We start from the raw sequence: 144179 nt of genomic DNA on the forward strand, positions 1-144179 counted from the left end.
TATGGAAATTACAAACCACACACCTGTATTCATATGGAGATTGTAAACCCCACACATTTATTCATATGGAAATTACAAACCACACACTTGTATTCATATGGAGATTGTAAACCCCACACTTGTATACATATGAAGATTGTAAACCACACACATTTATTCATATGAAAATTACAAACCACACACTTGTATTCATATGGAGATTGCAAACCACACACTTGTATTCATATGGAGATTGTAAACCCCACACTTGTTTTCATATGGAGATTGTAAATCCCACACTTAAATTCATATGGAGATTGTAAACCACACAAATGTTTTCATATGGAGATTACAAACCACACACTTGTATTCATATGGAGATTGTAAACCCCACACATTTATTCATATGGAAATTACAAACCACACACCTGTATTCATATGGAGATTGTAAACCCCACACATTTATTCATATGGAAATTACAAACCACACACTTGTATTCATATGGAGATTGTAAACCCCACACTTGTATACATATGAAGACTGTAAACCACACACATTTATTCATATGAAAATTACAAACCACACACTTGTATTCATATGGAGATTGTAAACCCCACACTTGTTTTCATATGGTAAACGCAACATTTGTATTGTGCATACCGGTAAAATTCTTGAAAATACATACTTGTGTTCATATGGAGATTGTAAACCCCACACTTGTATACATATGGAGATTGCAAACCACACATGTGCATCTATATGCAGATTGTTGATTATACATTTTTATTCTTATAGAGATTGTAAACAACACACTTGTACCAACAAAAAGAATATAAACCACACACTTGTATACATATCGAAATTGTAAATCCAACGCTTGTATTTATACGTAGATTGTAAACGCATCACTTGTATTGTGCATACTGGTAAAATTCTTGAAAATACACACTTGTTTTCATATGGAGATTGCAAACCACACATTTGTATTCATATGGAGATTGTAAACCCCACACTTGTATTCATATGGAGATTGTAAACCCCACACTTGTTTTCATATGGAGATTGTAAACCCCACACTTGTATTCATATGGAGATTGTAAACCCCACACTTGTTTTCATATGGAGATGGTAAACGCAACACTTGTATTGTGCATACTGGTAAAATTCTTGAAAATACACTCTTATTTTCATATGGCGATTGCAAACCACACACTTGTATACATATGGAGATTGCAAACCACACACTTGTATACATATGGAGATTGCAAACCACACACATGCATCTATATGCAGATTGTTGATTATACATTTTTATTCTTATAGAGATTGTAAACAACACACTTGTACCAACAGAAAGAATATAAACCACACACTTGTATACATATCGAAATTGTAAATCCAACGCTTGTATTTATACGTAGATTGTAAACGCATCACTTGTATTGTGCATACTGGTAAAATTCTTGAAAATACACTCTTATTTTCATATGAAGATTGCAAACCACACACTTGTTTTCACATGGAGATTACAAACCACACACTTGTATTCATATGGAGATTGTAAACCCCACACTTGTTTTCATATGGAGATTGTAAATCCCACACTTAAATTCATATGGAGATTATAAATCACACACTTGTATTCATATGGAGATTATAAATCACACACTTGCATTCATATGGAGATTGTAAAGCACACACTTATATTCATATGTAGATTGTAAACCCCACACTTGTTTTCATATGGAGATTGTAAATCCCACACTTAAATTCATATGGAGATTATAAATCACACACTTCTATTCATATGGAGATTATAAATCACACACTTGCATTCATATGGAGATTGTAAAACACACACTTGTATTCATATGAAGATTGTAAAGCACACACTTGTATTCATATGGAGATTATAAATCACACTTGCATTCATATGGAGATTGTAAAACACACACTTGTATTCATATGAAGATTGTAAAGCACACATTTGTATTCATATGGAGATTATAAATCACACACTTGCATTCATATGGAGATTGTAAAACACACACTTGTATTCATATGAAGATTGTAAAGCACACATTTGTATTCATATGGAGATTATAAATCACACACTTGCATTCATATGGAGATTGTAAAACACACACTTGTATTCATATGAAGATTGTAAAGCACACATTTGTATTCATATGGAGATTATAAATCACACACTTGCATTCATATGGAGATTGTAAAACACACACTTGTATTCATATGAAGATTGTAAAGCACACACTTGTATTCATATGGAGATTATAAATCACACTTGCATTCATATGGAGATTGTAAAACACACACTTGTATTCATATGAAGATTGTAAAGCACACATTTGTATTCATATGGAGATTATAAATCACACACTTGCATTCATATGGAGATTGTAAAACACACACTTGTATTCATATGAAGATTGTAAAGCACACATTTGTATTCATATGGAGATTATAAATCACACACTTGCATTCATATGGAGATTGTAAAACACACACTTGTATTCATATGAAGATTGTAAAGCACACACTTGTATTCATATGGAGATTATAAATCACACACTTGCATTCATATGGAGATTGTAAAACACACACTTGTATTCATATGAAGATTGTAAAGCACACATTTGTATTCATATGGAGATTATAAATCACACACTTGCATTCATATGGAGATTGTAAAACACACACTTGTATTCATATGAAGATTGTAAAGCACACACTTGTATTCATATGGAGATTGTAAAACACACACTTGTATTCATATGAAGATTGTAAAGCACACATTTGTATTCATATGGAGATTATAAATCACACACTTGCATTCATATGGAGATTGTAAAACACACACTTGTATTCATATGAAGATTGTAAAGCACACACTTGTATTCATATGAAGATTGTAAAGCACACATTTGTATTCATATGAAGATTGTAAAGCACACATTTGTATTCATATGGAGATTGTAAAGCACACATTTGTATTCATATGGAGATTGTAAACCACACACTTGTATTCATATGAAGATTGTAAAACACACACTTGTATTCATATGAAGATTGTAAAGCAAACACTTGTATTCATATGAAGATTGTAAAGCAAACACTTGTATTCATATGGAGATTGTAAAGCAAACACTTGTATTCATATGGAGATTGTAAAGCAAACACTTGTATTCATATGGAGATTGTAAAGCAAACACTTGTATTCATATGGAGATTGTAAAGCAAACACTTGTATTCATATGGAGATTGTAAAGCAAACACTTGTTTTCATATGGAGATTGTAAATCCACACTTAAATTCATATGGAGATTATAAATCACACATTTGTATTCATATGGAGATTGTAAAACACACACATGTTTTTCATATGGAGATTGTAAAGCACACACTTGTATTCATATGGAGATTGTAAACCACACATTTGTATTCATATGGAGATTGTAAAGCAAACACTTGTATTCATATGGAGATTGTAAAGCAAACACTTGTATTCATATGGAGATTGTAAAGCAAACACTTGTTTTCATATGGAGATTGTAAATCCACACTTAAATTCATATGGAGATTATAAATCACACATTTGTATTCATATGGAGATTGTAAAACACACACTTGTATTCATATGGAGATTGTAAACCACACATTTGTATTCATATGGAGATTGTAAATCACACACTTGTATTCATATGGAGATTATAAACCACACATTTGTATTCATATGGAGATTGTAAATCACACACTTGTATTCATATTGAGACTGTAAATCACACTTGTATTCATATGGAGATTGTAAACCACACACTTGTATTCATATGAAGATTGTAAAGCACACATTTGTATTCATATGAAGATTGTAAAGCACACATTTGTATTCATATTGAGATTATAAACCACACAGTGGGTCATCAAATTCAAATTTTCTGGTTTATTATTACTGTTTATTATATCTCTCTGTTGTTAGTGATTGTATTCAGAGATGACACTAATGTTATGATGCTTAAAAATACTTAACAATACTATGATTTTTTGAATTGTAAAAAGGTGGATTCAAGAACACCTACATGATACTATAAAACGAGCACCACCCATTAAGAACAAACCACTATATTTTCCTAAAAAAATACAGAATTTAAAATAATTTGGTTTGTAATTTGATTTGTTGTATCATTTGTGCATGGAGTACAGATACAGTAATTTGATCAATATATATATATACATAACTCATTTCAATCAAGAGATTTATGCTATTATCTAATTGGTTTTCTTTTATAGTAGTAGTTATCACAAGTAAACGTTATTGCTATTAACTGATAGAAATGAATTACTATAATAAAGTTATTATTATTATTATTATTATTAATCATTTCTTTTAGATCTATGTGCGTCTAAAACTCTACTTGCATTTATTCAATGCATCAATCAGTGTAGACACTTCACCTGAAAACAAATAAAAAACAAAATTAAAATGAAATGAAGTCACAGAAATAACTATAAAGCATGCTGACACACGCCATTTTAGTGAATTTTATTTACAGCAGAAATTTCTGCTTGAGGTGCTAACAATTTTATACATACTTTTTTATTAGTTAAATTGCAGATTAGTTGTTTTTGGCTTAATTAACATGTTAGCTCAACAGACATGTTTTACAGTAATCGTAAAAGTAAAAGTTTTAAGATATTTACTAGTCAATGAAAAATGATGTCTATTTGGCCCAAAATTAATTGAAAAATATTGAAAAAAACATAAAAATATGCAAAACACTGCCCCCATCATATAGTGGGAAAATCAAAGCAATCTCACCTTTGATGTTCTGAGCCAAGGTCTTGATTTGGTTTTTATTTTCCAATATTTCCACACTTTGTGTGTACGGGTTGTAACGAACAGCGAATGGTCTTGGAATTTGAGCAGCATATGCTCTGAAAAATTAAAAAAACAAAATTATTTGTTGAAAACACCTCTCGATATGTAATAAGAAGCAAATATAACCATTCATAATTACAGTCATCCCCACAACAACTACAGTCATTTCTCTATACAAACATTGACACAAATATTCATTGACAAGTGTAGTCATGGACAACTGTAATCATTGACTTGTGTTGATATTAACAACTGTAATCATTGACTTGTGTAGATATTAACAACTGTAATCATTGACTTGTGTAGTCATTTACAACTGTAATCATTGACTGGTGTAGTCATTAACAACTGTAACCATTGACTTGTGTAGTCATTTACAATTATAATCATTGACTGGTGTAGTCATTTACAATTGTAATCATTGACTGGTGTAGTCATTTACAATTGTAATCATTGACTTGTGTAGTCATTTACAATTGTAATCATTGACTGGTGTAGTTATTAACAACTGTAATCATTGACTTGTGTAGTCATTTACAACTGCAATCATTGACTTGTGAAGTCATTTACAACCACAGTCATTGACTGGTGTAGTCATTTACAACTGTAATCATTGACTGGTGTGGTCATTTACAACTGTAATCATTGACTGGTGTAGTTATTAACAACTGTAACCATTGACTTGTGTAGTCATTTACAATTGTAATCATTGACTGGTGTAGTCATTTACAATTGTAATCATTGACTTGTGTAGTCATTTACAATTGTAATCATTGACTGGTGTAGTTATTAACAACTGTAATCATTGACTTGTGTAGTCATTTACAACTGCAATCATTGACTTGTGAAGTCATTTACAACCACAGTCATTGACTGGTGTAGTCATTTACAACTGTAATCATTGACTGGTGTGGTCATTTACAACTGTAATCATTGACTGGTGTAGTTATTAACAACTGTAATCATTGACTGGTGTAGTCATTTACAACTGTAATCATTGACTGGTGTGGTCATTTACAACTGTAATCATTGACTTGTGTAGATATTAACAACTGTAATCATTGACTTGTGTAGTCATTGACAACTGTAACCATTGACTGGTGTAGTTATTAACAACTGTAATCATTGACTTGTGTAGTTATTAACAACTGTAATCATTGACTTGTGTAGTCATTTACAACTGTAATCATTGACTGGTGTCGTCATGATGAATACTTACGCTACTTTCTCTTGAGCATCTTCGAAGCTTTCAGCCAAGAAGTAAACAGGTTGCATCTGTGTGACGGGATAGGACTGTACGGCAACTTTGGCCGGCTCAAATGCACGGATCTCTGGCTTATCAGACAAACAATACTGTAAACAAATATATATTCAAACGTTACGAATATAAATGACTTTTCATAAAAGCGTGAAATGAAACTGCTAATTTAAAAAAAAACTATAAAAGCTTTATTATGCAAATGACATCAGTGTGTCACATGATCAAATACATTTTGGTATAAATCAAGTAATAATAATGCAATGCATTGTGGGATATTACTTCCTCTTGTATAGAATAAAAAACTATTATCACACTGGAAACTGGCTAAATTATATTTAATTTTTTTTTTAAATGTTTCAGTGATATTAGGATTCAGATCAATATATATTTTGTTCATATTATGTCACAAAGCAAAATTTTGAGATATGAACTCTATAAAAAAAATTCATAGATATCAGTGTACAAATTAAAATTTGAGCCAGTAATTCTCATAATAACGCCAATTGCAACACGAATTTTGTTTTCATTTTTGACATTCTGATGTTATAACGTCATAATAATGAAACATGGAGAAGATAACATACAATCTTTAATTCAATTAAAATCTATTTAAAGATAAACAGTGCATACTCACTTGTAATTCTCCGAAAGACGACAACAATCCGGCTCCGTAGGCTTTTATTTTACCGTCCTGTTTACATAAGCCAAACTCCACAGTGAACCAGTATAACTAGAAAGACACAGTAAAACCTAGCTTAGTGTCTGCCTCGGAGGAGGGGGGGGGGGGCGGCCCAAAACTGGATGAGCATGTGTGTTATATAAAACACATAGAAAGGGTGTTTCATTTCAGCTTGACTCCTAAAATCAAGAGACCTGCATTGCATGTTTAGGGTCACCAAAACAACCATTTTTAGGAAAAGGGGTATAAAAATATAATAAAATATTATGGTCTATCAGACTGATACTGCAATGACTTCACTAGCATGGAATGCATTTAAGACCATTCTTCAAAGGGCAGCAGTCGTTGCGCCACGCATGTGCTAGAGACTGGGTCTCATATAAACAAAGATGGCGACTTTGACTGTTGCACAGATCAACGAGTACAAACTGAGATGATACCAAGTTTTAATTAAGTATTTTCAGGTAGTTGGAAGGTATTGAAGGAGTCACCGGCGGTAATTAGTGAAAGTCGTGCCCAGGTCATATCTCATATTTGGGTTTTCCATTAGAAGAGCACATTGAATTGTGGGAAAATCAACACAGATGTCAAACATGCGCAGCATCACGACCTTAACTTTTTCACCACCTCTTTGCATCACAAATAGTCCAATTTATAGTCTGCACTTTCCTTCAGAAGATTTGAATAAAAATTGATAAACATTTTGAGTAAAAACTGAAAATTGACTCTAATTTTGTCTATTTGCTCCAAAATTATTAATTAATTATTAATATTTCCAGTAATATTGAAGAATACAAGAAAAAAGTGCAAAAAAATTTGAACAAGAAAGTCTGGTGGTAAAAAGGTTAACAATGTGAAAGTACAGCAGAATACACCGCATCTCGAGTGAAAATAACTTCCATACGCAACGAAAGCCACGGAGAGGGTGTGGAGTTCTGTTATTATTACATATGTTCCATATTTGATTATTTCACATTAAAGAAAGAACGTGCAACAAACCGGGATGGAATTTAGGTCTGTGTGAAAATAAAATAGTCAGACGTCTAATCTGAATCACTGTCCGACTAAATAACTCGTGGACGTTTAGTTGGGACCATGACAGAACCAGAACTTAAACTGGGCTACTACGATACACGGTTTATGTTGAAGTTAAAAGTTCCTCCACAGATCTGTGCATTGGCAAACATGCCGTGCAACTGCGGTACTCCACTGACGGGATGACTTTCGTCGACAACGGTCGTCGCTGCGCTGCACGCTACAACTTCGTTTGTGATGTTGCTTTGTGGTCGTGGATTGAATGAGTCTTGGTTGCTGGTTAAAATGTTGCTCATTTGGCATTAATAATCTTTATTTGGAACTGAGTAACGCCGCAACGTCGCCAGCAGAAACCTCATGGTATATCGATGCAGCTCCATAGTAATTGCTGATTTTACTGCGGGTGGATCTTCCGAGAGCCCTTCAAGACAGCTTCAAGGTTTATAAAACTCAGTTTCCAGGTGGTCAACATGCATTAAGTTCTCCCAATCGTAGTATTCCATATGATGTACACCCAACATGCCAAAAAAGTTGCTGAACGATTTGAACCAGATAATCAAAGAAAGCTTAGAAAGAACTCCCGTGTGCTGAGAGTATTGAAGAAACATTAAAATTAATTCAAAATTACTTGTACATGAGATATTGATGGAAAAGCTGAAAACTAATTATGTAAATCAGGTAACTAATATGAACAGAATGGAACAAAAAAATTATGAATTATTATGCTAATTAGAGAATTAATATTAATCAAAATTAATCAGGCCTGTCTATTGTCCTAGAGCATTTATGTACCAAATTTTATTCAAATGTGATGATCAGTAATTGAGATATCAGTGTTAATTAATTATGTTAATTAGGTGATTAATAAGCATAAATATTTACCAAAAACTAATTAGGTTTCTGCATAGTTCTCTTTAAAAGTTTCATTAAAATCCAATTTGTGGTTCTTTATATATCAGTGGAACATTATGCAAATTAGGTAATTAATATCCAATTAAAACTAATCAGGTGTCTGCATAATCCTAAAAGATCTATGTAGCAAGTCTCATTGAAATATGATTACTACTTGATATATCAAAAGCTGAAAATTAATTAATTATGCAAATTAGCTAATTAATATGTACTCATATTACCCTAAAAACTATCAGGTCTGTGCAGTGTCCTATGACATCTATGTACCAAGTGTCATTGAAATGTGATGATTACTACTTGAAATATCAAAAGCTGAAAATTAATTAATTATGCAAATTAGATAATTAATATATACTGATATTACCCTAAAAACTTACAGGTCTGTGCAGTGTCCTATGACATCTATGTACCAAATTTCATTGAAATGTGATTACTACTTGAAATATCAAAAGCTGAAAATTAATTAATTATGCAAATTAGGTAATTAATATGTACTCATATTACCCTAAAAACTATCAAGTCTGTGCAGTGTCCTATGACATCTATGTACCAAGTGTCATTGAAATGTGATGATTACTACTTGAAATATCAAAAGCTGAAAATTAATTAATTATGCAAATTAGCTAATTAATATATACTGATATTACTCTAAAAACTATCAGGTCTGTGCAGTGTCCTATGACATCTATGTACCAAATTTCATTGAAATGTGATGATTAATTACTACTTGAAATATCAAAAGCTGAAAATTAATTAATTATGCTAATTAGGTAATTAATATGTACTTTTATTACCCTAAAAACTATCAGGTCTGTGCAGTGTCCTATGACATCTATGTACCAAGTTTTATTGAAATGTGATGATTAGTACTTGAGATATCAGTGGAAAAAAGCCGAAAATTGATTAATCATTATGCAAATTAGGTAATTAATATTGCACAGATTTTTACCCAAAACTAATCAAATCTGCGCATTAGTTTGGAGCATCTGTGTGCCAAGTTTCATCAAAATCCAATGAGTGGTTCTTTAGATATCAGTGGAACAGCCATGGAACAGCTAAAAATCAGCTAATTATCATGCAAATTAGGTAATTAATATGTATGGATTTTTACCAAAACCTAATCAAATCTGCGCATTGGCCCAGAGCATCTATGCACCAAGTTTCATCAAAAACTGATGTATGGTTCTTGAGATATCAGTGAAACAGACGGACACACACACATACACACACACATACAGACACACTAACTGCAAAGACTCCCTTTTTGTGCTTTGCACACGGGAGTCAAAAATAGCAGACGAAAATGTGTTAAAATGTGAAAATTGGTAGCCAATGGAAATACCATGTTCATTTGCATATCGACCGAAAACATTATTGCATGGGTGATATGCAAATTAGTTTTAGTCAAAATAAGTGACTGCCTAAAAGTACCATTACTGTTGTTCAAATTTTATTTCACTCGGCAAGTGTATTCATGTACCCCAAGGGAAAAATATCGTAATTCTAAATATTGTTTATTTCTGCTATGTTTCGAAAAATGGTACTCCTGAAGAGACTACTTTGTTTGCTCTCAGACCTCATTTGCATATGGGGTGTGGAAATACCGAATTTGATTTCAGGGACGGATCAAAATAAACTGCAGTACATATGTAATAATATTAGATTATTAATTAGTGATGTCATTGTCATTGATTGACTTACTGTTGCTAGTTTCTCAATCCATTCATCCGGAGCACCAAGAGAGGCAAGTCCTATCTCTTGCGAAAACTGTGCAAAGGCTGGATCAGCAAACAATGGTACATGGCCCAATAACTCATGACAAACATCACTGAAAAACACAATGTTATTATCAGTTGAATTTGTGTTCTTACTTTGTATGATGTGTAGAAAACGTCTCATTGATAAGCATTATAAGGGTGTGGATTTTGTATACTGTAAAATATTTTATTTTAGCTGGAATAAATTTTTACTCAAAAGACTTTTCAGGTGCTTTGTATGGAAATCATTTTCACTGACTTTGTATAAGTTGAATGTAAAAACGGCGATACATAAATAACAGACTGAAAATAAACTCTGGTCGACCTCATTAACATGATTTATTCACGCACACACACACACACGTGACAAAATTACAAAAATAACGATGATGCAACAAGTTCCCATCGTCGGCATGCCTCATTATGGTTATCGTAATGGACTTGAGGTCGGCAAAATGTTTTTTCTTCAACGACAGAAAAATAATCCACATGCTGTGATGAAGGATGAAAAGAAAGTAGCAAGTTTACAACGTGATGTCTCAAAAATGCTAGCTCCCGTTATGGATTCACAGTCAGCGAAATGCTACGTTTTGAAACCAAAGCTAAGTGTTTCAAACCACTCAACAAGGTATGGATCGTTGCAATATTGCAATATTGGATTCATCGTGAATGAAGAGAAAGCAGAACTTGTGCGCCACATGCTGCGTGGTTCATCTTACGTCGTTAAGTTCCAATGAGTTTTTACGTAAAAACTCAAACAAAGCGGCCCTTTTCAGGGCCACCACACACTCCAAAAAGAGAACTACCGTAACAAACACACTATTTAAATAAATCGAATGTGTTCATTTTTGACAAATAAAACTTTATTGTTGACCCCGTTCTTGGCTAAAAATCACCCTGGGCATTTAACCGAGGATGTCCCCAACATGTAACTTTTGTGAAAACAGGGGGTGGGCGTTTGCCCAGGGAGGGGCGCGTGCCCGGGGTAATACGGTAAATGAAAACTGACAAAGCATGTCCAAAATACAACATTTTCAAAAAACAAGATGGCTGCCAGTCGGCCATTTTGAATCGAATCGCTAAACCACTGCATGTGCATATGTCCCACATAAAGTACTAGGCACATGCAAAGAATGAACGGAATCGGTCCAAGGGATTCTGAGATACGACTCCGGACAGATGCACAGACGGACGGAGACTGAATTATAAGTCCCCGTTTTCGCACTTCGTCCGAACATGGACTGATAAAGATAATAATGAAGAACTTAACTTTGAAGATAAGAGGACAACTAAAAGGCTGGAGTTACCATGAAGATGGCCAACTCAGGCATTCCGTTCATTGTATTGTTTTATAATTTTAGTGACAAAAATCAGTCAAATTTGAATTCTCTACATTGCCTGGTGTCAGTTACATGTCACAACACATTTGCTGGAAGTAAGATGAGAGCTAACTGCATGGTAATCAGGATGACACATTCATCAAGTTTTCATTTCTCAACAGATCCAGGAGTTTTAAATGAAAATATTAAAAGAATTCAATTAGAATATTGTTTCAATTACAGGCATGTTGCACTGTGATAAACCTAGAAGATGGACTTAACATGATATATACCGCCCTCTAGTGTTCATGACTGTGACAATTTTATTGAAACAATCCATGGTCCACAACAATGAAATGTCATAAATGCTGCACATATATACCGCCCTCTAGTGTTCATGACTGTGACAATTTTATTGAAACAATCCATGGTCCAAAACAATGAAATGTCATAAATGCTGCACATATATACCGCCCTCTAGTGTTCATGACTGTGACAATTTTATTGAAACAATCCATGGTCCAAAACAATGAAATGTCATAAATGCTGCACATATATACCGCCCTCTAGTGTTCATGACTGTGACAATTTTATTGAAACAATCCATGGTCCAAAACAATGAAATGTCATAAATGCTGCACATATATACCGCCCTCTAGTGTTCATGACTGTGACAATTTTATTGAAACAATCCATGGTCCAAAACAATGAAATGTCATAAATGTTGCACATATATACCGCCCTCTAGTGTTCATGACTATCTGCTGTCAGTCTCTGTATTAGTCACAACAAAGTAATTTATTTCAAAACAGTTTAGGTTAACTGGTGTACAACAATTGGGTACTACTAATACTACTAGTCATAAATTACTGTAGAATACTTTATTTTTGCTATTTTTGCTGAAGGGATGATGCTTCAGTGAAAATAAAATCCAGCCAATATACTTTTTTTCCTATGTCTCACATTCAACTTATCAAAAATCAGTGAAAATAAATTCTTTACAAAACATGCAAAAAGCTTTTTCAGCGAAAATTTATTTCAGCGAAAATAAAGTATTTCACAGTATTTGTTCATCAGTCCATACCAATGATTCCTTAGGGACGACGTCAAAAGATCGATGTCGGATAAAAAACTTAAATTGCTTTAGTTTTTTTTTCAACCCCCCCCCCCCCTACTGAAACTTAATTGATAAATATCGGTCATGGCGTCAGACTACATTCACCATTAAATACAAATTGATAATCGGACAGTAGTATTGCATAGCAGTTGGTTGTCAGTGGGTGTAAAAAGATTTTACAAATGCACCTCATTTGACGCACAGATTTACACTCGAACCAAACCATTTTTACTGTTTTTTTCCCTTTTCGGTTATTTCTGTCCATGATTGGATAGAAAAAAAAACTACAATTACTCCAAGATTGTTTTGACTTCATTAAAAAATAAAATCGTTTTTGTAGGATGGAAACTTTTTGAGGTCAAAACCCCCCACTCCCAAACTAAAGGAAATAAGTTTTTTGTCCGACATCGATCTTTTGACGTCTTCCCTTAGATTCCACAGAAATGGTTATGTAAATTTTATAACTGTTGAGTTGAAATACAAAAAAAACACGGTTGTCCAATCGGAAATCCATTCTTAAAAATTGGCTGTCCATACAAAAATATAGTTGTCCAAAACCTCTTTTTGATTTTAATATAAACAAGTCATTGTTATTGGAATTAGGAGAAACTTATTCATGCCAAAAGTAATATGAACCAAAAGCATAGTTAGTAATTGAGAGTGAATAATTGGATGGTCTTGTATCAACAGGCTATTACAGCATAAAATTATAAAAATTTGGATCAAATCTCATTTTTGTTCACAGACGTTTCCTAAATTTTTTTATTTTTTCATGAGTAACATAATTTTCCAATTTGCATGTGTACATGTACATGTAAAATGCAAACATGCATAGCATGTGATTTAATGGGTGAATAAAAGTACACTTACGGTTCTGGTGTGTACATAGGGTCTGATCCATGGCGGATATACTGCGTGGAGTGGAAAACACGGAACGCTAATCCGGCTAAGAAATCACGAGATGAGAGTAATCCAGCAACAGGTCGTAAGGAAAAACCAGTACAATCTTAAAAAAAAGAAATATATTTTGTATTTTTAAAGGAAACCTCAATCCAAACAACATAATGACTCCTAAAGAAAAAGCTCCACAAATGTAGGAGAATGCAATTTACACTTTTTTATATCAGTTTTCATTCTCTAGATATTCAACTTTTCATCGGTATTATGTAGTCAGCCATCTTGATTCTCAAGCAAAGGATTATGGGTAAAGTATGACATCATAGAATCTGTTGTCAGAAATTGAGAAAATTATTTTATCCCTTTAAGTAAATAATTTCCCATAGTAGGCAGTAGTACAGTTAAGAAATCTTGGTTATTTTCATGTAGAAAATTCTCTGAGTGTGTTTTCACAGAACATTCAACATGTAAATGAAATACAAGCTTCTAGGAAACACTGCCCATCCTATTGCATGTATATTGAAATTGTTTGATATTTTGAGCTATTATAATTGAAAATAAAGGACTGTGCACGGCCCATTATATGTTATAACAGGGGTGGGACAGGATTTAAACAATAACAAATTCCAAGATAAGGTAAGATAATGTGCGAGGTGAAATCGAACACATCCTCACAACGAGACCCTTTTTCGAATCTGTGGGGGATTCATTATTATTGTTATAAATCACCAAAATCAGAATTAAACAAATTCAGTTAAAGCGAGAGAGTCATCACATGCACATGCCCGGGAATTGAGTCCCAAGCGACGATAACACACGCTAAAAAGGCAAAGGCTCATGGGTAGACGCTTGTTTGTAAACAATGACACGCTATGGCCATCTGACGCATGTGCAGGTAATGACTTCCCCACTTTAAATTTGCTGGGTTTTTCTTATTTGCATAAAAAGGTTTATTGTGTGATAATGTAAAGTTATGATATATAAAGAGCTCTAATTTTTATTAAACCTTCTCATTTCTCTTAAGGTCTCATGACACTAATCAACCAATGGCTGCTCGTAGCTCGTATTTAAATGCCTTGCAAGAACCAATGACATTCTTTAAATATTTTTTTTCTCAGGTGCTCCCTGTTTGAGGACGCAATCACCTGGGTCAAAGGTGAGACCAACATGTGGTCTTTTGTTTACTACTTAGCGGCTGTGTACCTGTGAGTTTATTCTGTGTGTACTGTAAAGGGGTTAATTATTCACTGGGTTTTAATTTAGCTTATTTCGCTGACTGGAAAATGCGCTAAATTAAAACCCAGTGAATATGTAAAATTTAGCCCAGAACACATTATCTAAATGATAAAACCATGAATTTAAAACCCACTGAATATGTCTGAAATGGTAAATCAGTGAAATTTAAACCCAGTGAAAATTAATCACTTTACAGTATTTGGATGTTCTAATCTTGGTCTTTTTCCATTGATTTCTCTAGGTGCAATCCAAATACAGTAGGTGTGTCTTGTTTACCTGAGATTTGTAAGAGTTTAAGCAGGCCAACATGTTAGTTTTTTTCATGTGGTTGATTACTGGCACGTTGATTTCCCATTTTTGAGCAATATTTTCAACTTTGTTCATCATTTTCATATAGCAATCTCGTCATATGTTAAGATTGTCGTCTATGAAAATTCAATTAGTGGTATGAGCCCTATAACATGCAATAATGAGCAGTGTGGAGTTCTTTATTCCTGTGATGTCCTTCAAAAAAATTTAACAAATGTTTATTTCAGCATTCAAACATCCTTGCCAGCCAAAGTTTGTTTATTTGGTTATTACCTCACAACTATAACTTAAAGCGGGGGAGTCGTCACCTGCGCATGCGTCATAAGGCCATAGCGTGTCATTGTTTACAAACAACCATCTACCCATGAGCCTTTGCCTTTTCAGCATGTGTTGTTATCATCGCTTGGAACTCAATTTCAGCGCATGCGCAGGTGACGACCCTCTCGCTTCGAAAGATCCAGTCCAGCAAATATTTATCAAATTACGCCCTCTATGGTAATTCACCATCCAGTTATTTTGTTTTATGTCCATTACTATAAGCTTTGCCAACTCTGATTGGGTACAATATGTATACAGCTGCATCCAATGAGGTTTATATATTTTATCGAGGTCAGATACATGATTCACAGTAAAACCATGCTAGGATATGTCGGAGTATTTGCAAAGCAGTGCAATATTTGGAGTACATCGTTTAAAATGTTAACGTATAAAGACTATACTGTACAACACGTCTTTTTAGCTAAAATGTTATTTTAGCTATTAGCTAATCCACATTTTCGCTAAATTAAGATGTCGCTAACTAGACTTGAGTATATTCTCACAGTAAGATTATTGGTACTTTAGCTAAATTAAGATTATGTTAATTTATGCATGGAGTCAAATTTGCTAAAATAGCATGTAGCTATTTCAACATGTTTTACAGTACCTTTCAGGAATTTACTGATGTTATCAAGCTGCGGAATATTGTCTTCTTGATATCCACAATTTTCCATCAATAATGGAAAGACATGATTATGTTCTCGGCAAGCATGCGTGCTGTACAACGTGGTTAAATTACGGAATATGGTACCCCATGTCTTTTTCTCAGCTTCTGTATATTTTGCTTGTGGAATTGGTTCACCACTGTAAATTAAAATATGTGTTAACCTTTTTACAACCAGTTCCCTCTTTTCATCACAAATTCACAAAATAGTGCCGTTTATAGTCTGCACTTTCCTTCAGAAGAACGGAATAAAAATAGTCAAATTTTGTGAGTAAAAAATGAAAATTTACTCAAATTTTGTCTGTTGGCTTGGAAATTAGATTTTATTTTCAGAAATATTAAAGAATATTAGAAAAAAAGTGCAGAAATATTTGGGCGAGAAAGTCTGGAGGTGAAAGGTTAACCAATACAGTTTCATGAACATCAGTGGGTTTGAAATGGGCATACAACATTTTTCACATAAAAACATGTTATATTGCCAATGCCAATTTACAAATCAGATCCATTGTTTTATTAACTCGAGTTTCAGTTGAACTCACTTTAACGATTAACTCACTTTTGACTAATAGTTGTTTGAATTAATTGTTTACTATTTGTATTTAAAAGTTTAAGGCATAAAATGAGCTCCCATGCAAATATTTTCCATAACTGTCAGACACTGTCCTTAATAAAAAATATATACATTTGTCAAAATTAATAACCCTGAAACTTCAAAATTTCATAATATAAAATGTGATATATCTGCCACCCATATTTAAATACTGTAAAGGGGGAAATTATTCACTGGGTTTTAATTTAGCTTATTTCGCTGACTGGAAAAATGCGCTAAATTAAAACACAGTGAATATGTAAAATTTAGCATAGAACACATTATCTAAATGACGAAACCGTGAATTTAAAACCCACTGAATATGCCTGAAATGGTAAATCAGTGAAATTTAAACCCAGTGAAAATTAGTCATTTTACAGTAGTAGGTGCAAGCAAGCAAACTTAAGTTAGTGTCACATGAAAATATGGCAGTCAATACTGGATGCGAAGTCATTTTATTACTTACTGCTTATAATTGAAAGCTATGTCCGCAAATTCCTTTCGTCGGGCTCTGTATACCTCATCTGTGAACCCCTAAAGTAAGCGACAATAGCCAATTACATTTAATATAATTAACATAAATTTGCATATATTTACCATACAATTATATATCATAACATAATTCTATTGGCAAACTACATTAACCAATCACTACAATTGTTACTTACTGGATGGTTTGCATCAAGTTCTGATCCATATCCTAGAATTCTATTGGCAAACTACATTAACCAATCACAACGATTGTTACTTACCAGATGGTTTGCATCAAACTCTGATCCATATCCTAGAATTCTATTGGCAAACTACATTAACCAATCACAACGATTGTCACTTACCAGATGGTTTGCATCAAGTTAGGATCCATATCTTAGAATTCTATTGGCAAACTACATTAACCAATCACAACAATTGTTACTAACCAGATGGTTTGCATCAAGTTCTGCTTCATATCCTAGAATTCTAGTGGCAAACTACATTAACCAATCACAACAATTGTTACTAACCAGATGGTTTGCATCAAGTTCTGCTTCATATCCTAGAATTCTATTGGCAAACTACATTAACCAATTACAACGATTGTCACTTACTAGATGGTTTGCATCAAGTTAGGATCCATATCTTAGAATTCTATTGGCAAACTACATTAACCAATCACAACGATTGTTACTCACCAGATGGTTTGCATCAAGTTCTGCTTCATATCCTAGAATTCTATTGGCAAACTACATTGACCAATCACAACAATTGTTACTTACTGGATGGTTTGCATCAAGTTTGGATCCATATCTTAGAATTCTATTGGCAAACTACATTAACCAATCACAACGATTGTTACTCACCAGATGGTTTGCATCAAGTTCTGCTTCATATCCTAGAATTCTATTGGCAAACTACATTGACCAATCACTACAATTGTTACTTACTGCATGGTTTGCATCAAGTTAGGATCCATATCCTAGAATTCTATTGGCAAACTACATTGACCAATCACAACAATTGTTACTTACTGGATGGTTTGCATCAAGTTAGGATCCATATCCTAGAATTCTATTGGCAAACTACATTGACCAATCACAACAATTGTTACTCACCAGATGGTTTGCATCAAGTTCTGCTTCATATCCTAGAATTCTATTGGCAAACTACATTGACCAATCACAACAATTGTTACTTACCAGATGGTTTGCATCAAGTTCTGATTCATATCCTAGAATTCTATTGGCAAACTACATTAACCAATCACTACAATTGTTACTTACTGCATGGTCTGCATCAAGTTCTGCTTCATATCCTAGAATTCTATTGGCAAACTACATTAACCAATCACTACAATTGTTACTTACTGGATGGTTTGCATCAAGTTTGGATCCATATCTTAGAATTCTATTGGCAAACTACATTAACCAATCACAACGATTGTTACTCACCAGATGGTTTGCATCAAGTTCTGCTTCATATCCTAGAATTCTATTGGCAAACTACATTGACCAATCACTACAATTGTTACTTACTGCATGGTTTGCATCAAGTTAGGATCCATATCCTAGAATTCTATTGGCAAACTACATTGACCAATCACAACAATTGTTACTTACTGGATGGTTTGCATCAAGTTAGGATCCATATCCTAGAATTCTATTGGCAAACTACATTGACCAATCACAACAATTGTTACTCACCAGATGGTTTGCATCAAGTTCTGCTTCATATCCTAGAATTCTATTGGCAAACTACATTGACCAATCACAACAATTGTTACTTACCAGATGGTTTGCATCAAGTTCTGATTCATATCCTAGAATTCTATTGGCAAACTACATTAACCAATCACTACAATTGTTACTTACTGCATGGTCTGCATCAAGTTCTGCTTCATATCCTAGAATTCTATTGGCAAACTACATTAACCAATCACTACAATTGTTACTTACTGGATGGTCTGCATCAAGTTCTGATCCATATCCTAGAATTCTGTTGGCAAAATTATCCAAATCAGAGATTTTTCTCGGAAACCAAGGAACTGCAAAGAAAGGTGGGGATGATGCTGTCATTGAAAGTTACATTGTTATAAATTTTCAATTTTAAGACTAATTTCAGTGGTTTTAGTTTAATAAAGTGAGATTCAGTATTCAGTGTACACAAACACGGGCGTGAGTGTTGAGTTATGCTGTTTAAACAGCGATTCCAGGTGCATAAAAGTAAAAACCGGATTTCAGTATGCAAATCAATGGTGATATATCTGGTCGAGATTTAGCAAAATTGCTTTTTTTGATGAATGCATGAAGTGCTGTATTTTACTGTTGAATGAAATCATAAATAGTTTTAGAATACAATTTTGACGCTACCCCCCCTGTAATTTACTAGTTGCACAAGGTTCGAATGTAATTATTGTCTAAAATGTTTTAAATTGACATGCTTGTTTTCAAAATAGATTTGTCATTGGTTTATCTGAATCAATTGGCTGGTCACAGTTCATGCTTTCAAGGCAGACATTAAGGATGTACAAATAACATTAGCACAAAGGTTCAACACATCCAGTAGTGTTTACATAGTTACACAGTAGACAAGGAGCGAGTCGTTCAAATTATATTTTCCATTATGCACTGGTGCAATACAGGAGGTCATGGAGTGATGCTATAAAAATGGATCATTGCAGTTTCATATAGTTTCCGGTCTTATTTATAATAAACAGAAAAATGCTGCAAAAACACTGATTTCATGCCGCTGCTAGCAATTTGTTTTACAAGCTATATTCATATTACAGTCATATATTACACAGTTTATTGCCATTACCGGTACTTCCAAAGCTTCAAAATCATGGAATAGAAGGTTAGAATTATCTTTGCTGTCTCCACTTGGACTTCATTGATTCGGTCTGATACTGTTACCGGTAAGTATTAATTTTCACTTGGATTTAATTTCACTATTTTCCAGTTAAATAATATGAAGTTATTACAAGAATACCAAAAAGTATGCACGAAGACAGTACAGCGGAAGTATCAAACGATTACGGTATCCTCGTAATAACCTTATCTTTATCTTTTCTTCCAAAGGATACATCATTTCGAAATCCAAAAAGTTTAGAACAGTTAAATAATACAAGGTTATTACAAAAATACCGAAAAGTATGCACGATGACAGTACAACGGAAGTATCAAATGATTACGATATTCTCGTAATAACCTTATCATCATTTTTTCTTCGCAAGGAATGTCGAAATCCAAAACGTTTAGAACAGATGTAGTAAATTTGTCCTGGGGGCTGCCATGTTTGTTTGTATTATTAGGGAACGCTTACGTGCATAATCATCCATATTTGGAATTCACATTTCCTAATATGGTAGGATGCAATTACCTCGTAAAATACGGCAAAATTACGAAACGCTGGCGTTACGGATACATACGTATGTTAATAACTTGTAATGCAACTTCATATATTAATGGATTGAATTTGAGCAGATTTAATTTATTAACAATAATAGTGATAATTAAAAATGAGTGAATAATTAAATAGTTCACAGTACTTTGGACTGGAACAAATCAGCTAAAAGTAAGACATTTTGTACTATATGCTGTATTGCCACCACCTTAGCTTGCAATTGATGCCTGCTGAATTCAAAGACATGGCAAATCACACAGACACACTCACTAAAACAATAATGTACTGTTTGAATGCACCACAACAAGCCTTATGCAAGATATACACTAGTAAAACATAATGATTTTTTTTAGATGTTGGGAGGAGAGTTTTCCCAAATTGCATTTTGTTGAAAAGCAATGAGCAAGTGTCATTAAGGTAGCGAGAAGGGTTTTGTGACGTTTTCCAATAAATCATTCTCTGTCTGTTGTCTTGTTCAGAAGAGTAATTTAGCTTATATATTTCAAAAGACTAAGTATAGAGGTACAAGTTCGCACAAACTGGACAGTCATTGTTTACATAGTTATCACGTGACATCAAAAATGGCGAATCTTGTAAAAATGACTAAGTCCTCGATTGCGAGAGCACACTGCGGAATTTCCTGGTGAAATTTAAGTCATAGATTGTCCGTAATCAAGTCCATTGAAATGCGTCTCCGATAATCAAAAGACCTATTATTCCAATTTCTATGCAGGTTTGTTTTTTTGTCCCCAAATTATTTCATACTTTGCACCTTTAACAGACTATTATTCTGTGACAAAGCATTTTCTTTAAAAACCCAGACATATTTCGCACCATCATTATCTTTTGAACGATAACTGCGAGTTTGAATGTCCTAGTCCAAACGCACTTGATTTGGCGGCGGTCCCAATGAGTCGTACTCAATCGAAACTTCTATTCGAGAAAAACGCGAAAAACAGTCTTGGTTAATAAAACACTGTAGATTTGCTGCATTATTATAAATATACTAGTACACTAAAAATGGCCAAACAAATTAACCACTGATATCATAGAACTCATAAAGAGTGTCAGATAATCAATAATTTCAAGCTCGAGCGTGAAAAATGAAGAAAACTGCTGGCATTTGAGTCCCCATTCCAGGAACGTTCGGGTTTCCATTGTTATGCAAACGAACAACGAGGGATAATCCTCTGACAAACATTACTGTCCCACTGTACGCGCTGACAGTTTACAAACAAGCTAATCCTTCAAGTGTCTCTGATAAGTGATCTAATAAAATGGTTTTCATGGTGAAACAAAATGGCCGATGTTTGAAAAAAAAAATTGCTGTGTCAGAGTGTGACACTGAGTGGCAGATTTTTCTTTGCCTCATCTGTCAACGCTTTCTTTCTTTTCTTCGCCAATGCGTTAGAAAACATGGTATTAGTAAAATAGAATATTGACTTGAAAAATAAAACGATTTAAAAGAAAGTAGTGCAAATTTACCGTACTCATTTCACACTACCTCCCGCCCGCTCCCGCTTTCCAATCACCTTTTTTCTTGCTTTTTTGACCGCTTGTTGAATTTGACAATTTCCGCTTTATTTTCGACCGCGCAAACCCCAAAATATCACCGCTCGCTCGCACGCATTTAAAATTCGGACTAACAGAAAAATTTCCGAGGTTCACATTGTCTTATAATTGTCTTTATGGTTTTTATAGATGTTGAACAGCTGACAAAAGTTCAAATACTTTTTGTTTTAACTATCTATAATTATATGCACGCAACCTGACCCTTTGGCCTCGATTTGGCTTGGACTAAATATTTTATTTTAAACAATATTCTGACGTGAAATACAAAATGTATTTCAACACAAGTACGACATGGTTGTCTGGGTTTTCTTTCCTGATTATTGAGTCTTCGCGATGTGTTCCGAGGCGAAGACAAGCTGAAGGACCATGAAGCTAAATGGCAGTTTCATGCATGGGCTGACGGAAAGAAAATATTTCTAAGCCTAAAATAAAACCTCGTCTTTCGTTGATAATTTCGATTGTTTGGAATGTCTGTACACCGTGTCCCAATAATTTGTTTGGAATGTCGATCCCCGTTGGTTTCTCCCACAGCTGGCATCGGTGTCGCTGGGTGTATATGATAGGGCACAGTCCCTCCACTGCAGCGTGAATAGAGGGAAGTTGTGCAACCAAATTTGCCGAGTTCGCAGTTTTTCGCCGATAAAAAATAACTAAGGCAAAAACTCGCGGCATTTTTGTAATAAAGACATTATTAATCCGCCCAAAATAGGAACATTTCTACTAATTCTTGTGTTTTTTCGACGTTTTTCGAAAAACCTGCGATTAGGCTGCAAAAGTAGAACATTCCGGAGGGAGTGAAGAGCATCGCCAGGCGATGGACGCGAGGTTCTTTGGCAACGACCGCAAACGTTTTCGTATCCAGCCATTGGTTGGCCACACAGAGGTCAGAATACGCGTTCTATTTTTATGCGTTAAGTTTGGCTCTTCCGTTTCACCGCCTCCGGAATGTTCTACTTTCGCAGCCGTGTGAATCTTGAATTTCAAAATTGTTCATCAACAGGCCACCAAATATTTATGGCTATAACTAAATTTTTAAGTCCAATAAATTATTCATACATGTCAAGCTCTGTTCGAATTTTTCAGGGCATGTGGCCGTTTTTAGTCAAAAATATTTTTGTGGGAACAATTTTACGTATACGTATACGGTTTAGACCGAAGTCATTCAATGATCGTGACTTAATTTTAAAAATTGAATGTCAAATTTTACCAGACATGGACCGACGTGGATTCGGTATCGTTATTTTTGGAATTAATCATTAACATTTCCTCGTTTCTCTGCTCTGTCAAAATGAGTTACCTATGTTTTTTTCACGTAACTGTCTCATTCACGATACAAGTGTCATACAACTATTAGATTTGAAGTGCTGTTCAGAATTTAATAATAGTTAATACTAGTTACTAGTTGTATGTTCACACTTTACTATCAAAACCACCATTTCGACCACTCCTGCGCCAGTGATCAGTGTTTGGACGAGCGGTCAGTGTTTTCAATGAGCGAGCGAGCCCCCCCCCCAAAAAACACGATTAAAATGCGGTCGGTTTCCGGTCGGACAAGACCGCATGGTCGGAAATTAAGCGTTAAGCGGTCGATGTAAAAGCGGAAGGTTGGTCGAAATGGGTACTGTATGACCATGTTTCTCCGACGAAGTCTCGACTGACAATAATGCTGACAATGAACATTAGATAAACACGCATTGTTTGCGACTGGAAGCTTATCACCCGTTATATCAGAATCGTCAACAACAGAGTATACAGATAAGATGTTATCATTTAAACCCTTCCAAAAATAAACAATATGCAAATATGCACGAAACGGCAGTTGTAGTCTTTTCTGCTAGTGTTTTAAAACACTGATTTGAGCGACGTTATTTCGCAATTTCGATCTTTTGTAAACCTGGGATGATGTATCAAGGTCTAAAGTGAACGTTTTATCAATTTTTGAAAAATCAAGAAAGAAGTGAAAATTTCCCTTCTCGCTACCTTAATAGAACATTTGGGGAGAGAGTTCCTTAAGCTAACACCCCACACACAACCAACTCTACCCCCCCCCACTGTAATGGTTTATGCCCTTCCAAATAACACATACCAACAAAATAAGGCTAGACTACTCTAAACCAAATTAAATTGTGAAAGACAATTTTTTTTTTAATTTCACAAGCTAGGAAATTTTTTTTTTAGAGGCCAGCATTTTATTTTTGATCCTTGAGAAAGCAAGCCACAATGAATTTTACCAGGTCGCAGGGAGCCTTAGTGACTTTCAATGGGATCCCTGGGATTCTCTGACTTTTACTGGGGTCCTAAGAATTCACATGCCTTTTTCTGGGATCTTAAGGAGTCACAATGACTTTCATGGGGGTCCTAGGGATTCACAGTGACTTTCATCGGGGTCCTAGGGATTCACGATGACTTTCATTGGAATTCTAGGGATTCTCAGTGACTTTCAACGGAGTCCTAGGGATTCACAGTGACTTTTAATGGGGTCCTAGGATTCAAAATGCCTTTCACTGGGATCTTAAGGAGTCAAAGTGACATTCACTGGGATCTTAGGGATTCACAGTGTCATTCATTGGGGACCTAGGGATTTACAGTGACTTTCATTGAGATCCTAGGGATTCACAGTGACTTTCATTGGGATCCTAGGGATTCACAGTGACTTTCATTGGGATCCTAGGGATTCTCAGTAACTTTCATTTGGATCCTAGAGATTCAGTGACTTTCATTGGGATCCTAGGGATTCACAGGGACTTTCATTGGGATCCTAGGGATTCACAGTGACTTTCATTGGGATCCTAGGGATTCTCAGTGACTTTCATTGGGATCCTAGGGATTCACAGTGACTTTCATTGGGATCTTAGGGATTCACAGTGTCATTCATTGGGGACCTAGGGATTTACAATGACTTTCATTGAGATCCTAGGGATTCACAGTGACTTTCATTGGGATCCTAGGGATTCACAGTGACTTTCATTGGGATCTTAGGGATTCACAGTGTCATTCATTGGGGACCTAGGGATTTACAGTGACTTTCATTGGGATCCTAGGGATTCACAGTGACTTTCATTGGGATCCTAGGGATTCACAGTGACTTTCATTGGGATCCTAGGGATTCTCAGTGACTTTCATTGGGATCCTAGGGATTCAGTGACTTTCATTGGAATCCTAAGGATTCACAGTGACTTTCATTGGGATCCTAGGGATTCACAGTGACTTTCATTGGGATCCTAGGGATTCACAGTGACTTTCATTGGGATCTTAGGGATTCACAGTGTCATTCATCGGGATTCTAGGGATTCACAGTGACTTTCATTGAGATCCTAGGGATTCACAGTGACTTTCATTGGGATCCTAGGGATTCACAGTGACTTTCATTGGGATCCTAGGGATTCAGTGACTTTCATTGGGATCTTAGGGATTCACAGTGTCATTCATTGGGGACCTAGGGATTTACAGTGACTTTCATTGAGATCCTAGGGATTCACAGTGACTTTCATTGGGATCCTAGGGATTCTCAGTGACTTTTAATGGGTCCTAGGAATTCACAATGCCTTTCACTGGGATCTTAAGGAGTCAAAGTGACATTCACTGGGATCTTAAGGAGTCAGTGACATTCACTTTGATCTTAGGGATTCTCAGTGACTTTCACTAGAGTCCTAGAAATTCACAGTGACTTTCACTGGAGTCCTAGGAATTCACAGTGACTTTCACTGGGATCTTAGGGAGTCACAGTGACATTCACTTTGATCTTAGGGATTCTCAGTGACTTTCACTAGAGTCCTAGGAATTCACAGTGACTTTCACTGGAGTCCTAGGAATTCACAGTGACTTTCACTGGGATCTTAGGGAGTCACAGTGACATTCACTTTGATCTTAGGGATTCTTAGTGACTTTCACTAGAGTCCTAGGAATTCACAGTGACTTTCACTGGAGTCCTAGGAATTCACAGTGACTTTCACTGGGATCTTAGGGAGTCACAGTGACATTCACTTTGATCATAGGGATTCTCAGTGACTTTCACTAGAGTCCTAGGAATTCACAGTGACTTTCACTGGAGTCCGAGGAATTTATAGTGACTTTCACTGGGATCTTAGGGAGTCACAGTGACATTCACTGGGACCTAGGTAGTCATATTGGCTTTTGTCCTGAAGAATGCTTGAGAATTATCAAATCGTAGAACTTTTGATAGCGAATGCAAATGATGTAAAAGCATGAAATGTTTGTACTGGTCAAATAATATTTCACATGATAAGTAAACAGTTGCATAATTCATGTGGTAGGGTTAAATTAATGCTTCATGCTAACACATAACTTACTGTCTTGATTGGTATGTGACCATGAGACAAATAAAGTAACCATCGGACCATGGATTGGTTTTACAGTACAAATAAAAATGATAAAGTAAGGAATTAGACAATTGAACATGAAATTGAAGAATAATAATTATTATTAACTATATAACATGGAGCAAACTATAGGTATAATAAACAGAACAGAACACGTAATAAAACACTGAACAGAACACAGAACAGAACACTTAAAAGAACAGAACACTAAACAAAACAGAACATTGAACAGAACAGAACAGAGAACAGAACAGAAAACAACACAACAGAACAGAGAACAGAACACTGAATAAAACACTGAACAGAACAGAACACAAAACAGAACACTAAACAAAACAGAACATTGAACAGAACACAACACAGAACAGAACACAGAACAGAACACAACAGAACAGAACACAACACAACACAACACAACACAACACAACACAACACAACACAACACAACACAACACAACACAACACAACACAACACAACACAACACAACACAACACTGGACACAACACTGGACACAACACTGGACACAACACTGGACACAACACTGGACACAACACTGGACACAACACTGGACACAACACTGGACACAACACTGGACACAACACTGGACACAACACTGGACACACCACTGGACACACCACTGGACACAACACTGGACACAACACTGGACACAACAGAACACTGGAAGTGGAAGTGGAGATTCAGTATATCTCCAAATAGATTATTTCATATATGCATGTATACGATCAGTATCACTGCATGTTGGTTCAAGTTTGTGCATGATGCATGCTGTCAAACGCTCATGTTAACCTAAATTTGTACAGTCAGTACACTTCTAGGAGTTTATAGACGTAGTACTACAAGTGAAACTTTTACCAACAAACACTTGTGGTATATCAAATGCATGCACAACTACAAACAAAGACAACAAAATGAAATATTCAGAAACCCACAAATGATCTATTAATTGTGTAAAAATAATGCGATACTCAATGGTATTATACATGTATAAAAGAGTCATTATGATTATTATATTATTATCATTACAGTTGAAATAGACAAGTATGGTACATACTAGAGTCCTCGGCTTTGTCATCACTCAGTACTTTGAGTCTTGTCGCTTTCTCTTTTAATCGTTTAACTACTTCTTGTAGTTTTCCATCTTCATTTTCGCGGCAGGTGACAAGGAATTCATATTCTGTTTTACTCTTCTTACAAGGGCGGGACTCAATATGGGTCAAGTTCACACCACTAGCCTACGTACAAACAAAGAAATATAACAAAAGAAAATGTTTACATACTAATAGGGGACTTTTTTGTGCATCATAGCTATTCAGCAAACTACTGTAAATCATGTCTTTTTCGCGAATTTAGCGAGAGAACTGATTCGCTAATTTAAGATGTCGCTAATTACTTTATTATCAATTCAAAATGGCCACCAAACAAAGAAATCCACAATGACAAGAGAGATTCGCTAAATCAAGATTTCGCTATTACGTCATTTTACCACAATTCGCTAAAATTGCATGCCGCTTTTTCAACATGTTTTACAGTATTCACTTTGAAGCAGCAACAGTACTAAATGTTAATTGATATTTTCATTGATATTTTCATTGATATTTCATTGATACTTTCATTGATATTTTCGCTGACTTTTTAGCGCTTAAGTCAACTTTTGTCATCATTCACAATTTTAAACCAATAATATTTATTCATTCATTTATTTTTTCTGGAATTTTGATCAAGACTTGAAGCTAATAGAAAATTATGTTCAATTGGTCAAAAATTATCAAAAAACAAGTCATTGTCAATGACACGTCCCCGTTCCGTTCATATTTGAGTGACATATACATTCAAAGCAGATCATGGCCGAAATGCACCTGCATATGTACAACACATTGTACTAAATCTGAACAAAATCCAGCCATGCATGACTGAGATCTGGTTCGGCCTTAAAATGGCCATCATTCAGCTATTGTTAAGCGGATCATGAAACAAATGCACATATCTATTTGTGACATGATGTACCATGTGTGTGTGAAGTATGAACTTGATCAATCCAGAAATGTCTCGGATACGGATCCAGAACTGAATTTTTTTAAACAAAATGGCCGCCAGTCGGCCATTTCGAACTTGATCCGGAAAAAAAATGACGTGCATCAAGGTCCTATTATGTTTAATGTATGTACCAAATTTGAATGAAATCTGTCCATGCATAACTGAGATCTGGGTCCGGAATGGTGAAAATGTGCGATTTCAATGCATTTTCGGCGTTAAAGCGGCCGCCATTTGGCTATCGTTAATGGGATCATGAAACAAATGCACATACATATTTGTGACATGATGTACCTTGTGTGTGTGAAGTTTGAACTTGATCAATCCAGACATGTCTCGGATACGGATCCAGAACTGAATTCTTTAAAACAAAATGGCCACCAGTCGGCCATTTCGAACTTGATCCGAAAAAAAAAATGACGTGCATCAAGGTCCTATTATGTTTAATGTATGTACCAAATTTGAACGAAATCCGTCCATGCATAACTGAGATCCGGGTCCGGAATGGTGAAAATGTGCGATTTCAATGCATTTTCGGCCTTAAAGCGGCCGCCATTTGGCTATCGTTAATGAGATCATGAAACAAATGCACATACATATTTGTGACATGATGTACCTTGTGTGTGTGAAGTTTGAACTCGATCAATCCAAGCATGTCTCAGATACAGATCCAGAACTGAATTCTTTAAAACAAAATGGCCGCCAGTCGGCCATTTCAAACCCGATCCAAAAAAAAAAAATGACGTGCATCAAGGTTCTATTATGTTTAATGTATGTACCAAATTTGAACAAAATCCGTCCATGCATAACTGAGATCCGGGTCCGGAATGGTGAAAATGTGCGATTTTGATGCATTTTCGGCTTTAAAATGGCCGCTATTCGGCTATCGTTAATCGGATCATGAAAAAAATGCATGTGCATATGTCCCATATAATGTGTGATGTATTAGTAAAGTTTGAACTTAATCGGTCCATGCATGTTCGAGATACAGGTGATCACGGACGCACGCACGGACGCACACAGGGCAAAACATAAGTCCCCGTTTTCGGACTACGTCCGAACGGGGACTAAATATATATATAAAAGTAGGCACCAAGATTTTACAGGGAAATAATTTAGTGCTCAAAGGGTCAACTTTTTCACCACCAGTTTCCTCCTTTTATAAAAAAATTCACAAAATAGTCCTGTTTATTGTCTGCATTTTATTAGGACAAAAATAGCCCAAAGTTTTGAGTAAAAATTGAAAATTGATTCAAATTTTGTCAGTTGGCTCAAAAATTACCGGGGAAGGGTTCATTTCCAGAAATATTGAAGAATAGAAGAAAAAACTGCAGACAAATTTGGTTGAGAAAGTCTGGTGGTGAATCGGTTAAAGATACAGTTAAAAATACATATTTTAGATATACATGTAGTTGTATGATACTGCATGTTGATGACCAAAATTGTTGACAACTTATTTTAAATTAAAAATGTTCTTTTTGCAGCATACATGTAGAATAGCATTCCTCTGATGAGAAACTTTCAGTTCATGATAAACCTTTATTCAAATATAATCATCATATTGAAGTGGTGTGTATTGCAAATTTAGGGAATGGGATCTGTTATGCCCAAAAAATACACCTGTATCTGGTTTAAGCTTTGTTGTAACAAATGATGTGCTTATGTGAGTTTGTTTACTCAATGCATAATCTTAATTCTCTATTTAGTTGCTGTACAATGAACTCCCAGCATGCAATGTGGTAATAAACTCCCAGCATGCTCCGGGGTAAACATCCGATTGATCTTTATGTAGTGAACTGCGCATGTGCAGTACCTTGTGTCACATGCTCCATGTGTTTTCAGGAGCTGTACAGTCTGTGAACGGGATTCTAATAAAGATGCATCCGTTTACCCTTTTTTATTATGTGTTTCCTAAAATCAGTAAAATACCTCAAACAGTTTCAATGTTCTTGCCAAGATACCAACTTCTTCTTTTAATGAGAACAAAACAGATACTTCCCCATCTCCATTTCTATCAGGCACATATATAGAATCAGCAGGCAACTGAAACAATAAACAAAAGAAGTAAATTATATCTAACTGAACACTGAGGGCAGTATTTATGACAATTGAGCACAGAAAAGTTACATGCACACTTATTAGAACATTGGCATGAAATATGTACCCAAGCTGAGGTTTTGTCAACTGGCCAATTTGCTGTTTTGTGGTTAGGGAATGTTTTGTAATGATGCCATCAAAGATAAAGTTGACAGTTCTGAGGATAACATGCGAAACAAGGTTATGTGAGGTCAAATTTTTCTTTTCATCAGACAAAACAAGACTTGTGTGTAAGGATGTTTACAGTAAAGTTTTCCAAATTTGGCCAACATTTTAAATAATAAATTCAGTTTCATTCAAATCTCATTGAATCTTGTGTGTTTTGAATCAAACAGAATAACCAAACACAAACTACTGTAAAATCTGTATTAGAAGCAGCGTCTTCTATTAAAATGGTACAATGCAACAGCGGGGATGCCGCTTCTATTAGAGCATCTACAAATATGAGAAATGATGAATTTTTGGTTCTCAATTGTACAAAAAGATTGGGTGCAACTTCTATTAGGTATGCGGCTTCTAATACAGATTTAACGGTAATAGCTTCCAGAACCTTGATATATCAATGAAAACATCAATTACACTTTGAAATTGGCACAATTTGATTTAAAAATCAAACAAGCAAGATCAAGATTAGATTTTTGCAGGTTATGCATGTACATTCCTTGTATTTTGTCTTACATATCCACTTCATTTTGCAGATAGAAAAATCCATTGCAGTATTGTGTGGGCTGTCAATGATCGAATATATAAAACACCCACTTCGTCAGTACTGTGGATCCAAGATTAACTGAAATCATGCAACTTCAATAAAATAAAACTTTACATACTTCATGATCAACCCTTTGAACGCCACTCTCAACTTTTCTCACTTTCAAAAAAATAAACTCGTTTAATTTTTTTCATATTTTCTCAACAATTTATATTGATGAAGATAGGGGAAATTTTTTGGGGGAAAATTCACTTATTACATAATGAATTTGAAACTAAGTGAATAATATATGCATATAAGATGGAGAAATAACTCACTGGAAGAGTAATTTGAGGTTATCATGAGGATACTGCAAAGTATGCACTAAGACGGGGAGTACAGCAGGAGTATTGACCGATGCACAAGATACATCATGGGAATGCAGAAACCCAAAATATTTGAACTGATTTAGTGAACTATTTTGTGTGCGGTCCGGTCAAACCCTGGAGGCTGCCAGGTTTGTTTTTTTTATTAGACGCTTCTCTCAACAATATGGTAAGATGCAAATATCCAGGGCAATACTGCAAAAATAGGGCACTCTGTAACATATAGTGTTACAGTGCCAGATACCAGTGCCAGTACCGCTTGTGTGATCCAAACTGGCAACCACTGCACCAAATGGCCTGCCTATGCCACCTCATTTATTCATATCGGTACATATCGTTTGTCAGCTGCTCACTTCTCCCTATTTCATCATTTCTCATTGTACCACGTTAGGAGTATTGTGATCACCATTCAGTATACTGTATACATTCATTTATTGTCAAAGCGGCTAAAAATAACTTTAATATTCAGTGCATTACATATACAGGTAGATTTTATAGTGATTACTAGAAATACCAACAGCATGTAGGGTGTATATACACCCTGTATAGATTTATAGGACGTACATGATCGCTTAACTCTGTTTTTTAAAAACCACATCGCACGTGAAACACACGACATTTTAGTTTGTCCATTTCTTGTTTACCGATCTTGAACATTTTGTCTGAAATGCGATACAGACAAAGAATAAACATTAGTGATACCTACTGTTGTCAATCAACAAGAGGCTTGAATCTGGAAGGCTCGGCTATTTTAAACGTTATTAAAATACATGGGCCGATATTACCATGTACTTAGTATTTCCACGCCAGCGATGCTCGCAACTGCTCGATTTAAAAACAGCTATTTGAAACAAAGACTCATGGAATCACAAAGGAAACTGTTCAGTACGTATTTCACACTTTTCCTATGACCGCTGTTGCAGTCGGTACATAGTGGCCACCCCAAATGATAAGCAGTCTGCGGCGATGACCGTTGTGAACCGCCCTTTCGATTTCCTACTCTCCCCTTAAATATCCCCAGCAAAAAATAAAATGTTAAGCGTCCATAACAAAATAAGACATGTCAGCGTCACTTCTCGTCTGACACGGGACAGCACAGCACAGCACGTCTGTTTGGGTTTGCGCTCAGACTAGTAATACAAGTCTGAGGTTTGCGAAAGGCTTCTTTCACTGAACACAAATCAAAGGTGTTATTGTCAAACTGAATTGATATATCCAAGAAACGAATGATTACCGAATTTGTACAAAAATCAAAGTACAATTTGTACGACTTTACGTAATTTACCGAAACAAATGCACACATTTTTGCCTACGACGTAAGAAAAAAATGATACTTTGTATGTCGTACTGCATCATTCCAAATAACCGTCTTGCAACGTGACTACTACATTTTTTTATATATTTGAATCTAGATCAAAATAACATAAATACGTAGTTTTATTTTTTATTAAAACTGTAAAAACGTTCGCGCAAATTCAAATACTGAAGTCTACAGACTAAGTCTTTTCGACCAGCTTTGTTGCACACGTGATCACGGAACACTATTGTTCTCCTAATTTGCATGCAAACTAAGCTATCAAAGTTAATGAGCTGCTTGCGTTAACGCAAAGCTAACCTGCGTTAACGAGGCATTGGCATGGTTCTAACGCGATCTTAACGTGGCGTTAACGTAAGTCAACGCATTAGGTAAGTAAGTTTTGAGCTGTACTGTATATTCATGATCTCAAATAATCATACAATCTGTATTAGAAGCCGCATCCCTTATAGAAGTCGCACTCATTCTTTTTGAATAATTGTAAACTAAAAAAACACAATTTCTCATATGTGTAATAAAAAACGCATTCCCTCTGTTGTATTGTACCATTTTAGTATAAACCACAACTTCTAATACAGATTTTACAGTACTTTCTGGGGCTGACTTGTAGTCGATGAGAAGTTTAACCTTTTCACCACCAGTTCCCTCTTTCCTTCAAAAGATTGGGACAAAAATAACCAAATTTTTTGAGCAAAAACTGAAAATTGTCTCAAATTTTGTTTGTTGGCTCCAAAATTAGGGTTCATTTCCAGAAATATTGAAGAATATCAGAAAAATTGTCAAAATATTTGGACAAAAAACTCTGGTGGTGAAAAGGTTACGTTACTGATTCATTCAAATATTAATGGGATGTTACCCAAGAATAACATTATTAGGCCAAAAAACAAACTTATGTTGGAAAATTGAAAAATTGGGTTGGTCAGTCGGAAAACTAAGGGCATCGTAAATAGCCGAGGTATATGGAGAGAAAAAAAAGCGACCCGATATTTCATATTTTTTGGTCGGTTGCTGAGGGCAACAAAACAATTTTTTTTTTTGGCCTGATAATTCACACTGGTACTTTCCTTCACATACATGTGTAGCCCTGGCAAACATGCACTGTATTTGCTCTATTAGTAATGCATACGGTTATGTAAATTACAATAAGTGTTTTTGTGGTCAGAAGATACTGTAAAACATGACATGTTGCTAATGACTTCATTATAAATTCAAAATGGCGGCCAAGCAACCTCTTTTTCTCCACACACACTTTGTAAACACAGAAAGTGTAATAATCCGGAGCGCTTCCTTATTACACTTGACAGTTTTTCTTTGTTTTTCTGGAGGTGATAACTGCGCATTTGTTTTGGCAGGCGACAGACAAGTATTGTGAAAACGGGAAATCAATGAAGATGAGAGAGATTCGCTAAATCAACATTTCGCTATTACGTCATTTTACCACAATTCGCTAAAATAGTATGTCACTTTTTCAACATGTTTTACAGTATTTTAATGATTTAGTACAGTGTTCAGAAAAAAAAAAATTGTATGTGACCTCATTTCTTTCATTTTTACCCTTAATTTGTTTACAAAATGTTATTTTAATTTTACAAATCTCATAACTATACTAAACATTTTTCAAAATCACTATATCAACGATTTTTTGTTGCATCATGAAACACCAGTGAATTAACACAACTCGTTGCGTTACAGAAAATCTGTGCGAGTATATACACTTCATAGAAGTGTCAGATTACGCAAAACCAAGACATAATATTCAATATCCATGTACCAGTAAGTGACAGATAGTTCCACAATGTAAAACTAAGATTCTATGCATATACATGTATTTCAGACAAACCAAATTTATATCAAGGTATTGATAACATAATAAAACTGAAATCAGATAGGGATCCTAAAAAAAGCAGATTATATAGGTCAAAACATGAAATCGACGATTATCAACTAAACTGAATTATCTGGTTACCGGTACTTTTCAGCAGGTGATGCATTAACCTTTTCACCACCAGTTTCTTCTTTTCATCACAAAATAGTCCCATTTATAGTCTGCACTTTCCTTCCAGAAGATTGCGACAACAACTGAAAATTGACTCAAATTTTGTCTGTTGGCTCCAAAATTAGCATAGGGTTCGCTTCCAGAAATATTGAGGAATACATGAAAAAAGGGCAAAGAAGTATGTTGGTGAAACAGCACACTGCTTATGTACTGTTAAATTATTTATTTTTGCTGAAATCAATTTTTGCTTAAAAAATATTTTGGGTGTTTTGCATGGAGTTTACTGGTATTTTCACTGATTTTTGATGAGTTGAATGTAAAATATAGGACAAAGGTACATGTATATATATTTCCAAGCGAAAATAAAGTATAAGTAAGTGAAAATAAAGTATTAAAGGGGGGATTTGTCACCAGTGCATGTGACAGATGTCCATAGTGTGTGGTTGTTTACAAAATAAGCGTCGAACCATGAGCCTTTGCATTTTTAGCTTGTGTTGTTATCGAACCTTAGAACCCGATTCCCATGTGTGCACAGGTGACCTCTCTGCTTTAAAAGACATGTACAGTTTTTTGTTGCTCAATTGTATAATTTTACGACTTGGTTCGGGTTGTAATAATAATACCATACTCTGTAAGCGTAAAATAAATGTCAAAATTCATTTATGAGGTGTTTCTTTCATCTTTAGTTTTGATTTTTGATTAGTCTGTTATAAATACGTTGAACATAACACACATGAAATAGACAATTTGCGGTTTTCTGTTACAACATAATTACCTTGCTGGTATAAAACCGCTACGATAATGAGTGTGTTCTCAAACATGACTGGTTTTGTAGGGATACCAAGTCAAAATGAAATCCCACAAAATCAAGTTGAGTAATTGACGATGCGCAGCATAAACTACACCAAACCTGTATGTACACATGTAGCATTACTAACCAGATGATTCAACACCATGTGCTATTTCATGTGCACTTGAAACCGACAAATCTTCTATAACACCGTAATCCTAAACTATCGGTAAAAACACTTTGATTATATTACAATAGTTCCACCAGTTCACTATAGAAAAACAAGTTCAAATCTGTGTCTTTTCATATTTGTTTTGGATAAACTGTGACTTTTGCCATGTCTTTAAAAGCCTTTTTTTCCGTGCATGAGAAGTGTATGGAGTGTAACATTTGAGACACAGTTAATGTTAGGTGCAGTAGCCTAGATTAAATGACATCTTATCTTGTGAGTTGTTATACAAACTAAGGCAGGGAATATTGGTGCTAACAGTACTATAGATAGTAGGAACGCTAATGAGCTGATTTGATGACTTCAATGTTGTTTATGAGATTTTTGTTTATCACTACGGTACTTCTGATAACCTGGTGTACCCCTATCTGAAGCAGAGATTAGGCCTCGCAAAAAAAACAACACATTTATGTGTTTTTTTTAAATAGTGAAGAAATTTTTTTTGCTAAAATATTTCACCGTTTTCGGATTTTATCACTTCGTCAACAGATGACAATATAAAATAAGCGAAAACAAAAATGGCCTGCACTTTTTTTATGTGGGGCGTACATTGACCAGAAACATGATTTTTTTAAAGCCTAAAAGCAAGATAATCACAATCAGTATGGTACGTACACAAACACCCACCAATGGCCTGGCTAGGATTGGCCAAGAAAAGTTGATTGCACCAATGATTCGGTTGCGATGGACAACAAAATGGCATTTTCCAAGGGCAGGACAAATAATTTGGTTGGGATGGGTTAAGAAATGGCATGCACCAAGGGCAGGACCAATAATTTGGTTGGGATTGGCTACAAAATGACATGCACAAAGGGCAGGACCAATAATTTGGTTGGGATTGGCTACAAAATGACATGCACAAAGGGCAGGACCAATAATTTGGTTGGGATGGGCTACGAAATGGTATGCACCAAGGGCAGGACCAATAATGTGGTTAGGATGGGTTAAGAAATGGCAAGCACCAAGACCAAGGGCAGGACCAGTACTTTGGTTGGGAAGGGCTATGAATTGGCATTCACCAATGCAGGACTAATAATTTGGTTGGGAAGGGCTATGAATTGGCATTCACCAATGCAGGACTAATAATTTGGTTGGGATGGGCTATGAATTGGCATTCACCAATGCAGGACTAATAATTTGGTTGGGATGGGACAGAAATGGTATGCACTAAGGGCATACCCAATGATTTCTTTGGATGGGTATGACATGGTATGCACTAGAAGAAAACAAAATCTGTGAAGTGCACTGTTTTTAACTGACGCGTCTGGTCATGAGAAATATGAATATTTTTTTATTGGGGAAGATGACTAAGCAAAACAAGTAATTGAAAATGACACAGTCCCCGTTAAATTTTGGAAAGTTCTCTTTGTGCTCGTCATATTAAAGCGGAGAAGTTGTCGCGAGTGTGTCCTTGAAACTTGAGTTCCAAGTGGCGTATACAACAGATTGTTTATTTACATCAAAACACGTGTTCCGTGTAGTAGTAATATGGCCAAAAATAAAAAAAACAGCCGTTATTCGGTCATCTTTGATCTGATTATGAAACACACTGATATGTATGATGTATGTGCCAAATACAAATGAAATGGTGCATAAATTGTGGAAATATAGTAGCAAGGCCAAAAAGTCAGATGGCTGTCAATCGGCCATCCTTGACAAGATTTTGAAACAAATTGTCATGGACGTGCATCCTAACATGCATGAAGTACATGTACAATGTATGTGCCAAATTTGAATGAAAACTGACAGAGCACGTCCAAGATACCGCATAAAAAAACAAAACAAGATGCCTGCCAGTCGACCATCTTTGATCCAATTGCAAAATAAATCGTCATGGACATATATCCTAACATGTATTATCTATGTACCAAGTTTAAATAACAACTGACAAAGCATGTCCAAAATACAACATTTTCAAAAACCAAGATGGCTGCCAGTCGGCCATTTTGAATTGAATCGCTAAACCACTGCATGTGCATATGTCCCACATAAAGTACTAGGCACATGCAAAGAATGAACGGAATCAGTTCAAGGGATTCTGAGATATAACTCCGGACGGACGCACAAACGCATGGACGGAGACAGAATTATAAGTCCCAGTTTTTTGACTTCGTCCGATCGGGGACTAATAAAATCTACCGTAATTCAGGCTACATGTATGTATACATACATGTATTAGCTTAAACAACTAGAATTTGGTGGGAACTGTTCACAACAGCTAGAATTGAAATGAACGTTACGTAAATTATAATCCCATTTCTTTGAAATTAATTTTTCAATGGAAGAGAATTTTCATTTGTATGTTTTACGCAGCTGTGACTGACAATAATTATCATGCTAATATTTTCTATATTGTTGTAATTTTAATTTATAACATCAACTCTTTGGAGTAGGCAAGGAAATAACCACATTTTCTGTTTTCAGGTTTCTGCAATTTCAACCTTTTTAAGCCTGAAATAGAATGTAAAAACGACAAAGGTAGTAGTGGCATCAAAAAGATATGTGAAATTGACAACCCAAACAAATTTTGCCTCTCTGCATTGGACAATTTAAATGTGTCTCGTTTATTTTTTTCAATATGGAAGATACATGTAGAATGGAGAATTATTTGTTTTTCGGTTTCAAAAGATGTTTTCCTAATCCAATTAATTTTTCACCACCAGTTTCGTCTTTTCATCACAAATTCACAAAATAGCCCTGTTTATAGTCTGCACTTTCCTTCAGAAGATTGGAACAAAAATAGTCAAATTTTTTTCAGTAAAAACTGAAAATTGACTCAAATTTTGTTGGATCCTAAATTAGGGTTCATTTCCAGAAATATTTATAAATAAGAATATTAGAAAAAAGGACAGAAAAATGTTGGTGGGAAAGACTGGTAGGGCCTGAATGAAAATTTTTTCATTTTATTGAAATAAAAAAATATTTTCATGAGGTATACCAGCAATATTAAAAAATAATGCTGTTTTTAGACAAAAATACTCCCTATTAATAGGTAGGATGGTTGATCTTTACAGATCATTCATGAGGCATATTGTACTATTGGTTTTTCTTAAAAAATATTTAATAAATCAGTCACATGTTCTGATATAGTCTCTAAACAGATTTTGTCCGTCAGCAAATCATAGTACCACATACTATATAAATAAAATTTATAATATAAAATAAATTTATAATAGATACATTTCTCATTTATATTGCATTACCTGTATGCACATGTAATTAATTTTTCAGTTGAATAGAATTCTGGATAAATGTCATAATTCATATTTTATACAATAAAAATAAATACCCGACTGAATTCATTGTTTTGTTCATGCTTGGACTTGTCAAAATTGTTGGAAATGTCAGGCTTATGCTTTTCACCACTAGTTCCGTCTTTGCATCACGAATTCACAAAATAGTCTTGTTTATAGTCTGCACTTTCCTTCAGAAGATCAGGACAAAAATAAACAAATTTTTTGAATAGAAACTAATATTGACACAAATTTTGTCTGCTGGCCCCCAAATTATGGTTCATTTTCAGAAAGAATGAAGAACATAAGAAAAAAGTGCAGAAAAATTGGCGGGAAAGTCTGGATTGGATGTCGTATTTGCTCACTGTCACAATGTTCGGGCACATTTATATGTTTTCCTATAATTTTAGGGGCTTAGACATATTACAAAATGAGCCAAACGACTAAAAAACGTACCAAACAACTTAAAAAACGAGCCGAAAAAAGGAGCCAAAATGACCACAACAAATCGTCAAACAAAGACTGTCTATCGCGGTATTATTGCGACAGCCATGATGAATGACAATAATGATAAAGTGAGGATGTCAATGTCACCCTTTCATCCTCCAGTCCATTTGTTTCAGGTATATTGAAAAACTTATATAGCCATATGTTGCAAGGGTGAAACTAGACTGGCGCAGTCGGGGCGATTAATTTGTTTTTGATACCATAGATTGAATAAAATAAAAAAAATCGCGAAATGGATGTGTTAGCGCGAAATCTCCTGTAACTGCGAATCATCCTAACTGGTTTATTCTGCATGGCCCTCTATCAACACTGCAGGAACCCGTCGATTTTTTAACGGGTAATTATGTTAATGAGTGTTCTAATTATCAATCATCTAAGCCAATCACAATGTCTCTTCAACTGACCTCCGACCGAGAAGACGTCGGCTGATTGTAGCAGCCAATTTTTTTTTTAACTCTACGACTAGTACGAGTTACTTTTTTTACACATTGTGATGAATTAGAAACGACGAATACGACAAACTTGAATTTCAACATGCCGCCACGTTGGGTCTGCAGTGTGACCATGTTGACCTCATTATGCACGTATTTCCGAATATTTAATAGCAATGAATTTCCTGCCAAATAAACCAGTCGGGGGTGATTTCGCAGTTAGAGTAGATTTTGCGCTAACACCTCAATTTCGCGAAATTTTTTATTTTATTAAAACTACAAAAACAAATTAATCGCCCCGACTGCGCCAGTCTAGGGTGGAACAGCCATGTTAAACAATGTTACACATGCACTGATGGGACATGTTAAAAAACAAGCAGCCTGTCGGCCGAGATAGCTCTCACTATTAACAATGCACATTTCAATTAAAGAATTATTATTAGAAAATCTGAGGAAGGTCTACTGAGGTACCTTTATGTATAATATGAAAGCAATTGAACTTGCAGTTTTCAACAAGAAGTCACAAAAAATACCACCAAATTTAGCAAATGTAACAAATGTAAGAGAGGTCAAATATCAAAGCAATCAGACTCGTACTTTTCAAGAAGAAGTCAGAAAATTATTAATTAAAAGGTTGATGCAAATGATGGACAATCACTCATATGATAATCTATTTTACGCATTAGTTTCGCTATTTTCTGGTTGGTCTATTCATAAAAAACTGACTTTTAAATATGTGCGTGCCCAAAATATGATGGTAGGACACTGATAAAACCATGAAATAAATTCATATTGGGTCGTAATCTTTGCAAATAATAAGCAAATTAGGTAATTAATATGCATGGATTTTTAACCCAAAACTAATCAGTCTGTGAACAGTCATGGAGCATAAATGTACCAAGTTGAAATGTTAAGATTAGTACTTAAAACATCAGCAGAAAAGCTAAAAATTTACTAATTATAGAAGTTAGGTAATTAATAGTCATAGAGCATCTATTTACCAAGATTCATTGAAATGTAATGATTAGTACTTGAAATATCAGCTGCAAAAGCTAAAAGATTTACTAATTATGCAAGTTATGTAATGCATGGATATTAACACAAAACTTACCAGACCTCTGCATTGTCTTATGACATCAACTTTCATTGTATTGTGATGATTAGTACATAAGATATCAGTAGAAAAGTTGAAAATTAACAAATCTTTCTGCAAATTAGGTAATTAATATGCATAGGGATTTCTACCCAAAACTAATGAGGTCTGCAAATTGTCCCAGAGCATATATGTACTAAGTTTCATCAAAATCCAATGAGTGGTTCTTTAGATATCAGTGAAACAGTCCTGGCACAGCTAAAAATCAGCTAATTATCATGCAAATTAGGTAATTAATAAGCATGGGTATTACCCAAAACCTAATCAAATCTGCGTATTAGCCCAGAGCATCTATGCATCAAGTTTCATCAAAAACCAACATATGGTTCTTGAGATATCAGTGGAACAGAAGGACACACTCGCACACAAACATACAGGCGAACTGCTAAAATTCCCATTGTGTGCTTCGCACCCAGGAGTCAAAAACTTCATCTCTGTAAAACAACCATTTATGAACATGAATACATTACAGGATTGTTCACTAAGTAAATAAACCAAAGTGATCAAAGAACAGGGCAGAACAATTGCATCTTTTTTTCTTTCTACTTGCCATGATTATGTACACCAAACAGAATTAGACTAGAATTTCTATAATCCTGAGTGATTGTTAAGTTGAAGTTTAGTGGAAGTGTCCAATGCAGATAGATTCTGCCTGTAACAGTTAACTTTCTTCTGTGCTGGTACCATAAAATCTATATTAGAAGCTGCATCCCTAAAAGAAGTCGCACCCATTCTATTTGAATAATTGAGAACCAAAAATTCACCATTTCTCATATGTGTAGATGCTCTAATAGAAGCCGCATCTTCTCTGTTGCATTGTACCATTTTAATAGAAGCTGCTGCTTCTAAAACAGATTTTATAGTAATTACCTATAATTGGAAAAAGCTGAGATGAAACTGCATGTCGCATACGACTTATTTACGACTTCCGTGTCACTGAGAATGTTCTAGAACCGTACTGTGTCTGGGTGGAATATTCTAGATTTTGTTTAGAAACTGGTTGAATAGGTAATAGAACACTGTAGGAGGCAATAGAAGGTAATGGAACATTCTAGAAATTGGTAGTAAGTTCCAGACTCATTATGTATGCTGATGTAATGGTCTATTTATAGACAGTGGGGGTATATATAGGGGAGTTGTTCAGCACTGAGTTCAGATCGGAGATCTCGTTGAATTGTATTGGAGTTTAAGTATCTAGTTATTGGAGTAGTGGAGTTTTAACGCGTTATTGTACTTGATGTTTGCAGAGTATAATAATACCAGTACCAATTGAAACCTCATCTGTTGGCTCCGTGTTCGTATTTTATCATCGCCGCCAGGGAAGTCTTTCTGTTACTGTTGCCATTTTGGTATTTGAACCATCACACCTGTACTATACCAATTACGGTAATATTACGTTGCGTGTGACACTGTGACCTTACTCAGGACTAAGCTACAGGCATCTGAAGGAATTATTACTGGGTACTTGTAATATGCTCATTATGCCAAAAAAAAAAGAAGCTTATGTTGCCCTCAACTCGGAAAATTGAAAAATTGGGTCGGTTGGTTAAATTTTTAATTTTTTTTTTAACTTGTGAAAACTAAGGGTATCGTAAATAGCCGAGGTATATGGGAATCAATCAAACGCATGCTAGATATTAAACACAAAAATCAAAGTGTTTCTTTCAGTCTTTTGTATTTAAATACAGATCAACCCGAGGTTCAAAGTCGCCACTTATCGCCCCCGGGGACCCTGGGGATCAAACAACTGTCCAGGATCATTAATTTTTAGAGGTAACACTTTTTTACTGCTTAAAATGGTGAGTTTTTAATATTTGGGTCTATTAAAAAAAAAACAAAAAAAAACCGCAACCTGATATTTCATATTTTTCGGTCGGTCGCTGAGGGCAACAAAACAATTTTTTTTGTTGGCCTTATGGGGCAGTTGAATAGTTGAAATTTAACTGTTATCAAAGTAGTTAATATTTGCCATTGATAATGTGATATTTATCAATACATTACCATTCCAGCTATATAAAGAATAATATGTTCTTGTGATCTTGATTTTCGCTGAATAAACATTTTGGGTGTTTTGTGTGGAATTTATTTTCACCGATTTTTGATGAGTTGAATGTGAAATATAGGGAAAAAGGTATGTTTACTAGATTTTATTATAACTGAATCATTCCTTCAGCGAAAATTGTGTAAATTAACTTAAGCGAAAATAATGAATTCTACAGTAATGCGAAGACTGTTGTAATCAATAAACCAAAACTAGGGATTATCAGTCATATGATTTAACACTGTAGAAGTGATGATGGAATAATGCATGGAGGTAAAAAGAGAAGGAGTCACAGCCAAAATAATCCTCCTAAACTTCTTTTGTTTTAGACAAGTTCAATCCCATAATTCCCTTTGTCTTATCCTCCTTTCACCCCAGGATCGTCGCCGACGCGTGATTTACTCTCTGTTGCTGCGCACAGTCCACATTCCAAGGTCTTGTTTTACGGTGTCGCCGTAAATGTCAAAGGACATAAAGCATGCGCATATCTTCTATACGTAAAGTAAACGTGTTTGTGAGAACGGGAAAGTTGGAATTTTGAAAATCGGAGAACTTCTTGTTAAGTTTATGTAATTTTTCGTTTTTCAGCACATTTTCCGTTGTATTTTTGAATCAGCAATATTGTAATGTTTCGAAACCAAAATAAAGTTCGTTTAATGATCTTTGCAATGGTGCGAGGCATAGACCGCACCGCGTTGTACCAGAGACTAAATTTTGAGGTTCGAAATGACACTTTTTGAAGTTTATATCCCGTGTTTGTCCTACTTCCTATGGCAGTGCGTCAATATTCTTTATACACCATGTACAAGAAATTTGTTGCATTTTTTGTTTTCGAGCAATCGTTTCGATCACAGCATATGCAAAACAATTCTTCGTCTGTAATATGCTATTCAATTTCGTTTACGTCTTCTGAATTGAAGAATATAGCAGTTTCAGCATCGTAGTCAAACTCGTGCGCCTATCGATCGTCGGCATATTTGTTTATAAGAATTTGACTAGAATTGTCACAAAAATCGCTGAGTGCTGCCGAAGGCGTCCGTAGTATGCTAATACATGGTAATCCTCACTGCGCTAAGAGGAAACTGTGCTCCTTGGTCCGTTCGGCAAATAAACTCCCTGATCTATGTACAAACAGTGGCGACCATCCTGGTACCTTTGATCTAAGCTTGGCTGTGACTCCTTCTCTTTTTACCTCCATTCTCTAAGACAAGCCTACGTCACAAACTGGTCAAAATCCCCCAAACATTACCAGCAACCAATCACAGACTAGCTTAAACAATCGCTTTCCCTGACGATAATACTTAGCAACGTTATTTCCCCCACGCTAACTTGAAAAATCTTTTGTTTTTGTCTCGTTTCCGTTTCTGGTCTGTCTTAGAGAATGAATAATGTAAACCACAGTCCCTCTATCCGGGACTGTGTGTAAACCTTTTTAATTTTGAAATAAAAAAAATATTGCATTATTCAGAAAAAAAAATCATTAGATTTTTGAAAAGTCACATCCTAAAACTGTTAAATCAAGAATATTTATGAGACTGGCATTTTTAAATATAATGCACAATTGTGAGATTTGTGATAAAACTTCTTTTTTACCACCTCATTTTGAAGCAAAGTTCACCAATTTAATGAGCAGGTGTGGCAAGGGGCCTGGTCATGGGTGTGACAATGGCATTGTCCAATCAGATTACAGCTATGCCCTTTTGTGTAAAATGTAATATGATCGTGAAAAACAATGTGTCCGCCTGGCACTGCGTATTTGTTTACCGGTTTTGGCTGAATCGCATGAACACAAAACTCTTCTTTGAAAAATCAGTTTCAAACATTACAGTAACAACAATTACTGAGACAAGTACCTAAAACCAGGTCCCTGACTTAAAAGGTTTTCAAAGGTCGGTGACATCCACCGGGTTTTATCGGGACTGTCGACGATCGCATACTACCGGTAGTACATGGATCACGAGACCCAACACACCCTCTCAAACCACGCCGCTAAGTCCAGCGCTAAATATATACATGGCATTACCGACGTTAATTAAATAATAACAAAATATCACCAGATAAATCAGTCTAGTATCACAAGTAGTCTGTGTGGTCTTACACGTATACATGTTTGCATTGCAGTAAATATATAAAAAATCGTCCAATTGATATACAAGCTGTCAAAAAAATATGCAAATATGACATTCAAGATGAGAAAGTCGCGCACTGTGAATGTGCTGGTCACGGTTCCCTGCAAACTGCACACTTCATGACCCCAAATGCGAATAACAACAATTTTTAATCACAAATTTGACATCGTCAGACAACATGTAGCGAGTATTTACACATGTTAGTACAACCAGTCTGGTAGCCCGAGAGACAAATGACGCTAACACGATTCAATTAGCGGCCACAGTAACCTCAACTACAGTCCCGGACCCTAGAGCGACCGGGACTCAATATACCAATTTGGATTTGACACACAAGTGACAGGAGATCAAATCCAAACTATCCAGTGGAAATATGAAGCACATTATTGAAAATGACATATGGAATGATGTACCTCGTCGCCAAAGTCATCTAACTTGCGCTTCTTTGCTGCGAAAGCCGAGTCCATCTTGTTCGCAATTCTCTGCTCAAATTTGTGAAAACCGCACGGGTCACGCGATGTTTATGTTTACGACCTCCTAAAAGGTGTAAGGCACGTTGATGGCGCTCACAATAATAGCAAGGTTTGCATATTCATCGCCGGGGGATGAAGGATGGCGTCAGGGAGAGTTTGTATTGTGTTGTAGAGTTGGAATTGATTGGCTGAAAAACTTGTATTTTGTGCCACCGCACTGTACCGGTGACTGTTACACTATGCTGATGTTCTTTTGTTTGTATGACCTTTATTACCTTTACGCCCATGCTCTGTGTTGTTGTTGTTGCTTTTTTCTCCAAGATGTTGGCTAAATAAATGTTGCGTCTGCAACGCATCCAGACCACGACTTCTTCGTGACTACTTTTATGAACAAACCCGCATCGAAACAGTGACAAGGTCGACAAGGTGCTCACTGACCGACATGGATCATCGAATATATGATTTATATGACTGTGTTTGTACAAACTCCACAACATAGACTGGCGCAGTCGGGGCGATTAATTTGTTTTGTAATAAAAAAAATCGCCAAATGGAGGTGTTAGCGCGAAATCATCCCGACTGGTTTATTCTGTAGGAAATTCATTGCTATTAAATATTCATGAGCACATATTATAATGAAGTGGGCGCGAAATACGTGCATAATGAGGTCAACATGGTACATGTCACACTGCAGACCCAACTTGGCGGCACGTTGAAATTCGAGTTTGTCGTAGTCGTCGTTTCTTATTTTCTCACAATGTAGAAATGTAACTCGTACTGTAGTAGAATTGAAAAAAAAATCGGCTGCTACAATCAGCCGACGTCTTCTCGGTCAGAGGTCAGTTGAAGAGACGTTGTGATTGGCTTAGATGATTGTCAGTTAGAACACTCATTAACATAATTACCCGTTGAAAAATCGACGGGTTCCTGCAGTGTCGATAGAGAGCCATGCAGTATAAACCAGTCAAGGTGATTTCGCAGTCACAGGGATTTCGCGATTTTTTTTAATTTTATTTAAACTACAAAAACAAATTAATCGCCCCGACTGCGCCAGTCTATCCACAACACTACGCTCCATGGCATTTGCTTACAATCGAAATAATCGTCTCGGCCCCTACTATATGTTATTTTTCGCCGGGTTTCTATCCTACACATGGTTCCAATACAAAATGTGTGCAGACGATATATAATTATAAATCACCTGTGAGAGAGCGCCACCCACCAGTCAAGGTGATTTCGCAGTCACAGGGATTTCGCGATTTTTTTTAATTTTATTTAAACTACAAAAACAAATTAATCGCCCCGACTGCGCCAGTCTATCCACAACACTACGCTCCATGGCATTTGCTTACAATCGAAATAATCGTCTCGGCCCCTACTATATGTTATTTTTCGCCGGGTTTCTATCCTACACATGGTTCCAATACAAAATGTGTGCAGACGATATATAATTATAAATCACCTGTGAGAGAGCGCCACCCACCAAACAGATAGAATCTTGTGTTTATAAAATCTGTATTTGGATGCGTGATAATATGCCCGCCCCCAGCGATGGGAAAACAGAAATAATTCATTGAATTTTTAATGGAAAAATTAGCAATATACTATACTAGACCGGAATTATACAGAAAAGCTGATACACGCTTTCTACGGTCTTCCCGAGTTTGAATTAAAAACGAAGTAAACTCATCCAAATTCCGTTGCGCATCACATTACAAATAGAAAAGGAAATTACATCACACCAATTTTAAAGGGTGGCAGTCGTCGCGCCACACATGCGCAGTGCGACGACCACCGCCCTTTAAAATAGTAGCACTGACTGTGTTGACACCAACCACTAAGCAGCCGGGAAGTCGACAGCATTACGACCTTACTGTAGACTTGCATACACTCTCTTGTTTATTTTTTTTGGCGTTTTTTCACTAAAATTAAATAACAATGGAATGAATAAACGGTGAATGCCGGTTTTCGCCATTTATACACTCCTATATTTTATTTTATTGAAAAAAAACACCAAAAAAATAAAAAAATAAACAAGAGTCTGTATGCAAGTCTAAATTAACTGATCATGATTAGACTGTAACATAATCCTCTTAACAACGCACTGAAACTTTCAAGCTAACTGCAAGGCATGCTGGGAAATTATAATGTCTTTGCTGTCACTCATTTCAATATCTATTTTTTTCTTCAAGAATGCATTTTTCTTCGACCAAACTCCTATGCGGCTCCAAAACACAGTAAAATGAATATATATCAAGCACAACGATACTTTTCAACCTTTCTGACAATATATTACTTTGATGTAATAGAAATGTAATATCTCAATATGAATTTGTGGTTTGTTTATGAGGTTATAATACATTAGTTCTCAGTCCATGTTGAGAATGCGTTTCCATCACGTGATGTACACAATGTATACAAATAAATAAATAAAAACAAACGCTTCCGTCACAGCACACCCCACAGTTTAAAGTATAAATATGTTAATTTATTCAATGATGCAAATGAGATGTTGGCGATGCTGGCAAAGACGAAGTCGTAATATCAATTTAGAATCAAACGTGGTGAAAGTTGATGGTCATTTGTTGTGAACTGTTTTCTGTTACACTGGTGTGAATGACCCTTGGCGCGTGTAACTGGTCGTTAAGGGGGTTCAGACTGAATTACAGATATTCATGTTCGACAAACCATAGAAGTTAGTCCAACTAGTCGAACTTTCATAGTATGGGTTAAGATCATCAGAATATTGAAAATGAACGACATTGGACCACCGGGATTTTTTTCGAAAAACATGAATAGTTCGATTGAGAATGCGTTTTCACTTGTTTCTATGATGGAATTATTCCTTCATATCTCAACCTTTTGCTCAATGACTTATAATGAATATATTATTGCTACCTTGAAACCTAAAACATTTCCAAAAAATGGCAATTAATATATCAAGTTTTGAGTATGACAATAGTTCTTCATTATAGTCCCTACTACTTTATAATCTGTACTAGAAACCGTGGCTTCTATTAAAATGCTACAATGCAACTTGAATAGAGGGGATGCGGTTTCTATTAGAGCATTTACACATTTGAGAAATGATGAATTTTTGGTTCTCAATTATTCCAAAAGAATGGGCGCGACTTCTATTAGGAATGCGGCTTCTGATACAGATTTTACGGTACCTTCCATTATTACTGTATACACACAGAAAGGTGTGCCCCTTTTTGCATATATGCACAGTAACACACTAACTAGTGCAAAATGTGAATTCGGCTCGAACTGCTTCAAACAGTATGACTTCCCGTTATATGTGTCAAGCAAAGTGTTATGGTCGAACAAGCATTGATTCTTTTGCAAATTCTGTCAGCCCATTAATTACAGTAAGCAAATATATTCTGACAAAACGGAGTGCTATATTTAGCCATTTTCTGTCAAGTGTTTACGCAATTATGATTTAATAGCTTGATAAAGTTTGAAAAGGCTGTCATTTTCCGGTCATAAAACCTGGCTTGCCTAGACTTGCACATCGTCTCTTGTTTGTTTGTTTGTTGGTGTACATGTATTTTCAATAAAATAATACGTGAGTGTACAAAAGGTGAAAACCGGGCTTTCCGCCATTTTTACTCACTCACCCACGCATATTATTTTATTGAAAAATAAAACGCCCAAATCACAATAATGCGATTCTGACTGACTGACAAAATCATTGTTTCTCTTACATAGTCTTGCTCACAGTTTCTTGTTTTTGTTCGGAGCGTATAAATTGCGAAAGCCGGGTTAATGCTAAGTTATGTAAGATACACCTTTTTTCGCGGCAACCCTGCTTTCGCCATTTACACACTCCCATAATATTTTATTTTATATTGAAAAAAAAATAATAAAAAAATAAACAAGAGACTGTGTACAAGTCTATCTCTTACACAATTAAAGTGGTCACAGAACGGCAACGTCACAATTGATCCACCCTCCGTTTCACGAAGGCACAATCTGGGAGGACACGAGCGGCTTTAATAGAAATTCATAAAATATTTATGAAACATTCCCCTGGACGACTCCTTGCGTTTTTTTTTTCAATCATTGACTGATGTACGAGTCAATGCGAAGCTACTTACAATATTGTGCCTGATTGGCTACCCAAATTTAACACCTAACAGTCAGACCAATCAGAGAGCAGCTTATTTGATGACAGTTTTTTCGGCGTATCAAATTCGATTCCACTTCGACTCAACATGGCAGGTGTATGCGGTACACACATGCTAAGGCTTTCTGACACATCACATGGCACTATTTAAAAAGCTTGGAATTTTTGATATACAGATACTATATAAAATGGAAAAAAAATGACGAGTCTTGATATTCGATTGAATACTAGTATACTTAATCAATTTCTCTCAGAATAACTGAAGCTCTGAAAATGTATCTACCAAATTGGTAGTTGCATTTAAACTAGTTATTACAAAGAATTTACTACAAAATTGACAAGTAATGCTTAAATAACATTAGCTCAATCAGAGCTTTTATTATTGGCGATCCGCTCCGTTAGGATTGCCCTTATAATCACTTTTGTCGTTTTGTGTGTGTGTGTGTGTCTGTGTGTGTGTGTACATTTCCAGTGTTCACTATTATTTCTTCTGTGTTTTTTTTGGCTTGGCCGATTTCGTTCACACCTTAACCCTAGTTATAAGGAAAAATCTGAAAATTTTTTTTGGCCCACCGTTGCCATAGCAACAAAAAAAAAATGATTTTTGGATAGCTTCACGCCAAATGTATCTCCTCCTACAAATTTGGGATAAAACACTTCAGACATAGCTCATTCTACTCAGCTTGAGTGTGGGCACAAAGTTACCATTTGAATTTTTGATATCTGTTTTCATTACCGAGAAATTTGACCCTAAATTTGGGGTAACTTTTCACCAGCAACGGCTTTTAACTCCTCTGTGATTGTTTCGGCTCTGCCGGTTTTGTTCATACTTCACAGGTAGGTCGTGCGGTCACTAATTGGAAAACAATCCTGGCCCACCATTGCCATTGCAACATCCAAAAACTGATTTTTGAATACTTTCGCCCCAAATGTATTACCTCCTACCAGTTTTATCAGTGTCGCTGGGTGTATATGATAAAGGGAAGTTGTGCAACCAAATTTGCCGAGTTCGCAGTTTTTCGCCAATAAAAAAATAACTAAGGCAACAACTCACGGTTTTTCAGCATTTTTGTAATAAAGACATTATTCTCCATCAATAATCCGCCCAAAACAGGAACATTTCTACTAATTCTTGTGTTTTTTCGACGTTTTTCGAAAAACCTGCGATTAGGCTGTGAAAGTAGAACATTCCGGAGGGGGCGAAATGGAAGAGCCATATTTAACGCGTAAAAATAGAACGGGTATTTTGACCTCTATGCGGTTGTCGCCAAAGAGCCCCGCGTCCATTGCCTGGCAATGCTCTTCCGTTTCACCAGTTGCGTTTTTTTGGCTAAAATTTGGGCAGTACTGTCAGTCACGAAAATTGATGAATAAATTAATACACATAAAATATGAATCACAGGCTAATTCAATGGTCACCGAACACTCCACTGTGGCAAGATAGTAGCGTACTGTATATTTGACCCAGATTTGACAAGCGTGGTACAGTTTTTTGCGCCTGTCCATAATAACGCGCACAAAGGATTGTGGGACAGAGTCCTTTATTTGCTGACATTCTTGACTTTTGACTGCAGTTCTTTTTTATATTTGAGAGTAAATGCTTTTGATATGCTCTTAGGTTTCTTAATATCCGTCTGAAATTCTGGACTGTGGTCATATTTTTCGATTAGGAGTCGTATATTTAAATAACTCACCGTGACTAATGTTTTGCATTATGAAGTATATTTTTATGAAGGTCAACACACTGTACTTTAGGTAAATATTTACCATCTCGTTATTTCATTATTTCGCTTTCCAGCATTTACAGGAAACGCTTCATTCTAGAAAATGCTATCGCAAAACTGTCGGAAATAATAAATGTAACAGCAGAATACGTCCTAGCACAGTCACTCGACTAGGAGAGTGATTGTGGTCCTAGTAATAAACTAAGTGACTTCCAAAAACTGAATGGTGTTTGCGAACTTCGTATTAGTTATAAACCGACGTTAGCTTCACGTTTATGTCACACCATGGAAACAGCCAAAAACATGGTGCTTGTTTTTGAGCGGAGCGGATCGCCAACCAGCCTACCGGCTTGTGATTATGCTCCTCACCTTAATTCGCGCTCTAACGCAATATTGTATGAAGTTGCGCAAATATAGATTGTCGATTCCACTACTAAGTCATATTTCGCAGGGAATTTTTGTTACCTTAAAATTTCCTTTCATCAACACAGATCGTGAAATTCACATTAAACATGTGTACTTTAAAATCATCCACCGATATTTAGTTTCAAGTTAGTTTCAAACGGGCGCCTGACGATAACTGATTGGTGAAATATGGATTAGGATGTCCAAGACTTGACACATGGACAATGATGTCCAATATATGGCACAAATATAAGGATGTTCAAGACTTGACACATGAACAACGATGTCCAAGATTCGACACATACATTAGAATGTCCGTGATATGACAAGATTTGACACATGGACAATGATTTCGAAGATTTGACACATGGATTGGAATGTCTAAGATTTGACACGTGGATTAGGATGTCCAAGATTTGACACATAGATAAGGATGTCCAAGATATGACACATGGATTAGGACTTCCAAGAGATGATATATGGACTAGGATGTCCAAGATTTGACACATGGATTAGAATGTCCAAGATATGACACATGGATTAGAATGTCCAAGATTTGACACATGGACTAGGATGTCCAAGATTTGACACATATATTAGGATGTCCAAGAGATGATACATAGACTAGAATGTCCAAGATTTGACACATATATTAGGATGTCCAAGAGATGATACATGGACAAGGATGTCGAACATATGACACATAGACTGGGATGTCCAAGATTTGACACATGGATTAGAATGTCCAAGATTTGACACATGGATTAGGATGACCAAGTTATGACACATGGATTAGAATGTCCAAGATTTGACACAAGGACTAGGATGTCCAAGATTTGACACATGGATTAGGATGTCCAAGATTTGACACATGGACTAGGATGTCCAGGATTTGACACATGGACTAGGATGTCCAAGATTTGACACATGGACTAGGATGTCCAAGATTTGACACATAGACTGGGATGTCCAAGATTTGACACATGGACTAGGATGTCCAAGATTTGACACATGGATTAGGATGACCAAGATATGACACATGGATAAGTATGTCCAAGATTTTACACATGGACTAGGACGTCCAAGAGATGATACATGGACTAGGATGTCCAAGATATGACACATGGATTAGGATGGCCAAGATTTGACACATGGACTAGGATGTCCAAGATTTGACACAAGGACTAGGATGTCCAAGATTTGACACATGGACTAAGGTGTCCAAAATATGACACATGGACTAGAATGTCTAAGACTTGACACATGGACTAGAATGTCCAAGATATGATAAGTGGAGAAACAAATTCATTTTAATGACATATTTAAAAGGAAATAAGCAAACACAAAATATTTTTACTAAGACGGATATTCTAACATAAACACAACACCAAACATAGAACAACTATTATTTATTACCTTGCCTACTGAGAATCTAGATTAAACAAAAAATAGATAGAAGAATACAAACTAACAATGCACAATTTTTTCTTTGCAAAAGTGAAAAAAAAAATCCTCAAACAATACAGTAATTTATCTTAACATTTTGCATAAAAATACTAGCTGATAGTTTTGGTTGTAAATTAAAAACAAAACAAAAAAAACTTTCCTAAAATTGTTGTTGTCATGGCAACCACACCCATGATTTCCAAAATAGTTGTTTCCATGGCAACCAGTAATCACATCTCCACCAAAATTTAATGGACTTTGATGTGTCAAGGGCAATCTCTTGATAATTTTATATAAATCCATTTGTAACTTTACAATCAATTACCCTCCCCCCCCCAAAAGAAAGACAAATAAACTTACTGCATGTATGCTGCAAAATTGTACAATATCTTTAACAATATTTTAATACCGGTATGACATATTTACAAGCAAATAAACAAACAAAAATAACCAATATCCCAACATGAATACAACATCAAACACAGTGTGACTTTCAAAACCTTGCCTAATGAGAATCTAGATTAAATAACAAATGGATGGATGAATGCAAATTAACAATTAATACATAATATTTTCTTTGCATGGCAAAGGGAGTATAAATGTCCTCAAACATTATGGTAATATACCTAACAATTTACATGATAAATACTAGCTAATATTTAGGTGGGAACAATTGTGAATGAACAAGTGCAATGAAGACATATTTGACCATTTTCCGTTTCCTGCGATGTAGGATACATTATGTGTGAAATCAAATGTAAAAAATTCCGGGATTCGACAAACGCGAGAGTATTCTGGGGGGATATAATAATGCACTGTACACATTTGATGATGGTCAATTTTGATGAAGTAAGGGTATCTAAATGCAATATTACCCTGTCAAAGACCAGCCTTTCAATGTGAGCTATGAAATAAAGAAATTCAAGTCCAAAATCAAATCGTTTGATTTTTGCAGCAGATGTTCGGTGCACGTTTTTCACGCAAATGGGACATTTCGCAGTTGAACAGAAAATCATACATTTCTAATCAATAATACTATTAGTACTGCATTAATCTCAATATTCCTTATAGAATATAATAAAATGACATAAATTGTATAAAAGTTACTAAAAATAATAGTACAGCAACATATTTAAGGAAAACATTTCAACATGGGTTTCTTCATCTGATACTAGCACAAAGACTCAGTACTGTAAAAGGATTAATTATTCATTGGGTTTTAATTTTGCTTATTTCGCTAACTTGAAAATGGGCTAAATTAAAACCCAGTGAATACGTGAAATTTAGCATAGAACACATTATCTAAATGATAAAACCGTGAATTTAAAAACCACTGAATATGCCTGAAATGATTAATCAGCAAAATTAAAACCCAGTGAAATTTAGTCATTTTACAGTATTGGCTAAAAAATGAATGATCTCTTTCTGGTTCATAGAAGTTCAAATAAATACCACTATTATTATTATATTAATTTTTCTTTTTTTTTCTTACTTCGATATCTCTTTGTTTATGAAAATAGCTAGTGTAATTTTCAAAATGTCTATCAAGCTCTTGGTTTGCAGAAATTTTGTTTGAAATTCTTAATGCTTCTCACTCAACCAATTGTGATTCACACTAGCTGAGTTATGGTGCGTTGTGGGTAGAGTTCAAGCTACAGTTTTGAAACTTACTGGTAGTTATCACGTGGCTGCAGACAGCATTCTGATTGGTCAAAACTTTATAAGCTGTCATCTTGGTTTGAGCTAATACCAGAAGTGACAAATTTTTAATATTTTTACTAAACTTTTTTTTTTGACTAAACAATTCACAATAAAATAACCAGCCAAGTGATCTTGGCCACCCCTCCCCCTCAAAAATACAGCTAAAACACTTAAAAGGTACTTCTTTAGAACTACTGAACATTTTGATCTGAAATTTCAACTTCAGTATCTACTGGTATGTATAAAATGTATTGATGTTTAAGAAATTGCTTATGATTAATGCAGTAGTTTGGCGCCATCTTGGATATTTTTCTAAACAATAAATATATTTTTATAGTGATGATACATTTGCCTTTCTGATTTGAAATTTGCCAAGTTGATTTTTTTGGACATTTTTTGTTTTGAACGCTTTTTTTTGATTAACTAGATAAATTGCTTGTGGCATATACCGGGTATATATATATATGGCCATGTCATTTGGTTTATCCGCCATCTTGGATTGAGGGCATTTGTTTATCACGAATGTTTTCTTTGACTGACCAACTAGATATTTTGCATGTAGAATGTATGACTAAAGCATAATAATTCAAAAAAATAAATAAGTTGAATTAGTCACATGATTTAGTCATTATCTTTGGAATCCTTCAAAAATATTTAGCAATAACTCTCGAGAGCACCTAAAGCGATCAACTTGACATGTTGCAAGTAAGGTCAAAGCTTCTTATTTTGAGAAAAATAAACTACACGATTTGGTCACCATATTTAATTTCCTGCATAATGATCCAAAATTCATGGATTTTTTAAAAATTAATTTTTTGACTGAAATGTTGTATCCAGGTTTTTTTATGAGAAAAATAAACTAGTTGTGATTAGTCAAGTGGTTCGGCCATCATTGTGATTTTACAAAAATAGATTTACATAGAACTGGCAAGGTATATGTATAGGAGGGCTGAATTCTGCAAAAATTCTTCTCATAAAGTTCTGGGTAAATTGCATGATAGAAAATGTGATATGAAACACCCACATCAGAAGATATTCAAAGTCAGACCCCTAAACATTTTATCCCAAAGTGTCATGACTTTTGGAGGGGGGGGGGGGCGTCAAAGGTTATTTTTGTTCAACGTAATTGCAATATTTTTTTGTTCGTACAATGTAAATTGAAAAAATAAATTCCGTAATACTGTAATCACAGGCTAGATGTACAATGTAATCAATCAAATATTTTTTTCGTACACTGTAAAAATGTGTCATTTTTCTCGGTACGTACAAGAATTTATCATCCAAATAAAAAAAATTGTAAAGAATAATCAAGGGAAAAATACATTTTTCGAAAAAAACGACTAGATGACGCAATTCACTGCAAAATTCAATTTTCAATGTAAACTGTAAAAACGTCTTTTTTTTCCTTGTAAATTGTAAAAAGCCCTTTTTATTTAACGTAAAACTGTACCAGTTAGCCTCCTCTTGCCCCACTCCTTTTGCATTCAGCACAAAATGGGATAAAACTTTCTAACTTATCATGAAGACCTGAAAAGTATTAGTACATTGTGGCAAAAAATGTATCATTTATAGCAACCATTACCATACTGACCGGGCCAATTAATCTATTAAGCACTATAATTTTTCCCGCCAAGATTTTTATGTATTTTTTGTTTAAATTTTGGACATAATTTACTTTTTGCTATTATAGGCTTGACCAAAATTTTAGAATATTTAAAAAAAATTATTAGGTTCAAAATTTGCAACAGTAGCAAAAGTTGATTTTGGTGCTCAAAGGGTTAAACAACAGAGACTTTTCTTGCTTGGACCATGCTTTGGACCCTGCAAGAATGCTCTCAGGTTTAACTCTTTTTTGCTATTTTTCTTTTCTTTTGGCAGTAGAAAACACAGTTACAAAATTGACAAATCTGAGAGAGGTCTACCTGAGGTACCTATATATTGAAAGTTAAAGCAATTGCAGTTTTTAAGAACAAACTGAAAGTATGACTTTTTTATCAAAAATTTAAAAAAATATCCATAAAATTCAGAGATTGGCAAATATCATCATCAAATGAAAAAAATCTGAGAGAAGTCTACCTGAGGTACCTACATGTATACATTAAATATCAAATTAATCAGACTTGCAGTTTTCAAGAAGAAGTAAAAAAATCATAATTTTAAAAAATGATAAAAATATTCATTCAAATAGTAGAATTGAAGATATTGTTATAAAATCAGAGAAAGATCCATCTAAAGTTACCTAAATATATTAGATATCAAAGCAATTAAACTTGTGGCTTTCAAGAAAAAATTATAATTTATCAAAGATGATAAAAATTATAAAAAATATCATCACTCAAGGTACATATATGCCAAGTATCAAAATAATCAGACTTGCACATTTTTGGAATAATTCCAAAATACAAGAAGCATGCAGCCTGTTGGCTGATATAGCTCCGCTGTTAGTGATGCACACTTTGCAATCAGTCTGTACCACAGTATAAGAAAGGAGTCTATATATCGAAGTGATAAAAAATACTGTTTTTTATAAAAAAAAGTCTCAAATATCACTTTTTAACCAAAATATTCAAATATATTAGAAAATTAAAGGTATTCTCACAAAATGAACAAATCTGAAATGGAATCAAGAAAGGAAATTTTGTAATGAGTTAGTGAGGTTTTTAGGTTATAATGTAAAGCATGACAACAATGGAATTCAACAGATTACACACAATCAGAAATATGAACAGCTCCACTTTCCACTAAGTCAAGCTAAAGGTTGATGCGGACGGCAACGGAAGTAGCTCAAATAGAGAGTGGAGAAAAACAAACAAAAAAAACAACATTTTGAGCTTGTACAGCTTCTTCATCAACAGGCAAAGTTGATTTATTTATATCTGCAGCAGAATTGATGAGAAAATAACGTGCATACATACATATGGACAAACAGGTGAAAGAGCCAAAGACCTGAGTGAGGACTAAAAAGATGCCCTTTAAAGCGGGAGGGTCATGGTATGTGGGAATTGAGTCCCAAAAGACGATAACAACACACGCTAAACACGCAAAGGCTCATGGGCACATGCTTGTTTGTAAACAATGACACGCTATGGCCATCGACGCATGCGCAGGTGACGACTCCCTCGCTTTAACTGTTAGAAACCTCCAGAAAATCTGCATATTTCGATTCTTTCATTGATAATAATAAGGACAGTCAATTTCACCATGTTCTTTCCAGATGACATCAATTATAAATCCAAACAGAAGATAAAAGATTAATCCGATGATACAGAGTATAACAAGATTGATGTTCAAAATCATTTTTTCTGTTGACGTTTGTTCAATTGATGTTATTTTCCCTTCTATAACCTGGATTTCTTTCTCACTGAGTTCTACTTCTGGTTCATCAGTTATACCACATGTATACTTCCAAACAACACTCCAGACAGCAGCAGAGCCTAATGATATAAATTTGCATATTATCAGCATATAATTAGCATATACATCAGGAGAACCGAAAGTGTTACCATAAAGTGTCTAGATTTTCTGATATCATGATTCGAAACCTGAAACTTTGCTTAATTATTTTTTTTTTGATTGCCTGTTTTAAGTTAAGTTGAGAGTATCTGAACTGATTCTTGAATATGAACCCCAATTGTAAGCATTTTGCCCCCTTTCCAACTAAAAGTGGCTGCAAAAAAGGGTTTAACACTATACGGAAAAAGGAAAATCACTGTTTCCATGGTAATATTTCTTATTTGTTTTTTTCATTTATTTGTTGTAACCATAGCAGCGAAATCAAACAAATTGCAGTGCTTATAAAATTTCCTAATTCTGTGCCTCAATAAATTTCACCACATTTGGTGGCACGCCTCCATATACAATAAACAACAACAGCAGCTAGGAATTGAATTTACCTGTTTTTTTCTTCTGTGTCATAGTCTTTCCAGCTCTTTCAGTCGATCCATATAATACAACGCCATCATCGTCATTCAATGACTCTGACAGGTCACACTGAACTTCAGAGTTAATTTGTTTGTTATCATCAGATGCATGGAGTATACACACATTTTTAACGCAATCTTTCCCCATATCAACATCAATACTGGCCTCGCTCTCTGACATACTGTGATTGTCACTGGAATTAATATCATCCTTTGTTTTGATTTCACCATTGCTGTATTCATACTTTGTTACTGTCATTGGGAAATCTCCTTCAGACAAAGTATTTGTATAAGTGCCTAAAACAAAAAGTTGTTATTAGTAATAAAAATATAAATTTGATCTGTTAATACTAAGATTAGCTAATAAATATTCCTGGAACATAGCCCTGGAACATGTATGAAGTATGTAAACAAAAAAATCCTTGAACATGTATGTGAAATACCAAATAGCCCTGGAACATGTATGAAGTATGTAAACAAACAATCCTTGAACATGTATGTGAAATACCAAATAGCCCCGGAACATGTATGAAGTATGTAAACAAACAATCCTTGAACATGTATGTGAAATACCAAATAGCCCTAGAACATGTATGAAGTATGTAAACAAACAATCCTTGAACATGTACGTGAAATACCAAATAGCCCTGGAACATGAATGAAGTATGTAAACAAAAAAATCCTTGAACATGTATGTGAAATACCAAATAGCCCTGGAACATGTATGAAGTATGTAAACAAAAAAATCCTTGAACATGTATGTGAAATACCAAATAGCCCTGGAACATGTATGAAGTATGTAAACAAGCAATCCTTGAACATGTATGTGAAATACCAAATAGCCCTGGAACATGTATGAAGTATTTAAACAAACAATCCTTGAACATGTATGTGAAATACCAAATAGTCCTGGAACATGTATGAAGTATGTAAACAAGCAATCCTTGAACATTTATGTGAAATACCAAATAGCCCTGCTATGATATATATAAACCAAACAGCCCTGGAACATGCATTTGAAATACCAAAATGCCCTAGAACATGCATGACAAATATAAAAACAAATGAGCCCTGTAACATGTATATGGCAAAATATTTGCCTTTGTATGTGATTAACGATGGGGCTATATTTTTACCTTCATTTAACTGATCTGTTTGCGGTATGTCAACCATGGAACCATCGTACAGTGTATTAACATCAATTCTGTTTTCTTTACTATGCCGAGTCCAATATGTCAGACGATGTAACTAGGAAAAAAATAAAGTTGTAGATTATGTTACATTGAAAAATGTCATATGCTAATAAAATGGAGTTGCAAGGTAAATATATTTTAAGCTGGCCTTATTTGGCTATAACAAGGATATATAAGATAAGGGCTTGCAACTCAGATATCTATGTATTGCACATGCCAGGCAATGGCCGATCCCATTATGTGCATAAATACATTGAACATATTTCTAACCAAAACCTTTTCATAAGTCAGGAGCCCTCACAGTTTCCTGTGGGAGAGGCGTATCAGGTGAACTCAGAAAGAGGCTCATTGGGAAGCCATGTTTTTGCTACATAAACTTGCATAGAAAACAGCAGTTTTTTTTTTAATTCAACAAATCAGTGTGTTAAATTATGTTTACATAAAATTTCAACATTTTGCAATGACCATCACACTTTAATTTACCACAAAAAACTACATTGAGAAACTGATGACCTCATAATTGAACACACTGTCAACATATTTATAATGTACTTTAACTCACCATGTTGTCTTGAATTTTAGGTTTTGTACATTTACTTATTATCCAACAAAAGAACAATGCACTCCAGAAGAGAACGGTCGCTACATAGAAATAGTGTATGGTGATGAACCATGAGCGGTTGTCTTCTTCTCCGCATGGAGGATCAGGGAATATTAACATGAACAGAAACCTCATTGAACCCATTGCTAAGGTAATCATCAAAGAATAAAATACTCCCTGAAAAAATATATATTTAGATATTGTCAGATAATATTGTGTAACTACTGGGTACACATAGCACATATGCTTGGTTATTGAATATGTATGGGTTATTTTTGGGTATACTTAGTTACGAGTTAGCTATGCTTACTTATGGGTTATGTCTGGTTAATTATGGGTTATGTATGATTACTTATAGGTTATGAATGATTACTTATGGGTTATGAATGATTACTTATGGGTTATGAATGATTACTTATGGGTTATGAATGATTACTTATGGTTTATGTATGATTATTTATGGGTTATCTATGATTATTTATGGGTTATCTATGATTACAGATTATGTATAACTATTTATGGGTTATATATGATTACAGATTATGTATAATTATTTATGGCTTATCTATGATTACAGATTATGTATGATTATTTATGAGTTATCTATGATTACAGATTATGTATGATTATTTATGATTTATCTATGATTACAGATTATGTATGATTATTTATGGGTTATATATGATTACAGATTATGTATAATTATTTATGGCTTATCTATGATTACAGATTATGTATGATTATTTATGGGTTATATATGATTACAGATTATGTATAATTATTTATGGGTTATATATGATTACAGATTATGTATGATTATTTATGGGTTATCAATGATTACAGATTATGTATGATTATTTATGGGTTATTTATGATTACAGATTATGTATGTTTATTTATGGGTTATATATGATTACAGATTATGCATAATTATTTATGGGTTATCTATGATTACAGATTATGTATGATTATTTATGGGTTATCTATGATTACAGATTATGTATGATTATTTATGGGTTATATATGATTACAGATTATGTATGATTATTTATGGGTTATATATGATTACAGATTATGTATAATTATTTATGGGTTATATATGATTACAGATTATGTATAATTATTTATGGGTTATATATGATTACAGGTTATGTATGATTATTTATGGGTTATCAATGATTACAGATTATGTATGATTATTTATGGGTTATTTATGATTACAGATTATGTATGTTTATTTATGGGTTATATATGATTACAGATTATGCATAATTATTTATGGCTTATCTATGATTACAGATTATGTATGATTACTAAAAGTTGGGTTTGTATGTACATATAATAACTCACAGGTTCATTAGTTCCGTGCCAAAACATAGCCAATAGAAAAACAGCTGCTATTGGAGGAGTTAAGTAACCTGAAACTTCTTGAATGTAATGCCATAATTGACCACCTTGACTATTAGCAACCACAGGTAACCAGAGGATACTAACAGCAACCAGCACTAAGACAAATAATCTGAAGAATAAACAATAAAAAGCAATGACAGAAAAATTTGATTTTAGAAAAATGGCTGTAATCCCAAAATCACACACCCTATCGTACATTGTATTACCTACTTGTGTTTTACCTCAATAAGGTGATATATTAGTGAGGAAACAACATAAACATGAATGAAGACAAAATGGCCGCCAATGGCATTTTTGTTTGAATTCCCCCAAAAAGTAACTTGTACCTTTAACCATGACATGTACGATGCCCATCCAAAGTATGAATGAAATCATCGTGTTCATCTCAGAGTAATTGTTCCAGACTTGTTTCTAATTATCAGAATTTAGGAAATTTGAGGTACAAAATAGCCACCCGTCAGCCATATTTGAGCAAATGGTAGCAAGGATCCATGTGCATATGTAAGACAACACATATATTTTGTGTTATATCGAAGAGGTCATCACCTGTATATGTGCGAGAATTGATGGCTCATGGGTAGATACTTGTTTTTAAACAACTGCATGCTATTGTCGTCTGCACAGGTGACGACTCTCTCGGTTTAAGTTTGAATGCAATCAGTCACAGCACACCAGAGAAATAGCTCTCTAGGCACACATTGATGCATGGAACGCAAATTAATAGGCTATGATATCCGATTTTGACCAAGATGGCGACTAACACATCATTGTCAATGACATAGTTCTCGTTTAGTTTTTAGTGACGATAGTCATTATAAGGAATCAAAGATGCAGATGAATTATAATAAAATTTTGGGGAAAGTATTCAAATAAAAAACGATGGCCCGGCATGACTGAGAAATCGTTGATGACTTTTTCAAATGTTGATTTTTTTTTTTTTTTTATCAGGCAAAAAAGACCACCAGTTGGTCAAATATCAACAAATGAAAATCATCTGCATCCAACAAAATCAGTCGAAGAATCGATGGATGGATTCGGACAAAAGGTACCCAAAATATAAGTTCTCGTTTCAGAATTTTCTGACGAGGACTAGCAAATTAATAATTTCACAGTTGTTGATTGTGCAGCACATGTTGAAATTTTGCGTAAACAGAAATTTAAAATACATTATACATGCATTGTATGTCACATGGGACCCATACAAAAAATGTTGCGATGTGAAGACTGTGCTTTAATGGCTGACCAATCATACCGGTAGATGTTTGCAAATCCAGCCACTAGAGGGAGCTATACAACATGATCAGTTATAAGGTGCCTTCACAGGAGCAACACAGACATTATTTGATGCATTACTGAAAAAGAATCAGTAGTTCAATTATTTTTCGCCTGACAAGCATCGTTTTTTTTAATATATGAGAATATAGTTTGTAAAAAAAAAAATAACGCTTTTCCTCATCACGCATGACAAAACTGAGTATAAAAGTCCTTATTCTTTAGCAGTAATATAACTAAACATTTTGCAGGAAAAATACTGGCTAAAATTTAGGTGTGATCAATTTTGACAAAAAAAGGACGAGAACAATGATAATTTCAAAATACGTAATATTTATATCTAAAAATAAACTATATGTAGTGTTATTAAATTTTAGCCAAATTGTACCCCTATATTTTGATAATGCACTCACTAGTTCCACCAAAATTGAACTTGGTTGATATTTTCTAGGGATTGATAGAATTCTCAAATTTGAAAATGATCAGATAAAAATTGGTTGGGGTTATTGTAAGAAGAAGTTAATTAAGTGAACTTGAACATTATATGTACAAGGCAAAACCAAAATTGGCCAGGATTCAAAACTGGTTAATATCTAAGTTGGATAAAACTGTTAGACTTATTATAATCACAAGAAAAAGTTTTACAACAGAGTCAGCAACAATGACAGACATTCCCTCATACATGTATACCCTACCTTTTATCTACAATAAGGGACGACGTCAAAAGATCGATGTCGGATAAAAAACTTATTTCCTTTAGTTTGGGGGTGGGGGGTTTTGACCTCAAAAAGTGTCCATCCTACAAAAACGATTTTATTTTTTAATGAAGTCAAAACAATCTTGGAGTATTTGTAGTTCGTTTTTTTTCTATCCAATCATGGACAGAAATAACCGAAAAAGAAAAAAACACAGAAAAAATGGTTTGGTTCGAGTGTAAATGAGTGCGTCAAATGAGGTGCATTTGTAAAATCTTTTTACACCCACCCGACAACCAACTGCTATGCAATACTACTGTCTGATTATCAATTTGTATTTAATGGTGTATGTAGTCTGACGCCATGACCAATATTTATCAATTAAGTTTCAGTGGGGGTAGGGGGGTTTGGAAAAAAACTAAAGGAATTAAGTTTTTTATCCGACATGGATCTTTTGACGTTGTTCCTAAGAACAAGGTAAATCAAAGAAAGCTTAGAAAGAACTCCCGTGTGCTGAGAGTATTGAAGACACATTAAAAATTAATTCAAAATTACTTGTACATGAGATATTGATGGAAACGCTGAAAACTAATTATGTAAATCAGGTAACTAATACGAACAGAACAGAACAAAAAAATTATGAATTATTATGCTAATTAGAGAATTAATATGAACAAATTTTAACCCAAAATTAATCAGGCCTGTATATTGTCCTAGAGCATTTATGTACCAAATTTTATTCAAATGTGATGATCAGTAATTGAGATATCAGTGTTAATTAATTATGTTAATTAGGTGTTTAATAAGCATAAATATTTACCTAAAACTAATTGAGTTTTTGCATAGTTCTCTTTAAAAGTTTCATTAAAATCCAATTTGTGGTTCTTTATATATCAGTGGAACATTATGCAAATTAGGTAATTAATATCCAATTAAAACTAATCAGGTCTCTGCATAATCCTAGAAGATCTATGTAGCAAGTCTCATTGAAATATGATGATTACTACTTGAAATATCAAAAGCTGAAAATTAATTAATTATGCAAATTAGGTAATTAATATATACTGATATTACCCTAAAACCTATCAGGTCTGTGCAGTGTCCTATGACATATATGTATCAAGTTTCATTGAAATGTGACAACTACTACTTGAAATATCAAAAGCTGAAAATTAAATAATTATGCAAATTAGGTAATTAATATCTACTGATATTACTCTAAAAACTATCAGGTCTGTTCAGTGTCCTATGATATCTATGTACCAAGTTTTATTGAAATGTGATGATTACTACTTGAAATATCAAAAGCTGAAAATTAATTAATTATGCAAATTAGGTAATTAATATATACTGATATTACCCTAAAACCTATCAGGTCTGTGCAGTGTCCTATGACATCTATGTATCAAATTTCATTGAAATGTGATGATTAGTACTTGAGACATCAGTGGAAGAGCCGAAAATTGATTAATCATTATGCAAATTAGGTAATTAATATTGCAAAGATTTTTACCCAAAACTAATCAAATCTGCGCTTTAGTTTGGAGCATCTATGTGCCAAGTTTCATCAAAATCCAATGAGTGGTTCTTTAGATATCAGTGGAACAGTCATGGAACAGCTAAAAATCAGCTAATTATCATGCAAATTAGGTAATTAATATGCATGGATTTTTACCAAAACCTAATCAAATCTGTGCATTGGCCCAGAGCATCTATGCACCAAGTTTCATCAAAAATCAATATATGGTTCTTGGGATATCAGTGGAACAGACACACACACAGACAGACACACAGACAGACACACACACAGACAGACACATTAACTGCAAAGACTCCCTTTTTGTGCTTCGCACATGGGAGTCAAAAAGTGTGGGTTAAGACATATTTTGACCCATTTTTTTGTCTGAATTAGAAAGATAGCTAACTGAATAGTGGTAGTAATTGATGAGAAGAGAAAAAAAAACATTTTATTCTATTTTAAAGAAGCTCTGCTAAGCTGCAATTTTTACAATTCTTTTTCACTCCATGTAATGTATACTGAAATTAACAAATGAGAAAACACATGATTGTATATGTCAATTAAAAATAAAATAAACAATATTTTGAATATAAATAAAATTGAAAAAACACCTTTTGAATGTTATGTTGTACTTACCGACCAACTATCATGTTCTCTTTTTCAGAGGATTTTTTTCGAATTAACTTCCAAATGTCAACAACAAAAATGGTGGCTCCGCTGTTGAAAATAGAAGTCAATGAACTCATCAAAGCAGCCAACATCACAGCTATCATTAAACCACGTAAACCTATCAACAATTTAAATATGTAGATGTTAATTCCTCTTTAAAAAAAGTGGTACATTATTCTGCCATCAAGGTACACCCCTGTACTTCAACCGTTACTTAATAGTTATGGAATGTACATGGAACAATCCCAAGAAAATGTCGAACCAAAATAAATAAGTTTGACTTGAGGAAATTAAAATTTATTTTATGAACAGAATGCGAATCTGCAAAAATATTGCTTGGGTTTATACACAGGTTGCTCACATGTTATGCCTTGGGACTGCCTAAAAGTGGTCACTATAGGCAGGTAGCCTTTATACACAGGTTGCTCATATGTTATGCCTTATGACTGCCTAAAAGTGGTCACTATAGGCAGGTGGTCCTTATACACAGGTTACTCATATTATATGCCTTAGGACTGCCTAAAATGTGGTCATTATAGGCAGGTGGTCCTTATACACATGTTATTCATATGTTATGCTTTAGGACTGCATAAAAGTGGTCACTATAGGCAGGTGGTCCTTATACACAGGTTACTCATATTATATGCCTTAGGACTGCCTAAAATGTGGTCATTATAGGCAGGTGGTCCTTATACACAAGTTATTCATATGTTATGCTTTAGGACTGCCTCAAAGTGGTCACTATAGGCAGGTGGTCCTTATACACAGGTTATTCATATGTTATGCCTTAGGACTGCCTAAAAGTGGTCACTATAGGCAGGTGGTCCTTATACACAGGTTACTCATATTATATGCCTTAGGACTGCCTAAAATGTGGTCATTATAGGCAGGTGGTCCTTATACACAGGTTATTCATATGTTATGCTTTAGGACTGCCTCAAAGTGGTCAATATAGGCAGGTGGTCCTTATACACAGGTTACTCATATTATATGCCTTAGGACTGCCTAAAATGTGGTCATTATAGGCAGGTGGTCCTTATATAGAGGTGATCACTGTAGGTTAGACTCTTGTAGCATTTTAAAACAATCTAATCCAAATGCACAATTAATACAACAGCAATTTATTAATATCAGTTTTGACAAATCTATAAAATATAAATAACAAGGTATTTTCATGGAAAATACAATCGCCTAGGTACATTTTGTAGCTTTGAATGAGTCAATAATATAGCACTTTACCCTGGGGTAGTAGTTCCATTACTAAGCGTGGGTATGCAATGCTTGTACAACCAACTGAACTTCCACAAACTTCTTGGCAGATTTCCTCTGATGTACAGGCAATTTCATCTGTGACAAAACAAACATGTGACACATGCTAATAAAAATCAAAATAATTAATCACTTGATATATCAATCTATTTATCTCATGTATCATTTCACTTTCATGTGATATTAGAAATTTTTGATATCCCACTCCTGATATATAATTGATGATCTGATTGGTCAATTTATAAAAATTCGAAATTGTGATGACTTATTTTGGTAACACATTCTTTGAATAAGTGTTTAAAATATGGTTAAAGTGGGGAGTCTTCACCTGCACATAACGTGTCATTGTTTACAAACAATCATCTACCCATGAGCCTTTGCGTTTTTAGCGTGTGTTGTTATCATCGCTTGGGACTAAATTCCCACGCGTGTTTCGTCTGTAATCTGTAATTTAGTTATCTTTTTGGGAATTTTCACAAAATTGACAAAACTTGTAAGTAGGGACAATTTCTCTGGGTCCTACAACATGTTTAATGAGTTGCAAAAATGAAAGTCATAAAATCATGGGGTCACGAGAATTTCTAGCAGTAAAAATTAAATGGTTCCAAGTAACCTTTTTACTACCAAATCTACACACATTTATAAAGACCAAAAACAAACTGTGACTGACGATACATATTCATTGTACCTGGCCACAGATTATTAATGTGAAATACTTATTCATTGTACCTGGCCACAGAATATTATTGTACATATTCATTGTACCTGGCCACAGAATATTAATGTAAGATACATATTCATTGTACCTGGCCACAGAATATTAATGTAAGATACATATTCATTGTACCTGGCCACAGATTATTAATGTGAAATACTTATTCATTGTACCTGGCCACAGAATATTATTGTACATATTCATTGTACCTGGCCACAGAATATTAATGTAAGATAGATATTCATTGTACCTGGCCACAGAATATTATGGAAGATACATATACATTGTACCTGGCTACAGAATATTATGGAAGATACATATACATTGTACCTGGCTACAGAATATTAATGTAAGATACATATTCATTGTACCTGGCCACAGAATATTAATGTAAGATACATATACATTGTACCTGGCCACAGAATATTAATATAAGTTACATATTCTTTATACCTGGCCACAGCATTCTAGCAATCATTCCTGGTATAACCATCATAAATGTGGGTAATATTTTGAAGTAAGCGGCAAGTAATGTTCCTCCTTTAGCGTGTGATAGGTTCTTTGCTGCTAAGGCACGCTGGACAATAACCTGCAAGACAACAAAATATACAACACGTACATCATTATAAATCTGGTAGTGAAAATAATAGGATTCAGTCGTCCATAAGACCCTGTATAGATTCTCCTGAAAATGTTACACATAAGTTTAAATGCATCATAATGGAACATTTGAACACTTTTTCTTTTTATAATAATGGATTCAGCAGCAAATAAAATCATACATGCATGAATCTTGTATGCTATTCGTTCAGGCATCTAATCTGACTTCTGACTGCTGTATAATAATGATAGGTTATCATGAGAATACCGCAAACTATGCACTCAGGCAGCACTGGATCACGCATAGCAGAGGTTAATATGATCACTGTGCTGACTTTGTGCATACTTTACAGTATTCTCATAATAATTTTCGTGTAAATAATACTGTAACACCGCTTTATTTTTGTGAGACAAATTCCAACTTTTTATCTGTCATTTCTAGCAGTAAATATTTATGGTATGTGTAATGTTTAAATTCATCTGTAACCAATCGCTAAGATACATATTCATTGTACCTGGCCACAGATTATTAATGTAAGATACATATTCATTGTACCTGGCCACAGAATATTAATGTAAGTTACATGTTCATTGTACCTGGCCATATATGATACATTCTTCTGCAAAATGGTGGTATAAACTATGAATCAAAACTACCAGTATATGTGCACTAAGGCTCAGATCAGTAAGAAAAACAACTTTAATATTTCCTACAAAAGTCGATACAAGTTTTTTTATAAGCATAGATATTTAGTAATTTTGGAATCAACCTATTAAAGTAATACCCAGGCAATTAGCTGAGTGTCAAGAGCTCATGATATGTTGTTTGATTGAATCAGCTACACATATCCAGGAGGATTTAATTAATTGGTGTTTTTATTGTTCTTACTGATTAATATTCAATGATTAATTAACCTGAGAAGGTGAACTCAACTGAAATAAGTATGCAACTATACCTGATCCGCACACCAGTACCAGATAGATGCTGGAGATTGCCCAAGAATAAAGCCAAAAAAAGGCATATCAGAACCGACCGGATGTCTAAACATTCTAAAAGAGTCTTCTCGTGGTATTCCACAAGTATCGTTCAAATATAGCGTCTCATTCGGAACTGCACATGGATAGTCTTCAAGCACACCAACCAAGCCACCAACCTCAATAAAAGCTGCAAAAAATAAAGTAATTTTGAAAAAAAACCCATAACTTAGGTGATACAGAAATGAACCCCCTAGCAATTTTATTATTTGAACTTTCTCCTATCTTGCAAATAAATTATCAAACTAAAATTCATTTCAGCATTTACAAGAATTATGAATTCTAGATTTAACTTAAAATAAATTAAATTTGATTCTAATGTAACTACAATGTATCACAAATTTTGAGGTATTAAAACAATGGACACTACTGCGATAAGTACATAGTACGAATGTGAAACAGGCGTCAACATTTTTAATAAACCTCATGGTTGTGTAGTGGAGCAACTACTCTGACAAACTGATAATTTGTATTCATTTTTAATCTAAACAAATAATACAAATAACTGGGATTCTAGTATAAATATATGTATCTGGAGGTAAGTAAAAAAGTTAATACTACACTGGACTACAAATACTATGATTATGTTATGATATATTATGATTTATAAAAAAAAAAAAATATTTATTGTCCCAATAGGCAACCAGTTTCAAATTTGGTTGCCCAGAGCAACCATATTAAATTTTAACCCCGTAAAAATAACAGCTTGTATAAAAGCTGTACTGCAGTTGATGATTACTTTAAAACCATGGCTTACTTGCAATTCACAAACTATCCTCGGGGGCGGAGCTACGTTACAAGACGTTCTACGTTGCTAAGACGCGCGCCACTGTACATGCATTTCTATGGGATTTGTGCGCGCTGCTGCGGAACACCGGCTGAGTCGGTGAAAGTTTGAGAAACCTACACAAACTCAACTTTGAAGTAATCCTGAACAACCAAATTTATATATGTTACACACGTAGGGCTAATCTTGTTACACTGTTCAGAGGAGTCTCAACAATCATCCCAAAGTATCGTTATCTGTGAGTTTTGGGCCTTTGTTTTCACCGCGAGGGTTGCCAGGCAGTGAAAATGCCCGGATGTCCGCCCCCGAGGATAAGGAAGTAACACCATATCTCATATTGCTCTCAAGAGGGCAGTATTACTTACCAACTATCATAAGAATGACACCTCCAATCATCATAATAATAAAGTTAACAGTATCTGTCCAAATAACCGCAGCCAGGCCACCTAATAAGTATAAATCAATCAACATGAGAGGATTACAGCATAGGTATATAAAAATGTCTACAACCATCGAATGTTGGAAGACTGCACGTGTCCTCTAGCTAAGACGGCCAATATGGTATGCCACTGATGCAAATAGATTTGCTGTGACGCAACTAGTTATGCTAATTCTAAAGCATGACAGACTCAACAGAAAATAATACATTGGTATAATAATCTTGAAAAACGTCCTACTAAAGTTATGAAATTTATAACTTAGTGAAATTAAATTCACACTTTATAAGCAAAATCTGTTATGATAGAAATCAGGATCTACAATATTTTTGTTAGTGCCTCAAAGCACCCATGCAGTCACATACTATTTTATTGTTTCCCTTGAAGACCAACCTCTCCAGCATTCAAGAAGCTAACTCAATTTAATTTGGGGGGGGGGGGGGTCCATTTCGACTAGGGATTTCCACACAATCAATATTAGACGACACACTGTGTAAGAACCAGACCTTGGTTGCTTTTAATTAAACATTAAACATGTTTATGACTACATAACCTTAAGTTATCTTTAGTACCAGGCACCAACATTTTGTGTGATAAACGCCGAGTGGATATTTTTCATTATAATGTTATCTTTATTGTGCTAATTTGTATCAGCCTGTAATTATTATCTATGGTATTATCAGTTGAGTTGTCAGATATTTCAACGTTTTGGTGTCCATTTTCTTCTTATTCAATACACATGAGCAAATTATTGAGCAATTTTCAATTGTCTCGTTCATGAAATATTTTTTCTGAATTTAGATTCCAGTTTGTTTTATCAGGTATTTATTAAAAAGATATATCCAGAATATTTTATAAATTTCTTTCTCAGTGATATTTCTTTGATAAAAGTCAAAAGAAAATGTTCCTTCTAATAAAAATCTGAAGAAACAGTACAGGTTAAAGTGACATTTTCCAGTCACTGCTGTCTCTCCTTTTCAGTGCTAATTCCAAGTACATATGTGTACCAGTCACCTAACCAAAGTGATCAAGATGAATTGCTAAGTACCATCGCTCAGATCTGCATTGTATTTTATCAGATAAGGGGATTATGTGTTCCACAATCAATATAAAGACCTGATTATAAAATACTGTACCATAATTACTCTATTAGTAGCATATGTGTTTATGTAAATTACAGAGGTGTGTCTATGATCAAAATAAGTCATATGCAAAGAATTCACTGTTGGTTTACATACACTTTTATTGGAGTTGGACTTCTAATAGAGCAAATACCGGGTACTGATTTTTGATAGCTTTGTGAAAAAAACAAACAAGAACATCATGGAGATAATGTTAATTTTTTATCTTTCAACCTTTTCACCACCACATTTTGTTGCCCAAGTTTGTCTGCACTTTTTATCTTCTATTCTTTTATTTCTTGAAATGAATTCCAATTTTGGAGCCAATAGACAAAATTTGGGTAAATTTTCGATTTTTACTCAAAAAATTTGGCTATTTTTGTTCCAATCTTCTGAAAGAATGTGCAGACTATAAAACAGGACTATTTTGTGAATTTGTGATATACATCTTTGACCTTTGACCTTTTTAGCACCAAAGCCAACTATTGTTACCCTTCACAAAATATAAACACAATTTTTTCAAAATTTTAATCAAAACCAGTAGCCAATCGGAAATTATGTTGTTTTGGTTCAAAATTATCATTATGATAGAAAAATACATAAAAATAAACAAAACTTTGCACCAACTTTTTGCGGGAAAATTTATGCTAAGAACTAATTAGTAGGGATGGTGAGTGGTAGTTGCTATGCAACTATTTTGCAGGATTTCCTGTTTGTATACGTTCAACTATTATACCATAAGGAGTGTATAGGCATCAGATAGTAAATGTAGTTGACACAACCAAGCCTGTTATTTTACAAAGAATTACACTATGTTGCTACTCTACACAACAATTTATAGGTTTTATCTCTTATCAAAGTTCGGCAAAACTTTTTGTCGCGACACGCAGATTAAAGTTGTAAAAATGCATGTAAGGCCAAGAAATATTTGTTTCTGCTTGTCATGTACGACAGTTAAAAATGTGTTCAACGCAGTTTTTTTTAAGGTTTTTTGTCAAAATTTTGGAAACAATTAAAGAAAAATTATATTTTTTATGAAAAGTCAAGATAAAAGCATTACCGAGTATTTTATGACGATTTTAAAATAGAAAAATTCATATACACATCGGTTTCGAAAAACAGATTGACAGAACAACTGTTTTTTTGGAAGTCAAAGGTTGAGATGTGAATAAAATAACACCTTGTTGGGCACGCAGACAATATTTACTATTTACTTTTAATAAGTTGGATGTTGTAGTGATACATATACTAAAAGCAGTCTTTCAGTTGATATAGATTCACTGTATGGTTAGACAGTTCAAAATAGTATTTTTACCAAAAATGACAAAAATATTTACTTAAAACTAAAAATTAAAATTATTGTCACAAAATGAACAAATCTGACTAAGGTGCACTCAAAGTGTCTACATATAAAATATCAAAGCAATTGGGTTAACCATTTTAAAAAAGTCATCAAAAATAGCATTTTTTTTACAAAAAAATGACAAAAATGTTCACTAAAATTAGAGAATTGAAGGTATCAAAACTAAATGAACAAATCTGACTAAGGTCCACTTGGCAAGCCATTTTCAAAAAGAAGCATTTTTTACCAGAAATGGAAAAAATAGTCACCAAAATTAGAGATTTGAAATATCTTCATGAAATGAACAAATATTATAAAGTTACAGCGATGGTTGCCAGACAATCAGTAATATATACAGTTCTGCTCTGCTGACAACGAAACCAACAAAAAAACATTCAATTTTGTTGCTTGTGGTTATTACAATTTGATGATTTTATGGCAATCTTGAAGAAGACAAAATTTTGAAATTGTGTCACAGCGACAGAATTGTGATGGTGAACTACCTACCCAAGACTGTATAGACAGCGGTCAGAAGCAGAAGAAACAAAATTGAAGCATAGATGTTCCAGTTTAATGTTTCCCGAATGAAAATAACTCCGGAGTATAGATCCACCTAGAATAGAATAGAATAGAATAGAATAGAATAGAATAGAATAGAATAGAATAGAATAGAATAGAATAGAATAGAATAGAATAGATGGAAAGGAAAGGAAAAATTATGGCAAACATATCATTGTGAAGAAGGCAATCTTCACTGATATGTTGGTAACCATGTAATAGAATAGAATAGAATAGAATAGAATAGAATAGAATAGAATAGAATAGAATAGAATAGAATAGAATAGAATAGAATAGAATAGAATAGAATAGAATAGATGAAAAGGAAAGGAACAATGCTGGCAAATATGCATGAAAGTAGCAACCCTCACCGATATCTTGGTAAATATGTAAAGCAATAATGACAATATAGAGTAATATACTCGGAGCCGCTCTCGTCCAAATCTTTTCTTTAGGTACTCAGGCATTGTGTACACTCCACCAGCAATGTACACAGGTAAAAAGACCCAGCCAAGTAACTGCAGAAAATATAATGCCTGGAAAAAAGTGAAATTAGTCATTTACATATTATTCAGAGAACTTTATACTACTGGAAATAATTGGTCAACTTTGCCATTCCTCATTGGACATGACTGGTCATCTTCCTCACCCCCTCATTGGAGATGACTGGTCAAAATCCTCACCCCTCATTGGATTTGATTGGACACCCTCCTCACCCCTCATTGGACATGATTGGTCACCCTCCATACCTCTAATTGGAAATGATTTGTTAACTTCCTCACCCTTCATTGGAAATTATTGGTTATATTCCTCACACATCAATATACATGATTTGTCAACCTCTGTGCCCCTCATTGATTAACATTGATCACCCTCTGCATTCCTCATTCAACATGATTGGTTACCTTTCTCACCCCTCATTGAACATGATTGGTCACCCTCCACACCTCTAATTGGAAATGATTGGTCACCCTCCACACCTCTAATTGGAAATGATTGGTCACCCTCCATATCTCTAATTGGAAATGATTGGTTACCCTCCACACCTCTAATTGGAAATGATTGGTCACCCTCCATATCTCTAATTGGAAATGATTGGTCACCCTCCATATCTCTAATTGGAAATGATTGGTTACCCTCCACACCTCTAATTGGAAATGATTGGTCACCCTCCATATCTCTAATTGGAAATGATTGGTCACCCTCCATATCTCTAATTGGAAATGATTGGTCACCCTCCATATCTCTAATTGGAAATGATTGGTTACCCTCCACACCTCTAATTGGAAATGATTGGTCACCCTCCATATCTCTAATTGGAAATGATTGGTCACCCTCCATATCTCTAATTGGAAATGATTGGTCACCCTCCATATCTCTAATTGGAAATGATTGGTTACCCTCCACACCTCTAATTGGAAATGATTGGTCACCCTCCATATCTCTAATTGGAAATGATTGGTCACCCTCCATATCTCTAATTGGAAATGATTGGTCACCCTCCATATCTCTAATTGGAAATGATTGGTTACCCTCCACACCTCTAATTGGAAATGATTGGTCACCCTCCATATCTCTAATTGGAAATGATTGGTCACCCTCCATATCTCTAATTGGAAATGATTGGTTACCCTCCACACCTCTAATTGGAAATGATTGGTCACCCTCCATATCTCTAATTGGAAATGATTGGTTACCCTCCACACCTCTAATTGGAAATGATTGGTCACCCTCCATATCTCTAATTGGAAATGATTGGTTACCCTCCACACCTCTAATTGGAAATGATTGGTCACCCTCCATATCTCTAATTGGAAATGATTGGTCACCCTCCATATCTCTAATTGGAAATGATTGGTCACCCTCCATATCTCTAATTGGAAATGATTGGTCACCCTCCATATCTCTAATTGGAAATGATTGGTCACCCTCCATATCTCTAATTGGAAATGATTGGTCACCCTCCATACTTCTAATTGGAAATGATTGGTCAAATTTCTCACCACCTTATTGACTAAGACTGGTCCAATGGAAGGATGACTAAAAAAGAGTTGGGGGGGGGGTGGGTGGCCAATCATGTTCAATGAAGGGTTTTAGCTAAGCCCCCCTTAGTGAGCACAATTAACCCAAAACCAAGTGACATCTGGTCACGATTTTTCGCTCATCATTGGGCAAAGGCCATGTAAATGAATATTGATCAATCCCATTTAAAACCAAATACCAACAATGTCATTGTCACGGTGGCATCCCTCTTTCAAACTTAATAGATATATATGCTTGATGACATTATAGATATTTTTGCATATAATTAATAGCAGTCTAGCAGTCTCATCCCACACTTTGCTAATTTGTTAACAATATTCCCATTTTTCTATGGAATTGATTAAAGTGGGGGGTCGTCACCTGTGCACACGCAGGAATTGAGTCTTCTTATTCTTAGATGGATCATTTTTATGGAACCACCACCTGGCTTTAGTAGTGAAACTGTAAAATTATATTATTTATTGAAAATGGAATCATAAACTTTGAAAAATGTTTTTTTTTAAATATTTTCTACTATACTAAGCAAGGAAGTCATAATGAATTTGGTCGGAAAATGCACAGACATCAACTCTCTGGAAAAAATGTAATTTCCCATACATAAAAGTAATAAATACATTCTCAATTAATGGTACCCTATTACAAACAAACAGGAGAAGCTAAAATCTTATCACTTTTCAGTTTCAAGACCAACTGGCTTTAAATAGAGGCAAAATATTATATCATTATCAGCAATGGGAGCCAATTAGGATTTGGATTAATGGATAGGCACTCATTTAAGCCAGCAGTCAATTTTATTAATACCAAGGAAGCGAACTGGTTAAATTCTTATTTTGTAGCTGTCAATAATTTTTTTTCAGACTGTTCTCTGTTTGAAGGTTTGCACTCAAATGATGATGTCACATGGTGCTCGCCATAATTATCTTTGAGACAGACTTACATTTAACTCGTACGCTCCCGCACCCCATCCTGCAGCGGCACCAGATCCACTTAATCCAATAAAATGATAACTACCAATATTACTTGCAAAAAGTGAAGCTCCAACCTACAAAATATGCACAGAAGAAATTATATTTGCTTGGAATTTATTTTCACTATTTTTGCTGAAGAAAAGAATCCGTGAAAATAAAATCCAGCAAATATACCTTTTTTCCTATATTTTACATTCAACTCGTCAAAAATCAGTGAAAATAAATTTCGTACAAAACACCCAAAAAAGTCTTTCCAGTGAAAATTAATCCCAGCTAAAATAAAGTTTTCTACAGTATACACATCTGTTAATTATTAGTACTACCAAACCTAAACTGATTATGATATATAGAAGATAATATTTGGTACGATATATATCATATTTATCAGTCCAGCAGCGTTTATTTATTTATAAACTACTAAACTGATTATATTCCCTAAGGGATGCAAGATACAATGGCCATCATATAATGTAAAGTCATCTGTATAAACAGCTAATAAAATATAACATGAAAGGAGCATGCTTAGTAACACAGATTTTTTTAATTTTCATGTTACTGTATTTATTTATTTGCCATAGAATACAGGTTGTACAAAGAATTAAAAACATACGACAAGAGAGAGAGAGAGAGTACATTGCGATACAATAAATATTAAAAAATTAATTAAAATAAAATGAGCAACTGATCCATGGCTGGGGTAACAGAAGATAGCAATCGTAATGCTAGACAAGTCTGTTCCCCTGTATACAATTATTTCAATGAGAAAAAAAAAATACAAAAATTTGTGAATTTGTAATCGATTCTGGTAATCTTAAAAATGATCGAATATCCGTGCTCATCACATGTCATCAATGAATGTGTAATGTTATAAACGTTCTAAGGGATGTATTTTTAAATGTAATTTTTAAATGTAATTTTGAACAAGTGGAAAAATCTTACCATAAACCATATCATGTCTCTTCCTGCAAGGAAATATCCCGCTGATGTACCTCGATTTGGTCGACATGTAGACTACAAGATAAATATAAACCCATTATATATATATATATATATATTTATCGGGGTCATTGACATATTATTGGGTCAATATATGTCAAGTATACAAACATACGCAAAATATTAATCTTCAATGATATCATGCAAATATTGCCAACAAAAAATGATTTATACGTTTATGCCTCATTTCAAAAGGACAACTTACAAAAAAGGGTTCTCACTGCGCGACCAGTACTTGGAATGCCTTTGAAGCAGAAGCATATGTGAACCCCCCAATAAAAATAATAATAATATCATACTGATAATCATCAATATAATAATTGCAACCTTACATGTAACATTTTCTATCGGTTATCAGCAATATGTGTATAAAATGAACATAATAGTAGAAAAAAAGTGTCAGTGATGATAAACATAATGAAGATGCCACAATATTTTCTCAAAAATGTTCCCTCACTGTGGATCAATTTTTCAGGGCAAAAAATCCTAAACATGATCATTACATTTGACATAATTATTTCTCTTTATTAGAACCCCCTCCCTTCCCCCTCCGAAAGGGCGCTCGTCGTCGCGCCGCGTCCTGATCGATATGGGACTCATAGCGACGTATACAACGCGTGTAAAATACGTTGTTTGTTTACATGAAATTGGAACACGCGCTGCACGACGTCTCGATGCTCGTCAACCTGGCCACAGCACTACTTTTCAGCGGTATTCGTGTAAGAATGGTGTTCCCACCTCCCATTCTTTGATTCTACGACTGAATTGGTCTGTGTGGGTGATCTACATAGTACAGAGACTATTTAGGATAAAAGTGCGACCATGGAGGGTTTATAGTTCCATGGTGCGACCAATGCATCAAACGATCCGGATGCTAATGGTTTCTCGGTTACGTCGTACTGTTAAGTTGCGCCCTCAACAACACCTCTACATATAAACTTTTGTTTTTAACTTTCCCTCGTGTAACATGTCTGCAACATGTATATGTTTTGTGTGACGTCACAGTGTAGCTTCTTTCTGAACGTGACTCAACTTTTGAAAACAACGAACAATCATTCGAGCAATCAGTACAACTCAAAGTCCCCACCCTGTATCTGCCATTGTTAAATCAAGTATACAAATATAATCATACACGAACAAGTCAATTTACTAAGTGTTATAAATAGTTTTCCAGTGATAACAAAGGTCAGATTTTTGTTTACACTTTGCCCGCTGCTTATGACTACAATGAAACAATGGTCCATCAAATACGCCAAAGATAAAATGAATTTAATATCATTAATTACAAAGACCAGCCACAAATAAACACCAGACGTGCAACGCGCGATCGAATTTCTTGTAAACAAACGTTGTTTACATTGCGTCAACACAGGTGGCGCTGTATCGGTGACTACACCGCCATCTTACGTTATCAATGCCGTTGATGTACGAGTAGCTCACCAATCGCTGGTTTGCAGGTGTGTCGCGTAGGTGCAAAGGTCAACGGTACAAAGGTCAACGGTAAAGGTCATACAGATATACGATAAAGCACAATGAACAAATATAATATTAAACCTCAATCATGATACCAAAGCTTGCGACCTGATTTAGTAGCTATTCTCCCATGCGTACTGCAGCATTAAAGACAGTAGTCGTCGTGCCGCGCATGTGCGACATTTGTGTTGATAAACATTGATTTTCCCATAATTCAATGCACTTTTCTAATGAAATCACAAATACGAGTTTTGTTCTGGGCGCACTAATCACCAAGGACGACTCGCCAAAAAAAAAATTACCAAATTAGAGCTTAGTAACTTCTCAGTATGTGCTTATAGTGTGCGCATGCCTGGCGCGACGACCACCGTCCTTTAAATTCATTTAGAAAACTATGAATCCGTTTTTCTTAAATTCAAATTACGGAACATGACTATTAACATTATAGCAAATTATATAATTCCTAAAAAAAAACATTGAGAAACCATCATATCTTAACTTGTGTTAAAAATAAAAATAAATATATTTAAGAAAAATGTTGAACCAAACCGTTTTGAAGTAATCGATTGATGATCTGTCCAAAAAACTTAATATTATAATTTATCTTTAGTAATACTTCACGCCAGAAGGTATCTGTGTTGACCATGTATGAATGAACTGCACACGAAACGTCTCCGTCTCCCCTGCTTTTGAATTAACATATGTCGTTGATGTCGCCATAACTCCGGTCGCGCGGGCATACGTGACACATAACAGTAACATTAAACGCACGTGTATGCAAAAAAAATACACTTACATACTAGGGTGGAACCGACAGAGGGGCGGGGTAAGGTGGGTGTAATATTAATGGAGTGATGTGCATCAACCAGCAATTATGATAAAAACTACATACATTGAAAACAATATTAGTAACTCATTTATGTTTTTTTTCCACACTCAACCTGTGAATCCCGTAGTGCAATAGGCCCATATATACGGTGGATATTATGGTAAATACCCCGCAGCTCATTTTACCACCGCAGTAGAACATAACGGAATACACGCCTTCACCTGATTATCGTACTTAGTAAACTTGCCTACTGTTCAGTTAGTACTAACAACTTAACGGTACAATGTTTTTTTTTTTTTTCACGCTATCAACCAATCTGTCACACAATAGACTGTTTAGTCGTCGTTGGGATTCAACTTACCGCCATGCCAACGGCAAATACTCCTCCGAGGTATAAGAGTATGATCACATTGTCTAAAGTTGTGACTTCCGCCATGTTGATAGATCTGGAAAGTTCTAATTGCGTATTACCGTTATATATGCAAGCCGATATTATTACAACTGATGTTTGCTCACTTGTGACCTTAACATGGCCCTTGTGTCAGTGTATTTACAGAGGGCGCTATCCAAGTGTAAATACTGTAAACTGTTTCTTTTTTGGCGAATTTCGCGAGTCGGGGATACTTTTAAAATGTTATATCGGTGAACATTTCATAAGGATCTAGCAATTAAGGAACAATGTTGTTTTCATGAATTCGTCCAAGTACAATGTTGCGTATACATTTGTCGGTTCCTGTAATGTAATGTATTTATTTCTTCCATCACCCTAGAATTCGTATTTTAATGGAATGAATTAATATCAATATATTGGAAATTAATCGATATCAAAATATTGATCAATATATTACGATTAATCTATTACATCTATGTTTTACTCACGGCGCTAGTAGCACAATAGCCCCATTTTGTTGCAGCGAAATAAAAACCCTCGCAGTTTAAAAGGCGGTACATTCCACAAATTATAGATGTGGCAGCGCCGGCCTTCTGTTGACCTGACGTAATATTGAAACGCTGCCATTGTTTTCACTTGGTGTTGTCTAAGAAATTGTTCTCCACGATTTGTTTTCAAACTTGATATAAAGTATGAAGAAAACAGTAATTCGAACACAAGTTTGCAGGTTAAATGGTATTATTGCACGAGGCATCTTTCTCTGGCTCTTTAAGTTAGCAGCTGTTGCGGCGAAAATCGAAATCGACATCTAATTATTGAAATGATAATAATTTATTCTTAATATAGACCTCTGGTGAAAGTACATATAAACAACAAACAATATAGTCACAGAACGTTGGTGAAAATAATACTACTCGTCACTAAAAGTTAAACACTGGGTACTACAGTAAGTAAAAGTTATCTTGTTAACGAAAAAACATACACATTTATCGGTGTTACGTAACACAGGTTTACTTTTACATTTCATGAGACCATGAAGAAGCAAAGGATCTTCGTTTTCATGTTTTCATTTTTCATTTGTTTTTTTTTTGTTTTCATGACGTTCATCACGAATATTTAAAAGGGTGGTGGTCGACACCCAGCGCGTGTTCGAATTTCATGTATTTCATGTAAACAAAAAATGTATTTTAGTACACACGTTGTGTGTGTCGCTCTGAGTCCCATTTCGAACACGACGCAGTGCGACGACCGCCGCCCTTTAAATCAAGTTCTCAAATAAAGACCTTGTCTACGTATTTTGCCAGAGTATGTTTCGAAGTGCAGCGGGTGATAGTTTGGTGTGTTATAATAGGCTTCTGGAAAACTCTGAGACTAGAAAAAATATCGTCATTGACTGGAAGTATATATTATGATAAGTTTGGCACGGTCCCTGCAATTTAACGATATAAACTTCGGCATTTATTCGACATTTGATGAACCCAAAACGACCTTTATATAGGCCACTCCATGTTAGAGCTAGTACAAAGTGGTAATTATTCCGGTGTCAGTAACTGTCAGTGTCTGGACTAATATATTACATCTAATGCCCCCAATTATATATATCATGGCAATACGTTACTTAGCAACACATGACTTAAAGATTCAAACTTATAAAACTAAACAGTCAACTTTTTGTAATTTGTCAGTTTAACCGTTGATACAAGCGTCCTCTGCCGGTGTAACGTTTTATCGAAACGTTGTTTTTAACGTGCGTTGTTTTAAACTTGTTTTCCCATTACACGTTTCGCACATACATTGTATGGCGTTCAGACTAACGTTGTCGATGACAGGGTCGTCAGATCAATACATCTTCGTATAATATCACGCCCTATAGTGTAAACGTCTTTGTGACGTAAATGGACCGCCTCTAAATTATTTTGATAATTTTCCCATATTGTAAATAACGATCGTCTACACATTTGTTTGACATTGTTTACACACTTCTATGTCATTCACGTCACAAAACCGCGTCTGATTATCACTAGAGGGCGCGAATCCGTCACCGGAATGGTGTATATAGTCACACTGTACGAAATTAAAACAAAACAAAACAGTGCTTATTTTGTCACGAAACGTATTGTTTACCTATTTAGATACCACTGATAAATGGCAGTTGAAAAACTGTTCAACTTAGCCGAGTCACTGTAACAGTAGTACGTGTTTCATTTATTAAAAGTAGGGAATACTGGTCGAGTAGTGTATAGCTTAATGGTTAGGGTGTCCGCCCAACACCAGGGAGATTGGGCGTGGTCGGCTGCCCACTCAGCAGTGAACAGAGTGAACAGAGAACATACCGCCCACTTCTACGGTGTACGTCCTGTCGAAAGTAACATAAAGTTGCCGCTCCGTTGTACAGTATACATAGACAATCGTAGCTTCATCGTCGCAACGAGTAGCGTGAGATGACTGGAACTATCGACATCGGTGTGTTTTTCAGCATCATCGTGAAAAAAACATCGATGTGAATACAATTTGTTTCACAAACTTTGGTTGCGACTCCGCGGTGGAAATATATTGTCAGGGGTGTAAATATTTTAACCGCGGTGAGAATAGTTTTCTGCATAATGTCGAATTTCCGACATTTTCACTTTAATTTACACCTCGTTGGAAATATTCTCACTGCGGAGAAAATTATTTTCACCGCTGTTTAAACATTCTCACCTCATTGGAAATATTCTCACCGCGGTTTAAATATTCCACCGAGGTGTAAATTAAAGTGAAAATTTTTGGAAATTCGAAATGAAGCCGAAAAATACAGATGAAAATAAGAGAAATTCGAAAAACAGTGAATGGCCCTAACAAGCCACCGTAGTTCACATCTTTAAATCTATCAAAACACTTTCGGTGTTGTCAAAACAAACAAGTTTATTTTATACCTAAAGTGCTAACTCCGTGACACCCTAATTGTGTTTGGCATGATAGCGATTCATCGACCCTTAATGCGGTATTATTATCGCATTCCCACTAGTGGTTTCCACTGCCACCGTGATTGTAATACGATGCACTATAACCGCCCGCTCCCAGCGGTAGATAAGTGAGATTATTGTAATACTAAGTATAAGCTTAGTCGACCGTTAAAAACCGTACCGATATCCGAGTCTGCTTATAATCTGGTGTGGCTAAAGTCTCTGGTCGCTGGTACGTACGTACGGTGTGTATTCTTTTCTACGTGATTGTACATGTGGCCATGCACCGGCGGCCGTACATTTAAACAACCGAATCGCCTGCTTTCACTTGATATGCCCCAAACGCAGCAATAACCTGGTGACTGGGGACCGTGACTTTGAAAAATAAACAGAAGAATAAATAAATAAATGAAAAATAATAAAATAAACAAATAGACTTGCGTGCTAACAGGTGTTTTGTTTTCAGTCGTCTTATTAAAAGTCTGAGATTGCATCCACGCATGCGCATGTACACACAGTACGACAGCGGCTGCCTTAACGACCCGACCTCGAATACTTGTTGTTTTTTGACAAGTTGTGGGTTTCACTATAAGAAGACTACGTCGTCACGACCACATCGGCAGTAACAACTCTACTCAGGTATGGCTAGCAAAAGACATGGTGTATTTGTTGAAATAATAATCATGTATTTGGCCGATCAGGCAAAGTCGATCTAAAAAGACGGTTCAATCAATACATTGTTACGACACAGACGGTGCAGTTTGTATTGTAATTGCGTTTCCTCTATTGACTGGGTATTAGTATTCATGTTGACTGACCGTAAGATATATGTGCATTTGAAGTGTGTGTGTGTGTGTGGGGGGGGGGGGGTAGTTGGGTGCCACGAAAAATAATCGAATCTGCAAAAATCCACGGCGGCTTACAAAACACCGCTGACGGCCGGGGGAACGTCACGGCGCTAGACATGTTGGTGCGGTTATAATCTCGTTACATTGTGTTCATTTTACGTAGCTGCACACAGCTCATGAATACATGAAAAGTAAATGCTTGGGTAACCCATTAAACGCATTATCGTTACGCTGTTCACGTACACACATTATTTAAATGACCAAGAATTCCTTTTTTTTATTGTACGACTTGTTTCGTTCTCAGACTCCAAGAGTCCAATACCGTGAACTAACTACGAACTGTGTACACGATATGTATTCTTTAATATTCTGTGCAGTACTGACTGTTCCATTTAAAGCTGTTCAACACAAACTCGTCTTTTGACCTCAATACAATTGAAAACAGTGCGCCGAGTACAGCTCAATGGTGAGTACAAAGCTGTGAAATGCTTGTCACATCAACAGTGAAACGAGCATGATCTATGTCAGCACATGTTGACGTAGAACGCGTTGAAGGTCTCATTCTTTAAAATGAACACGTCAAAATAGAACGCTTGTCTTGAAATTCCGCAATGCCGTCATCTCTCTCGTCGTGACGTCATTTACATGATGACGGTTCCCGTATAAAATACCGACTCACAGACGTAAGAGGCCTTTTGAAGTATTTGCTTTATTCCGTTGTTGGATATAAACGCGTGTAAACAAAAACCATAAGTTAAGCCTATAATGACAGTTTCATACCACGATATCGTTCATAATAAAATTAATATTAATCTTCCGTCTTAAACTTGATAACCCATTGTCACAGTTCTTATTAAATAATACTTACAAAACTGGACCTAAAACAAATTCAATGTGTCTTAATTTGCTATGTTCGGTCATAAATTGTCTTTATAAATATAACAATAAAAGTCGTATCTACAATATACGGGGTCGTTAACTCCTAACACGAGCGAACAAATTAGAAACATTTGCTCAAACGATCTTAATAAAGAAGAATCGTCAATTTAACGCTGGATTGCTAACTGCGGTGGATGTAATGTACCATCCTAAATAGATGAAACCAATTGGCACAACCTTTCACCATAGTCATTAACGTCCATCGTGTTGCTTGGAAACGGGTAATGTATTGGTTTCAAAGTTGTCTCAATCGATTCGCGGTAACCGCGCAACATCACGTCAGCCGTACGTGTCAAGTTCATGTATATAACACTGTAGCAATGATCAGTATGCGCATGCGTAGTGTGAAGACGTTATCAGTACTGTACATTTGGGTTACGAGTACTTCCTATACTGTAAAATATTTTATTTTAGCTGGAATTAATTTTCACTGAAAAGGCTTTTTGGGTGTTTTGTATGGAAATTATTTTCAATGATTTTTGACCAGTTGAATGTAAAATATAGGAAAATGGTATACTCGCTGGATTTTATTTTCAATGAATCATTCCTTTAGCGAAAATAGTCAAAATTAGTGGCAATTATGGCAATTTTTTCTACGAGTACAACTATAGATGCCCAGACCGAGGTTGTGTTAAGTGATCATGGTGACGACGTAAATGGGCAACATTTTGATGAGAACAAATCGGTGAGCAGCGTTTTGTGAGTCAACGCAATTTTGCTCACCAAATCAGATACGGATTTCTTGTTGTAAACGGTGTGCTAACTTTTCTTTTGTAACAGATTAGGATTGACAATCATGATTTAAATTGAGAGGGAATCTTTTCCTATACACGTATACACAAGACTTCATGTTTGCACTTTATTCCTTCATTTAATGTGTACATACATACAACGTTTTAAATAACTCACTGAATTGTCTTGTATATACCATGTACGATGTGTGGGATTACTTATCGGTTTCAGGTAAAATGTTGGTGCCGGGCTTGTTCTACACCCCACGGTTTGTTTATTTATAAATATTTATTTATTTATTTATTTATTTATTCTAACTACACAACACAAGAAACGCGACAACGGAAAAAAATGGTTTCGAAACAGCGAACAATGTCGTCATATGTAGGTAGTGCTTTAGTAGCACACAAGTACATGCGTAGATTGTTTACCAGTTGCAAATCAGTAACCAAGCAACACGGTCACGTGATCGCTACAGGTGCATCCCCTCTGCATTTCTCGGCAGTTCGACAGAGTGTAAACAACGGCATCGATTGATTTTCTGGCTTCTAATAAAGTTTCACTCACATGTCGTATTCCTTGTTGTATCTGATTACTTATGGTGATCGAACGTTTTCGTCGACGGTGGCAGCGAACGGGATCAGCGACCAAGTATAATAGCTTCAATGATTACTGCTAAATCAACGAATATCTTTGCAGTTTAAGGTTACAAAGGCATTGTTGCATTCATACGGCAACCCTGAGTTCGTCCGTTTCGGTCAGCCTGGGGAAGGGCATGCTCAATCCTAAATACGTACTTCATCGTCAAATACTGTAAATTATGGTCGATTCTCGTACGTCATTAAAGCGCGGTGGTCGTCGCGCAGCGCGTGTTCAAATTTCATGTAAATAAACAATGTATTTTACACGCGTTGTATACGTAGCTATGAGTCCCACATCGAACAGGACGCGTCGCGACGACTGCCGCCCCTTAGTAAGCAACCAGTTTAAGAAGAGATAGGAAAGTATCGCTGCCATTGAAACCACAACTGTCTCTGCCTGCTAATTGAGACATATTTTCGTCTACGAATATCGCATCCTAAATGAATCTCACAACAGTCGAATATAAAGATGTCTCGACGTGTGTGCGACCTTAAAGCGCGGTGGTCGTCGCGCAGCGCGTGTTCGAATTTCATGTAAATAAACAATGTATTTTACACGCGTTGTATACGTCGCTATGAGTCCCATATCGAACAGGACGCGGCGCGACGACCACCGCCCAATAACACTATTTGTTTGACAAAAACACATACAATGATACTTGAAAATTCAATGAAAATTTTGTCGCGATTACCGCCCAATCAACAATGAAATCACGAGCCTTTACCCCTTTTACATCTCCGAGGCTCTTGACACTAACATGAACAAGTCTACTTATTTTGAAAAGGTCCAATTACGGAAATCCCGAACTATTTTAGAAAATACATCCGTCTGTAGATTCACGTATTTCTCATGATCTAGTCTAAATGGGTATTTCATACAGGCAGAACAAAGCATTGAACAAAATAAAGAAAAATGAACTCCAAAATTCGGAAAATGTATGCAAAATCTATCCATTCAACTGAAAAAGTACATTGCCGAATGTTTTACATCTACATCTGCTCATTGACCTAGTTCCAAACACTTAAAAAATATGTGTATGTTCGGCTAACCTTGACCAAGAACCGACGAAAATTACATACTAGTAATTTTACCCATATTATCATTTTAGACTCCAAAATCTACGTGGTATAGAAACAAAGGTGTACGATGAACCACTTTAACTGTCTCAAAAATTTTAATATGCAAATACAATAAGGTGTAGTACCTGTCAGCCTTGAGTGCCAACTTCCTACATAATAAGTTTGGTTGACGTCACGGTCAGTAAGGGCATACGGTCATAAAAGCCTGAGCCTTGCACCAACTCAGCCTCACGTGTGAGGTATTACCTATTAAAGGCAACGTTTACGTTTATTTAAATATGTATATATGTGTCCTGGGCAAGATTTTAAACTACATCCGGTTGTGGAGTCTATGGACGTGGAAGAATGAGGTTACCCTTTGCCACAACTACCTCCAGGTCACCCTTGGGCAAGGTGTAGCACCTGTGAGCTTTGGGTGCCAACTTCCCACATAACAAGTTTGGTTGACGTCAGTAGGAGCATACGGTCGTAAAACTCCTGCACAAACAGATCCGCACAGGTGGACACATTTTCATGTAAATATGTATATATTAGTTTCAGTTGTACTTAGCATTTGGCAGGGGGGATCGTAACCTCTTAAGGTGAGAACCAGTGTGACTGGCCTGCCAACGGGGTGCTAAGGATTTCATTGGAAAAGTTATCAGTTACATCCGTTAATGTAATTTCGTTTTACATACCCGTAAATCAAAAATCACAATAAAACTGCACAGTTTTTTGAAGCCAAGATACACATTCTAATTGTGGTGTGAAACCTATAGTTTGTATGGTAATGTAATAAGTTGTACAATTGTGCCGTTTATTGTGCGACAAGTTTTGTTCATATTAGGCCCGTAATTATTTTGGAGAACTAGTCTCCATGTAGCCCAACATGGTCTGGAATAGTTGTTACGCCTTTAACAAAAATGAATTTATATCAGAGAAGGCACGATATCTATGGCCAACCATGTTTAGAAAGCCTCCCTTGATTTCAGGGTATTTCTTAATTATTTCTCGTGGAAATCTGTTAAATGGTTAAATGATGCGTACGCACGCAGCTGGAGGTGAAATGACAGAAATACAAATATGTGACAATGATAAAATAATATATATTTGTTGAATGATGTTGTATTATGTAAAATTTCATAAACCTCTTCTACGAGTCGCTCCATTTAGCGGCGGAACGCATTCAAGACGCAAAATGACGTAGATGAAACAAGAAAAAATGTCGTCACGGTTCAAATGGGAAACTATGTTTGACTACCGTAACCGTTCTTTATTTAGAATACAGTAAATGTCGTTAACATATTATAGTTTTAATTAATATGCAAGTACGTCATTCCTTAATAATATCCATGTACGTAACATGGGCGCGTCGTCCCCTGAGGGCGCAACACAACGATAAAGACTTTCTAATTTCGACATTGTGATATTCTTTCGTTTTTTTTGGACAAAACAATTGATATCGAGAATGCTTCATAACGAAATGTATTACCTATGCACCCATAAATAATTTTCATAATTACCGATTACACAAGATTACAGAAAAAGATAATTTTCTATATTCTCTATATTTTTACCTTTTATTTGTCTTGAATTATGACTGAAAGAAGCTGAATGACGGAAATTACAAACTATGTAATGTGTTCAACAACTCATGTATGAAAAATAAATTTAATAAATATGATTTTACTTGGTAAAAATACTGTATTTTTCTGCATAAAAACGAAAGAATTTCACAATGTCGAAAACGGAAAGTCTGTATTGCAGTGCGCAAGTATTGAAAGGTCCATAGGTTCATTTAGTTTTGTGTTGTTCTTTCATAGGCGACCAGTTTGTAACGTAATCATGTGATCAGGTGTTACATCCCCACTGCGCGTGACGTAATGTCCCATCTACGTCACGTCCCCGGGGGTTACTTCCGGGCTAGTAGACCAATGAAATATCTCCCCCCGCTGGATCCGAAGGACATCAGCACAAGAAGAAGCCTCCCTGACTTTTCAGAGATCGAAGGGCGCCAACTGAGGCGGAAGATGGAAGATTATTACGTCAGACGAGTCGAATCACGTGATCACCTACAATACTGTACATTGCTTGATCAGATTGGTAAAACATTAACCCGAGAAAATGTGGATGATATGAAGTTTTTGTCACGAGGTGAGAGTGCGCCATCTACGATGAACTTTGATTATTGTGTAAAAGAAATGCAAGACAGTCGAATGGTTATTTTATTGTAGTGATGCTCTGGAATCGCAGAGGGTAGGGAGGTGTTAATCGGAATGCACCATATTCAGTGACTGAACTATCTAAGCACATATTTTCAAAGACGCCCTCAAGTGACATGTATGTTAATTACGTTTGTTTTCCGATAGATCACGTAAAACCAAGATCAATCCTGTACGAAGTTTTCACAGGTGAACAGATGCTGGCGCTATTGGAGGGACAACATTTACTGGCAGAGAATAGTCTGGTATTTTTACAGATGTTGTCTTATTATATTGGGAGGTTAGACATATACAACATGGTGGTAGAATTCCGTAAACGAAGACAAAGACAATTACTCAGACAAGGTTATGACATTTCCCCTGACTATCAGAGTGAGTATACCCCCCCAACAGCTTTGCGATTGTCATTGGGCAACTATTTGGCCCCCCCCCAAAAGCTTATGTTGCCCTCAAGTCGGAAAATTGAAAAATTGGGTCGGTCGGTCGGATTTTTTTTAAACTCTCGAAAACTAAAGGTATCGTAAATAGCCGAAGTATATGGGAAAAAAACGTGACCGGATATTTCATATTTTTCGGTCGGTCGCTGAGGGCAAGAAAACAATTTTTTTTGGCCTTAGGTCTCAGACCAGGGAAAATAACGACGTGGCTCTTGCTAGCCAATTAAATTATGTCTGTGAGGGCGCACTTCGATATACTGGCTAATTTTTCGACGCAGTTGAAAGACAAAAACCTTCGTCTATTTGTGTGGCATATCCATTTAAAGTATGAGAAATTGAATTGAAAACAGTTAGTGGCCAGAAACGTAAAAATATCAAGTTCAGAATTAACTGGGCACTGTGGAGCATGCCATTTTCCGAAACATTTGTGAGGCTTGATTATGCTAGTGGGTCTTATGAAGCCCTGAATTACACCATGTGAAACCCATTACATAATAGAACACATTGAATGAATCTGCTAGTGAGATGTAGAGAAATACTAGTAACTCCGCCATTTTAAAGTGTCATGATCATCAGACCGCGCTGTGTTAGATATGGCTCCCAGGCGAAGTGGACAGCGCGTGTAAACACATTGTTTGCTTATACATGTATAAAATTCGAGCGCGCCCTCAGTGATGACTGTGGTGTTGTAACATGCATAGAAGGTACTAACTGTCGAAATGTTTGACCACCGGACATCGGCGAACACCAACAAAAAAGATAGTATCGAAAGAAGAGCATGCCTAGACACTTTCTCTGTGATAATATTTTTAGGAGTCCTTAGGAATTGTTGTTGTTATTTTGACCTTTCACACCTAAACAAACCCAGTGCGCATGTGTAATGACCGTAGTTTCATAATGCGCATATATTTTATAGTCACATTAAAAAAATGGCGGGGTTGTATCATACTCCGCTAACTCGTTACTGTAAACAATCGCAAACTATCATCAACATCAAAGATGAGCTAAACAATGTCCTTATCAGGATTAATTTGGGTTGAAACAAAAGGAAATAAGCCAGTTAAGAGGCTTAAGTGGCCACTTGATAGGCGTCGTGGCTCTTTCTGTTAGTACCTTCCATGTAACATGTAAGCATGGGTTTCGATGTGTTAGCCGGCCAAATCATTCATACACTAGTACTATTTCGAACACTGTTTCGTTTTCAGTTAAGTACGAGGATCCCGATAGACTTGAACTCGCCAGGGATGTTGCACGCCTAAGAAAAGACCTGAAACTCTTCCCCAGAAAGAAGTGTCGTCATGACAGCATAAACATGGGAGTAGAAATAGCTATATTACATTCCAAGATGCTGGGCACCTCCGATAAACTCCAAGAGGCTAAGTCAATTCTTTCGTTGGTGCAGGAAGAAAAACGAAATCTGATGAAACTGAAGCGAATGCAGGAGGTTCAAGAGATTGAAAAAGCTGTTGGTTTGGGCGACAGGCCATTCAGACATGATTCGATGACGAAGAAAATAAGGCGTCTGAGAAGAAGTCTCGGTCTGGAGGAGAAACCTCGGAGACGATACCCAAGAGGGTCGGACGTCATGTTCAGCTTACCAGACGTTTACGACAGCAGATTATCAAGAATTGTCAGTATACAAAAAGATTAGTTTTATCATTACATTGACGTCGATCATGCGATGGAATCACATTCCTTAGGGTTCAACAGAACAGTTGGAGAATCCCGACACTAATATTTCCATATAGAGGCCAGTTTTTGTTATTTCTTGCCGGTAGAGGGCAGTATTAGTAACCTTTACTACATAGATCGACAATAGTATTTATTTCAAAGTACGAGCTATTATAAATCATGTTATACTAAAATTAGTGTATGAAAATACTAGCATATATTTTATATTTGCGATAAATGTATAAAACATTTGTTTATTGCAGGATAGCTGCTTGGCTGGTTCCCGCCTCAAGTGTCATGGCGTACCAAGCCAAGCCGTACCGGTAACTAGTAATACGCCGTGTTATGGTGTAAACAAATTGTTGACAGCAGAATTTTTTTTTACTTGTGCAAAAGGTGTGAGAGAAAATCCAGTTTTTCACATACTCTGTCCTTTTAGTTTGTAGAGTGGAGAAACTGTATTTTTTTGCCTAGTGAGATCTTATGTCACTGAACCTGTGATTTGCATCCTGCTATGCGCGCTTGTTGATTTTTTTGTGGTGTATGTAGGCTTAGTTTTTTTCTCTGCCTATTTTGTAGGGTGATTGTGCGAAGCATACCTTAGATATTATATTGTTGACCTGTAAACACGTAGTGTTGCACAGTGTTTTTTTTCATTCAAGTTTTATTGTCCCCTACGCTGATTTGTGAGTTTTTTCACTGGTGACTATATTACTGTGAGTTTGAGTCTGGAAGTGTATTGTGATTATTTGAGCTTATTGCCTGGTGGGGGTTTCTCGATACTAGGGATACACACACCACTATAATATGGCTACTGGAGGTAAAGAACCAGGAGGCCTTGGTCTAAAGGATGTTGACGATAAGGCTAATGGATGGGACACCCCCATGAATGTTAAGCCACTTGGTATGTATAGCAGACTGAGGGAGTTCCTCCATAGTAAAGAAAGAGAACAAGAGAAAGCGAAGATGGAGGATGATAAGCGTAGCCTTCTAGACTTGGTGAATAATAAGTTGGACCAGGAGGAATATGAGATTAAACAGGAGGAATATAGGAGAAAAGCACGTGAAGCACTAGACAAGGAAGAGAATATTCAACGTGAAGAAGATGAAGCCCAGGAATTTGAAAGAGTCTTGTGTCTAGAAAGGGAGAGACGAAGTGAAGAGCGCCGCCAAAGGGAAAAGAGACGGGAATATGATCGGCATTCATCTACCCCAGGATACTGGGATAGTGATCGTGGTAGAGATGACCACTTGCGTAGAGTGGCGAACCATCAGAGTTATGCCAAGCCACCAGTGGCTAGTTTCTCTGGAGAAGGCTGCAAGGGAGATGTGTCCTACAGAGCTTGGAAAGCACAAATTGAAGGCCTTAAGACTGACCCGACTTTGTCAGCTAGCTCTCTAACAGCTGCTGTACGTCGAAGTTTGAAAGGGGAGGCAGGTGAATACGTTATTAATTTGGGACCCCATGCAACAATTGATGAAATATTTAAGGCATTGGACTACCCCTATGGAGAGGTAGGTGATGGTTACTCATTGATGCAAAGTTTCAATAGGAACTGTGACCAGAAAGAATCGGAAGATGTTAAACGGTTTGGTATGAGACTGCAGCTGAAATTGAATGATGTTAAAGAACGAGGAGGAATAGCAGAGGCTGATATGGACCATACACTCAAGACTGCGTTCGATTCTAACGCGGGTCATGACCCGAGTAGGTAGGACCTACATCAGGCTTCGTTATTGCTCATGCGCAGCATCGTAACCCGGGAGATTACAAACGAACGGCAAAATCTGCACTCTCGGATATATACAATATGGCCGACAACTTCCAAGAATTTGTCACTTTTCAGCAGTTTTTTGAACAAATTACAGAAGAGACTGAAGATGGTTTTATTTTTGATATTTTATCTAATTTCATGTCAATCGCTGCGTTAATTACGCTATTTTTGCGTAGGAAATATGTTCCTAGAATCCGGGATTTCGCTGAAGTAATCGTACCGGAGTACTCATTATGTGATTTTTGTTTTCACTTTCGAACCAGCCGTGTTTAATTATATTTTAGAGCGGATTGGATATTTACTTATATCAGAACATGCCGGTGGCAGACAGCAGGTTTCCCCAGAGAAGCAGCTAATGATTTGTATTTGGTACTTAGTAAACCAAGAGTCAATGAGAGAAGTAAGCAATACCTTCGACATTTCGAAGTCAACAGTGCATGGTATTGTGCGAAATATTGCCAACATTTTCAACACGAGACATTGCGCATTTACTTCGGATCAAAATTTTGGCATCAACGACCTTGAATTGTTGCCAAACGAGTTCAAGATGTAATGTTGGTCGTTGACAACTATCATTTTAGTTGCTGCCTTTGATCAGTTTTAACTAAACTGTGCGTACTTTCAACTCAAGTTCAAATCATGCACATACAGTTTGCTGAACAAGACTAATATTAGTATAGTAATTGTAATTTGCCTATAAAATATAAATGAATTGACCAATAATACGCGAAATTATATAGTCTGCACAATTGTTGGTGCACAAATTTACAACAGTTGACAAATATTCATAATCAAACTTAATTCCAACACATTCATATTAAGTATAATAATATAACTCTTGATAAATACAAAACATAATCAAAAACTTCGCCATACTCACTTTTGTTTAGCAGACATTTTGTAGAGTTACAACTCGAGCAACCTTGGTACATTAGCTGGAGAAGCCCGAGTAGAGTTTAAAGGTCAAATGACATCATTTGACGTCATTCGCGTCGCAACCCCGGTCGTTCGAGTGCAACCCTCGCTAAGCGCGTAGGGACCCGCGTTACAATCGAACTCAGCCTCAGTCTAGAGGCCGGTAACTAGTAATGAATCCGGCATTCTGATTGGTCCGTCACTTTCTTGTTGCTTGTTCTATTTCCCTTGGTTACCTGACGGCAGCGCTTACGCTCGTGGCCGTTCAGGGGTTTCCGTTTACTTTCGAAAGTTGGGTGAATAAAAAACTGTTTCTTTTGTTATAAATTTTCACAGAAACAGCGAGGAATGTCAGAAACATCTCAAATGTGTAAATCTAAGCAGGCAGTATGTTTGAGCATGGCTTTATTGTAGTATTATAGACATGTTTACGCAGAACGGAACTTGGAATGTTTTCAAATTACGTCACTCAGTCACGTGCCTTCCGGCCGGAAAACCGGCCCAAATGGAACAATATGGCGATTACTAGTTACCTGCGTCCTACCTACCATTCGCAAAGGACGCCGGGAACCAGCGAAGATAGCTGCGCCCAGTCTCACTACCGTACTGAGACAGTAGAATTATAAGATTTTTCCCTCCCGATTCTTACTGTGCTTTTTATAATGTCAACAGAAATGTTTACGATCGGCTTAATGCTAATAATGGAATAAATAAATCAATGCAATATAATTGGCTAATGTATCAAGTTATATTCACAATTGTGTAGAGATAAATAAATAGTTGGATTCTAGTCGGGAGGAATCGGGACTGGTCGGAGCTGGTCGGGGTTGCGGCCAACAGCCCTGTTCGCAGACTGACAATGAAACTGATAATGTGCTATGTGTCGTTATTGGAATCAACATGTGTTTATTTTTTTCCGAGAGAGCGGCCTAAAACATAGAATGGTGGAAGAACACGTACTCTCAGGTACTATACACCACACTTATCTACTCTAGCGTTTATGCTGGTACATTTTGCTATTTAATCACAAGTTTTTCAGCACCTATATTACGTCGCCGATCGATGTCAATGAGTGACCATCACTTCGGCAACTCGCTGATACAACCAGCCGTGTAAACACGTGATTCGTATCTATATTACCGGGGACTGAAATTTGCTGGCGATCAACCACCTTAAATATAAACGAGACACAAGAATGGTTACCATAACCATCCTAAATAGAGTTCACATATGAATGATAGGTCACGTGACCCAATGGCGTAGACACTGGTAAAATTCATATGCAGTTTTGTAGATTAATGTTAGCACATCGCGGCGTGTTCGATATGAGTCAGAAACATATACAACGCGTGTAAAATGCGTTGATCAAGTTGTGTACACGAAATTATAATAATTGCTTGTTCACAAGTAATTTGATCGCGCGATTTTAGGAGGACATAGTGCCAACCTCTATGTGTTTGATAATATGCTTATATCAATTTAGCCTGACGAGTCGCGTGAATTGCGCCCTCCGCGGTGCTCCAAACCCAATACATTTACGGCAGAGTTTATTTGTTTGTTGACATAATGTGTGATTTGGTTCTGGCAAATTTCTACCCAATCTTGTTGAAATCAGTCTGAGATTTTTGCCAATAAGGCTTTGATTGATGATGTTACCATGACCACCAAAGTGAATATTCATTGCAACTCACTGCAAGAAGGCGCGAACTTCGCGAATTCGCAGTTTTGATTTTGCCGACGAGGAGACATACACTATTTTGTCAGACGTTAGTGAGGTCTGATGCCGTTCGGTCGGCGAGGGCGCTACTCACACCTACATGTCAGGCTAATATCAATTCAGTGTTTCGAGTGGTTTTCTATCATCATTGAGAATTCTTTTGATGTGAGCTATCGTCCCTGATTTGAATAAATATATGTGTCTTAACGAAACAAATCTATTAACAATGGTTTGATAGTGTTGTCTCTTGTTCTCTTACAGAGGCACGTTTGCAGCGTATCAGCTGTAACTTCGCATAACGAACGTATATTCATGGAAACAGTAAACACCTAATACAATTTAAAAGCATTGTGAAAATTATTGCGTACGCACAAAACATTCCTTTCATTAAAAATAATAATATTTTTACCCTGAACTCAGTCTAGGATAATACGGAAGCGATCGTCGATGAACACTCAATTATTGTGTCCACGCATGCGCAAGAACGAAGAATACGACATTATAGCGCCACTAACGGTAAAATAGTAAATTATAGTACGCATCATGATGAAATATTGCAGGTAATCGCAGCTGATGCAATGTTTTTCACAACCATGTTTATTCAGATTGATGGCCATATGCAGTATATTGTAATAGTAAATTGCATGTAAGATACACTACCAAAATCCCTGGTATTTTATTGTGTCAATACTTTTATTAGATCGTCAAGCAAATACCATATTGTCGCAAGCTTTGTCTGTGGCTACAATAATATATATACTATTGAGTCACCGGTCCTCAACACGTGGAGAACGGTTACTAAATTCAGACATGCGTACGATTACCTGCATTGTTTTAAATGCAGACTTAGTTTGCCCCAGGTTAGTTTGTATGTTGACACGCGACTCAAGTTAATGACAATGACAGAGCTACAATACTTGCTTTTCCTTTTTGGAATAGTGTTCCATTCTATTCCATCGTCATAACCACACACAAAAATGGATTCATAAGTCAGATAAAACAGTCGACGCAATTACATGAGCCAATGAACCGCTATTTGATCGGTAAAAACACATCACATGGTTCATCGCATCAGTAAAATGCTTTTCTAACTGTTCTTCTTTTTCGTTCCAAAATAAAATTGATTCCATGATTGGAAGCACTGCAGATTGTTTTTAAATAAAACATGATTAGAGTGTTCTACGGCAACTGGTTCCGGAAAATTCGGATGTCTGTATTTGTTGTAAACCATGTTCCTTCCTCGATCGTGTAGAATAATGACGTCATCACACTGCGCAATCTTCAGATACCCCATTGCATCTACGAAAAATTCACGATGAGAAATCCTTTCAAACTGTGGATCAAATCCTACTTTTCGTACTGCTTCTGTTTTTGCTAAAAAGAAGTTTGGCGCGACATCCTTGAAATTACAGTTCTTGAATTCTTTGACATAACCATATGGAAATGATGAATCTGTCCTCTTAATGCAGCCGGTACCATCCTCCTCTCTTCTATAACGAACCCATTTCCAGATGTCGTTATCGATGCTATCAGAAATAACACCCTTGTTATCCATTATGAAGCCCGCCACTAAGTCTAGCTCTGCTGTTGGAGATTCTAGTTTTTCTACAAACCGCTCTAAAATAGTTTCATTTATAAATACATAGTCGTCGTCAGTCCACAAAAAATACTTCGTACGCACCTGGCTTACAAGTAGAGATTTACCAGCACCATAGCCTTCTAAAAACGGCATATGAAAATGTTTTACATTAGTTCCATTCAACTGTAGTTTAACCCGGGAATCATCAGCTACTAATATGGTCATATTGGGGTAGTATTTATTAACACTTAAAATGAGCTTATTGATGCAGTCATAACGTTCAAATGTCTTTGATACGACAGTGACTTTGCTGCTGATGTCACCTCCAAGTCCTGGGTCATACAGCTTAGGCATGCGAAGTCTCTGAGTGAGGACATTGATGGAGATGTGAAAATCTCTTAAAGTGATATCAACAACATCTCTCTGCCTTATGTGGTACTCGACACTGGTGTAAATTAAATGTTTTAAGACAGTGCTCAGATCGTCAACATTGTCAGCTGTTATTGTCATTTGACGAGTGTTATTGCCTGTTATCTGTAACGCGTTTTTAACTGTCTCCACATAGATATATCCCAATGACCTTCTGGACATGAACGATATTGTTAAATCCGGGTTGTCTTTTTCGAACGCAGCAGGGTGGACCTCGATGCCAACTAGGCGGACTGAGCTTAAAGGTTCAACCGTGATACCAGATCCAATGTATTCTATGGGAGACATTGCTACACATCTTGTTACAGGGTCCGCTGCTTGCTCTTCCTGACGTTCCCATTCGATGAACTCTTTTCTTTGTTGCACGCGTTTGTCCATTTCCAGAGGACCGATCACTGGTTTTGGACACGAACATTTCTCGTTCCGCGAAACTAGCATGTTGCTTCTGATGTTAACAAGCGCGGGGCTGTGACCAGTGATTTCATCTTCATTCACGGTTCTGTGACTGAGTCGGACATATTTAAACGATAATTTGACGCATACTATGGCGCATGTTATGATTATAATTGAGCAAATACCGATTGGACGAAGATATATCTTCGGTAAATGCCTTGCCATCGCCAATCAACCTACAAAAAAATAAATAAAACCTTTAACATAATACTGTAAAATACTGTAAAATACTTTATTTTTAGCTGAAATTAATTTTGCTGAAAAGACCTTTTGGGTGTTTTTTATGGATTATTTTCATTAATTTCTGATGAGTTAAATATAAAATATAGAAAAAAAGGTATATTTGCTAGATATTTTCACTGAATCATAGCTTCAGCGAAAATAGCGAAAATTTATTCCATGCGAAAATAAAGTATTTTACAGTACTATAAAACGTGTACGTGATTTGTAATTTTTAAACAATATTTAAATAAATACTTTTTCATTTGAAACGATATATCATTTTGTCTCAGCAAATATAGAAAAAGTTCTTCATCTAATATTTCTCATCTCAAATTTGAAGTACTGAATATGGAAGCAATTTGGAGATTGTTACTGGTATGAAAAACTGTACCACTGACCACATCTATGCATACAATTATGATAATTATGTATACCGAGAACGAATGACACGTTGATGTTGCTTTTACCGGTTCACAGCCAGGACCAACAGCGTTTAAATGCCCTTGGTATTTGAGCGATAAGTCGGTAAGAAATGTCGAATATGGATTATCATGCATCGATTTTCGGTTTTGTCATTGTTAGCTTTGTCAAATATTAAAACTGAATTTCGAAAGCCAGCAACGAATCGTTAAATTCATTTTCCAGCCAAATTTATTGGGTTTGGAAAATTAAGTAAAATAATGAATGTATGAAACCCGAAATAGTGTTATGCCCTTTGTGTGCCACGTGGTACTATACTAGACATGAGCACATACCGGACACTTACTTTGTGATACTTTTGAACTCACCGGACAATATCTGATATTGTCGATATTTGGCAAGTAAATTGAGTATACAGTGTCACAGTATATGTAAAAAATTCGAACAATTCAAATGAAATAAGGTAGTAGTGTACTCAAAAATGCAAATACCCGAAATTTATTAATTTTGCAATAAATTGTACTCCCAGCAATATAAGGATATTGGCTTATCATCAGCTTATTTTTCGGGAAAATGTGATTTTATTTTAGTTAATAGTGGTTATATTGTCAGTGTTATAACGCTTTATCACGAGTTCCTATGGCAAAGATATTATGCCATACTTGTAATTGTAGGCTGGTGACATCGGCTGAAAAGAAATATATATTGTAAATGATGGGATACTTTTTCTTATCCCAAATTATTTAAGAACCATGAGTGTAAAAAAGTGTCAAACAATGCATTCTTCTTTAATATTGTGTTAAAATGTGGATTATTCTAAAAATAGAGGTTATTAAACAATATTAGGACTACGTCACTGTAAGACACAAAAGAATGCAATTTCAAGGAACAATGGGACATTAGATCCAGAATGAATATTGTCATTGTCATGCGATTTATGACCAACTTTCTTATGTGCAGGCTCCTACCAAAAAGTTTATAATTAAGTATCGAATGGTGATTTTTTGGTGGCCATGGCCAGATATAATGTTTCCTACCGTGACAAAACTGAAACTAAATTGACGAGAGTGAATACCGACTAGTTAACACCTTATAGCCAAAAGAAGATCAGATTTAAAAACGGATATTAACATATTATGGATCCAATTTTTGTTAATAATTATAAATAATCGTTAAAATTTTATCTGCAATGTTTATGTCCCACTGAGCTCCGCGCAAAACTTTGAGTCTCCTGAGATCATGTAGTCAGCATTGAGACAGGTGAAAGATCGAGGATCCCAATTGATAGCGAACATTTTCATCAACACAATCTATAAATTCAGCTTATTACAGTTTGATACAAGCCCCACTGAACTTAATTTTCAGCAAAATCATCACTATTACTTTTAATATGTACATCGAGAAAGATGAGAGTCAGACCTATTATACGGCGACTTCCATCAATTTGGAATGCGTGCCCCGGGCCGACTCCTTTCATTGCAGTGAACCATACTGATAACCAGTGTGAGAGTTGTTTTTTTCAACATATATTTTATCATATTACCCATTGATGAAGTTTATAATGTATCGTAATCTAATTGATTTTAATTTTCAAATTTCTAAACTTTTCATTGTTTTAATTTTAATTTCGTGTCGGTGATATATCGATGAAAAATAAAATCGTAGATATTAACATATTTTTTTCTGTGTGTACTGTATGTGTGTGTGTGTATGTGGTTTGGGAGAATATACAAATGGGCACGTAATGCCACGTCAATTTGTTTTTGGGATGAGTGATGCATGCAATGTGTTCGCAACGAAACAAAATTATATTCAAGCGAATAACAAACGGAGTAAGACCGATCTGTCCGGACACCACACAACCCACTGAAACGTTATTTCCGGCATTTTGAGGGGCAAATTTTGTTGACACAAATTTGAAATTATTGCATTCATAAAAATCATCGACCACACATTTGCATTAAACTGGTATACAGTGCGTAAAACAGATATGCGTATATACAAGAAGTACGCTCAGCTTTACTATGCATATCGACGTCAGAGTTCGTAGAACTTTAAAATCCAAGGGGCTTGTTAACCTTTTGCAAGAAAGAGTATTCTTAAACTGTAATTACTTAGATCTCTGTTTTCAGGTCTAGTCACCTGATCAGAATTATTTTATTCACAAGTCAAAACGTGATCAGAAAAAAAGTTCATTAAATTTCTATATATGAAATCCAGCAATAGATACGAAGGTGATGGGTACGACGTTATGTAAATAATTTGATTTTTAAAGTATAGAACAATCGCGGTCTCCACAGATGTTTAAATAACAAATGTCCACACAGTGTTGCAGAGATTCACTCTAAGTGACATCGCGTCATCTCAGATCTTCGCAATTGTTTTGTCTGCTGACTACTTTGCGTTAAAATTGGGAAACGGTCACTTTTACAAATACATATTTTTAATTTTTACATAGGCACAGTGTCAATCAACTTGAATCTAAATAAATGGTTATTTGAACATTTCATAGTTAATATCTTTCTTTTTTAAATAAGTTCTTTTACATTGTTATATTTATCCTTTGTATTTTGTTTTACGGTCCCCAAATAAAATTAATTCTGATAATACCGTTAACGTTTTTTTATCTTTATTTTACATAAGTATATGTGTTGGTATATTCATTTGTCAAATAATCATATCGTAGAACATGTTATGGGCAATACTTGCACTCAGCTTCGTCACTATGAAATATGCTTCGGTGAAAGGTAGACAATCTCGAAACGTACACATAAAGCGTACGTATATGTATGCCATAAAGGTCACATAATATTTCGAATTTGTCATGTTATATTGATATTTCCACAAAGAATATATATTTTTTTTAATGACTGACCTGATCAAAATCCTTGGCTTTTTAGTACACAAATATACACAATGCGTACAGCAGAAGAAGATGTCCAACACACCCAGCGCTCCGTCCACAATACCTGTTATGAGTTAGATGCGTCCTGTGATTCGTCATTGTAACGATTATCATGTGGCTCTTACGACAATGGGTGCCACTCCCCCCCCCAGTAAAACAGGATCGCAGTTTTGTACGCGAATAATATGTAGTTCGTTTGAGCATAAACGGAGTCGGAAAAGGTGACAGTGTACAAAAAGAATACAGTCGTAAAATATTAATATTAACCCTTTGTTTCATGATTATTATTATTATTATCATTTCAATTTATATTACATAGGCACATACATGTCGGATTTGATGAATTAGTCTACAGACCGATCAACTATACAACAGCTGTTTCGATGTGTTAACGTCCGAAATATAAATTTTCAAGCAATATCAGACTCAACCGGTTAATAAAAAGAAGGGCAGCGCAACCGAATTTTTTTTTTCTAAATACAAAAGAATAGCACCCCTGGACGGGATGATCGTCAGATGTTATTGATGTTAACTAATGTGAAAAGTGACATCTAGTCTTTGCTCTCAGACTGATAGAATACTTATGTTTTGTGACAACACTTGCTTAAATCTCAAATATGGCTCAAATAAATGAATAAAACATAGCACACTGAGTAGTATGGGGGTGTTGTACTAGACCACGTTTTATGGGTGAAAACGACCTCAAACTTACTTGGCTGGAGCCTGCCTCAGCCTTGCACCAACTCAGCCTCACGTGTGAGGTATTACCTATTAAAGGCAACATTTACGTTTATTTAAATATGTATATATGTGTCCTGGGCAAGATTTTAAACTACATCCGGTTGTGGAGTATATGGACGTGGGAGAATGAGGTTACCCTTTGCCACAACTACATCCAGGTCACCCTTGGGCAAGGTGTAGCACCTGTCAGCCTTGGGTGCCAACTTCCCACATAATAAGTTTGGTTGACGTCAGTAAGGGCATACGGTCATAAAAGCCTTGCACCAACTCAGCCTCACGTGTGAGGTATTACCTATTAAAGGCAACGTTTACGTTTATTTAAATATGTATATATGTGTCCTGGGCAAGATTTTAAACTACATCCGGTTGTGGAGTCTATGGACGTGGGAGAATGAGGTAACCCTTTGCCACAACTACCTCCAGGTCACCCTTGGGCAAGGTGTAGTACCTGTCATCCTTGGGTGCCAACTTCCCACATAATAAGTTTGGTTGACGTCAGTAAGGGCATACGGTCATAAAAGCCTTGCACCAACTCAGCCTCACGTGTGAGGTATTACCTATTAAAGGCAACGTTTACGTTTATTTAAATATGTATATATGTGTCCTGGGCAAGATTTTAAACTACATCCGGTTGTGGAGTCTATGGACGTGGGAGAATGAGGTTACCCTTTGCCACAACTACTTCCAGGTCACCCTTGGGCAAGGTGTAGCACCTGTGAGCCTTGGGTGCCAACTTCCCACATGACAAGTTTGGTTGACGTAAGTAGGAGCATACGGTCGTAAAACTCCTGCACAAACAGATCCGCACAGGTGGACACATTTTCATGTAAATATGTATATATTAGTTTCAGTTGTACTTAGCATTTGGCAAGGGGGATCGTAACCTCTTAAAGTGAGAACCAGTGTGACTGGCCTGCCAACGGGATGCTAAGGATTTCATTGGAAAAGTTATCAATTACATCCGTTAATGTAATTTCGTTTTACATACCCGTAAATCAAAAATCACAATAAAACTGCACAGTTCTTTGAAGCCAAGATACACATTCTAATTGTGGTGTGAAACCTATAGTTTGTATGGTAATGTAATAAGTTGTACAATTGTGCCGTTTACTGTGCGACAAGTTTTGTTTATATTAGGCCCGTAATTATTTTGGAGAACTAGTCTCCATGTGAAATGACAGAAATACAAATATGTGGCAATTATAAAATAATATATATTTGTTGAATGGTGTTGTATTATGTAAAATTTCATTAACCTCTTCTACGAGTCGCTCCATTTAGCGGCGGAACGCATTCAAGACGCAAAATGACGTAGACGAAACAAGAAGAAATGTCGTCACGGTTCAAATGGGAAACTGCGTTCGACTACCGTAATCGTTCTTTATTTAGAATACAGTAAATGTCGTTAACATATTATAGTTTTAATTAATATGCAAGTACGTCATTCCTTAATATCCATGTACATAACATGGGCGCGTCGTCGCCTGAGGGCGCAACACAACGATAAAGACTTTCTAATTTCGACATTGTGATATTCTTTCGGTTTTTTTTGGACAAAACAATTTATATCGAGAATGCTTCATAACGAAATGTATTACCTATGCACCCATAAATAATTTTCATAATTACCGATTACACAAGATTACAGAAAAAGATAATTTTCTATATTCTCTATATTTTTACCTTTTATTTGTCTTGAATTATGACTGAAAGAAGCTGAATGACGGAAATTACAAACTATGTAATGTGTTCAACAACTCATGTATGAAAAATAAATTTAATAAATATGATTTTACTTGGTAAAAATACTGTATTTTTCTGCATAAAAACGAAAGAATTTCACAATGTCGAAAACGGGAAGTCTGTATTGCAGTGCGCAAGTATTGAAAGGTCCATAGGTACATTTAGTTTTGTGTTGTTCTTTCATAGGCGACCAGTTTGTAACGTAATCATGTGATCAGGTGTTACATCCCCACTGCGCGTGACGTAATGTCCCATCTACGTCACGTCCCCGGGGGTTACTTCCGGGCTAGTAGACCAATGAAATATCTCCCCCCGCTGGATCCGAAGGACATCAGCACAAGAAGAAGCCTCCCTGACTTTTCAGAGATCGAAGGGCGCCAGCTGAGGCGGAAGATGGAAGATTATTACGTCAGACGAGTCGAATCACGTGATCACCTACAATACTGTACATTGCTTGATCAGATTGGTAAAACATTAACCCGAGAAAATGTGGATGATATGAAGTTTTTGTCACGAGGTGAGAGTGCGCCATCTACGATGAACTTTGATTATTGTGTAAAAGAAATGCAAGACAGTCGAATGGTTATTTTATTGTAGTGATGCTCTGGAATCGCAGAGGGTAGGGAGGTGTTAATCGGAATGCACCATATTCAGTGACTGAACTATCTAAGCACATATTTTCAAAGACGCCCTCAAGTGACATGTATGTTAATTACGTTTGTTTTCTGATAGATCACGTAAAACCAAGATCAATCCTGTACGAAGTTTTCACAGGTGAACAGATGCTGGCGCTATTGGAGGGACAACATTTACTGGCAGAGAATAGTCTGGTATTTTTACAGATGTTGTCTTATTATATTGGGAGGTTAGACATATACAACATGGTGGTAGAATTCCGTAAACGAAGACAAAGACAATTACTCAGACAAGGTTATGACATTTCCCCTGACTATCAGAGTGAGTATACCCCCCCAACAGCTTTGCGATTGTCATTGGGCAACTATTTGGCCCCCCCCAAAAGCTTATGTTGCCCTCAAGTCGGAAAATTGAAAAATTGGGTCGGTCGGTCGGATTTTTTTTAAACTCTCGAAAACTAAAGGTATCGTAAATAGCCGAAGTATATGGGAAAAAAACGTGACCGGATATTTCATATTTTTCGGTCGGTCGCTGAGGGCAAGAAAACAATTTTTTTTGGCCTTAGGTCTCAGACCAGGGAAAATAACGACGTGGCTCTTGCTAGCCAATTAAATTATGTCTGTGAGGGCGCACTTCGATATACTGGCTAATTTTTCGACGCAGTTGAAAGACAAAAACCTTCGTCTATTTGTGTGGCATATCCATTTAAAGTATGAGAAATTGAATTGAAAACAGTTAGTGGCCAGAAACGTAAAAATATCAAGTTCAGAATTAACTGGGCACTGTGGAGCATGCCATTTTCCGAAACATTTGTGAGGCTTGATTATGCTAGTGGGTCTTATGAAGCCCTGAATTACACCATGTGAAACCCATTACATAATAGAACACATTGAATGAATCTGCTAGTGAGATGTAGAGAAATACTAGTAACTCCGCCATTTTAAAGTGTCATGATCATCAGACCGCGCTGTGTTAGATATGGCTCCCAGGCGAAGTGGACAGCGCGTGTAAACACATTGTTTGCTTATACATGTATAAAATTCGAGCGCGCCCTCAGTGATGACTGTGGTGTTGTAACATGCATAGAAGGTACTAACTGTCGAAATGTTTGACCACCGGACATCGGCGAACACCAACAAAAAAGATAGTATCGAAAGAAGAGCATGCCTAGACACTTTCTCTGTGATAATATTTTTAGGAGTCCTTAGGAATTGTTGTTGTTATTTTGACCTTTCACACCTAAACAAACCCAGTGCGCATGTGTAATGACCGTAGTTTCATAATGCGCATATATTTTATAGTCACATTAAAAAAATGGCGGGGTTGTATCATACTCCGCTAACTCGTTACTGTAAACAATCGCAAACTATCATCAACATCAAAGATGAGCTAAACAATGTCCTTATCAGGATTAATTTGGGTTGAAACAAAAGGAAATAAGCCAGTTAAGAGGCTTAAGTGGCCACTTGATAGGCGTCGTGGCTCTTTCTGTTAGTACCTTCCATGTAACATGTAAGCATGGGTTTCGATGTGTTAGCCGGCCAAATCATTCATACACTAGTACTATTTCGAACACTGTTTCGTTTTCAGTTAAGTACGAGGATCCCGATAGACTTGAACTCGCCAGGGATGTTGCACGCCTAAGAAAAGACCTGAAACTCTTCCCCAGAAAGAAGTGTCGTCATGACAGCATAAACATGGGAGTAGAAATAGCTATATTACATTCCAAGATGCTGGGCACCTCCGATAAACTCCAAGAGGCTAAGTCAATTCTTTCGTTGGTGCAGGAAGAAAAACGAAATCTGATGAAACTGAAGCGAATGCAGGAGGTTCAAGAGATTGAAAAAGCTGTTGGTTTGGGCGACAGGCCATTCAGACATGATTCGATGACGAAGAAAATAAGGCGTCTGAGAAGAAGTCTCGGTCTGGAGGAGAAACCTCGGAGACGATACCCAAGAGGGTCGGACGTCATGTTCAGCTTACCAGACGTTTACGACAGCAGATTATCAAGAATTGTCAGTATACAAAAAGATTAGTTTTATCATTACATTGACGTCGATCATGCGATGGAATCACATTCCTTAGGGTTCAACAGAACAGTTGGAGAATCCCGACACTAATATTTCCATATAGAGGCCAGTTTTTGTTATTTCTTGCCGGTAGAGGGCAGTATTAGTAACCTTTACTACATAGATCGACAATAGTATTTATTTCAAAGTACGAGCTATTATAAATCATGTTATACTAAAATTAGTGTATGAAAATACTAGCATATATTTTATATTTGCGATAAATGTATAAAACATTTGTTTATTGCAGGATAGCTGCTTGGCTGGTTCCCGCCTCAAGTGTCATGGCGTACCAAGCCAAGCCGTACCGGTAACTAGTAATACGCCGTGTTATGGTGTAAACAAATTGTTGACAGCAGAATTTTTTTTTACTTGTGCAAAAGGTGTGAGAGAAAATCCAGTTTTTCACATACTCTGTCCTTTTAGTTTGTAGAGTGGAGAAACTGTATTTTTTTGCCTAGTGAGATCTTATGTCACTGAACCTGTGATTTGCATCCTGCTATGCGCGCTTGTTGATTTTTTTGTGGTGTATGTAGGCTTAGTTTTTTTCTCTGCCTATTTTGTAGGGTGATTGTGCGAAGCATACCTTAGATATTATATTGTTGACCTGTAAACACGTAGTGTTGCACAGTGTTTTTTTTCATTCAAGTTTTATTGTCCCCTACGCTGATTTGTGAGTTTTTTCACTGGTGACTATATTACTGTGAGTTTGAGTCTGGAAGTGTATTGTGATTATTTGAGCTTATTGCCTGGTGGGGGTTTCTCGATACTAGGGATACACACACCACTATAATATGGCTACTGGAGGTAAAGAACCAGGAGGCCTTGGTCTAAAGGATGTTGACGATAAGGCTAATGGATGGGACACCCCCATGAATGTTAAGCCACTTGGTATGTATAGCAGACTGAGGGAGTTCCTCCATAGTAAAGAAAGAGAACAAGAGAAAGCGAAGATGGAGGATGATAAGCGTAGCCTTCTAGACTTGGTGAATAATAAGTTGGACCAGGAGGAATATGAGATTAAACAGGAGGAATATAGGAGAAAAGCACGTGAAGCACTAGACAAGGAAGAGAATATTCAACGTGAAGAAGATGAAGCCCAGGAATTTGAAAGAGTCTTGTGTCTAGAAAGGGAGAGACGAAGTGAAGAGCGCCGCCAAAGGGAAAAGAGACGGGAATATGATCGGCATTCATCTACCCCAGGATACTGGGATAGTGATCGTGGTAGAGATGACCACTTGCGTAGAGTGGCGAACCATCAGAGTTATGCCAAGCCACCAGTGGCTAGTTTCTCTGGAGAAGGCTGCAAGGGAGATGTGTCCTACAGAGCTTGGAAAGCACAAATTGAAGGCCTTAAGACTGACCCGACTTTGTCAGCTAGCTCTCTAACAGCTGCTGTACGTCGAAGTTTGAAAGGGGAGGCAGGTGAATACGTTATTAATTTGGGACCCCATGCAACAATTGATGAAATATTTAAGGCATTGGACTACCCCTATGGAGAGGTAGGTGATGGTTACTCATTGATGCAAAGTTTCAATAGGAACTGTGACCAGAAAGAATCGGAAGATGTTAAACGGTTTGGTATGAGACTGCAGCTGAAATTGAATGATGTTAAAGAACGAGGAGGAATAGCAGAGGCTGATATGGACCATACACTCAAGACTGCGTTCGATTCTAACGCGGGTCATGACCCGAGTAGGTAGGACCTACATCAGGCTTCGTTATTGCTCATGCGCAGCATCGTAACCCGGGAGATTACAAACGAACGGCAAAATCTGCACTCTCGGATATATACAATATGGCCGACAACTTCCAAGAATTTGTCACTTTTCAGCAGTTTTTTGAACAAATTACAGAAGAGACTGAAGATGGTTTTATTTTTGATATTTTATCTAATTTCATGTCAATCGCTGCGTTAATTACGCTATTTTTGCGTAGGAAATATGTTCCTAGAATCCGGGATTTCGCTGAAGTAATCGTACCGGAGTACTCATTATGTGATTTTTGTTTTCACTTTCGAACCAGCCGTGTTTAATTATATTTTAGAGCGGATTGGATATTTACTTATATCAGAACATGCCGGTGGCAGACAGCAGGTTTCCCCAGAGAAGCAGCTAATGATTTGTATTTGGTACTTAGTAAACCAAGAGTCAATGAGAGAAGTAAGCAATACCTTCGACATTTCGAAGTCAACAGTGCATGGTATTGTGCGAAATATTGCCAACATTTTCAACACGAGACATTGCGCATTTACTTCGGATCAAAATTTTGGCATCAACGACCTTGAATTGTTGCCAAACGAGTTCAAGATGTAATGTTGGTCGTTGACAACTATCATTTTAGTTGCTGCCTTTGATCAGTTTTAACTAAACTGTGCGTACTTTCAACTCAAGTTCAAATCATGCACATACAGTTTGCTGAACAAGACTAATATTAGTATAGTAATTGTAATTTGCCTATAAAATATAAATGAATTGACCAATAATACGCGAAATTATATAGTCTGCACAATTGTTGGTGCACAAATTTACAACAGTTGACAAATATTCATAATCAAACTTAATTCCAACACATTCATATTAAGTATAATAATATAACTCTTGATAAATACAAAACATAATCAAAAACTTCGCCATACTCACTTTTGTTTAGCAGACATTTTGTAGAGTTACAACTCGAGCAACCTTGGTACATTAGCTGGAGAAGCCCGAGTAGAGTTTAAAGGTCAAATGACATCATTTGACGTCATTCGCGTCGCAACCCCGGTCGTTCGAGTGCAACCCTCGCTAAGCGCGTAGGGACCCGCGTTACAATCGAACTCAGCCTCAGTCTAGAGGCCGGTAACTAGTAATGAATCCGGCATTCTGATTGGTCCGTCACTTTCTTGTTGCTTGTTCTATTTCCCTTGGTTACCTGACGGCAGCGCTTACGCTCGTGGCCGTTCAGGGGTTTCCGTTTACTTTCGAAAGTTGGGTGAATAAAAAACTGTTTCTTTTGTTATAAATTTTCACAGAAACAGCGAGGAATGTCAGAAACATCTCAAATGTGTAAATCTAAGCAGGCAGTATGTTTGAGCATGGCTTTATTGTAGTATTATAGACATGTTTACGCAGAACGGAACTTGGAATGTTTTCAAATTACGTCACTCAGTCACGTGCCTTCCGGCCGGAAAACCGGCCCAAATGGAACAATATGGCGATTACTAGTTACCTGCGTCCTACCTACCATTCGCAAAGGACGCCGGGAACCAGCGAAGATAGCTGCGCCCAGTCTCACTACCGTACTGAGACAGTAGAATTATAAGATTTTTCCCTCCCGATTCTTACTGTGCTTTTTATAATGTCAACAGAAATGTTTACGATCGGCTTAATGCTAATAATGGAATAAATAAATCAATGCAATATAATTGGCTAATGTATCAAGTTATATTCACAATTGTGTAGAGATAAATAAATAGTTGGATTCTAGTCGGGAGGAATCGGGACTGGTCGGAGCTGGTCGGGGTTGCGGCCAACAGCCCTGTTCGCAGACTGACAATGAAACTGATAATGTGCTATGTGTCGTTATTGGAATCAACATGTGTTTATTTTTTTCCGAGAGAGCGGCCTAAAACATAGAATGGTGGAAGAACACGTACTCTCAGGTACTATACACCACACTTATCTACTCTAGCGTTTATGCTGGTACATTTTGCTATTTAATCACAAGTTTTTCAGCACCTATATTACGTCGCCGATCGATGTCAATGAGTGACCATCACTTCGGCAACTCGCTGATACAACCAGCCGTGTAAACACGTGATTCGTATCTATATTACCGGGGACTGAAATTTGCTGGCGATCAACCACCTTAAATATAAACGAGACACAAGAATGGTTACCATAACCATCCTAAATAGAGTTCACATATGAATGATAGGTCACGTGACCCAATGGCGTAGACACTGGTAAAATTCATATGCAGTTTTGTAGATTAATGTTAGCACATCGCGGCGTGTTCGATATGAGTCAGAAACATATACAACGCGTGTAAAATGCGTTGATCAAGTTGTGTACACGAAATTATAATAATTGCTTGTTCACAAGTAATTTGATCGCGCGATTTTAGGAGGACATAGTGCCAACCTCTATGTGTTTGATAATATGCTTATATCAATTTAGCCTGACGAGTCGCGTGAATTGCGCCCTCCGCGGTGCTCCAAACCCAATACATTTACGGCAGAGTTTATTTGTTTGTTGACATAATGTGTGATTTGGTTCTGGCAAATTTCTACCCAATCTTGTTGAAATCAGTCTGAGATTTTTGCCAATAAGGCTTTGATTGATGATGTTACCATGACCACCAAAGTGAATATTCATTGCAACTCACTGCAAGAAGGCGCGAACTTCGCGAATTCGCAGTTTTGATTTTGCCGACGAGGAGACATACACTATTTTGTCAGACGTTAGTGAGGTCTGATGCCGTTCGGTCGGCGAGGGCGCTACTCACACCTACATGTCAGGCTAATATCAATTCAGTGTTTCGAGTGGTTTTCTATCATCATTGAGAATTCTTTTGATGTGAGCTATCGTCCCTGATTTGAATAAATATATGTGTCTTAACGAAACAAATCTATTAACAATGGTTTGATAGTGTTGTCTCTTGTTCTCTTACAGAGGCACGTTTGCAGCGTATCAGCTGTAACTTCGCATAACGAACGTATATTCATGGAAACAGTAAACACCTAATACAATTTAAAAGCATTGTGAAAATTATTGCGTACGCACAAAACATTCCTTTCATTAAAAATAATAATATTTTTACCCTGAACTCAGTCTAGGATAATACGGAAGCGATCGTCGATGAACACTCAATTATTGTGTCCACGCATGCGCAAGAACGAAGAATACGACATTATAGCGCCACTAACGGTAAAATAGTAAATTATAGTACGCATCATGATGAAATATTGCAGGTAATCGCAGCTGATGCAATGTTTTTCACAACCATGTTTATTCAGATTGATGGCCATATGCAGTATATTGTAATAGTAAATTGCATGTAAGATACACTACCAAAATCCCTGGTATTTTATTGTGTCAATACTTTTATTAGATCGTCAAGCAAATACCATATTGTCGCAAGCTTTGTCTGTGGCTACAATAATATATATACTATTGAGTCACCGGTCCTCAACACGTGGAGAACGGTTACTAAATTCAGACATGCGTACGATTACCTGCATTGTTTTAAATGCAGACTTAGTTTGCCCCAGGTTAGTTTGTATGTTGACACGCGACTCAAGTTAATGACAATGACAGAGCTACAATACTTGCTTTTCCTTTTTGGAATAGTGTTCCATTCTATTCCATCGTCATAACCACACACAAAAATGGATTCATAAGTCAGATAAAACAGTCGACGCAATTACATGAGCCAATGAACCGCTATTTGATCGGTAAAAACACATCACATGGTTCATCGCATCAGTAAAATGCTTTTCTAACTGTTCTTCTTTTTCGTTCCAAAATAAAATTGATTCCATGATTGGAAGCACTGCAGATTGTTTTTAAATAAAACATGATTAGAGTGTTCTACGGCAACTGGTTCCGGAAAATTCGGATGTCTGTATTTGTTGTAAACCATGTTCCTTCCTCGATCGTGTAGAATAATGACGTCATCACACTGCGCAATCTTCAGATACCCCATTGCATCTACGAAAAATTCACGATGAGAAATCCTTTCAAACTGTGGATCAAATCCTACTTTTCGTACTGCTTCTGTTTTTGCTAAAAAGAAGTTTGGCGCGACATCCTTGAAATTACAGTTCTTGAATTCTTTGACATAACCATATGGAAATGATGAATCTGTCCTCTTAATGCAGCCGGTACCATCCTCCTCTCTTCTATAACGAACCCATTTCCAGATGTCGTTATCGATGCTATCAGAAATAACACCCTTGTTATCCATTATGAAGCCCGCCACTAAGTCTAGCTCTGCTGTTGGAGATTCTAGTTTTTCTACAAACCGCTCTAAAATAGTTTCATTTATAAATACATAGTCGTCGTCAGTCCACAAAAAATACTTCGTACGCACCTGGCTTACAAGTAGAGATTTACCAGCACCATAGCCTTCTAAAAACGGCATATGAAAATGTTTTACATTAGTTCCATTCAACTGTAGTTTAACCCGGGAATCATCAGCTACTAATATGGTCATATTGGGGTAGTATTTATTAACACTTAAAATGAGCTTATTGATGCAGTCATAACGTTCAAATGTCTTTGATACGACAGTGACTTTGCTGCTGATGTCACCTCCAAGTCCTGGGTCATACAGCTTAGGCATGCGAAGTCTCTGAGTGAGGACATTGATGGAGATGTGAAAATCTCTTAAAGTGATATCAACAACATCTCTCTGCCTTATGTGGTACTCGACACTGGTGTAAATTAAATGTTTTAAGACAGTGCTCAGATCGTCAACATTGTCAGCTGTTATTGTCATTTGACGAGTGTTATTGCCTGTTATCTGTAACGCGTTTTTAACTGTCTCCACATAGATATATCCCAATGACCTTCTGGACATGAACGATATTGTTAAATCCGGGTTGTCTTTTTCGAACGCAGCAGGGTGGACCTCGATGCCAACTAGGCGGACTGAGCTTAAAGGTTCAACCGTGATACCAGATCCAATGTATTCTATGGGAGACATTGCTACACATCTTGTTACAGGGTCCGCTGCTTGCTCTTCCTGACGTTCCCATTCGATGAACTCTTTTCTTTGTTGCACGCGTTTGTCCATTTCCAGAGGACCGATCACTGGTTTTGGACACGAACATTTCTCGTTCCGCGAAACTAGCATGTTGCTTCTGATGTTAACAAGCGCGGGGCTGTGACCAGTGATTTCATCTTCATTCACGGTTCTGTGACTGAGTCGGACATATTTAAACGATAATTTGACGCATACTATGGCGCATGTTATGATTATAATTGAGCAAATACCGATTGGACGAAGATATATCTTCGGTAAATGCCTTGCCATCGCCAATCAACCTACAAAAAAATAAATAAAACCTTTAACATAATACTGTAAAATACTGTAAAATACTTTATTTTTAGCTGAAATTAATTTTGCTGAAAAGACCTTTTGGGTGTTTTTTATGGATTATTTTCATTAATTTCTGATGAGTTAAATATAAAATATAGAAAAAAAGGTATATTTGCTAGATATTTTCACTGAATCATAGCTTCAGCGAAAATAGCGAAAATTTATTCCATGCGAAAATAAAGTATTTTACAGTACTATAAAACGTGTACGTGATTTGTAATTTTTAAACAATATTTAAATAAATACTTTTTCATTTGAAACGATATATCATTTTGTCTCAGCAAATATAGAAAAAGTTCTTCATCTTAATATTTTTCATCTCAAATTTGAAGTACTGAATATGGAAGCAATTTGGAGATTGTTACTGGTATGAAAAACTGTACCGCTGACCACATCTATGCATAAAATTATGATAATTATGTATACCGAGAACGAATGACACGTTGATGTTGCTTTTACCGGTTCACAGCCAGGACCAACAGCGTTTAAATGCCCTTGGTATTTGAGCGATAAGTCGGTAAGAAATGTCGAATATGGATTATCATGCATCGATTTTCGGTTTTGTCATTGTTAGTTTTGTCAAATAAAACTGAATTTCGAAAGCCAGCAACGAATCGTTAAATTCATTTTCCAGCCAAATTTATTGGGTTTGGAAAATTAAGTAAAATAATGAATGTATGAAACCCGAAATAGTGTTATGCCCATTGTGTGCCACGTGGTACTATACTAGACATGAGCACATACCGGACACTTACTATGTGATACTTTTGAATTCACCGGACACTATCTGATATTGTCGATATTTGGCAAGTAAATTGAGTATACAGTGTCGCAGTATATGTACAAAATTCGAACAATTCAAATGAAATAAGGTAGAAGTGTACTCATAAATGCAAATACCCGGAATTTATTTATTTTTGCAATAAATTGTACTCCCGGCAATATAAGGATATTGGCTTATCATCAGCTTATTTTTCGGGAAAATGTGATTTTATTTTAGTTAATAGTGGTTATATTGTCAGTGTTATAACGCTTTATCACGAGTTCCTATGGCAAAGATATTATGCCATACTTGTAATTGTAGGCTGGTGACATCGGCTGAAAAGAAATATATATTGTAAATGATGGGGTACTTTTTCTTATCCCAAATTATTTAAAAACCATTAGTGTAAAAAAGTGTCAAAAAATGCATTCTTCTTTAATATTGTGTTAAAATGTGGATTATTCTAAAAATAGAGGTTATTAAACAATATTAGGACTACGTCACTGTAAGACACAAAAGAATGCAATTTCAAGGAACAACGGGACATTAGATCCAGAATGAATATTGTCATTGTCATGCGATTTATGACCAACTTTCTTATGTGCAGGCTTCTACCAAAAAGTTTATAATTAAGTATCGAATGGTGATTTTTTGGTGGCCATGGCCAGATATAATGTTTCCTACCGTGACAAAACTGAAACTAAATTGACGAGAGTGAATACCGACTAGTTAACACCTTATAGCCAAAAGAAGATCAGATTTAAAAACGGATATTAACATATTATGGATCCAATTTTTGTTAATAATTATAAATAATCGTTAAAATTTTATCTGCAATGTTTATGTCCCACTGAGCTCCGCGCAAAACTTTGAGTCTCCTGAGATCATGTAGTCAGCATTGAGACAGGTGAAAGATCGAGGATCCCAATTGATAGCGAACATTTTCATCAACACAATCTATAAATTCAGCTTATTACAGTTTGATTCAAGCCCCACTGAACTTAATTTTCAGCAAAATCATCACTATTACTTTTAATATGTACATCGAGAAAGATGAGAGTCAGACCTATTATACGGCGACTTCCATCAATTTGGAATGCGTACCCCGGGCCGACTCCTTTCATTGCAGTGAACCGTACTGATAACCAGTGTGAGAGTTGTTTTTTTTTCAACATATATTTTATCATATTACCCATTGATGAAATTTATAATGTATCGTAATCTAATTGTTTTTAATTTTCAAATTTCTAAACTTTTCATTGTTTTAATTTTAATTTCGTGTCGGTGATATATCGATGAAAAATAAAATCGTAGATATTAACATATTTTTTTCTGTGTGTACTGTATGTGTGTGTATGTGGTTTGGGAGAATATACCAATGGACACGTAATGCCACGTCAATTTGTTTTTGGGATGAGTGATGCATGCAATGTGTTCGCAACGAAACACAATTATATTCAAGCGAATAACAAACGGAGTAAGACCGATCTGTCCGGACACCACACAACCCACTCATCGACAAAAATGTGTTGTTTGCTATATTAAGGTCATCGTATTTTCGATGTCAATTTAATAAGTTACATTGTACATATTACTTGCTTATTTCGATGGATGTAACTAAGTCGTTTGGTACGGATGATATACTGGGAAAAAATATCAACGTGTGCGGAACATTTAGTTTCCCTCTTGCTATATGTCCATATATGGTCAGGTATTTCCCCCCACATCTTTCAAATATGCAAATATCACTCCTGTACATAAATCAGTCGCTCGGTAATAATTATGCTACTTATAAATACTCGCACATTAAACACGCCAGCAGCCGAATGGTTTCCTGGCGTGTCGATCTGTTGTAAAATAAAGTCGGGATCTTTTGTGGATTGGTGGCAGAGTGGAAGACGATTTAGTTCCGTGCGTGCGTCGGCTCGAGTCAAATGCGCAGTACATGTTTAATTTTATTCAACATAGTATTTATCATGCCGTATATTTATTTGCTTTACTTCCTAAGTTGGCACCTACAATGAGTTTTCAATCAATAGTTACTTCGACTTTATCGGATAATGAATACCGGCACTCAAGCCGAATCTATTCATTTAGATGTTCAAGCCATCCACCTTACAAAATGTTCATTTTTAGGCATTACTGATATAAACCCTACATTAGTAACATAAAAACAGTGTTCGCAACGAATCCAAGCTGGGTCCTGTTTTATTTATTTTGCACATTAATGATGTTGTTAACCAATACTAAATATTCAAACGTATCAATGTAAGCGGATGTTTCAAATTTATTCCACACAATCAAATACTCCACCAACTGTAGACAACTTCAAATCGATTTGAACAATATCATTGAATGGCGTGATCAGAGGCGGCGGCACAACATTTTGCATGAGCGGGCAAAATCTGACATCTAGACCCTCTGAAACGTTATTTCCGGCATTTTGAGGGGCAAATTTTGTTGAAACAAATTTGAAATTATTGCATTCATAAAAATCATCGACCACACATTTGCATTAAACTGGTATACAGTGCGTAAAACAGATATGCGTATATACAAGAAGTACGCTCAGCTTTACTATGCATATCGACGTAAGAGTTCGTAGAACTTTAAAATCCAAGGGGCTTGCTAACCTTTTGCAAGAAAGAGTATTCTTAAACTGTAATTACTTAGATCTCTGTTTTCAGGTCTAGTCACCTGATAAGAATTATCTTATTCACAAGTCAAAACGTGATCAGAAAAAAAGTTCATTAAATTTCTATATATGAAATCCAGCAATAGATACGAAGGTGATGGGTACGACGTTATGTAAATGATTTGATTTTTAAAGTATAGAACAATCGCGGTCTCCACAGATGTTTAAATAACAAATGTCCACACAGTGTTGCAGAGATTCACTCTAAGTGACACCGCGTCATCTCAGATCTTCGCAATTGTTTTGTCTGCTGACTACTTTGCGTTAAAATTGGGAAACGGTCACTTTTACAAATACATATTTTTAATTTTTACATATGCACAGTGTCAATCAACTTGAATCTAAATAAATGGTTATTTGAACATTTCATAGTTAATATCTTTCTTTTTTAAATAAGTTCTTTTACATTGTTATATTTATCCTTTGTATTTTGTTTTACGGTCCCCAAATAAAATTAATTCTGATAATACCGTTAACGTTTTTTTATCTTTATTTTACATAAGTATATGTGTTGGTATATTCATTTGTCAAATAATCATATCGTAGAACATGTTATGGGCAATACTTGCACTCAGCTTCGTCACTATGAAATATGCTTCGGTGAAAGGTAGACAATCTCGAAACGTACACATAAAGCGTACGTATATGTATGCCATAAAGGTCACATAATATTTCGAATTTGCCATGTTATATTGATATTTCCACAAGGAATATATATTTTTTTTAATGACTGACCTGATCAAAATCCTTGGCTTTTTAGTACACAAATATACACAATGCGTACAGCAGAAGAAGATGTCCAACACACCCAGCGCTCCGTCCACAATACCTGTTATGAGTTAGATGCGTCCTGTGATTCGTCATTGTGACGATTATCATGTGGCTCTTACGACAATGGGTGCCACTCCCCCCAGTAAAACAGGATCGCAGTTTTGTACGCGAATAATATGTAGTTCGTTTGAGCATAAACGGAGTCGGAAAAGGTGACAGTGTACAAAAAGAATACAGTCGTAAAATATTAATATTAACCCTTTGTTTCATGATTATTATTATTATTATTTCAATTTATATTACATAGGCACATACATGTCGGATTTGATGAATTAGTCTACAGACCGATCAACTATACAACAGCTGTTTCGATGTGTTAACGTCCGAAATATAAATTTTCAAGCAATATCAGACTCAACCGGTTAATAAAAAGAAGGGCAGTGCAACCGAATAGTGTTTTTTTTCAAAAACAAAAGAATAGCACCCTTGGACGGGATGATCGTCAGATGTTATTGATGTTAACTAATGTGAAAAGTGACATCTAGTCTTTGCTCTCAGACTGATAGAATACTTTTGTTTTGTGACAACACTTGCTTAAATCGCAAATATGGCTCAAATAAATGAATAAAACATAGCACACTGAATAGTATGAGGGTGTTGTACTAGACCACATTTTACGGGTGAAAAACGACCTCAAACTTACATGGCTGGAGCCTGCCTCAGCCCTTTCAGCAGACCCCGACCTCATCTCATCACACCAGGGGAAACTGAAGCACTACTATCACATGGCCTGCCTCTCGCCTTTTGGGAATAAAGGACAGTAAGATGGACGTGTACCAAATGTTCGATAATGAAAATTCGTGAGAGCTGGCGGAAGAGACTCTGGCTCTTGGAGGAGTTAACTTTCAACTTGCTTTTACAATTTATCTTCAGAAAGGCAATGCTGATGGCAGTGAGGAATACACAGATACAGTGCTCCATCACAAGCAGGGACAGTCCCACAAGCTCATGAGATCAATGAGGCAGGTGGACTTTTCCCGCCATGCAGGAGACACTCGAAAATTTAAATCTGAGGCTCTGAATAGGTGGATTGAAGAATTGTGACTCTATGGCTGGACATCCACCCACTACCAGCAGCAGTGAGAAACCTGAAAGTTGTCATCCATGTGAAAAGCAAAAATGATAGTTGCCTCTGATGGGCTTTCCAGTCAGTCCCATTTCCTACAACAGCAAACAACCAGAGAATGTCTCCAGGGTTAATCTGTTACTAATCGAGAAGACAGGCAACACTGAAGCACTATAATATCTATACTATATTGCCATTCATTGTGATGGCTCTACAAGGCCATCCGTGAAATACAAAGGACATAGTGCAGCAAAGAATTTTCTTAACACAAATTAGTTTGTGCAAAAGGAGATTAAGACAGTGCTTACCAATCAAAAAGCCATTGGAAATTGGAGGGTCCAGTAACCATCTGCTATGTGTGCAGACATACTTAAGACTCAGTTCAAGACCATTGTCACATCATTAGAAAATACCAAGATGCCACCAATGTTTGTAACTCTAAGCTGTGGTGGAACCGTCCACTCAACCAGTCCAGTCGTCTTCCACAAGCTGAGATGTTGGGGTGAGTTTGTCTTGCATTCTGAACAACACAGAGAAGAATATCTCCACTAACTAGAGCAGCTGTGGTTCATTGACAGTCTCCAGTTTCTGGTCTCTCCTCTTGTTTGTTAAAGCCAACCGATCTGAGGCCTTCCAGATTACAGCCAAGTATTAGTCTCCTAAAGAAATATGAAAGCTGTTGCTTGAAAGGACGTCCGTCCATATGAGTAGATGCACTCCTGGCAGCAGTTTGCACACAACTTTCTAAAGAAACATTCTACAGCAAGCTCACTGAAACACCAGTGGACATGACAGAAAGGGGTCAGTCATTACTCAGAACTGTAACCTTTATGTTTAGTTTTCTTGTATAAATGTCATATAATTTATTATGGTGAGTGCTCGATCGTGGCTTATATGTAACCAGGTAAACCCTGAAGCTGTGGCGAGCATGCAAGAATCCCATGTTCTTCACTTTAAGGAATATTCTAATACACATGTATATATAATTGTTCTGTTGAATGCTACGTGTTTTTCATGTAAAAGATACGAATTTGACAAGCGCTTTTTTGGGCCAATCTTGTACCCGTAGCTTATATGAATATAAGTCGAGTGCATATAGTAGAAGCAACACATTGGTTCATTTGCGAATTGTGTAAATTTGATACTGTTATACTAAATTATGTCTGGGCTCAAAAGACTAAGGAGTACAAATGAATCTGACAGGTAACGATTTATTACAATTTATTGCAAAACAGCAAGACTTGCCCAGAAAGAAGAGGCCGATGAACCAGAAAGGGAACACCAGTTAGACATTTTAAATTAGAAAAGGGGCAGCTACAAGACTATGAGCAAGTAGTTCATGGTACTGTGGAATAATGCAGAGCTGGAGGACCAAAATTGCACAATTTTATCGATGGAACTGACAATTTTGATTTGAAAGATTGCCACAGCTCAAAACAGACTTGACTGCGCTTTTTACCAAAATTGTGAAAAAAAGAGACAAACTATTCTTGCAAGTACTCTGCGTTTTAAAGGTTGTTCTGTTGAAATAAATGTAGAATTTGTGATCTAAACAGTATCCCCAAATACACAGAAACTGTATCAAACTGTGGATTATGTAGAGTGTGTACAATTGTGTGCTCAAAAGGATTTAGCTATAAAATTTACATGGAATGACCTCGCAATACTCTGACAAATAAGACAATGGCACTTCAAATTGTTCATGAAGGGAATGATACTTGTGATAAATTATTGCGTTGATGAGCAAAGCCAAAAAAGAGAACAAAAGAGTTGATCAAGTTGGAAGAAAGACAGTTTTGAAAAGAAACATGAACAGGTGATGTACGCAATGAATGGTAAAGTAACACAGTTGTGCTGGAAAAAAATTACATTAGCTGATGGAGAGTTATAGCAGGTTGGATAGTCTGGACACTTCAAGGGCGAGAAGTTAATAAACAACAAATTCAAGTTGGCACTTCCCAAGAGCTACGATAGGTGAATCGGTCAGATCATCACACGCTTCTATTATAGTAGACTTCCATGAAAAGTGCCAGTCTTGAACAATCAGACATTTTTGTGACTAAACAAGATTATCAAATGAAATAATCATTGAAAGGAGTGATGAAGCTGGCCTTTAAAGAGGAGATTTTTTCTATAAAGGCAAACTCTACATAGATAAGAAACTGTATACACACTGACATTTAATTATTTAGGTTATTTTTTAACTCAATTCACATCTAACTGCCATGTTTTTGATAAGCTATTGGCATTGCCATTATTTCTGTTATAACATTATCTGGTAGCCTCGCAGAATCATACTCCATCGCACAAAATCCATGATTTTGCTCTAACTACAACTAATACAACTAATTTAGTCATTTTAATGGTTAGGCACAATACATAAATGTTGACCTGTAAGGAAAAACCTTTGACAAAATGGAATATATAACACAAATTCAGAACAACGCCGGGCAACCTATGTATAAATATATATATAAGTACTCTTTAAAACAACCAAATTTAAATATGTTGCATATGTAGGTGTAATCTTGTCAACAACCATCCCAAAGTACTGTTTTCTGAGAGTTTTTGGCCTTTGTTTTCACCATGATAGTTGCCAGGCGGTGAAAATGCCAGTCCCAAAAATAAATGTCGTTGCGCACAGTGGAAGCTGTGTTGGCTTAGATGTCGAGGCAATCCAGCGACGATATCCATACATCATGCAACTCACAGATATTCAGATCAAAGCTACTGAAGCTACTTAGTTCCGAGTCTGATGTGTTCGTTTTTAGTCGCACTGGAAAACATAAATCATTATTTTATTATGCTTTACCGGCCTTGCGACCATCGAGCATGGTAATAATGTTATAAAAGAGTAGGTGTTACACCTCAAAGCTCATGATGTCAGTGCAGCATATATCGGCAGAAATGAAGCCGAAGATGAAAACACGAGAAATGCAAAGCCCCAAGCGCTTTTTGGCAGTCATTGTAACAAAGCTTTTTATTGGTCAGTACAATTTCTATCTTTCGCGCAACCACGTGACATATACGATTATGAATGGAGTTATCACATGGGGTTGTAGAGGGAGGAATGTCCGAGCGAAACATCACTGTGCAGGCGACGATGCTCATCACTATGAGGCTTAACATATTTAACTAACTGTAACCACTTATTGGTACCTGTATCTCACCACTATGAGTTTTAACTAACCATTTACCACTTTTGGGAAATTGTATCACTATTTGAATTAACTTCTTCACCTCCCCTCACAACTTATTTGGTGACTGGGTTTAACCGTGACCTCTATGCTAGCTTGGTATCACCATTGTCCTTGGTTTCCAGTCGTGTTTCTTGCTGCCTTTGTTTGATGAGTAATAGCTTGGTTGCTTCTGGTCGTCACCCTTGCTGTCTGCCCTGTGGCCCTGGGGAAAATCTGGAAGCTGTCGTGAAGGAAGATGCTGCAAAGTACCGAAGAAGGCTCTTGAAGAAATCAGCTGCTGTCTTGGATGAGTCTCACCATTGATTGTCTATTTTGGTTTCCTGTGTAATAAACTCTGTGAGGACTGGCCTTTGCGCCCTGTCCCAACTCTTTTCTTGCTTGTTGTTTTCTGCTCAGACGAGAATTAGGCGAGATTACTCACATTAACTGAACCAGTTAATTTGTTCAACAAAATTAGGGATTTAGGCATAATGCAACCAGCCCTTGTCGTCACGTGAAAGAAGGGAGAATGAGAAGAAATTTGAGAAGATGGATAGGGACATATAATAAAAAAAAAAAAAATTCACCCTCTTTCACATCATGTCTGAGACCAACGACAATTAAATTCGTTACTCCCTTAGCCAATATGAGGTGAGGGTTTGCTTTCACATTTTTGTACCAGCATCAAAAAAAAATCAAACAATGGAAGACCCTGAAGTGTGTATTTGATTCAAACTAAACTAAGTGCAAGGGTCTCTGGTTTGGAAGCTAGAAGACAGGCCTCATAATAATGAAACATCAGTATGGGTGTCGTCATTTGGAAAAATGCTGTCAAGAAGTTTGAAAGTGTCCTTACTCAATGGGAGAAGCCAAGAATTTCAATGGTAATAATTTCACGTCATGCTACAGCGCTAGCCCTAGTTCTGATCTGCTCTGGTCATGGCTCGAAAACGTCGTCTTTCAAAACACTGGTATTACAACCACCTGCAACAAATATTTTGTATATTATGGGTTACTTGCCCCAACACTTCCAACTCAAAGCCAGGACGTTAAACAGCGTGTTACATATGCGGAAGTCATTTTTAACATCAAGAGGTAAATAAGATTCAGAATCGAAGCTGATATCAATAATGTGGACTTAGATACTATCTTTGATAAATGGGAATTCCTTATTGAAAGGGCTGTAAAATGTAAACTATGTTTTAACAACTGTTAATACCAGGCAGGGAGGTTCGTGTGCCTAGGCCCAGCGTGGTTGGCATTTGTTTGTTAGGGTAGCACCTCTTCTGTGTTATTGGTATTATTTGTCTTAGAGTACTAGGGCTATACCACTATAATTCAAAAATAGGCAACTGTAACTACTTATTGGTATCTCGTCACTACATGATTTATCTTTTTAACTCACCTTGACCACTTATTGGAAAATGTATCTCATCGCTATAAGCTGAGCTGGATTTCTATGGAATGTGGGAAATACCTTGTTAGAGATTAAACAAATGGTTATGTGATAAGGGTGATTATATCAACAGAACAAGAAGTACTCCTGGTCTTATTTCACATGGAAAATGCAGGATATTTATGATATATTGCTCAAAAGACGGTATGACGGGGTTAATCCAAAAATGGAAATATATAATATATGCAAATCAGACTGAATGAAAATTACCAAAATTCTAGTTTATTATTTTACTTTTGTTTGGCTATGCTGGTGGAGGGAATTCCACGTTTCAGACATATATTTGTTTTGTAACTACTAGTGGCAGAATCACATGTCTCATATACATTCACATTTACGATTTCTCTTAATTTTAGGAACACCGCTGTTAGAGCGATAAAAACTGGAGCCTAGAAACGATACTGCTCGAAAATACCCCTAAAGATAAAGATTAGTAGAGGTGTCACGCCGGACGACCAACAGCTGAGATTGGTGTAAACTACTATGGGCAATCAGGGTATATTTCCAATGACGATTTTGTTGCATTGCATTATGGGAATATGTGTGTAACTGTTTTATGGGCCGCGACCCTGTATTTTCATTAACAATGACACACACCTTGTCTTGGCGGAAAACTGGTTGTTAATAGACAAAAACACCAAGCTAGTCCCAGTGGAAGAGTCATTATTTGGTGACAACTGATTAACGACTTAGCCACACAATATCAAACGACGAGACAAGGCAAATAATCGATTTGAAAATAAGGAAATAAATATTAATTACACAAATAAGTGCATTCGGCAATACATCAAAGGTTGTACGAAACTAGAAATACAAATATTTGTCAATGATTGTATGTGTCATTAAAAAGTGGTCCAAAAACCAAATATTTTATAGAGAGAACACATTTATTTACCAATACCAGTATTTGAGTACCAGCGCCACTCAAAAACTGTAATAAAATCCCTGATTAAGAAAACCCGCTGTATCTTGATGTGAACTGTTCTCGTATACTCTACATAAATATTTTGAAACATTCATAAAACCAATGCTTGTGTTGAGATTACAAAGAGTACTGCGCCATTCAAACGTTGTGATAACAATGACACCAGGCTAGCCCCGCTAAGGGAAACTCATAATTACTGATAGAAACTCATGTTTAATAAATGTTTCCAAGACAGTGTAATATACGAGTATAGTGTGATAACAACATGTACATAATTCATGGAGCGATTCAGATATAAAACAAATCATTGTACCGGGCGGTAATCCGTTCAGCGGCTGTGATAAATTGTTTCGATGCTGATATATTATGTCATTCATAGCGCGAAATGACCGGTTGCTATGGGCACGTGTCCATTGGGTTTTAACGCTGTTCTGGTCTAGTAACTGACCCCTTGCGAAACTTCTGGTAATATGACACCATGAACCAATAATAAGGTCAACCCGAGTGTCTATACTGTAAAATGACTAATTTTCACTGGGTTTAAATTTCACTGATTTACCATTTCAGGCATGTTCAATGGGTTTTAAATTCACGGTTTTAGCATTTAGATAATGTGTTCTATGCTAAATTTTACATATTCACTGGGTTTTAATTTAGCGCATTTTCCAGTCAGCGAAATAAGCGAAACCCTTCTACAGTAATTGGTTTAATGTGGAATCGTTGCCGTGTGATAGGCTTGTGCAACTCTAGAGGGCGGGTTTTATGTCATAGTCTTCCAAATGTGTAAGGTTATATCCTTTCGCTGTTAGTATCCTCGGGACGGAGCTACGTCATAGAACGTTCTATGTTACTAAGGCGCGCACCACTAATACCTGGTTCACACGTAACATTTACGCCGTTGTAACACCGCTGTAAATTTACCGACGGTGTTATTTTTACCGTGTGACCAGTTTACGCCGGTGTAAAAATGGCGGATTTTACATCGGCGTAAACTGTTTGACCAGAGTCCGCGCTCGGACCTAAATGTTAACTAAAGTTCGAGTGAACACGCACAGTGGCATAAACAGTGACACAAACATCCTATATCGGGAATTCGTGTATAAGTCCATAGCAACGACATGACAACGAGTGATACACTTAACGCTCTAGTCAGTGGAACTAGTAGTCTCGGAAATAATTGGATAATAATGAAGTCCTGCTACTGATTTATATTTGGCAAGAGGAAAGTATTTTTAGACGCAACCTCCCGTGATAGCTAGGTTTACAGGATTATTGAAAAACAACAACAAAGAATTGGAGTGAGATGAACCCGCAGAACAGTGCCATCGAAAAGTAAAATCTTTGAAGTCAAAATTCAGGGAAGTATTAACAATAATAACCGTAGTGGTATGGTACGAATATGTTCAAACACGGATATAACTACAGAGGGCGAGCTACACAAGCATAATATAAAATTACGCCGTCGTTTTTAATGTCGTGTGATCGCAAACGAAATACACCGTTGTAAAATCAATGCGAACACAACGGCGTATTTCTAATCTGTAATTCTATGGGCTCCTCGCAAGCTGCGCTGTGGAACGCCGGTCGTAGTCGGTGAAAACAGCTATTAAAGTCGAGAAAACAGCACAAACTCAACTTCGAAGTAACCCTGAGCAACCGAATATATATATGATCATGATGCACATATATCTTGTTTATACACAGTGAGTAGAGTCTTATCAACTATCCCAAAGTACAGTTTTCTGGGAGTTTTCGGCCTTTGTTTTTACCGCAATGCCCGTTACCAGGAGGTGAAAATGCCCGGATGTCCGCCCGAGAATATTCATAAGGATATTCAAAATATATAATGTTTGTCATCGGATTCATGACTATCAATGATTCTATCAATTCAATTGACAAGAATGTCCACACATATCATTTAGTGTTGCATTGTGGGTAATTTTGATATAGTCTGAACTGCGAATGCAGTCATTCAGCGGTGATTTCCATGGTTTTGGCAATTTCAGAAATAGTGGGTTGACTATAAACACTTCTGGAAATTGCTACATGTTCAACACAAATACCTTCTGGCGTGAAGTATTACTAAAGTTTCGTCGTGATTTTTTCCCACAATCCAATGCGCGCTTCTAATGGAAACTCACAAGTTAGAGGTTTGACCTGGGCGAGACTTGTACAAATTACCACCGTTGACTTCTTCGATACCTTCCGATCACTTAATTAATTACCTAATTAAAGCTTGGTAATGATTTAGTTTGTATTCGTTGATCTGCACAGTCACCATCTTTGTTTATATGAGACCCATATATCTCGCGCATGCGTGGAGCAGTGCTCACTCTGTGCACGGTTACCCCGGACGGTTACTAACCGTGCTCTGTGCGAAATACATGGGGTTCATATATAATTTTCTCTTATTGATTTGGATATGTGTACAATGTCTTTCTTTATTGTTTGTCAGTTATTTGGTTGTTATGAGTTCTTGAATTTGTAAATTTTCTTTGGACTATGAATTTCGATTGAGTATGTTGTTATTTCCACTTTTGTGTACTTTCCATTTCTGCGTTTGTTGTTTTGTCTTTCGTCGAGATACGTCATTATTATAGGGACACTCCATTTTCTAATGTCCCACTTATTTCCAAGCACCAGGATATAGGTGAAGCATCTGCAATGGTGACCTTATTTGATATCAAGATGGTATTTCAAAAGCGAATCTCATATGCACCTCAGATAATGTGTCTCCACTGTACGTGAATCCTTTCCAATCGGGATTCATTCATAGACATACTGTCAAACTCAATTTTTTGTTAATGTGAAATCGTTTTTTTTTATCGTCTGTTAGATATTCGGGATACCCCCACATGTTACAAAATGGCGTCTTGTTCTCTGTGCTTCTCGCTGCAAGTACATTTACAGGCTTGCATGCACACTGTTTAATTTAAAGCGGGAGGGTCGTCACCTGCGCACGCGCGAGAATTGAGTTCCAAGCGATGATAACAACACAAACTAAAAACGCAAAGGCTCCTGGGTGGACGCTTGTTTGTAAACAGTGACACGCTATGGCCATCTGACGCAGGCGCAGGTGGCGACTCCCCCGCTTTAAACGTTTGAATACAAGTTGGTGGGCTGGTCATACGATTATAGACTTGAATTTGGACCATAACAACCAATGCCTTCTGTACTTTCATCATTAACCTCGACATGATCATGTACTATGTCATTGCCTAAGAACAAAAAGATATTACTGGACTTAGGTGTTCCATAAATCGTAGGCCAATATAAAGATCAAAACCTGAATGGACTATGTTTCTCGGCTTTTCTCACTGTAATATCAGAGGCGGCGGCACAAAATTTTGCATGGGACCTTATCCGGGCATGCTTCTGTCATGATTTATATTTCAGTCAGTTTGACAGTGGTTGCCATGACATATACTGATAAAGGTTAATGACAAGACCAGATGGCGAGCTGGTCGAAATCAACCAAAAACATCTTATGACTCTGCAGTTTTTAAGATACAATACAGTAGCTGTAATCCTAAACCAATTTTGTTTGCGATTTTAACTAAGGTGGTATCTTTGTGGAATGTTAGTGCGAGACTATTACCCCATCAATATTAGTTAGTGTTGACAATATATAGTAGTGTTTTTTCTAGACAGCTTGACGAGTAATTAATTGATTATGATGTGTAAAACTTTCATGTGATTGGTTGTTTGTTTGAAGGCAAGGCCTTGGAGTCTCTTATACTGATTGTAATTGGTTAAGGAGTGACAAGAAATAAAGAGTGATTTAATGCTGTCTCGGGTGAAAACCAGGGACTTGGCGGAGAATCGTTTGGGAACATGAACGAAGCTGGTGTGTGTTTTTGTCAGCCTAGCGTGGAAACGACCGAATCCCGGTTACCTAAGTGAAAGGTTTTTAACCATCAAAAATACCTATCACACTTCCCCTTAAACATTTTATGAAATCTAGACTCTCGGAAACGCTATTTCCTGCATATGGAGGGGCAAATTTTGCTGACATGAAGGGTTTCAGCTTGATTTTGGAGGGGCGACGCCCACTAACATTTTTTCGAGGGGACGACTGCTCTCTCTGCCCCCTCCCCCGCTATGCCGCCGCCACTGAATACATGTATATAACAATTTGCCAACTTTCATCTCTTCCGTGAATATCGCAAGAACCACTCAACGAACAGCAGGGTCACGTCCAATACGTTCCAAAGTTTATTGAATGATATAGGGTACTTTTTTTTGCGCAAATATATTAATCAATTAATTATGCCCAATGTCATCAATGATGTGGTTGTCATAGAAACTACATGGCTTTACTGTAAACAGACTCGTGACAATTGTCTGTGTGTAATGATGTACTAAGTTTGAGGGTATTGATGTGATGGAATTGGTTTAAATGCAATGGGTTTTGTGAACTTCAATTTTATAAAAGAGATGTTGCCGTTTTGACTCGTGTCACGCACACTTCTGACGCTTATATATCCTCGGGGGCGGACATCCGGGCATTTTCTACCGCCTGGCAACCCTGGCGGTGAAAACAAAGACCAAAAAACTCGCAGAAAACGGTACTTTGCAATGGTTGTTGAGAGTTCCCTGAACAGTGTAACAAGATTAGCCCCACGTGTGTAACATATATGAATTTGGTTGTTCAGGATTACTTCAAAGTTGAGTTTGTGTTGTTTTCTCGAGTTTTCACCGGCTCCACCGGCGTTCCATAGCAGCGCGCACAAAGCCCATAGAAATACGTGGTACAGTGGTGCGCGTCTTAGCAACGTAGAACGTCCGTGACGTAGCTCCGCCCCCGAGGATTCTCTGATGTGACTTGTTCTATAGATCGCGCCCTCTGGTGATGAGATGCTTCTATGACGACACTACGGTGCTGTTTTGATCAGTAATTGTCCATCAATGGAGAATATGTTTTTGTTACTATATTCTAGATGACCAACGACTACAAACAAAACACAATGGTCGATGTGAACGACGCTTTCTTCACCTACATATGTCATGTTTACGTCAAAGAAGTGCCATCACTAGAGGGCGCGATTTATAGGAATGATGTATTGAATCTGTCACTCATGAAACTGATGAATTACTGATTACTTGAGGTCTGCTTGAAACGTTTGAGAAAGTTGGCCAGCAAACTCATGACAATGACAAGTATAATGACCTTCGGAGACAGCAATTGAATGACTGTAACAAAGATAGAAAAAAAAAGCAAATAAAGTTAGAAATTATTGAAACACCATACATAATTTGGAATCCAACAAGCCAATCAGCGAGCGAGCTCAGTGCTCAACTTGTGACGTAATTTGAAAACGTTCCAATGTCATTCAGTCGGCCAATATAAACCTCAAGTTTCAATTTGAATAATTTAAGTTTGTTTAATTAATTTATTATTATTATCCTCTAGCTCCTAGTTTTCTACACAACCCGAGAGACACTGATTTGCTGGATTAAAAATGGCAAATTATTTATTTTCCAACGCTAATATCAGTTTTGAGGAAATGAGGTATAAATATTATCTCATTAGTTCACTAATAATAAAGGAATAATTTCTCAGAATACATGCGATGTTATTGGTCAGCCACAGGGTTCAAATAAGGTTGACGTTCAACTTACATTGGAGCAAATATCGCACGAACAAACAAGCGGAAGTCGCTTCTATAATGTGAAGAAATGCGAAGGTAATCATGGGGTCCTGCTGAGAATCGGACGGAAAGAAGGAATAAAATGCCGTCTTTTTGGACAGACGCTAACAGAATACGGACATTAGTACGCCCACATAACTTGAACGGTAAGTGTGAATAACGTACCGGAACGCGCACTGAGAAAGTTGAACTAGTGTAGTACATACTGTCTGCCAGTGTTTAGTTTCGGTTTAGTCATATCGTTTGAATTTGTTGAATTTCAACATGTGTTTCTAATGACAACGAAGTTCACGATCATAGTAATTAATAACGCGATTGTTGATTTCTGTTCTGCTGGATTCCACATCTACATGTCTTTATTGTGGTACCCTATTACCACTGCCCTTCGATTTTAATGTAATGCAATGTTTAGAAGAAATCGTTATTCATGTATATTTACAGCACAACTGACCAAGGTCAACGACTTTGACAATCTTTGAGACGCAGAGACGTATCTTCATATTAATTTAAATGCGGACAAATGTGTGGTCTAACAATAATTTTAAAAATAAATAAGTGTATTTCCTACAAACATTAAACCATAAAAACCACCTGTTAAATAACGTGAATTGTAATAATAAACCTAGTCACTGTTTCTGAAAGATCAAAAGTCAAGTTAAAGGGGTTTGTGATAACAAATGTTGAATAAACACATGTTTGTAGGGGTGAGGTTGCAGCAAGGCCTTGAAATATATTAATCTGAACCATTGAAATTAAATGTTTAAACAGATTTCACAGGTCCATGTATTCATCTGATTGGCAGACTAGGATTGTACCATAGTTATTACAAAAGGATTGACCTTATTGCATATTCTGTCTTGTGTTCGAATGTGTGTATTGTTTTACGTCGATCAAACATAAATATTCATTGGAAGCAACAATCAACATCATTTCAGTGTTCTCCCCAGGATGTAAACAGCGTGGCGGCCCCGCCACAGTGCTTTGATTTGCCGCCACACTGGTCTGACACCGCCACAGTGATTAGCAAGGCCGCCACAGTGCTTTTTTCATTGGAGATCTCATCACGCTGGTCGACCCGACCGGCACTCAAAATTAGTGACTACCACGGAAACGCTTCCGACTATCGTCATATCGTTATTATACTTACGTACCGACCGACACGCATCATGCCAGTCGTGGATAATAATTTGTAAACAATAGTCACATGATGTGGTAGCGGCTAATTAAACAATACAAGTCAATTTTGTAAAATTAGCACCTCTTTGTTTGTAAGTAAGTAAATATTTTCTGACGATAGACGCAGTCTTTAGATTGAAAGCTAAAATTCTTTAAAAATCAATTCCACCCCGATGTAACATGGGCAAAGCGGAGTTCACGATCAGTTTACGCTACTCAAGAAAAAAAACAACATGTTTATTGCGTGATTGGGTAAAACACATTTCAACTGTTATCATCGTGAATCATGTAAAAACTCTTCTTTCAAAACTTCTTTTACCTTTTAAAAATTGCTAATCACCTCTTTTGAAAATGATCATGCAGTTTTTATCTGAAATCCATACCAACTCATCGTGCTACGACATCACTTTACTTCCGCAATGTAATTTTTATGATCACTACCATTCGGAAAACTTTGAGTTCTACTGGCATTACCATGCGGCATTCTAATTGGTTAATGGCGTTTTTGACCCATCGGGTCAAAGTACACATGCTGGTCAACTAATGCGTCACAACTATCATGGCAGATCTGTGTTGTTGGCATCATGAGTATGAGGAATTGTTGGTATAACAGGTGTATAACATCGTGAAGTAAGTTATGTCACGGCGTAACTTTGATGATCATTTGGAAGTGTTATTTGTTCATTACTGTAAATGTAAACGTTGTAGAAGCTGATGGTCAGAATAATAACCAGCAATCCGCCAAATAATTACATGGTCGATTTTTTGAAGGAGAATTTTGTAGTAAATAAGATCATGAAAGTCGTGAACATAATCCTGGCTCAAACGTTTCAAATGTGTTTCATTTAACCTTTAACCTTTTACAATTTATTTGTTTCCTTTTAGTCTGCAGCATTTGCATTTCGCGAATGTTTCATTTTAAAATTCAATCTCTTCTAAATTGTGAAACGTAATATTTTGACTCCAATAACGACAATATTTGCACTGTGACCGAGCTCATTAATATTACAAAAGTGCCCAAAATAAGTGTTTATAAAATATATGTAGTTTATGGTGTGGGTGTAAATGTACTTTGGTCAATTTCTATTATTATGTAAATGATATGCAAGTAATATTCAAATTAGCCCGTCACAGTGGTTTAAATTCCTGGGGAGAACACTGTCATTTATTACTGTCACCGCCATATTATTCCAAACACCAAAACATCAACATTGCCAGCTAAGTTGCTGACTGGTTTGCAATGCGCATCTCGAGATCATTACATGATTAGAATTGGTTAGTTCAAACCACTTTTACGAAGGTGTGCCATTTGGCTACAATGACACACACCAAACACACCATTGCCTGTGTTCAGACATTTCATACTGTGTAAATACATAACATTTCCGATCATCAGCTTTCATTCAAATCCAGGTAGTCAATAGTGATTGGCTGAACTCATAATGTGTGCACATCCCTTCATTTGATGTAGCAACTGAGGCTACCAACATAACCAGTGTTTGTGTCACAGTACCATTGCCGGATTGGTCAATTTGATTTATAAAAATGTATATTTATAAAAACATTTCTAATGACCACAGTTTTATGCCCTTTACTGTACATGTACTAATATATAGCGAAAACGAAAGTGCTGTGATACTTTGTTTAACTTGTTGGTTCTCTTTTGTTGTTGTTTACTCTGAAACACAGTTTGAAAGAAATGGACGGGGATCACAATGATGACCCTTCACTGGCGATGTCACAAGAGATAGCAGCATCTGCTCAAGCTAGTTTAGCACCACTTAGAGAGGACTTAGCAGATTGGTTATCAAAGCTAATTGGTAGGTGAACGCATAAGATATAGCTGTATATTTTACACAGTTTACCAATAGTGTTTGGACGTAGTCTGAACAAAATTTCTTTGTGTGTGCGTCCGTCCATTTATTCACACCTGTATTTCTGACATCATTGGGTAAAATTGTTGCAATTGTATACACAGATGTACATTTTGTGTATATTCACGGTATACATTCAGTATACACGGATATCATGATTATGTATACAAATCGTGGAATATACGTACATATGTGCTACGTATTTTGACAGTTTTGCATTATGTGTATGTTAATGTGTGCACTGTATACTTCCGGCCTGCTTAAATATAATACTGCTGTGTATATTTACGTATCAGTATGTTCCGAATGTGTGAATATACGTTGCGTATTCCCCGTACACACGTTGAATGTACGTGTGCGCTGACTAACGTATATCTTCGAATATTGGGAATATACACATTCGAATACGCAAATGTACCCCTGGTATATCAACGATTTTGCCCAGTGCATGCCCAGGCCAGTTATAGATTTAGTTTACACTTCACATAAACACACAATAATATACATATGTACATGCTTTTGTTTTATGATACATTTCAAGATGACCAAATTTTAATGTAAAACTGTATCAAAATCAATTATTTCTGTCATTCGGTCTGAGATTCAGTTTGTATTTTTAATTTCAGATATTGAAGTCACCGGTGAAAACTTTTTTGAATCTCTTTGTACCGGGGTGTTGCCATGTAAATTAGCTGCAGTTATCCAGAAGAAAGCGGAGGAATGCCAAAAAAGTGGTGCTATCAGTGAGGTAAAAATCATTAAATTGGAATAATTTTCTTAATTAATGTAATACTGATTAAAAAGCACATATATGAATGATAAATTCTGGGCTAATCTTTCACCAGTCATCAATTGTGAATTCATTCTTTGTTATTACAAATTATGTCACTTTTGCCACCAGGAATTTCGAAGGATTTATTGTTTTGAAAAAATGGTCATCATTTAAAAAAGTTTCATCACCCAGAGAAACTGAGAATCATAAAATTTAATATTGCAAGTAAATAGTTTTCTATTCTCTACCATCATTGTGTCCTTAGTTACCAGTTACATAGGTCAGTGTGAACATTATGATGCTAGAGAATACAACACTTTTTGCACTTGCAATTTGCAATTTGCACATACAAAAAAAAGTCAGGAGAGACAGCCGTGATAATCAATGTCCGAGACTGTTGCCTGGTACAACAAAAATATTTTAAAAAAACAACCAAAAAACATTTTTTGACTGCAAAAAACAAGTTTTGTGGCTCACACTCTAAATGAGATTTCCACGTCTATTGTGTGACATACATAGAATGGTAATTTTTTTTTTCAAGAATTTATGCCAGCTTGTTTGTTTTTTTAAATATTATTGTGTTGTTTAAGACAACTAAATTTTTTTTTTATTTCTTTTTATTTATTCAAAATTTTTGACAAAACTGGAAAAAAAATCTGACACACATGATCTGAAACATTCATATTTATTTCTGGGCCCAGTAGAAATTCCCAACCTTATTTATCAACCCAAGAATACATCCACAAACCAATCAATGATTATAAGTCTTAAAATTATTTTTTAGGAACTTCCAAAACTGAAAATCAAATGCAGACAGAATGCCAGTGTAGGGTCATTTTTTGCCAGAGATAACACTGCAAATTTTTTAGCTTGGTGCAAGGAATATGGAGTTCCAGAAGCTTGCCTCTTTGAGTCAGAGGGACTTGGTAAGTTCTGTAAATGCTTTTTTTTTTTAATTAATAATATTTATTTATTTAACAAAGAAAAAAAGCATACAAAACCGAAAATTAGGAAATGCATTGTGTTTGTTTCATCTTAAATCAGAACTAAGGCTTCGTGTCAGGTTGGGGGCAAAAGAGGTGAAAGTTTCAAAATCATGAAAAAAACACTACTGCAATGTTCTTGGGAAATTCCAATACTTTCTTGAGATTCACTGAAAAAGCTACAACAAATTAGCACAGTTGTGACTAAAGTTGCTGTTTTATCGTCTACACGCATTGTCCATATTTGTTCTATTTCGTAATCTGCACAGCGTTCTATGGTGTACAAGTGTCTTGATAAGGTCTTTACACAAACATCTATTCTGGTGTAGACATTCAAAATAAAGATGTAAAAAAAATTTTTTAAGTTGTCCAGATGAAACAAAACTGAGCGACAATTAAGTTCTGACACACATGAACAATGTAATAATGATTTGATTCATGGCTCAATTTACTGTAAAATATTTTATTTTCACTTGGAATTAATTTTCGCCATTTTTGCTGAAGGAATGATTCAGTGAAAAGAAAATCCAGCGAATATACCTTTTTTCCTAAATTTTTCATTCAACTTAGATAAATTCCATACAAAACATCCAAAAAGTCTTTTCAGCGAAAAATTAATTCCAGCTAAAATAAAGTATTCTACAGTATTACACATAGCCTCCTCAAAGCACCAAAATAAATAGAAAAAATTAGGGCTGGCAGAAGATGTTAAAATTTATCAGACAATTTGATATCAGCGTTCAATGTTATGTAGTTTTATTGAAGCAACCAAAAGATGTGTTGGTGTGTATATACGAGTTGGCCAGGATAGCATCCAAATATGGAATAGAACCACCGGGATTAGTGAAGCTAGAAAAAGAAATTGAACAAGAGGAAGAGAAGAGGCCGGTATCAGCATCAAAAACACCAGGAAAGAAAGTCAGGCCTAAAACAGCTGCAGAAAGGCTGGACCAAGAGGTTAGTTTGTTTGTTATTCATTCACAAGCTGAAAATGTGATGTAGCGCCCTCTGTGGTATTTACATTCACTAGGGTAACAGTGTTACCTCAAAGCGAGGTGTTCCTTGGAAGTGTATGCACACAGTTGTAAATGCTTTCGTCGAGTCAGCTTGTAGGTCTGTAGCTATAATCCTGGTTTGTTGTTCATGGATGCTTAAACCACAGATCTGATGGCAATCTGGTTTTCTGAATTATGTTTCTGCTAATTTACCATCATATTAATTTCCTTCACAGCTTGTTGATGCCTGATGTTTTAATCTCAGTGTCATCTCCGCTTGATTCATAGTCCAGTCTCTTTATCTGATATAATCTGATAGTGCCAGTACAGTACACCTTATCTTAAACCACCTTCATTAATTCATGTCTTTGCTCAGGTGTCAATTAGTGGTTTGTTTGCCAAAGCCTTCTAGTGACCATGATTTAACTAATTTGTTCTATAACTGTCATGAATTGGGTAATTCTGGCTTAATTTGTAATCCAATTGTTACTTATTCAAAGTACTGGGTAGTTTTTCTGCATAGACATACCATAACCAAGTTACCGCATTATAACCATTGAAATTGTTGATCGCCCATTAACCAATTTAAGACAGCCATGGTACAATTACTCACATGTGTATTAAGATGAGGATTTCTACATTGTGTGTTTTTTCAGCTATACAGTTATTTTTTATTTTATATACAGATTCGCCAGATGTCAAGTAAATGTAAATGTGTGAAGCCATTTGAAATGAGGAAAGTATCTGAAGGGAGATACAATATTGGAGGTAGACTTATATTTGTACGAGTGAGTATTCAATTTCAGTGACTATGTTCCACTCACTATACATGACATTCCACTCACTGTACACCACATTCCACCCACTATACACCACATTCCACCCACTATACACCACATTCCACCCACTATACACCACATTCCACCCACTATATACCACATTCCACCCACTTTATACCACATTCCACCCACTATACACCACATTCCACCCACTATACACCGCATTCCACTAACTATACACCGCATTCCACTAACTATACACCACATTCCACCCACTATACACCACATTCTACTCGCTACACTGCATTCCACCCACTATACACCACATTCCACCCACTATACACCACATTCCACCCACTATACACCACATTCCACCCACTATACACTGCATTCCAGTAACTATACACCACATTCCACCCACTATACACCCCATTCCACTCGCTATACACCACATTCCACTCACTATACACTGCATTTCACTCACTATACACCACATTTCACTCACTATACACCACATTTCACTCACTATACACCGCATTCCACTCACTGTACACTGCATTCCACCCACTATACACCACATTCCACTCACTATACACTGCATTTCACTCACTATACACCGCATTCCACTCACTGTACACTGCATTCCACCCACTATACACCACATTGCACTCACTATACACCGCATTCCACTCACTGTACACTGCATTCCACCCACTATACACCACATTTCACTCACTATACACCACATTCCACTCACTATGCACCACATTCCACTCACTATACAGCACATTCCACTCACTATACACCGCATTCCACTCGCTATACACCACATTTCACTCACTATACACCACATTTCCCTCACTATACACCACATTTCACTCACTATACACTGCATTCCACCCACTATATACCACATTCCACCCACTATATACCACAATCCACTCCCTATACACCACATTTCACTCACTGTACACTGCATTCCACTCACTACACTGCATTTCACTCACTATACATCACAATCCACTCCCTATACACCACATTTCACTCACTGTACACCGCATTCCACCCACTATATACCACATTCCACCCACTATACACCACAATCCACTCCCTATACACCACATCTCACTCACTATACACCACATTCCACTCACTATACACCACATTTCACTCACTATACACTGCATTCCACCCACTATATACCACATTCCACCCACTATATACCACAATCCACTCCCTATACACCACATCTCACTCACTATACACCACATTTCCCTCACTATACACCACATTTCACTCACTATACACTGCATTCCACCCACTATATACCACATTCCACCCACTATATACCACAATCCACTCCCTATACACCACATTTCACTCACTGTACACTGCATTCCACTCACTACACTGCATTTCACTCACTATACATCACAATCCACTCCCTATACACCACATTTCACTCACTGTACACCACATTCCACCCACTATATACCACATTCCACCCACTATATACCACAATCCACTCCCTATACACCACATCTCACTCACTATACACCACATTCCACTCACTGTACACTGCATTCCACCCACTATACACCACATTTCCCTCACTATACACCACATTCCCCTCACTATACACCACATTCCACTCACTATACACCACATTTCCCTCACTATACACCACATTTCACTCACTATACACCATATTTCACTCACTATACACTGCATTCCACCCACTATATACCACATTCCACCCACTATATACCACATTCCACCCACTATATACCACAATCCACTCCCTATACACCACATTTCACTCACTATACACCGCATTCCACTCACTGTACACTGCATTCCACCCACTATACACCCCATTCCACCCACTATACACCGCATTCCACTCACTATACACTGCATTCCACCCACTGTACACTGCATTCCACCCACTGTATACTGCATTCCACCCACTATACACCACATTCCACCCACTATACACCACATTCCACTCACTATACACTGCATTCCACCCACTATACACCACATTCCACTCACTATGCACCACATTCCACTCACTATACAGCACATTCCACTCACTATACACCGCATTCCACTCGCTATACACCACATTTCACTCACTATACACCACATTTCCCTCACTATACACCACATTTCACTCACTATACACTGCATTCCACCCACTATATACCACATTTCACTCACTGTACACCGCATTCCACTCACTGTACACTGCATTTCACTCACTATACACCACATTTCACTCACTATACACCACATTTCACTCACTATACACCGCATTCCACTCACTGTACACTGCATTCCACCCACTATACACCACATTCCACTCACTATACACAACATTCCACTCACTATACACCACATTCCACCCACTATACACCGCATTCTACTCACTATACACCACATTCCAGTCACTATACACCACATTCTACTCACTACACTGCATTTCACTCACTATACATCACATTCCACCCACTATACACCACATTCCACTCACTATGCACCACATTCCACTCACTATGCACCACATTCCACTCACTATACAGCGCATTCCACTCGCTATACACCGCATTCCACTCGCTATACACCACATTTCACTCACTATACACCACATTCCACTCACTATACACCACATTCCACTCACTATACACCACATTCCACTCACTATACACCACATTCCACTCACTATACAGCACATTCCACTCACTATACACCGCATTCCACTCGCTATACACCACATTTCACTCACTATACACCACATTTCACTCACTATACACCACATTCCACTCACTATACACCACATTCCACCAACAATACACCACATTCCACCCACTATACACAATTTTCTACTCACTATACACCATATTCCACCCACTATACACCACATTCCACCCACTATACACCACATTCCACCCACTATATACCACAATCCTCTCCCTATACACCACATTTCACTCACTTTACACCACATTTCACTCACTTTACACCACATTCCACTTGCTTATACAATTTATTCATTGGCCAACTGAATTCTTATGAACCCCTGATAACGCGGTGTCCATATTTACATTTTCTTAAAGAATTAACATGATGTAACACTAGTATCGCTTCAGTTTTGATTAATAACTATAATTTAATTTTATTAAAGATGTTGAAAGGTAAACATGTAATGGTACGTGTTGGCGGTGGATGGGATACTTTACAACACTATCTTTCACGGCACGATCCGTGTCGTATAATAAAGATCACACGAGAAGGTACTGATGACGGACATGAATACTTAGTAATCAATGCTAAGTATAAACAAAGAAATAACTGATTGTTGTATCAACAATGACACATTATTAATTTAAGTCATCATTTTATAAACAATATGACTTTATCACTATGTTTTATCACCACAATGACAACTGATTGACCGAGATAAATGATTTTTTTATATAAAATTTTGTTATGAATACAATGAAAACTGATTATTTTAAAAAGAATTGGACAACTATATTTTTTTATGACTGATTATTTTATATTGAAAACAGCGACTGATTGTAAATACATGTAAATGAAGAATTTTAAACAGTTTAGAAATTCAGCACATTTCAAAAGAAATATTTTTTTTTTTAGAAAAACAAATTTTAATGAAAAAGTGAGCATGCACTTATATACGCATAGTAGATGGTATGCAGTGTAAATTTCTTATGTACATGTCCGTCCACATGGCTATTACTTAAACTCACATTGTTAAATGCAGGTGTTTTATTTACTGAAAGAAGATGCATGTTTATATATTATTTGCTTTATTTTATAAATATATATATTTTTTTGTAAATATTGTGAGAAACTTGCTTTAATATTGTAATCATTTTATTTATGTTTTGTTATTGCTTTGTTATTACTGTACATGTATATGTCTGTGACATTTACAAAATTGTAGAAAACACATCTCAGCCACTTTTGATATATTTTAATTTGCGCCATCTAACAATGAAGCACTTCTGTGATGTGATTAACAATAATCATATTGTTTTGATGTGTCAGTGTGCACATTTATTTGCCACCACTGAGCCACAAGTGCGTCCATGCGCGCAGACCTAATATCTTAGACATGCCTTGGCCAATTCAAACTTCACACATACATAATATTATACATATGCACATAAATTTTTATTATTAAATAAAAGTTTGCATAGTTAAATATAGAAAGGGGTTAGGTATGGTAACCTGTACATACCTTACCTAAATATTTAAAGATAATCTATGCAAAATAATATACATACAGTTTATGATATTTTGCATAATTATGCAATACAAAATGCTAGTTTAATTTTGTAAATTTAATATGTTTTTTCTACTACATAGAATTTATTTCAATTAAAATGCAATTGTATATGGAGTTGCAATTTAATTGACTTTAAATTGCATTTCTATATAGAATTGCAAATTTATCTTAAAATTGTAAATCACAGTTTCGTTGTGGTCCTATTTATTTGCTGTTTGCTGACATTATAGCCATATTCTCTAAATGAACGTCAACACAACCAATCAGAGTTATCTATGCGGGAACTCTTTTTCATATCACAGAAGTGAATCATTGATTCTTATTAAAATAATATTTTGATTACTTTAAAATATTTTATTTTAGCTGGAATTAATTTTCGCTGAAAAGACTTTTTGGGCATTTTGTATGGAATTTATTTTCACATTTTCACTGATTTCCGACGAGTTGAATGTGAAAATAGGGAAAAAAAGTCTATTTGCTGATTTTATTTTCACTGAATCATTCCTTCAGCGAAAATAGCGAAGTTTAATTCAGAGCGAAAAATAAAGTATTTTACAGTATTCGCCAGGTGTGAGGTTTTATTGAAATGTTGTGTTATATAGGTTTTAGATTGATTGGGTGGACTGTTCTATGCCAACCACATAACTATATAGACAAACATGGCAAGCTGGAATTTACTAGCTAAATTAATCAAAATATAAAAGTGCAATTTTAAAATTGTGTAATGTGACTATTTGTGCCAATCAAGTAATTTATAATATTTAATGCATGAATATTTCATACAATAATTGTATGAATTCGATAAAGGGTGGTGGTTGATGCGCAGTGCGTGTTTGAATTTCATGTAAACAATGTATTTTACAAGCGATGTATACATCGCTATGAATCCCATCGAACAGAACGCGACGTGACAACCGTTGCCCTTTAAATATGCTTTATGTTTATTTTAGAATAGATTTTTTTTTAAATGTTCTATATTTACTATTTGCAACAACATATTGT

General features: G+C 36.1%; 7 protein-coding genes across 11 annotated transcripts in view; 3 read left to right on the forward strand and 4 right to left on the reverse strand.

The window, feature by feature from the left end:
• Window positions 1-3921: 3921 nt before the first annotated feature.
• On the reverse strand, window positions 3922-46341 carry LOC100313702 (phenylalanine hydroxlase). Of its 2 annotated transcripts, NM_001168157.2 has the most exons (12): window positions 46223-46341; window positions 30744-30857; window positions 27835-28015; window positions 19403-19491; window positions 17437-17504; window positions 16325-16521; window positions 13828-13963; window positions 10466-10592; window positions 6773-6868; window positions 6097-6230; window positions 4818-4933; window positions 3931-4453 (listed from the first exon to the last, which is right to left on the reverse strand). In NM_001168157.2, exons 1-12 carry the CDS (start codon window positions 46274-46276, stop codon window positions 4410-4412), a joined length of 1356 nt encoding a protein of 451 aa, NP_001161629.1. In that variant the 5' UTR covers window positions 46277-46341; the 3' UTR covers window positions 3931-4409. The 2 variants fall into 2 exon arrangements, with proteins under 2 accessions (XP_085361974.1, NP_001161629.1); XM_085505848.1 differs by lacking the exons at window positions 27835-28015; window positions 30744-30857; window positions 46223-46341 and adding an exon at window positions 26732-26940 and having other exon boundaries at window positions 3922-4453.
• A 12517-nt stretch (window positions 46342-58858) lies between these two features.
• On the reverse strand, window positions 58859-81578 carry LOC102803353 (sodium/glucose cotransporter 4-like). The gene is made up of 15 exons (XM_085505991.1): window positions 81504-81578; window positions 78784-78855; window positions 77814-77918; window positions 75205-75369; window positions 74783-74888; window positions 71741-71821; window positions 70510-70718; window positions 69407-69542; window positions 68209-68316; window positions 66937-67087; window positions 62755-62923; window positions 61366-61581; window positions 60747-60858; window positions 59584-59907; window positions 58859-59124 (listed from the first exon to the last, which is right to left on the reverse strand). Exons 1-15 carry the CDS (start codon window positions 81576-81578, stop codon window positions 58859-58861), a joined length of 2295 nt encoding a protein of 764 aa, XP_085362117.1.
• Window positions 81579-84986: 3408 nt separating this feature from the next.
• On the forward strand, window positions 84987-93654 carry LOC144359995 (uncharacterized). 3 transcript variants are annotated; one of them, XM_085506539.1, is made up of 6 exons: window positions 84987-85117; window positions 85631-85792; window positions 90521-90851; window positions 91067-91291; window positions 92562-92986; window positions 93291-93654. In XM_085506539.1, the coding sequence occupies exons 3-6, from the start codon at window positions 90581-90583 to the stop codon at window positions 93471-93473; spliced, it is 1104 nt and encodes a 367-aa protein (XP_085362665.1). In that variant the 5' UTR covers window positions 84987-85117; window positions 85631-85792; window positions 90521-90580; the 3' UTR covers window positions 93474-93654. The 3 variants fall into 3 exon arrangements, with proteins under 3 accessions (XP_085362665.1, XP_085362664.1, XP_085362666.1); XM_085506538.1 differs by lacking the exon at window positions 85631-85792; XM_085506540.1 differs by lacking the exons at window positions 85631-85792; window positions 93291-93654 and having other exon boundaries at window positions 92562-93252.
• Window positions 93655-98015: 4361 nt separating this feature from the next.
• Window positions 98016-103527, reverse strand: LOC146735666 (beta-1,4 N-acetylgalactosaminyltransferase 1-like). Its single transcript, XM_085506537.1, has 2 exons — window positions 103413-103527; window positions 98016-100071 (listed from the first exon to the last, which is right to left on the reverse strand). Exon 2 carries the CDS (start codon window positions 100058-100060, stop codon window positions 98522-98524), a length of 1539 nt encoding a protein of 512 aa, XP_085362663.1. The 5' UTR covers window positions 100061-100071; window positions 103413-103527; the 3' UTR covers window positions 98016-98521.
• A 2589-nt stretch (window positions 103528-106116) lies between these two features.
• Window positions 106117-109245, forward strand: LOC102803763 (uncharacterized). Its single transcript, XM_085506542.1, has 4 exons — window positions 106117-106443; window positions 106659-106883; window positions 108153-108577; window positions 108882-109245. The coding sequence occupies exons 1-4, from the start codon at window positions 106173-106175 to the stop codon at window positions 109062-109064; spliced, it is 1104 nt and encodes a 367-aa protein (XP_085362668.1). The 5' UTR covers window positions 106117-106172; the 3' UTR covers window positions 109065-109245.
• Window positions 109246-113606: 4361 nt separating this feature from the next.
• Window positions 113607-120025, reverse strand: LOC100368606 (beta-1,4 N-acetylgalactosaminyltransferase 1-like). Its single transcript, XM_085506541.1, has 2 exons — window positions 119911-120025; window positions 113607-115662 (listed from the first exon to the last, which is right to left on the reverse strand). The coding sequence occupies exon 2, from the start codon at window positions 115649-115651 to the stop codon at window positions 114113-114115; it is 1539 nt and encodes a 512-aa protein (XP_085362667.1). The 5' UTR covers window positions 115652-115662; window positions 119911-120025; the 3' UTR covers window positions 113607-114112.
• A 12255-nt stretch (window positions 120026-132280) lies between these two features.
• The window catches only part of LOC144343714 (growth arrest-specific protein 2-like), a 12670-nt gene continuing 771 nt past the window's right edge, over window positions 132281-144179 (forward strand). Inside the window, exons 1-7 of one of the 2 annotated variants that reach the window (XM_085506203.1) lie at window positions 132281-132429; window positions 135149-135279; window positions 135960-136081; window positions 136890-137031; window positions 137843-138045; window positions 138770-138871; window positions 142050-142158. In XM_085506203.1, the coding sequence (XP_085362329.1) occupies window positions 135159-135279; window positions 135960-136081; window positions 136890-137031; window positions 137843-138045; window positions 138770-138871; window positions 142050-142158 (799 nt within the window). In that variant the 5' untranslated portion in view covers window positions 132281-132429; window positions 135149-135158. Of the gene's footprint in view, window positions 132430-135148; window positions 135280-135959; window positions 136082-136889; window positions 137032-137842; window positions 138046-138769; window positions 138872-142049; window positions 142532-144179 lie in introns of those variants that run through there. The other variant, XM_085506201.1, reaches the window with a different exon arrangement.

Source organism: Saccoglossus kowalevskii, chromosome 12 (genome assembly GCF_978046115.1).
Source record: "Saccoglossus kowalevskii chromosome 12, keSacKowa6.1, whole genome shotgun sequence".
Classification (NCBI taxonomy): Eukaryota; Metazoa; Hemichordata; class Enteropneusta; family Harrimaniidae; genus Saccoglossus; species Saccoglossus kowalevskii.

Excerpts from the sequence above, each read along its gene's own strand:
- LOC100313702 (NM_001168157.2), bottom strand. The coding sequence starts at position 46,276 with ATGGACTCGGCTTTCGCAGCAAAGAAGCGCAAGTTAGATGACTTTGGC. Across the intron at positions 10,593-13,827 it reads CCTATGTACACACCAGAACC|TGATGTTTGTCATGAGTTAT; the intron begins GTAAGTGTACTT and ends TGTGTTTTTCAG. Across the intron at positions 6,869-10,465 it reads GGATTGAGAAACTAGCAACA|TTATACTGGTTCACTGTGGA; the intron begins GTAAGTCAATCA and ends GTGTCTTTCTAG.
- LOC102803763 (XM_085506542.1), top strand. The coding sequence starts at position 106,173 with ATGTCCCATCTACGTCACGTCCCCGGGGGTTACTTCCGGGCTAGTAGA. Across the intron at positions 106,444-106,658 it reads TATGAAGTTTTTGTCACGAG|ATCACGTAAAACCAAGATCA; the intron begins GTGAGAGTGCGC and ends GTTTTCTGATAG. Across the intron at positions 108,578-108,881 it reads ACAGCAGATTATCAAGAATT|GATAGCTGCTTGGCTGGTTC; the intron begins GTCAGTATACAA and ends TGTTTATTGCAG.
- LOC100368606 (XM_085506541.1), bottom strand. The coding sequence starts at position 115,651 with ATGGCAAGGCATTTACCGAAGATATATCTTCGTCCAATCGGTATTTGC.
- LOC102803353 (XM_085505991.1), bottom strand. The coding sequence starts at position 81,578 with ATGGCGGAAGTCACAACTTTAGACAATGTGATCATACTCTTATACCTC. Across the intron at positions 78,856-81,503 it reads TATTTGCCGTTGGCATGGCG|TCTACATGTCGACCAAATCG; the intron begins GTAAGTTGAATC and ends TTTATCTTGTAG. Across the intron at positions 74,889-75,204 it reads ACATATTTACCAAGATATCG|GTGGATCTATACTCCGGAGT; the intron begins GTGAGGGTTGCT and ends ATTCTATTCTAG.
- LOC146735666 (XM_085506537.1), bottom strand. The coding sequence starts at position 100,060 with ATGGCAAGGCATTTACCGAAGATATATCTTCGTCCAATCGGTATTTGC.
- LOC144359995 (XM_085506539.1), top strand. The coding sequence starts at position 90,581 with ATGTCCCATCTACGTCACGTCCCCGGGGGTTACTTCCGGGCTAGTAGA. Across the intron at positions 90,852-91,066 it reads TATGAAGTTTTTGTCACGAG|ATCACGTAAAACCAAGATCA; the intron begins GTGAGAGTGCGC and ends GTTTTCCGATAG. Across the intron at positions 91,292-92,561 it reads CATTTCCCCTGACTATCAGA|TTAAGTACGAGGATCCCGAT; the intron begins GTGAGTATACCC and ends TTTCGTTTTCAG.